This window comes from Ovis aries, chromosome 22, assembly GCF_016772045.2.
Source record: "Ovis aries strain OAR_USU_Benz2616 breed Rambouillet chromosome 22, ARS-UI_Ramb_v3.0, whole genome shotgun sequence".
NCBI lineage: Eukaryota > Metazoa > Chordata > Mammalia > Artiodactyla > Bovidae > Ovis > Ovis aries.
This window is the reverse complement of record NC_056075.1, coordinates 51086528-51214287: the sequence shown is the minus strand read 5'-3', so window position 1 is coordinate 51214287 and position 127760 is coordinate 51086528. Positions and strand designations below refer to the sequence as shown.

General features: G+C 61.8%; 10 protein-coding genes and 1 long non-coding RNA gene across 33 annotated transcripts; 7 read left to right on the top strand and 4 right to left on the bottom strand.

Moving 5' to 3' along the window:
• The first annotated feature begins 6840 nt into the window (after positions 1-6840).
• On the top strand, positions 6841-10264 carry FUOM (fucose mutarotase). 2 transcript variants are annotated; one of them, XM_060404879.1, is made up of 7 exons: positions 6841-6943; positions 7393-7461; positions 8543-8613; positions 8782-8880; positions 9285-9460; positions 9617-9690; positions 9937-10264. In XM_060404879.1, exons 1-7 carry the CDS (start codon positions 6859-6861, stop codon positions 10092-10094), a joined length of 732 nt encoding a protein of 243 aa, XP_060260862.1. In that variant the 5' UTR covers positions 6841-6858; the 3' UTR covers positions 10095-10264. The 2 variants fall into 2 exon arrangements, with proteins under 2 accessions (XP_060260862.1, XP_014958999.2); XM_015103513.3 differs by lacking the exon at positions 9285-9460.
• A 5959-nt stretch (positions 10265-16223) lies between these two features.
• PRAP1 (proline rich acidic protein 1) lies at positions 16224-19915 on the bottom strand. The gene is made up of 5 exons (XM_027960300.2): positions 19783-19915; positions 17796-17862; positions 17135-17184; positions 16607-16704; positions 16224-16498 (listed from the first exon to the last, which is right to left on the bottom strand). Exons 1-5 carry the CDS (start codon positions 19788-19790, stop codon positions 16287-16289), a joined length of 435 nt encoding a protein of 144 aa, XP_027816101.2. The 5' UTR covers positions 19791-19915; the 3' UTR covers positions 16224-16286.
• Positions 19916-29303: 9388 nt separating this feature from the next.
• Positions 29304-39797, top strand: CALY (calcyon neuron specific vesicular protein). 3 transcript variants are annotated; one of them, XM_042238965.2, is made up of 6 exons: positions 29304-29367; positions 36628-36770; positions 37126-37239; positions 37906-38019; positions 38844-39196; positions 39632-39797. In XM_042238965.2, exons 2-5 carry the CDS (start codon positions 36648-36650, stop codon positions 39168-39170), a joined length of 678 nt encoding a protein of 225 aa, XP_042094899.1. In that variant the 5' UTR covers positions 29304-29367; positions 36628-36647; the 3' UTR covers positions 39171-39196; positions 39632-39797. The 3 variants fall into 3 exon arrangements, with proteins under 3 accessions (XP_042094899.1, XP_004020321.1, XP_042094900.1); XM_004020272.6 differs by having other exon boundaries at positions 38844-39200; XM_042238966.2 differs by lacking the exon at positions 29304-29367 and adding an exon at positions 30419-36495.
• A 6713-nt stretch (positions 39798-46510) lies between these two features.
• LOC114110263 (uncharacterized) lies at positions 46511-59732 on the bottom strand. Of its 7 annotated transcripts, none has more exons than XM_042238959.1 (4): positions 59650-59732; positions 56101-56489; positions 49386-49600; positions 46511-48153 (listed from the first exon to the last, which is right to left on the bottom strand). In XM_042238959.1, exon 4 carries the CDS (start codon positions 48122-48124, stop codon positions 46898-46900), a length of 1227 nt encoding a protein of 408 aa, XP_042094893.1. In that variant the 5' UTR covers positions 48125-48153; positions 49386-49600; positions 56101-56489; positions 59650-59732; the 3' UTR covers positions 46511-46897. The 7 variants fall into 7 exon arrangements, with proteins under 7 accessions (XP_042094893.1, XP_042094891.1, XP_042094894.1 ...); XM_042238957.1 differs by having other exon boundaries at positions 56101-56316; XM_042238960.1 differs by having other exon boundaries at positions 59663-59732.
• A 98-nt stretch (positions 59733-59830) lies between these two features.
• On the top strand, positions 59831-72900 carry LOC132658435 (cuticle collagen 2-like). Its single transcript, XM_060404877.1, has 2 exons — positions 59831-59916; positions 68092-72900. Exon 2 carries the CDS (start codon positions 71010-71012, stop codon positions 71829-71831), a length of 822 nt encoding a protein of 273 aa, XP_060260860.1. The 5' UTR covers positions 59831-59916; positions 68092-71009; the 3' UTR covers positions 71832-72900.
• Positions 72276-72673, top strand: VENTX (VENT homeobox; the record flags this gene model as incomplete). The annotated part of the gene is given in 2 exon segments (XM_042238967.2): positions 72276-72330; positions 72333-72673. Coding segments are annotated over 2 exon segments (396 nt in total), but the record flags the coding sequence as incomplete, so codon positions are not given.
• A 9205-nt stretch (positions 72901-82105) lies between the features above and the next one.
• ZNF511 (zinc finger protein 511) lies at positions 82106-86668 on the bottom strand. 2 transcript variants are annotated; one of them, XM_027960285.3, is made up of 6 exons: positions 86471-86668; positions 86147-86220; positions 85654-85855; positions 85383-85507; positions 84129-84263; positions 82106-83461 (listed from the first exon to the last, which is right to left on the bottom strand). In XM_027960285.3, the coding sequence occupies exons 1-6, from the start codon at positions 86621-86623 to the stop codon at positions 83383-83385; spliced, it is 768 nt and encodes a 255-aa protein (XP_027816086.1). In that variant the 5' UTR covers positions 86624-86668; the 3' UTR covers positions 82106-83382. The 2 variants fall into 2 exon arrangements, with proteins under 2 accessions (XP_027816086.1, XP_027816087.1); XM_027960286.3 differs by having other exon boundaries at positions 85654-85744.
• Positions 86669-86707: 39 nt separating this feature from the next.
• TUBGCP2 (tubulin gamma complex component 2) lies at positions 86708-103292 on the top strand. Of its 7 annotated transcripts, none has more exons than XM_027960607.2 (18): positions 86708-86778; positions 89286-89468; positions 91062-91157; positions 91770-91946; positions 92760-92919; positions 95145-95352; positions 95535-95734; positions 95996-96185; positions 96295-96440; positions 97816-97996; positions 98653-98833; positions 99405-99577; positions 99721-99849; positions 100059-100179; positions 100667-100810; positions 100942-101070; positions 101712-101875; positions 103054-103292. In XM_027960607.2, the coding sequence occupies exons 2-18, from the start codon at positions 89319-89321 to the stop codon at positions 103187-103189; spliced, it is 2685 nt and encodes an 894-aa protein (XP_027816408.1). In that variant the 5' UTR covers positions 86708-86778; positions 89286-89318; the 3' UTR covers positions 103190-103292. The 7 variants fall into 7 exon arrangements, with proteins under 7 accessions (XP_027816408.1, XP_027816407.1, XP_042094525.1 ...); XM_027960606.2 differs by having other exon boundaries at positions 91029-91157; XM_042238591.1 differs by having other exon boundaries at positions 86708-87241; positions 91029-91157.
• LOC132658436 (uncharacterized) lies at positions 92926-95136 on the top strand. The gene is made up of 2 exons (XM_060404878.1): positions 92926-93657; positions 93938-95136. The coding sequence occupies exons 1-2, from the start codon at positions 93649-93651 to the stop codon at positions 94739-94741; spliced, it is 813 nt and encodes a 270-aa protein (XP_060260861.1). The 5' UTR covers positions 92926-93648; the 3' UTR covers positions 94742-95136.
• On the bottom strand, positions 103216-105216 carry LOC121817618 (uncharacterized). Its single transcript, XR_006057629.2, has 2 exons — positions 105089-105216; positions 103216-103424 (listed from the first exon to the last, which is right to left on the bottom strand). It is a non-coding gene; the product is annotated as an uncharacterized LOC121817618 (long non-coding RNA).
• A 108-nt stretch (positions 105217-105324) lies between these two features.
• ADAM8 (ADAM metallopeptidase domain 8) lies at positions 105325-116905 on the top strand. 7 transcript variants are annotated; one of them, XM_027960321.2, is made up of 24 exons: positions 105325-105504; positions 106532-106635; positions 107495-107571; positions 107667-107745; positions 107833-107909; positions 108040-108223; positions 108503-108562; positions 108644-108712; positions 108995-109164; positions 109306-109387; positions 109738-109886; positions 110128-110305; positions 110536-110625; positions 110709-110898; positions 110986-111067; positions 111369-111531; positions 111950-112027; positions 112569-112653; positions 113343-113457; positions 113924-114101; positions 114465-114548; positions 114701-114751; positions 116025-116102; positions 116473-116905. In XM_027960321.2, exons 1-24 carry the CDS (start codon positions 105459-105461, stop codon positions 116521-116523), a joined length of 2520 nt encoding a protein of 839 aa, XP_027816122.2. In that variant the 5' UTR covers positions 105325-105458; the 3' UTR covers positions 116524-116905. The 7 variants fall into 7 exon arrangements, with proteins under 7 accessions (XP_027816122.2, XP_027816121.2, XP_042094528.1 ...); XM_027960320.2 differs by having other exon boundaries at positions 114698-114751; XM_042238594.1 differs by having other exon boundaries at positions 113924-114149.
• Positions 116906-127760: the final 10855 nt, after the last annotated feature.

Here is a 127760-nt window from a genome sequence, read left to right as displayed (position 1 = left end):
CTCATCCCCCTCGGCAGAGGGTCGCAGAGCGGCTCGCATGGGGCCAGAACGCCAGGGTAAGTCGTTGAAGGTGCTGGATGATGGGGTCGCCCTCACACGGAGAGCAAGGAAGCAGGCGCAAAGGGACGGTGAGATCAGGCTCCGCTGGGGCCGCAAGGCCAGGCCCGGCCGGGCGGTCCTCACCGTGACAGACGTGGGGACCCACGTGCCAGAGCTGCGGGCCACGCGCCCTCTGGAATGCACCAGCAGAGGCGTCTGCAGGGGGAGCTTCACGTTGAGGAAGTAAATGCGTTAGTTTAGCTTTCCACACGCGTCACGCCTGGCCTCATGATTGCTTCCTGGAGGGACTACACTGGTGGCCCAGTTACCAAGACTGAGCTCCCAGTGCAGGGGTCTGAGTCCAGCCCCTGATCGGACAGCTAGATCCCACATGCTGCAACTGAAAAAAAAAAAAGCTGCACAGAAGATCCTGCAAGCCACCACTAGGACCCAGCACAGCCAAACAATAAATTTGACTGTGACTAATGGAGTCCCGAGTGCTGGGGGCCAGGTGGAAGGAGCCCTTCCGAGGCCCATAGGCACCCTTGTCCTAGTGGCTCAGCTGGAAGCTAAGGGCTGGACGTGAGGCCCACACGTGAGTGTCCGTGTGTGTCTCAAAGGTCTGCACCCACAGGGCCTTGTGGGTTTCAGAATGTGGCAGGGATGGATCCTACCCTCAGGCCCAGGGAACAGAACCTTCTCTTTGGGCTGTGTGCTGGCCCCGGGCTTGGCAGAGACAGGACTGTCCACGTGTGACCACGTGCTTTGCTGTATGTGAGAGGGCAGCAGGCAAACCCTAGGCAGATGGCAGGGACCACAGGCCCAGAGAGCCCTCCACTCCCTCTTGAGTTAATTGACCTCCCGCCCCATATTGGTTTTGGGTTGTGATTGGTTTTTGAAGCTGAGAACTTCCTTCTCACGTATCCATAAACTTGGTTTTTCCTTCCTATATCTCTACTAAAAAAATAAGCTTCAGGGAACGTTAACTACGAGTCTCCACTCGGGCCTCAGAGCAGGCGCTGCTCACGCTGGTGCAGTCGGCCACTGTGGCTGGCTGGTGTGTGGGCAGCTTTGGCCACCAAGGCTCCTCAGGGACGGGCAGTGGGTGTGGGGTGTCTGTTGTCTCCAGGTTACTTCCCTGGAACCTGCCAGGCCTCTGGGCACGTCACCACAGGCAGGGCTGAGGTCCACTGAGGGATGAGGTGGAAGGGGCAGGGCCCAAGGGGAGAGAGCCTGGCCTGTCCAGGCTCTGAGTTGGGCTTTCCTGCAGGGCCAACAGCAGTAAGTCCTCAGGTGAGCAAGGTAGCTAGCCCTGTAAGGAGGGGCCCAAGCACGGAAGGCTGAGAGCTGGCTGGCCTGAGCGAAAGCTGGTCTGCAGGCTGGCAGTGAGGTTGGGTGCTGGGCTCTAAAACGGGGCTATGGCCCAGCTGGTGCAGGCATGGGCGTCTGAACTGGGGTCTGCCCTCTATCCTGAGTGCGTGGATTGGGGGGGCAGGGGGGTAGGGATGGGCCAGACAGGGTGGAGGGCCGAGGCTGGCGTAGCAGGATTTTTGTTGACGTCTTGGCACAGGAGCCATCTGCATTAGTCAGCTACTGCTGCCTAACAAATTATTGCAAAGTTTATTAGATTTTAACACCAAAGCAAGTGTTCTGCAGGGAGACACCACACTGCCTTTTACAACATGCCCCCAGAAGCCAGGCAGCAGCTTGTAGAGCATATTCTATTGGCGGCAGTCACAGAAGCCCACCTGGCTCAAGAAAGGAGACAGGCCCGCTTCTCGGGAGGCACATCACGCACGGCACGGTGGCGGTGCTGCCACTTGGGGAGGACAGTTACGCGCGTCCACGAAAGAGAGTGCACAGCCCGAAGCTGAGGATCGTGCCTTGTGCAGTGGCCTTGCTGAAGACTGCAGCCCTGGACACAGCCTCTCAGAGTGCTGTGAGGGGCCTGCTCCACAGAGCTGAGGGAGTGTAAGTAGATGGGGCAGGGGGTCCCCAGAGAAAGAGGCAGGAATGGCTTTCTCGACTGATACCATGTTCAGTTCAGTCGCTCAGTCGTGTCCGACTCTTTGTGACCCCACGGCCTGCAGCACGCCATGCTTCCCTGTCCACCACCAAACCGAGTTTTCTCAAACTCTTGTCCATCAAGTCAGTGATGCCATCCAACCATCTCATCCTCTGTCGTCCCCTTCTCCTCCTGCCTCAGTCTTTCCCAGCATAGAGTCTTTTCCAGTCAGTCAGTTCTTCACACCAGGTGGCCAAAGGATTGGAGCTTCAGCAGCAGGCCTTCCAATGAATATTCAGGACTGATTTCCTTTAGGGTTGACTGATCTGATCTCCTTGCAGTCCAAGGAACTCAAGAGTCTTCTCCAACACCACAGTTCAAAAGCATCAATTCTTTGGCGCTCAGCTTTCTTTATGGTCCAGCTCTCACATCCATACATGACTACTGGAAAAACCATAGCTTTGACTATACAGACCTTTGTCAGTAAAGTAACGTCTCTGCTTTTGAATATGCTGTCTAGGTTTGTCATAGTTTTTCTTCCAAGGAGCAAGCATCTTTTAATTTCATGGCTACAGTCAAATCTACAGTGATTTTGGAGCCCAAGAATATAAAGTCTCTAACTATTTCCATTGTTTCCCCATCTATTTGCCATGAAGTGATGGGACCAGATGCCATGATCTTAGTTTTCTGAATGCTGAGTTTGAAGCCAGCTTTTTTACTCTCCTCTTTCACCTTTACCAAGAGGCTCTTTAGCTTCTCTTTCTGTTGTAAGAGTGGTGTCATCTGCATATCTGAAGTTATTGATATTTCTCCCGGCAGTCTTGATTCCAGCTTGTGCTTCCTCCACTCCAGCGTTTCTCATGATGTACTCTGCATAGAAGTTAAATAAGCCAAGTGACAATATACAGCCTGGACGTACTCCTTTCCCAATTTAGAACCAGTCTGTTGTTCCATGTCCAGTTCTAACTGTTGCTTCTTGACCTTCATACAGATTTCTCAGGAGGCAGGTAAGGTGGTATGGTATTTTCATCTCTTGAAGAATTTTCCACAGTGTGTTGTGATCCACACAGTCAAAGGCTTTGGCATAGTCAATAAAGCAGAAGTAGATGTTTTTCTGGAACTCTCTTGCTTTTTCTAAGATCCAACGGATGTTGACAATCAGGTCTCTGGTTCCTCTGCCTTTTCTAAATCCAGCTTGTACATCTGGAAGTTCTTGATTCACATAATATTGGAGCCTACCTTGGAGGATTTTGAGCATGACCTTGCTAGCATGTAAAATGAGTACAATTGTGTGGTAGTTTGAGCATTCTTTGGCATTGCCTTTGAGATGGGAATGAAAACTGACCTTTTCCAGTCCTATGGCCACTGCTGAGTTTTCCAAATTTGTTGGCATATTGAGTGCAGCACTTTCACAGCATAAGAGGCATTCTTGATGGAAGACAGCCCGTTTTGGTCTAAGCCGTCTTGTGATCTAGGCCTGGTCACGGTGCTGGCCCTTGAACAGGTCAGCCATCAGTGACCCTAAAGGCACAAGGGGACACAGGGACGGAGAAAATGCAGTGACTCCTCAAGGGATAAACGCGACAATGCACTGAGTTCTGCAGGAACTAAGGCTCCCGCCCAGGTAGAGGGTGGGCTTGTGATGCTGACCCTCCTGACTTAAGACAACAAAGACTTGGGCTCTGTTGACCTGACCTTTGCTCCAGTTTTATGTTGAATTCTCTGCTCAAGCCCCTCTGGTGGTGCCCTTAGCTTAAAACTTCCCCAGTTTTGCTAGTGGGAAAAATCCCTCGTGCTTTCCTTACTTGCTGTGAGTGATAAATTCTTTTCATCGTCTTTGCCAGCTTGGTGGGGCCTTTTCGACCTCACTGAGAGGCGAACCCAGTCTTCAGGTAACAAGAGGAGCCAGTGTATATAGGGAGTTTTTGCAAACAAAACAAAAAACCGGTTATAGTTGGAGCAGCAGCAGGTCATTGCTAATAAAGAAAAGCAGACGTCTCAGTGCGTTCAGTGCCTCTGCATGGGGAGATGCCAGCGTTTGGACTCCTCGGAATCATGCCTTTAAGATGCACCTCAGCCGTCTAGGGGCTTCCCTGGTGGCTGAGACAGTAAAGCGTCTGCCTGCGATGCAGGAGACCCGGGTTCGATCCTCAGTCTGGGAAGATGCCCTGGAGAAGGAAATGGCAACCCGCTCCAGTACTCTTGCCTGGAAAATTCCATGGACAGAGGGGCCTTGTAGGCTACAGTGTATGGGGTCGCAAAGAGTCGGACACGACTGAGCGGCTTCACTCACTTCACTTCAGCTATCTAGGGCCAGGATCATTTTTTCTTCTCCGTAGTAAACCCCCTCAGGGCGCAGCTCGGGTGCAGCTGCAGTGGCTGAAGGCTCGGTGGCCTCGGTATCCTTTCAATGACATGGTGTGCATGCATGCTAAGTCGTTTCAGTCTTGTCTGACTGTTTGCAACCCTATGGACTGGACCTCGCCGGCCTCCTCTGTCCATGGGATTCTCCAGATAAGAACACTGGAGTGGGTTGCCATGCAATCCTCCAGGGGGTCTTCCCGACCCAGGGATCGAACCCGTGTCTCTTGAGTCTCCTGCATTGGCAATAGGGCCACCTGGGAACATGGCAGGGACATTCTTTGTCCACACACAGCAGCCAAGATCAGTCCTCAGGACCATAGTCCTGACTCAGCCCTGGAGGCTGAGGCTGCGGCCTCCCCTTTGGGGTGATGGGTGTCTTCTCCCAGCCTCTGAGCACAGGAGGTGGAGACACCGTACACAGAAGCGGAGTGGTAGGTGCTCCCAGCTCTCAAGGACTGAACCTAAAGGGGTGACCCCAGAGCTGGCATCCAGGATTCCGGGCCAAAGAGTGGAGTCAGAGAGCTATTGTCCAGAGCAGGGGTGCTGCCCCAAGCCAGGCCCCTGAGGGGTCTCAGCAGGCTGACCTGGGGGTCGGGAGGGGTGCTCTCTGCACTTGGGAGGAGGTCGCCTCCACCTGTCCTCAGGGTCTTTCCAGTGTGAAGGGGTTGGCCGAAGAAGTCAGCCCTATGCTGCCACCCTCTCCTCCCCACCCCAGGGCATCACAGACCCTGTGGGCTGGAAGGGGTGGGGAGCAAGTCAGCAAGGCCTGGGGGCAGAACAGAGGCCTGGAGCAAGGAAGGCACTGGGGGGCTCCGAGCACAAATGTGGGGTTCCGGATCCTGGACCCAGTGGGGTCCCGAAGCCCCCAAAACCGGCGGCTGCTGGTGAAGCGTAAAAGTTAGAATCTTACATAGCCTCCTGCTCATTCTGCCTCTGTGACTCAGCTTGCTCCTCGCAAGGTCTGGATCATGCAGTCTCAGAAAGCGGGGACTCACAACGCTAGGAACTGGAGCTCGTCTCACTCACCCTTGTCCTGCTCTTTGCAATCGCCCAGCCCCTGCAAACCTGCTGAATCATGCCTGTCAGCGTAAAGGTCAGGCTTCTCCCTCCCTATCTTGACTGATGTTCCCTTAGTTTAAACCAGTGTATAACAGCTAGTGTTGCCCACTATCAAGTGAAAAAAAAAAAGAGTGCAAGTCGGTCAGTCATGTCTGACTCTTTGCAACTACACAATCCATGGAATTCTCCAGGCCAGAATACTGGAGTGGGTAGATCTTCCCAACCCAGGGATCGAACCCAGGTCTCCCACATTGCAGGGGGATTCTTCACCAGCTGAGCCACAAGGGAAGCAAGCCCAAGAATACTGGAGTGGGTAGCCTATCCCTTCTCCAGGGAATCTTTCCGACTCAGGAACCAAACGAGGTCTCCTGCATTGCAGGTGGGTTCTTTACCAACTGAGCCATGAGGGAAGCCCACTGTAGGAAAGTGAAGTCGCTCGGTCTTTGAGACCCCATGGACTGTAGCCTACCAGGCTCCTCTGTCCATGGGATTTTCCAGGCAGTAGTACTGGAGTGGATTGCCTGGAGAACCCCAGAGATGGTGGAGCGTGGTGGGCTGCCATCTATGGGATCGCACAGAGTCGGACACGACTGAAGCAACTTAGCAGCAGCAGCAGCAGCAGCACTCGAGTGGATTGCCATTTCCTTCTCCAGGGGATCTTCCCGGCCCAAGGATCGGACCCAGGTCTCCCGCATTGTAGACAGACGCTTTACCGTCTGAGCGACCAGAAAGCCCACTATAGTCTGTCTCCAAAAACTCTGTAACCCCTTTGCTCGGGGCTTAGAGCTTGGAGTGTTAACTCCTCCGGGCCTCCTGACATGATAAATCTGAGTTCTCCAGCTCTCCGAGTGTGGTTCTTAGTTTCTCTAGAACTGGTTCCGGCAACGCTGGGACGGGCTGGTGTCCACCGCTCCCCAAACGACCCCTGGTCCGCAGCGCTTGGCTGGGGAACCCTCGGTCCAGACCCTGCCCACCCCAGGTCCCGCCCCTCGCGCAGCCCCGCGCAGCCCCGCCCCGCGCAGCCCCGCCCCGCGCAGCCCCGCCCCGCGCAGCCCCGCCCCGCGCAGCCCCGCCCCGCGCAGCCCCGCCCCGCGCAGCCCCGCCCCGCGCAGCCCCGCCCCGCGCAGCCCCGCCCCGCGCAGCCCCGCCCCGCGCAGCCCCGCCCCGCGCAGCCCCGCCCCGCGCCCCGCCCCGCGCGCCGCCCCGCGCAGCCCCGCCCCGCGCAGCCCCGCCCCGCGCAGCCCCGCCCCGCGCAGCCCCGCCGCGCCCCGCCCCGCGCGGCCCCGCCCCGCGCGGCCCCGCCCCGCGCGGCCCCGCCCCGCGCGGCCCCGCCCCGCGCGGCCCCGCCCCGCGCGGCCCCGCCCCCGGCCGCCAGCCCGCGGCCCGCGACCATGGTGGTGCTCAAGGGCATCCCCGCGCTCCTGTCCCCGGAGCTGCTCTTCGCCCTGGCGCGGATGGGGCACGGAGATGAGATCGGTGAGCGCGGGGTCCGGGCCTCCGGGAGAGCTGGCCCCGCGAGCCGCAGGCAGGCAGGGCGCCGGGCCTGGGCGGGGGCGGGCAGGTCCGGTTCCCTCTCCAGCCCGGCGTCCGGGCCGAGCGTCCCCGCGCACGCCCCGCCGCAGCCCGCGCTCCAGCCCCGTCCGCTCACGGCCCTCGGGCCCGCACCGCCGGCGCCCGGGCTGGTCTGGGACGTGTGCGTCGGTCCCTCTTCCTGGGACCGCGGCCGCGCGCCTGGAGCCCGCCCAGCCTTCGGCTACCCCGCAAGTCCTCGGGCGCGCAGGCTCCGGTCCCTCGCGATCGCAGACCCGGGCGGGGCGGGGCGAGTCCTCAGGCGTCGGCCCTGCGGCTCCGGGTCTGTGCCCCCCACGCGGCGCGAGGAACGTGAGCCGACCCAGCGCTGATGTCTGGCCGTGCGGGCCCTCCAGTTCTTGCAGACGTGAACTTCCCCAGCAGCTCCATCTGTAGAGGCGGCCCGGAGGAGATCCGCGCCGACGGTGAGCCCCGCCTGCCGCAGGGTGGGTGGGAGGGTGCGCTGGGCTCTGGGCCGCCGGCTGCTGAGGCTCTGCCCCGCCCCCACCAAGCCCGCAGGAACTGCCCCAGGGACCCAGGAGGTCTCAGCAGATTCTCCCCGCAGCCCCCGCCCCCAGACGGGAGCCTGGGCCTCCTGCCCCGTCTCACGCAGCACTTGGTGGCCTCTTACAAATGGGGAAACAGGCCTGACCGAGCGGTGGTGCCCAGCCCAGTACAGGAGCTCAGCTTGTGCTCTGCTGTGGAATCCCAGCACTGCTGCTGCTAAGTCGCTTCAGTCGTGTCCGACTCTGTGCGACCCCATAGATGGCAGCCCACCAGGCTCCCCTGTCCCTGGGATTCTCCAGGCAAGAACACTGGAGTGGGCTGCCATTTCCTTCTCCACCCAGCACTGGCGCCCTGGCCCCAAATGTTCCAGGTGTCCGCACACTCACACGCCTCTAACGGCCTTCTCACCTTCTCGTGGGGGTGGGGGGTGGGGGAGCAGGGCAGGTCGCGCAAGGGGACAGTGGGAGGTGAGACTGGGGGTCGGGACCAGGTCCTGGAGGGGACACGAAAGAGAGGGTTAGCAGTCCTGACGGTAATGGAGGTGGGCTGGGCTTGGATGTGCCTGGTGCTTCCCACCCCCAGTGATGTTCTGAGGGTGGGACAGTCCTTTCTTTTCACGGGCTTCTGTATTTCCCAGTTTTGTACGTGAACACACGCTAGTTTAACAATCAGAAACCAACTTTCAGGAGAGCAGAGGGCCTTGGAGCCAAGCGGGACAGGTCTGACGGCAGCTAAGAGAGGTCTCTTTCCAGACCCCACTATCATCTCAGGGGGTCATTTCCAGGGCCTCCTTGGATCAAGAAAGTGGCCTGGCTGCCCCTCATGGTGGACACGTGTTTGAGGTCACCACCAACAGCCTGTGTGGAAGAGTGAAGGTGGGGTGGGCAGGGGCAGACAGAGACAGGGGCCGCGGCTCCGGCGGGGAGACTCAGTGTGACCTCGTCAGTGTCCCCAGGCGGGCCGCTCACACCTGTGTCTGAGGCCGTCCTCTGCCCGCAGGCCTGGGCATCCCCCAGCTCCTAGAGGCCGTGCTGCAGCTGCTACCCCTGGACACCTACGTGCAGAGCCCGGTAAGGCTGCTCCGGGCCTCGGCTTACCCTCTGCCAGAGCGCAGGGACCACTTGCCCTGATGGGGATGGGAAGGACGCATGTTCCCGAGGCGCTGAGCCAACCAGAGGAGCCCTGAGGGCGCCCGGGGGGAGGGGGGTGGCCACAGAGCCGAGCCTCTCCGTCTCTAGGCTGTGGTCATGGAGCCGGTGCCCAGCGACAGGAAGAACGGCCTGCTGGCCCCAGTGTGGACGAGCTACCAGTCCATCCTTTCCAGGGCTGGCTATGAGGTGAGCCTAAGATCCCCACTGGGAAAGGGCCCAGGGACCCTCTGTGCCTTGGAGGCCCAGGAAAAGTGAAAGACAGCCCCGGAACTATGGCCCACGGTTATGCGAGCTCCCACCCCAGCCAACCCCCTCCCTCCCGGGACCCTCATCTAACTCTGCCTGGGGGTCCTCACACACCCCATCCTGAGAATAGCAGGGTACTCCTGGCTCCCACTTGTGGCCAGAGGCCTGGCCCGATGCTGCCTGTCGCCCCTTGTCCTGCAAAGGGCCGGGCAGGTCTTGGGTGGGACTTTCCTGAAAGGACCCGGGGCTCCTGGTCTGGACAGTAGCCCCACCACCCACCATTCTGAGGGCTGGTGCTGCTGCTAAGTCACTTCAGTCGTGTCCGACTCTGTGCGACCCCATAGATGACAGCCCACCAGGCTCCGCCGTCCCAGGGATTCTCCAGGCAAGAACACTGGAGTGGGTTGCCATTTCCTTCTCCAATGCGTGAAAGTGAAGTTGCTCAGTCGTGTCTGACTCTTAGCGACCCCATAGACAGCAGCCTACCAGGCTCCTCTGCCCATGGGATTTTGCAGCTCAGGTGATTCTGGGGCCCCAAGCAGGTGGCCACCACGGCCCCCTGTGTCCCTGCCTGCCCAGTCCGCACAGGTCAGAAGGCCAGTGTCCTTGGGGCCCTTGCCTGCAGTTTCCCATTGCCCTCGGGCCTGAGCTTCAACCCTCCCGCTCTGCCTTCCAGTTCTCCCTGGGGATGGTGGAGAGGTTTGCGTTTTATGAACGGGCGAAAAAGGCTTTTGCTGTTGTGGCAACAGGGTGAGTTCTGGCTGGATCCACTGGGCCCACTGGGTTGCGCTACGTCTGCCAAGCAGGGTCCCTACCCGTCCCCACTCCAGAGCTCTCGCCACCCTCCATGCAGCCCCTGCCCCTGAACTAAACACCCCACAGGGAATGAGAGAGGCAAGGGGTTTCCTGGGCGTGCGCGGGTGGGCGCCAGAGCGGTGGTCCGGGTAGCTGGGGCCTCTCCATCCCCGCCTGCCGCTCAGCCTGCTCCTTGTGCAGGGAGACAGCCCTCTACGGGAATCTCATCCTCAAGAAGGGGGTGCTGGCTCCTGAAGACCTGTGCTAAGCCTGTTGAAGACCACCCACCCAGAGAGGAATCTACACCCCCCGAGCCTGCCGAGGCCACCAGCAGACACGTCCGTCCGGTGGCCAGATGAGCCAGCCTGGCCCTCCCCAGCAGCACCCAAAGCTCGCCCCGCCGGGACCCTGCGTGGGCCTCTGCTGACCAGGGCCGGGGTCATCCCGTTTATGGAAATGATGCAAAAGTGTGGTGGTGTGCCCAGCGCTGGGTCCAAAGCTTTAAACAGTAGCGGTTTCCTGACTCACAGAGGCCTGTTTGGTGCTGAGTGCAAGGGAGGCTGTTGGCTCCCCAGAGAGCAGACCCCCACTCACTCCTGGCGAATCCTCAGAGGGGAGGTAAGGCCTTCCTCCCAGCAGGTTTGGGTCACCTGCTTGGCAGGTCCAGGGGGATGTGGAACAAGAGTGCACACAGGTAGAGAGAGACCTGTGAGTGGGGAGAGCACACAGGGGGTCTGGGTGGGGGTCCTTGGTGAGGTAGCACAGGGCAGGGGGCCTGGAGGGGGTGTGCCAGCCTCCCGGGCAGCCCTGAGTGGGCGTGGGCTTGGGCTAGTCCTGCTCAGCTGCAAGCACTAAGGTGGTCCTTGAAGAAGGGGCTGGGGCCGTTCCTTCAGCCCAAAAGGTAGGAGGGAAGGTGTCAGGGGCTGGCCCGGAAGCTCTCGGGACCGACCAGACCGTCAGCTGGTGGGGGGGCAGTGCCGTGTTCCCACTCCAGTGGTTAAGCACCTACTGACTGGGCACACACAAACCTGAGTGCGTCTGGGGATGGCCGGGGTGGTGGCAGAGGGGAAGCGACGGCCTCCTGGCATCTTCTCAAATTGAGTCTCAAACTACGGTGGGCAGGGGTCCCACTGGCCACTGCACAGGGTACCTCCCTGAGGGTTCCCTCCTTCCTCCTCCAGACTACAGGACTAGACGCGGGAGCTGGGGTGACCGGGGATCCCCAGGGCTCGGGGGAGGCTCCCGTGGTCTGGACCGGGGCTGGTAGATCTGGAGGACAGATAGGCACACTGGGCAGATCTGGGACTCAGCCTGGGGAGGGGACTGTGTTCTGGCCCGCCACCGCTGGGGCTTAATCTCAGACCTCTGACCCCACAGCCAGCCACTTCCAGCCACAGAAGGGCCTCTCTTGAAACAGCTTTGTTGAGGTGGATTCTCATGCAGTGGCTGATCACGTTTAACGTGTTCAGGTGAACTCCTCTGGGTGCTGAATCAGCACCTCCACCCCCACCCCCCAGGATGGCACTTTGCAGAGTTTCGCTCAAGCGGAAGGCCGCTTGTGCCCAGCATGCTTGTGTGGGGTGCTTGCCGTGTGAGTCCACGATTCCTCTTTGCTGCTGAGCGGAGTTCCGCCGCTCCCCGGCACCTCCTGGGGGGCTCTGGGTTGCTTCCAGCTCTTAGCTGTTACAGATGAGCTTGCTGTGAACATGAGTGGGGTAAGCACCCCTGTTGAAGGCTTGACTGTAGGGCACGTGTGTGTGTGACTTTGTAAGAAGCCCCCAGGCTGTTTCAGGCCGCTGAGCAGGCCCCAGCCCCAGAGAATGCGCCTTCCGGCCCGGGGCCTGTTCCCCCCAGCGGGACTCGCCCGGCGTCACCTGCAGCCCTCATTCTCCTTCCCTGACGGCTGATGACGCTGAGCGTCCTCTCGGGGGGGTGTGGCCTTCTGTCTGCTGTCTCTGCTGACGCGAGTGGTCAGGCTCTTGCCGGTTCTGGACCACGGCCTTTAACGATCCTGGTCCCCACTTCTCCTGGGGCCCCAGCGGCTGACCTGCTGTCCAGCTGGGCCCCGGCACCGCCTGCCCAGGCTGCGTCGGGTCCCGCAGGCTCAGGCTCAGGACCGCCCCGACGACTCCCTTCTCCAGATGCCACTCCGAAGTGCCTCTAGCTGACTGGCTGTAGACTCAGGGCTCCTACCACCCCTCCTCGGGCTTGATTGCTTTCCTCAAGCAGCTCACAGAACTGAGGGAAAAAGCCACTCCCTGGATCACCGTTCACCCTAAAAGGACAGGGCGTGGGGACCACCAGGTGAGTGGGTCCTGGGGGCGGCGCGTCCCTGCCCTCTGGGCTGCCGCTCTCCCCACCCCCTCACGGGCTCAGCAGCCCTAGAGCTCTCTAGATCCAGCCTTCTGATTTTCTCTGGAGGCTTCATGACGTGCACTGGCCACTGGCGATTGATCCAACCCCCAGCCCCCTCCCCTCCCTCAGGACTGGGTGTGGGGCTGGAAGTTCCAACCCTCGATTCCTGGTGGGTAACTGGCCCCATCCTTAGGGACCTTCCCAGAGTCACCTCTTTCGCACAGTGAAGGGCCGCACTCATCACAGCAAGTCCCGAGGGTTTAGGACGTCCGTGCCAGGATCAGGGATGAAGACCGAAGATGTTTCTGACGACAGATTGCCGTATCACAGCATTTTTCAGTTAGTACAGGCTCTTGCTGGGGATCCCCTGTGCCCACCAGAAGGGTCTCGTTCAGTCGTGTCCCACTCTTTGCAACCCCATGGACGCCAGGCTTCCCTGTCCTACACGATCTGGAGCTTGCTCCAACTCACATCCATTGAGTTGGTGATGCCATCAACCATCTCATCCTCGACTCGGTGGTTCCCGAGTCGTCCCCTTCTCCTGCCGTCCATCTTTCCCAGCATCAGGGTTTTTTCTAATGAGTCAGTTCTTTGCATCAGGTGGCCAAAGTACGGGAGCTTCAGCTTCACCATCAGTCCTTTCAATGAATATTCAGGACTCATTTCCTTTAGGATTGGCTGGTTTCATCTACTTGCAGTTAAAGGGACTTACAAGAGTCTTCTCCAACACCACAGTTCAAAAGCATCAATTCTTCAAGGCTCAGCCTTCTTTATGATCCAACTCTCACATCCATACAGGACTATGGGAAAAACCAAAGCTTTGAGTAGACAGACTTCTGTTGGCAAAGTTATGTCTCTGCTTTTTAGTAGGCTGTCTAGGTTGGTCATATCTTTTCTGCCAAGGAGCAAGTGTCTTTTAATTTCATGGTTGCAGTTACCACTTGCAGTGATTTGGGACCCTGAGGAAATAAAGTCTCTCACTGTTTCCATTGTTCACCCGTGTATTTGCCATGAAGTGATGGGACCGGATGTCATGATCTTAGTTTTTTGAATGTTGAGCTTTAAGCCAACATTTTTCACTCTCCTCTTTCACCTTCACCAAGAGGCTCTTTAGCTCCTCTTCACTTTCTGCCATAAGGGTGGTGTCATCTGCATATCTGACGTTATTGATATTTCCCCCAGAATATGCTTCATCCAGCCTGGCATTTCGCATGATGTACTCTGCATATAAGTTAAATAAGCAAGGTAACAATATACAGCATTGATGTACTCCTTTCCCAATTTTGAGCCAGTCTGTTGTTCCATGTCCAGTTCTAACTGTTGCTTCCTGACCTGTATACAGGTTTCTCAGGAGGCAGGTCAGGTAGTCTAGTATTCACATCTCTTTCAGAATTTTCCACAGTTGTGATCCACAGTCAAAGGCTTTAGCATAGTCAATGAAGCAGAAGTAGATGTTTTCCTAGAATTCTCTTGCTTTTTCTATGCTCCAACAGATGTTGGCAATTTGATCTCTGGTTCCTCTGCCTTTTTCAAAATACAACTTGTACGTTGGAAGCTCATTTTGAGCATTACTTTGCTAGCATGTGAGATGAGTGCAATTGTGCAGTAGTTTGAGCATTCCTTGGCATTGCCTTTCTTTGGGATTGGAATGAACACTGACCTTTTCCAGTCCTGTGGCCACTGCTGAGTTTTCCAAAGTGCTGGCATATTGAGTGCAGCACTTTCACAGCATCATCTTTCAGGATTTGAAACAGCTCAACTGGAATTCCATCACCTCCACTATCTTTGTTCGTAGTGATGCTTTCTAAGGCCCACTTGACTTCACATTCCAGGATGTCTGGCTCTAGCTGAGTGATCACACCATTGTGATTATCTCGGTCATGAAGATCCTTTTTGTACAGTTCTTCTGTGTATTCTTGCCACCTCTTCTTAATATCTTCTGCTTCTGTTAGGTCCCTACCGTTTCTGTCCTTTATTGAGCCCATCTTTGCATGAAATGTTCCCTTGGTATCTCTGATTTTCTTGAAGAGATCTCTAGTCTTTCCCATTCTGTTGGTTTCCTCTATTTCTTTGCACTGATCGCTGAGGAAGGCTTTCTTATCTCTCCTCGCTGTACTTTGGAACTCTGCATTCAAACGGGTATATCTTTCCTTTTCTCCTTTTCCTTTCACTTCTCTTCTTTTCTCAGCTATTTGTAAGGCCTCCTCAGACAGCCATTTTGCCTTTTTGCATTTCTTTTTCTTGGGGATGGTTTTGGTCGCCATCTCCTGCACAGTGTCGCGAGCCTCCGTCCACAGCTCTTCGGGCGCTCTCTCTATCAGACCTAGTCCCTTGAATCTGTTTGTCGCTTCCACTCTTGGGTTCAACCAAATGCTCAGACTCGGGGAAGAGCACAGCCTCTGGGGGAGCAACGCCCCGTGACACCGCGGGTCACAGCCACCCCACTCGGGGCAGCTCAGGTGTGTGGAGGCGCGGGTCGGAGGGCACCACCTGGCTAAGAGCCTGCGTCCCTAGATGGGGGTGCTGTGCCCAGGGCCACTGCATCGAGGCAGAAGGCTGTGGCTCCCAGGAGGGCTGGCCTCAGTTGTCCCCTCCGTGTCCGGGTGCCTCCCCCACCAACAGTCACTGCAGAAGCGTTGCCTCGTGACTGGGGGCAGAGGGAGGTGACCATGCTCAGAGTCAAAGGACTTGGCACCCTCAGGCGGTTGAGCAGCACGAATGCCCCTGGGAGTTTAGGGGGTTGCAGGGGAAGCCAGCCAGGTGGGGCTCCTCTGACGCCCTCCACCCTGACTGCCATGAAGGAGAAGGGGCACGGCCGTTTCAGGTGACAGACCTCCCCAGGATCTCAGTCAGGGGGCTGAGTAGCCCGCGGCCTCCGCCAGTGTCCCCTGCTCACCCTGAGGCCCCCAGCGCCCGCTGCCTCTCCGCCTGGGCCTTCGGTGCAGGAAGGGCCCAAGGTGACCAGGCTCCAGCAGGGCTGGAGGCAGCTTTGGCCACAAACACCCCCTGGGCTGCCCAAGGCCGTGCTCAGTGTGGACCCGGGTCTGCCCTCCTCAGGACAGTGGTGCCCAATCGCCTGTATTCTCACTGGAGATGGCTGTCCCCTCGCTGACAGCGTGATCTGGAGGGGCCGTGTGAGGTTCAGGGCCGTGTGAGGTTCAGGGCCGCCTGAGGCCTGGGCGATTCTGGGGCAGGAGCAGGGCGCCGAGTCGGCACTGCCCCTGTACTCAGCTGGAGGGTGGTGAGGCACCTGGTGGGGACCAGCACCGCTCCGCCCCAGTTAGGACCAGACCTTGAGCAGGTCTTCCCTGATGGCTCAGCTGGTAAAGAATCCACCTGTAATGCGGGAGGCCTGGGTTTGATCCCTGGGTCGGGAAGATCCCCTGGAGAAGGGAAAGGCTACCCACTCCAGTATTCTGGCCTGGAGAATCCCATGGAGTGTACAGTCAGCCCATGGGTCGCAGGGCCGGCCGTGACTGAACGACTTTCCCTTTCTCACTTTGTGCAGATCACTGCCAGGCCGTGGTTTCATTGGTGCTGTGGGTGCGACAGCTCCCATATGGGGCTGGGAGGCTTGTACGCTGCTGAGCAGTGCATCTGGGGGTGAGGCTACCATTTGGGTCCTTGAGGAGCTCGGAACTGGGGGAGAGACATGCTGGCCCTAGGGCGCATGAGGCCCCCGCTGGGCACCTCGGTGTGTCTTAGCCCTGAGCAGGCTCCGTCCAGGTGTGGGGAGGGTCCAGGTACCAAGTGTGCCCCTCTACACCCCGAACGTGGCTGCCACAGCCAGAGCCCTCTACACCTGCGTGTGGATGCCAAGTGCGCTCCAGTGACCTGCGCCCACGGCCAACAGCGGGCCTGCTGAGCCGCCGACGCGGAGCCTAGGCCCGCCTGCCCCACTCGCCCGTGCCCGGTCCCCTGAGCCAGCAGTGCCGGGTCCCCTCCTCCCAGTCCTCCCGCTTTCCAATGCTGCTCCATCCCCGCCCATCCCAGCACCTGGGGAGGCCAGGGGAGCAGCTAGTGCCAGGCAAGAGGGCGCTGGGCGGGGCCCAGGCTCAGCTTGCACCAGGGGGACCCTGCATGTGTGGGGCCAGCCGGCAGCCCCCTTCTCCCAGACAGCAGGCGCGCCGCGATCACTGTTCTTGAGGACACGCAGCCCCCTCTGCAGGCTTTATTTCTCTCCGGCCGGGGCGGGGTCAGGGCTCCCTGGGGTGGTAGACGTGGTCTCGGTCCTCCTCAGGCCCGTGAAGCACCTGGAGAGAGGGCAGCGCCCGGGCCCAGGGCCTCGCCTCCTCCAGGGCCTCCTCGGGCCCAGCGTGGAACAGGCTGTCCCGGTCGGGCTCAGGACCCTCCCTCGGGCCCAGGACGCGGCCCAGGGTGTCCTCGGTCTCTGCCAGGGCTTTGGCACCTGGGGACAGACAGAGCGGCTGTGGCCTCCATCTCCCTCCCGAGGCGCCATCCATCCATCCAAGCCGACCCCATGGCCTCCGGCCCAGCGGGCAGTGCCTGCCCCCACCTTTCTGCTCCTCACTGGGGGCCATGAGCTTGGGTGCCATGAGTAGCCAGATGAGCTGGTCGTCCTTCGGAGACTCGACCGCGTGGGCGTCCCAGACCCTGTGAGCCAGAGCGCAGGTTCCCATCCCGTGCACAGCAGGAGGCCCGTCCCTGGCCCAGAGCCCCAGGCCAGGGTCCCCGCCGTGCCCCTCCTGTGGGTGGACCCTGGAGGAGGCTCGGGGGCTTGGCCAGGGCAGGTCAGCGGAGCCCGGGACTTGCAGACAGGGCTGTGGCCACCCGGCCCGCACGGCCATCATCTGCCGCCTTGGCCGCCCAGCGGGCGCCAGCCTAGAGGGTGCCAGGGAGCTGGGGGCTGAGGGGCCGGATCCCCTGGGTGGGGCGGTGAGGGGACCGCTCAGCCCCCCAGGCCTGCGCTCTGTGCCGCTGGTCAGCTCTCAGGGGCTCCCGTACCTCCTCTCCCCAAAGCTGGACACGACCCCCCTTCCACCAAGGTGCCCAGGGGACAGAAAGGACTGCCAGGGGCACTCACTCCTGTGTGTCCTGCTCAGCGCCGACTTTGCCTTTGGTCTGGACGTGGACCTGGGAGAGCGAGGCCGCAGGTGAGGCACAGTGCAGCGCTCCGAGGGTGCAGTCGTGGGGGGCGGCTGGGAGGGGCCGCACAGAGGCCCCCGAGGCACTGCCGGCTCCATCCTGCCCCGAGTCTCTGGCTGGAGGCCCTGCGGTTTCTGGGGACCCTTGGGGACAGCACAGGGGCTGCGGCCTGAGCACGGGGGCTAGTTCCTCTGCCTGTCCTTCTGGCAGGGCTGACAGGGACGGGGAGCCGGTGAAACGGCGACCCACTGCAGTGACTGGGCCCAGCAGCTGCGGGACAGCTGTGCCTGTCCTCCTGCGTCTCCCCCTTGACCTGGGCACTTGCAGGCTGTAGGGCGGGGCGGCCTGGACCCGGGGCTGCAGAAGGACATGGTCCCAGCAGTCGTGGCCCCCTGGACAACCCCACACGTGGAGGGATCCTGGGCTTCCCAGCACAGGGGCGCCTCACCAGGCCCCCTCTTCCACCTGGCTCACCTGGGGTCATCGAGACTTGTCCAGCAGACCCTGCTGAGGCCCCCAGTGCCCACAGGCCCTGCGGTCGCATCCGCTGGTGCCTTTCTCCAGCCCCGGGGGCGGCTGGGTGAGGAGCCCACACGTACCTGGAGGGTCCAGGCTGAGCCTGCCTCCAGCAGCAACACAGCCATCAGGCTGGCGAGCAGCAGGAGCCTGGGGGCAGAGGGGAGGGTGAGGGGCGGGCTGCTCCTGCCCTGTGGCCTCCAGGCAGGACTCCTGGCCTGGCCAGCAGTGGTCCAACCAGGGAAGCCAGGGCGGGTTCTGCTCAGGTTCACAGCTAGCGTCACAGACCAAGACACGCAGGCCAGGCTCACACCTGATCCCCACCCTGCAGGCCCTGGTTTCCCACGGGCCTTGCCTGCGGCTCTGGAACCACGTACTCAGGGCCTGGGGCCAAGGGACGGGTGGGGTGCGAGCTCAGGGCTCCTCTCTTGGGGCCCACGGCACCCCAAGGCTATACCCTGTGGCTCCTCAGAGGCAGACAGCACTTCCCTCCGCCCCGGAGACGTGGGCAGGAAAGATGGGGTGCTCTGCGTGGACACCTGCAGCCTGACCTTGAGGAGCTCAAAGACCAAGCCCGAGCAGGGCTTCTGGGGAGCGCGGCCGAGGCTGGGCGCGGGCGGTGCGGGGGACATGAGTTGGCCTGAGCGCTCGAGGGGGCTGGGCTGACGGCAGGGGCGTGAGGCGTGTTAGGGTGCACACGTGTGCAGGTGTGTGCTGTGTGCGTGCCCTGGTATCTCACGTTATTAAACCTCAGGACACTAGGCCCCTGTGGACGTTATTAAACCTCAGGACACTAGGCCCCTGTGGAGTTGCTGCTGCTGCGTGTGTCCACTTCAGTCGTGTCTGGCCCTGAACTGAGACCTCACTGCAGTCTGGGCCCTCCCGGGACAGAATCCAAACCAGACAGTCCAGGATCGCCTAGCACCGCGGGGGCAGCGGCCTGTAGCCCCTGCCTTCCAGGCCTGGTGGAGAGCAGCCCGCCACGCCAGCCACCCGCAGCTGCTGCGTGTTCCGGGCTCAGGTTGCTGCCCGGCACGGCCTCCACTTCTGTGCCGCTCGAGCTCCTTGTGTCTGCTGACTGGTTGCTGCCCAGTTTCCCAGACTGGAAACTCCAGTGGGGTTTCACTTCAATAAACAGACCATCTCACCTGCCGAGCACAGCTCAGCTGTCTGTGTGTAGGGAGCGTTCCGCTCCTGGAAAAGGCCTGGGGGCCGTGGTTGGGGAGGGGCCCAAGGCTTCCTGCCTGATGCTCAGCTTCGCTTCCAGCCCCACAGAGACCTTCGCCCCTCCGGTGACTCAGCACGTCGAGGTGGGGGTTTCCAGGCACATCACGGGGGCAAAGGGCAGGCACCTGCCCTGGTCTGCAGGGCGCTGGCCTGACCTGGGCGCCGAGCCCTAGGCAGAGGCTCTGAACACCAGGAGGTCCCCAAGTCACTGATGGGCCCACCTCGTGTCCAAGCTGGGATTCCTGGAAGAGCCCCCAGGACAGGACGGCCAGGGGAGCTCTGACTTGAGGAGGGGCCCACAGGAGGGGGCGCCCAGCAGGAGCCTCAGAACTTCCCGGGCTCAACCCCAGCTCCCAGGGTGATGAGCCCTTGGGTCCCAGCTGCCGCCCCCCCAGGACCCCCCAGGCCTCCAGCCCTACCTCAGCCTCTTAACCCCATTTCCATTTTGTCAGCCATAGACCTGCCTCCTCTGACCCTGGTGTCTCCCCCCTGCCTCCAGGGGCTCTCAGGTGCTTCTCAGGGCCAAGGGGCCCCAAGGGACAGGGGCTCTCGCTCCCGAACCACAGGGGTGGCCTTTGGAGATGGAGCCCTGGGGACAGCGACCATTCTGGTGACTCAGGAGGGAGAGCTCTGTCCCCAAGCCCGGAACACCCAGGAGGAGCCAGAGCCTGGGGTGCCAGCCAGACAGAGCCTGGACCCCCATCCAGAACCAAGCGGAGCTCTGGACACAGGTGCCCCGAGCCTGGTCCCTGTGCTGGGGCTCTGGACCCAAGGGACCGCCCAGCAAAGCTGTGGTTAGACGGGGTGTGGAGGGGACCCAGGTTTAAGGATGCTGGGCATTACCTTCTCATGTCAGGCTGCCTTCTTGGTGCACAGGGTGCTCTGGGGGCCTACGGTTTCAGACCCAGGCAGCCAGCAGCCCGGGTGTCCAGAGGCCTGCTCCCGCTCCTCCCGCTCTTGCCGCTCCAGGCTTTATGGCCCGCATGTGGGTGTGTCTGGACACAGGTCAGGGGCCAGGGATCCTGGCTGTGCTAACAAGGTGACTGGGTCCCCCTGCACCCGTCGGTCACACCCATGACCCTCCCTAGGAGCGGCTCTCAGCCTGCTCCTGAGACCTGGCTCAGCCCTGCCGCCCCATCTCTCCACACGCTGGGACCCGCACCGCCTGCACCCCACCCGCCTGTGTTCTGATGCTTCAGGCCTTGTCACTGGGGCAGGGGGCGGTGGGGGTTCTGACCCCAAGCTGGGCCAACTATGGCTGGAAGCCAGAGGGCATCCCAGCCCGCCCTGCCCACTGGGCCCTCAGCCACAGCTGCAGGACTCCTGAAATGTCAGCCATATCTGACTCTATCCCATATTGTCACACAGTTATCACACGAGAGCTCTTCCAGTGAAAGCGCGCCTCTGCGGGTCGCACTGCCGACTGTGCGTGTAGACGTCCCCACGCAGGGTCTACGGTTCCTGCAGCTGCAGCTCTCAAGCCTTCAAGACGCAGAGCAGACCCAGGCCTTTCACTCTCCGCACAGAGAGTAGTCGTAACAGCTCTGCCTGCTCATCGCTGCTCCTCTGCGGGCCACACCGCACCGTAGCTGTCCTCGCCCGGACGCTGTGATGGTGCAGACGGGCTTTGGCCCTTGGAGCTGCTCATTGCCTCGCCTCACATGAAAGGACTCTGTGCATGCTCCGTCGGGTCCGACTCTGCTACCCCGCAGACTGCAGCCCACCAGGCTCCTCTGTCCATGGGATTTCCCAGGCAAGAATACTGGAGTGGGTTGCCATTTCCTCCTCCAGGGGATCTTTCTGACCTGGGTCTCCTGCACGGGAGGCAGTTCTTTACTGTCTGAACCATCAGGGAAGACCTGAACTACTCACAGCTGAGCCAGGATTTTAGCCCAGGGCATAAACATTCCTCCACTAAAGGCAACATGGTGACTGCTGTTATTGTTCGCTCACCAAGTCGTGTCTGACTCTGCAACCCCATGGGCTGCAGCATGCCAGGCCTCCTGGTCCCTCACCATCTCCCAGAGTTTGCCCAAGCTTGTGTCCATTGAATCAGTGATGCCATCCAACCACTTCATCCTCTGCTGCCCGAGGAGGGAATGGCAAACCACTCTAGTATTCTTGCTGTGATAATCCCATGAACTGTATAAAAAGGCAAAAAGATAGTCGACTATTAGCAGCACTTACAAAGCTAGCCCTGCCCGCAACAATCAACTTAATTAGAGAGTTGTTCCTAGCAGTGACACTGAGTCCCCCTAAAGCTGAGTTCCCTGAGCTCATGATTAATCTCTCCACCCTGAACTTTATCCCTTTCTTGTTCCCTCTGACCTCAACCTGTGCTCCCTAAATGCCAATTAATCAGAATCAGGTGACTGACTGCTACAGTTGATAACAGCGTTAATGGACTTAAATTGCTGTCGGAGATTAGCCACCCATTCAGCTTTGGATGTGAGAGTTGGACTGTGAAGAAGGCTGAATGCCAAAGAATTGATGCTTTTGAACTGTGGTGCTGGAGAAGACTCTTGAGGGTCCCTTGGACTGCAAGGAGATCCAACCAGTCCATTCTGAAGGAGCTCGGCCCTGGGATTTCTTTGGAAGGAATGATCCTGAAGCTGAAACTCCAGTACTTTGGCCACCTCATGTGAAGAGTTGACTCATTGGAAAAGACCCTGATGCTGGGAGGGATTGGGGGCAGGAGGAGAAGGGGACGACCGAGGATTAGATGACTGGATGGCGTCATGGACTTGATGGACGTGAGTCTGAGTGAACTCCGGGAGCTGGTGATAAACAGGGAGGCCTGGCGTGCTGCGATTCATGGGGTCGCAAAGAGTTGGACACGACTGAGCGACTGAACTGAACTGAACTGAACAGCTTGTTTCTCCAGGCACGGTGAGCTCACAGATCCTGGAGCCAGGGGCCACCTGGCCTGAGAGTGAACCAGAGACATCAGGACTCCTGGAACCAGGCTCCAAAATGTCACAAAGGGTGACTGATCCCAGCCTCTTTCTTTGTGCTCTTTTTAAATAAATCTCCTAACTCAAAGACCAAGTATGTTGAAGGCTTACCTGAGTTGGTCTGAGTGGATCTGAGGACTGTGTCCCCACCCTTGCCTGTTGTTCGGTCACTCAGTGGGGTCTGACTCTTTGCGAGACCCCTGGACCTCAGCACGCCAGGCTTCCTGCCCTTCACTCTCTCTTGGAGTTTCCTCACACTCACGTCCATTGAGTTGATGATGCCATCCAGCCATCTCATCCTCTGTCATCCCCTTCTCCTCCTGCCTTCAATCTTCCCCAGCATCAGGGTCTCTTCCGAAGAGTTGGCTCTTCGAATCAGGTGGCCAAAGTATTGGAACTTCAGCTTCAGCATCAGTCCTTCCAATGAATATTCAGGACCGATCTCCTTTAGGATTGATGGGTTTCATCCCCTTGCAGTCCAAAGAACTCTCGAGTCTTTTCCAACACCACAGTTCAAAAACATCACTTCTTTGGCACTCAGCCTTCTTTATGGGCCAACTCTCATATCTGTGCATGACTACTGCAAAAACCATAGCTTTGACTAATGGACCTTCATCAGCAAAATGATGTCTCTGCTTTTTAATACTCTATCTAGTTTTGTCATAGCTTTTCTTCCAAGCACCAGGCATCTTTTAATTGCATGGCTGCACTCACCACCTGCAGTGATTTTGGAGCCCAAGGTAATGAACTTTGTCACGGTTTCCACGTTTTCCCCAACTATTTGCCATGAAGAGATGGGATAGGATGTCATGATCTTGGTTTTTTGAATGTTGAGTTTAAGCCAGCTTTTTCACTCTCCTCTTTCACCTTCATCAAGAGGCTCTTTAGTTCCTCCTCGTTTTCTGCCATAAGGCTGGTGCATCTGCACATCTGAGCTTATTTCTCTCAGCAGTCTTGATTCCAGCTTGTGCTTCATCCAGCCTGGCATTTCGCATGATGTACCCTGCATAGAAGTTAAATAAGCAGGTGACAGTACAGCCTTGACATACTCCTTTTCCAGTTTGGAACCAGTCTGTTGTTCCATGTCCAGTTCTAACTGTTGCTCCTTGACCTGCATACAGATTTCCTAGGAGACCGGTAAGGTGGTCTGTTATTCCCACTTCTTGAAGAATTTTCCACAGTTGGTTGTGATCCACACAGTCAAAGGCTTTGGCATAGTCAATAAAGCAGAAGTCGATGTCTTTCTAGAACTCTCTTGCTTTATCTATGATACAATGGATGTTGGCAATTTGATCTCTGGTTCCTCTGCCTTTTCTAAATCCATTGTAAATATGGAAATTTTCGGTTCATGTACTGTTGAAACCTAGCTTGGAGAATTTTGAGCATTACTTTGGCAGCATGTGAGATGAGTGCAATTGTGTGGTAGTTTGAGCATTTTTGGTATTGCCTTTCTTTGGGATTGGAATGAAAACTGACCTTTTCCAGTCCTGTGGCCATTGCTGAGTTTTTCTTTAAAAAATGACAGAAGGATCTTTGTTCATTTCCAAGGCAAACCATTCACTATCACAGTAATCCAAGTCCATGCTCCAACCACGAATGCCAAAGGAGCTGAAGTTGAACAGTTCTATGATGACCTACAAAATCTTCTAGAACTAACACCAAAAAACGATGTCCTTTTCATCACAGGAGATCGGAATGCAAAAGTAGGAAGTCAGGAGATACCTGGAGTAATAGGCAAGTTTGGTCTTGGGGTACAAAATGGAGCAGAGCAAAGGCTAACAGAGCTTCACCACGAGAACACACTGGTCACAGCAAACACTCTCTTCCAACAACAGAAGAGATGACTCTACCTGTGGCCACTGCTGAAGTTTCCAAATTTCCTGGCATATTGAGTGTAGCACTTGAACAGCATCATTTTTTAGGATTTGAAACAGCTCAGCTGGAAATCCATCACCTCCGCTAGCTTTGTCCCTAGTAATTCCTCCTAAAGCCCACTTGACTTCACGCCCAGGGTGTCTGGCTCTAGGTGAGTGATCACACCATCGTGGTTATCTGGGTCATTCAGACCTTTTTTGTATAGGTCTTCTGTGTATTCTTGCCACCTCTTCTTAATTTCTTCTGCTTCTGTTAGGCCCATGTCCCTTATTGTGCCAATCTTGGCATGAAACGTTCCCTTGGTGTCCCTAATTTTCTTGAAGAGATCTCTAGTGTTTCCCTGCTATTGTTTTCCTCTATTTCTTTGCATTGTTCACTTAAGAAGGCTTTATCGCTCCTTGCTATTCTTTGGAACTCTGCATTCAGATGGGAAATACTTGTTGTCAGAACTTGCTTTCTACCTTGAGGGACAGGAGCCCTTCCTGGGCTGCAGTGATGTCATCTTTCCAGTAGCTGACATCACTACCAGCCTAACAGGAGTCAGTACATTCCTCACCACCTCAGTGTCTGCGCTCCACTCAAACCAACCAGGCCACGTAGCACTAACTACCAAGAGTAACCAACCAGCTTGGCATGCCGCCAGCCTGTACAGTGCACGCTCCACAGCTCTTACTTATAGCCTGTGGTGAACAAGATATTTGAAAAATGTTGTTGTTGTTTAGTTACTAAGTCACGTCTGACTCTTTTCGACCCCATGGACTGTAGCCACCAGGCTCCTCTGTCCATGGGATTTCCCAGGCAAGAATACTGGAGTGGGTTGCCGTTTCCTCCTCTTGGGGATCTTCCTGACCCAAGAATGGAACCTGTGTCTCCTGCATCGCAGGCAGATTCTTTACCCCTGGACCAGCAGGGAAGCCTGAGACAACTGCATATTCATATGCAAAAAACAAAAATTAGACCTGTAACGTACACTGTACACAAGCACCTCAAAATGCATCATAGGCTTAAATGCAAAAGTTAAACTTACAAAACCACTGGAAGGAAAAAATGGGATAATATTCATAGGCTTGGATTAAGGAAACAGTTCTTAAGCACAACACCAAAAGCATGACAGATAACAGAGAAAACTGATTTCTGGGGCTTCAGCAAAATTACAAACTTCACTTCAAAAGAGACTCAAGAAAGTGAAAAGGTAAGTCACACACTGGGAGAGACTATTTGCAAATCTTCTGAGGCCAGAATATATGAAGAGTTTTACAACTCAGTAACAAGGAGACAAACAACTGGAAAAAGTCCAGAACATTTAAGCCAACATTTCACCAAACGTATACAGGTGGCAAAGAAACCCACGGAGAGATGTATAGCTACTGACAAAGCAGAAGCAGTGTTTGGAGGCAGGACGAGACAGGGCACGCGGAAGGCCCCCGGCCCTGGGCCTGCTCACGTACGCCTGCCGCGTGCGTCCACCAGACCCCTCGAGAGCGAGAGCATCTGCCTCACCACGGAGGCTAGATTGTTTCCCTTCTTCCCTCCCTTCCTAGTTCTGTAGGGGCCAAGCTGACGTGCAGCTCAACTCATACGTGGTTTTTTTAACACGTATTTATGTACTTTCCCTGTGCTGGGTCTGGTGCTGCCCGCGGGCTTCCTCTGGTTGCAGAGAGGGGGGTCCACTCTGCACTGCAGCACTCGGGCTTCCTGCTGCGGCGGCCCCTCTCGTTGTGGGGCGCAGGCCCCCGGCCTGGGGGCTTCAGCAGTCGCAGCACACCGGCTCAGTAGTTGTGGAGAACGAGCTTCGCTGCTCTGAAGCATGAGGCATCTTCCCACACCAGGGACTGAACCTGTGTCCCGTGCGTTGGCAGGCAGATTCTTACCCACTGGACCACCAGGGAAGTCTCTCGATTCATGCCTGTGCTGACAGACCTGGAATGCGTATCTTCGGTGAGCTTTGCATAAAATGTCAGTGTCGTTTTGATGAACAATCCCTTGTTTTGAAACTGTATTAATATAGCTGTCCCTTCAACTTTAACAAGCAGAACAGCCCTCAGAATCTTCTGAGTTATAAGCCTCAGGCCAGCTTGAATAAAATTCTCTATTTTTTCTTTAGAGCCACTGTTGATTAATTTTTGCTGCTGTTAGCGTCGTGAGCTATTAAGGGTGCAGACTGAACCCCAGTGAGACATCAGTCCCCCTCCTCGTGGGTATGAGGCCAGTGATATGAGCAGAACGGTGTCCTCTCACAGCTCACGTGCAGCAGCCCTAACCCCCAGGACCTCAGAATGGGACTGTGTGTGGAAACACAGTCTTTAAGAGATATTCAAGGTGAAGTGGAGTCATATGGGTGGGCCCCAACCCATCCTGAGTGTAGAACACACTCGCAGACGGAGGGAAGGCCACCTGTCAACAAGCGAGAAGCCGGCAAGGCGAGGAGAAAGGCCAGCACCTTGGTGTCTGACATGCAGCCTCCAGAGGCACCAGGAGACAAGTCCTGCTGTATAAGGCCCTCAGTCTACGGGGCTCAGTGATGACTACAGTCCACAGGATCACAAAGTCGGATACAACTGAGCAGCTAACAGTCAAACACTTCCAGCAACTGAACACGGGCGGCGGCGATAAAAAGGAGAGGCAGCGACAGGCCTGGAGGGAGCCGGGAGCCGAGACCCCACCCGCAGCCCGTGTCCCTGGCAGAGACGCGCAGTGTGCAGCCACTTTGGGAAGAAGGTTACCTTTTTCTCAAAAAGCTTCATGGGAACTGCCACCCAACCCAGCAGTTCCACCCCGTGATACCCGCCCGAGAGAAATGAAAGTCCACACCAACACCAAGAGCCTCCACAGCCACGCTGTCAACAGCGGACACACCTGGGAACTCCTGTGTGTCCCCGAGCCCAGAAAGACTGGCCAGATAAAGCGGGGCACACACCCTGGGGCGCGTGCCCACAGCAGAATGGCTGACACAGCAGAGACGGCCGCCGTTGCTCAGCGGCTGTGAGCCTGAGCGTGGGGCCCCAACCCTGGCGCGAGGGTGCCCTGGGCCCTGGCCGGGGGCCCCGGGACCACAGCCCTTGCTCGCCAGCTCACTCAGCCAGCCAGACAGTGCGTCCCCTCTACGGCTGGCCCTGTGCAGGCCCTGGGCCACAACGGCCACCAAGGGCCACAGGCTTGTCCTTGCAAAGCAGCCCAGGTGCCGGGGTCCAGCCCCGGTGGATCCAGGGTAATTCGAAGGGGAGACGGAGTAGGCGTCCTAGGAAAAAACTTACTTAATTACAGATACAGAGAGATATTAGAAACGGATAGTGTAGTAGGAAAATTAGTGGAGAAAAGGAGGCTGAATAACTTGGTTTACGTGGAATACCAATCACCACCTACGTAGGCCACAGGCGTCTTTCCATTTTCCCGAAGGAGAGGAGGCACTGAGGCCTCCCCGGTCCGATCTTAGAAGCCCAGGCAGAATTAGCAGGCTTGGTGAGTACCCCACATACCAGATGGGAATTCAGCCAGAAGGGAAGAAAACGACACGGGGGAATCAGCCTTTCCAGAAACTGATCCCATTTCTTTATTTTTTAGGTTTGTTTATATACCTTTTGTTATACATAAGGATGAATACAGAGTCACGCAGGGGTCAGCAGACCTGACCCTTGTCACAATCAGGTGCTTCATATAAAATTATACAAAGGTCTTATGGGTTTTACATCATCTTCTGGCCATGAGGCCTGCTGACATTTTATGATCCTTTCTTTCTGATAACCAAAAAACTTATTTTTTCCAAGGGTGTTTTTCTTAAACCAGGCACCACCCTCTGAAGGTACCAGATAAAGCTGCATTCCGGTAGGGTGAGGGTGTAGCGGGTTACAGTCAAGAAAGGAACTTACTTAGCCTAAGGTTTAACATGATTAATCTTAACAGTTAATACTTATTTTTCCTATATGCTAGTTGTATTCATTATAAGGGCAGGGAATATGGAGATTTAGCAGCAAACATCAGCCCAACAAATGAAAACCCTTCACCAACGCTCCCCTTAAGATCTATTTAGTCTTAAGATAGTGATAAAGTTACATTTTTACCTAGCAAGGACACAGTGATTTATAACAAAGTACAGTGATCTATAACAAAAGAGAAAATTCATTAACTCAAAAAGTCTAGTATTGCTAACCTCAAAAACTACTATATTTCCTTTTCTATATTCCAAATACATTGATTAATATATTCCCAGGTGCCTAAGGATATGGAGGCCTGGCGGCAATCATGGACTCAACAATGAGAAAGGTGAAGGTGAACTCACCACGACCCCGTGGACTGTAACCTACAAGGCTTCTCTGTCCATGGGATTCTCCAGGCAAGAGTACTGGAGTGGGTTGCCACTTCCTTCTCCAGGGGATCTTCCCGACCCAGGGATCGAGCCCTGGTCTCCCGCATCGAAGTCAGACGCTTTAACCTCAGATCCACTTTCAAAGTACTCCAAACTCTCTGTGCTGTTTATGGTTGAGAGGTTGTCACACAAGCTAGTCTGTCAGCAGAGAGGTTTGACCTGAGACATGCTTGTCACACCCAGGGCAGGGAATTAGCAGCAATTATTGGCACGACAAATGAAAAAACCCTTCACCAATATAATTCCTAATCAACCCACTATACTATACTAATAATTTTGTAACTTCTCAAAAGAGCATGTATTTAGAAAGTTTTAAAGCATCTCGTGCCTCTCACGGTTGGGAGGCTGTAAACAATCACATATGGCCGGACAAACCCGCTCAGGCAGGCCAGAGAACCTTCAGAAGAGTCTGTAAGTTGAAACACTCTTGTCACGCCCAGGAACTTTTATTAACTGGGGCTGCAAGTTAACTCCTTCTCCGAGAGAAATGGTTATGGGGAGAGCCCCCCGGAAGTCAGAGGTGTAGGTGAGAGCATGAAACAGACTCTGGATTTGGGGTAGATGCTCAGGAACAGGGGGTTTCCTTAGGCTCGATCACACCTGTGCGTATGCCAGGCCCCCTTCCTCGTGCCCTTTGCCCTGGGCGGAGTTCCTCACGCTGGCTCCCGGCACCCAGGGGCTTCAGACACTGAGACCTGAGGAGGAGACCCTCTGGGCAGCCGGGGCCCAAACTAGCTGTGTCTGAACCAAGCTGCCCAAAGGGAGCAAGAGGGCGAGTCTGCGCCCGCCACCAGGTGGTGCCCGCGTGCCTGACGTCCTGCGGTGTGGGAGGCTGGCCGGGGTCTCTGTATGCACCCCCTCACCCCACCTCCCGCCCTGCCTGGAGTGCGAGAATGTGAGGTATATGTGTGTGCAACGTGTGTGAACGGCGTGTGTGTGATGTGTGTGTGAGGCATATGCATTCATGTGAGGTGTGTGCATGGCTGGATGTGGGTGTGTGTCTGTGACAGGTTGGGGACGCGCTGCAGGCTCTGACGGGCACGCGCGGGCCGGTTCCGGCGGCTGCAGACCGCGGTGCCTCTCCCCCAGCCTGCGTCTCCTGGGCAACCGCAGCCTCGGTCTGGGGCCCGGCCCCGCCCCCGCCCCGCCCCAGCACAGAAGCGTCTGGAACCGCATCCTTCCTTCGCATCCTTGTCCTGCCGCCGCATCCTGCGCAGCTGCCCCTTGGAGACGCCTGTGAGCCTTTTCCGTTTCTTGTGGAGCAGGGTCTGGGTGTGGGGGTGTGGAGCCAAGTGTGTGCAGGGGTGTGCAAGTGCGTGGCGCAGGTATGCGTGGTGTGTGTGTGCGGGGAGTGTGATGTATGTGCAGGGGTCGTAGGTATACTGTATGTGTGCATGGATGTGCGAGGTGCGTGTGCGCAGATGTATGAAATGCAAGTGTTCGAGGTGTGTGTGCGGGGTGGGGGTGGGGGCACTGCGGCGGACCCGCTGGCAGCTGGCCAAGCAGGGGTCCTCCACTTAGGGGCCCGGCTGACCCCAGGGCAGGATGTTGTCAGGCCTCCGGGAGGATCCGGGAGCCCCCGGGGGGGAAGCAGCTCCCTGCCTGGACATTCGGAAGGGCCGTGGGTGTCCGGCACAGACGCGACGTGCTGCCGGACTCCTCAGTAGAGGGGGGCATCTTGGACCGCTGGGACATCAGCTCTCCCCACCGCTTGGTGACTGCAGCCCCCTCCCCACCAGCCAGCTCCACCTCTGCGGGTCTGTGAGAGCCAGTGGGAGCCGGCGTCCGAAAGTGAGGAGGGGGCGCCGGTTCCAGGGCCGGTTTAGCTTGGTCTGGGGTGGGGGGCGCAGGAGGGGCTTCGGACCCACGAGGGCACAGAGGAGAGCCGCCAGCAGCGGCACGGGGTTGCGGTGGTGAGGCAGGCTGCGGGAAGGCTGGCAGTGGCCAAGAAGCCGAGGGGCAGTTCTCTGAACCACCTGCCACAGGTTCGGGGTCCACAGGTGTCGGCTACTTGGGAAGGCTCCGCTCCCTGCCCCGCCTCGCCCGGGCCTCGGGCTGGACTGGCGCCCGCAGACCCCAGCCCTTGAATGGGCAGCGGAGCTCACCACTGGCCTGCAGGCCAGCGGGCGGGAGATCGCCTGGGCCGGGGCCGCGGCGGGCGGGTGGGGGGGCTCCGCGGGGTTCCAGCAGAGCGCGCAGCCCCCGCGCCCCGCCGGCACACGCGCGCCCGGTGAGCACAGGACGCTCGTGCCCGCGCGGTGCGCACCGGCGCGCGCCTCCGGGTGACGCAGCATCCCAGGGTGGCGCGTGTGAGCGAGTCTGTGACGCGGCCTGCAGCAGAGCTGCCTGGGGGCTGGCAGCTCAGGGTCTGTGCCCTCCCACCCGTCGGAGCGCGATCCCGGCCTCTCTGCTCATCCTGTGCCCGCTCCCCGCGTCTCACAGAGGAGACGCGCACTGCAGAGAGCGGGGAGCAGCTGATCCGCTGCAGAAAGCACAGTGACGCCGCAAGGTGGAGGGAGGGGCGGGTGGGAGAGGGAAGAGCCCTCCCGCTCCCCCGAGCTCTGTCTGTCGCGTGAACGCGCCCAGCCAGCCAGCCCAGAGGGTCCACGTGATTCCGCCTGGGAAAGGAATGATGGGGACCCGGCCTTCCCCGTGCCGCCCAGCATTCTGCCTGGGACCAGGCGCAGAGGGTACATGGGTCCCCAAAGCTTCCTTTCTTCGAGAAGACGTGCCGTGGCCTGCCTGTCTCTATTGCCGTGGAAACCCCAGATGATGTAACATGACGTCACGCCGATCAAAGGAGTTGGGGCTGAAAGGGAACCCAGGGGCGGGTCTCCCCGGGGGAGGGACCTCCGGTGGGGCGAGGGGGAGACCTCGGCCATCCCCTGCCCAGAGGGCGAGGCCACCAACCTGCAATCGGCAGTCTGCAGGCGTCGGGGTGCACCTCTGCCGTTCCGCGCAGCACAGCGCTCCTCAACCGCGGGCTGGGTGTGAGAGTGGCCGGGCGTCTGCTGCGTGCAGGCCCGCAGTCAGGCCCCCCTGGATGCTGCCCTTCCCGCCCCCGCCACGCTCCCCTCAAGCCCTGGGCTCCCTGACCTCACCTTGCACCTCCCTCCCCCCCCCACCCCAGTTGTCCCCCCGCCCCTCTCAGGGCTTCTCATCCCTTAGCACTGGGTGCTCCTTGGCCCTCTCTGCCTCCTGGAGAGTGGACGTCAGGTAAGCGCTGTCCTGGTGGAGAATGACGGACAGATGGCCCGCCCCAGGTGCCCCCATGTCATCCGCAGGCCAGCCCGGGCCAGACCTCGACACACATCAGGAAGAGCACTCACCCCCTGCCTGGGGTGGGTGGCAGTGGGGGCGCTTTGCTGGTCTGTACCGCCCAGGCGAGGCGCTCAGGGAAGGGCCCCGTTTCAAGACCCTAAGAAAACCCTCCTCTTTGGGCGCCTGGGGAGTCCACGGCAGGGCAACCCCTCTCCCAGCCCAGGCCAGGGGCTTCCTGCCCACCGCACAGTGGCCGCCTGAGCCTCCCTGTCCAGCACCTCCCACTCACCACCCTGCAGGTCTCTCTGTCTCTGCCACCAGCAGGGGCTCCACCTCTTCGTTCCCGCCGGTCCGCCAGCACGGGAGCCCACAGCAAGGCCTGGACGGTGGAGTGAGAGCCGACGCCTGTGCCCAGGACCACGGCGCTGGTGGGGCCGTTACCTGAGAAGGGTCTCGCAGGACACGAGTGTGGGCGTTTGGAGGCCAGGCAGTCTTTGTGGCGCAGAGCCCCACTTCGGCGCTCAGGGCCCTCTGAAATCCTCCACAGTGGGGACGGGGAGCCACATTCAGAGTTCAGGGTGGACAGCAGCCCTTGGTTGTACCCTTTACCCCCACAGGGTCCTCGTGAGGAGGGCACAGCCAGTCAGTCCATCCTTTACGGGAGGGTGGGGGCCCAGTCCTAGACGAGGGCACAGTGTGGGCACTTCTGTGGCTGGCCCGCTGTCCCCTGGTTTTGCTTCTAACTTTGTCTGTCCTGAAATATAACCAACTCAGAAGAGCACGTGAAACAAGGGTGCAGCCTAATGGTCACGAGTGAGCCCCGGCACCCAGCATCCCGGTGGGGACGAGAAGCGCCCGCGGCCCCCTGAGCGGCCCCTGGGGCTCTGCTGACCCAGGAGCCGGCCGCACCCCCGGGTCCTGAGCGCCACGGGGCCTGAGTGAGGCGCTGGCTTGCTTATTCTCCGACCTCCCTTGTGCTTGGCTTAGTGCTCTTTTGTGATTCAGGGCTGTTCCTGCAGGCTGCACGGCTCCTTCCCTTCACTCCACCGCAGGAACAGCGCTCTATTTACGGGCCGTCCGTGGTTGGGGTGTCCTGCTGGGTGTGCACGCAGGAGGGAGGCCGGCGCAGAGCCAACAGCCTAGGCGGAGCCCCACTTCCGCGCTCAGGGCCCTCTGAAATCCTCCTCTGTCCGATTTTCTCTTGGGTTACCTGTGTTTCTTGCCCACGTTGAGACGCTCTCTGCATTTTAGATGTCTGAGGCTTACTGGCTTCCTTGGGCTGCTGTGACAAATCACCACAGCTTGCCTCACTCACAGCTCTGGAGGCGGACGCCAAGGTGTTGGCAGGGCGGCGCTCCCTCCCAGGCTCCACGGGAGGCGCCCCCCACCCCTCCTCGTCTCATCCAGCCCCCAGGAGCCCCGGGGGTCTCTTGGCTTGTGGCCGCCTCCCTCCAATAGCTGCCTCCATCTTCACATGGCGTCCTGCCTGCGTGTCTGTGGCCAGATTTCCCCCTGCTTATAAAGACGCCAGTCACTGGATCAGGGTCCACCCTAATCCAGTATGAGCTCATCCGAACTTGATTACATCTGCAGAGACCCTGTTTCCAAAATAAGCTCACGTCCACATGTGCCCAGAGTAAGGACTTGGACAAACGAGCCTTTGCCCGTCTGAGGAGCTGGAGATATCTGCTCCTAGTCCCAGTTTCCGTCTCTGCCCCCTGAAGGCGGTGTTCTTTTGGGCAGAAGCTCAGTGTAGCTAATTGACAGTGGTGTCAGTTTCAGGCGCACAGCGCAGTGGTTCGTACACGTATCTGACTGTTCTTGTCTGGATTCTCTCCCATTATAGGTCGTTACAGGCCCTGAGTCGAGCTCCCTGGGCCACAGTGGGCCCTTGCTGTTTGCATGCGTGCATGCCCAGTCACTTCAGTTGCGTCCAACTCTTTGAGACCCTATGGACGTAGCCTACCAGGCTCCTCTGTCCGTGGGGTTCTCCAGGCCAGAATACTGGAGTGAGTTGCCACGCCCTCCTCTGGGGGAATCTTCCCCACCCAGGGATCAAACCCATGTCTCCTGCATCCTCGCAAACGGGTTCTTTACCGCTGAGTCACCAGGGAAGCCCCTTGCCATTCATCTGGTTCAGGTATCAGTTCAGTCCAGGCGCTCAGTCGTGCCCGACTCTGCGACCCCATGGACAGCGGCACACCAGGCCTCCCTGTCCATCACCAACTCCCGGAGTTCACTCAGACTCATGGCCATCAAGTGGGTGATGCCATCCAGCCATCTCGTCCTCTTTCGTCCCCTTCTCCTCCCACCTTCAATCTTTCCCAGCATCAGGGTCTTTTCCAATGAGTCAGTTCTTCGCATCAGGTAGCCAAAGTTTATGGATAGTGTATATGTTAATCCCAAATCCTAATTTATCTCCCCTACCCCCGCTATAAGCAAGTTTGGTAACTATAAGTTTGTTATAAGGAGCTCTTAATTTTCAGTTCAGTTCAGTCGCTCAGTCGTGTCCGACTCTTTGCGACCCCATGAATCGCAGCACGCCAGGCCTCCCTGCCCATCACCAACTCCCGGAGTTCACTCAGACTCATGGCCATCGAGTGGGTGATGCCATCCAGCCATCTCATCCTCTGCTCTTAATTTTAATGTAGCTCTATTCTCGATGTTTCCTTTTGTGGCTAGTGCTTATCCATGACACTGAAGGGCTTCCCCTCCCTAAGGCCAGGCAAGTGTTCTGAGCTGTCTCCACGATGCTTGTCCACCTCGGCTTTTCCACCTGGAGTAGATTTTTCTGTGGTTGCGAGGTGGGGCTTGGGTCCACCGTTTGCCATGTGGACGCTGTTTATTGAAAGGTGGCTGTGCCCTCGCTTTGCAGGGACGCTTCCTGACCCGTGTGTTGGGTGTGTCTGCGGGCCTTCTATGCAGCGACACCACACGGCTGTGTGATGAGCTGGCCGCCTGGCAGACCCGACCCCCTCGGACCTTCCCAAGCTGTCATGAGTGTCTTTGCCCCTCTACCTTCCGTATAAAATCACAAAGCCTGTTGAATTCACACACAAAACTACATTCATCTTGGACTTTTGATTCCGATTTCTTGACTCTATACACTTTGAGGGGAAATGTAAACATGGAGCCTTCCAAAAATCCATGGCCATGTCCTTCCCATTCAGGGAATTTAGGAGTGATTAGGTCCTAGTCAATAATGTTTTGATGAAGGTTTCCTGTTTTTCCACAGGGAGGTCCTTCTAATGTCTTCTTAGACCTACTCATGAACATCTCATTATTTCCAATACTGTTTTAATGGAATCTTTCAACAAGTTATATTCTAATTTTTTTGTCACTGATACATAAAAACAGAATTGATTTCTGAATATCTTAAACTCAACTCTGCTTAACTCACTTTTAATCCGTATAACTTTCTGCAGATTCTTTTGGATTTTCTACACACACAAGATGCTTTCTGTGACTAATGAGAGTATTACCTAATCTCCTCCGGGCCTTGTACCTCTTATTTCTTTTTCCTACCCTACTGTTTGAATAGGACCTCTACCAGCATGATTTATACAACTGATAATAAAGGGCCTTGTATCTCCCTCCCAATTTTTGTTTATTTTGTTTTGCTCTTTTGGCTGCTTAGTTTCCTGACCAGGAATCAAACTCCTGCATGGAAGCATGGCCTCTTAACCACTGGACCCAACCAGTGGTCCAGAGAAGTCCCCAACCCAATTTTAAAAGCAGAGCTTTCTCTGATCACATTCAGTAAGGGGTGCTGTAGGGTTTTTGTGGATAATCTTGATTAGATTAAGGAAGTTTTCTTAGTGTGCTAACAGACGTTTTTCCACACTGCTTGTGGGATCTTAGGGATCTTAGTTCCCCGACCAGGGATTGAACCCAGGTCCTCGGCAGTGAGAGCACAAAGCACTAACCACTGGACCACAGGGGATTCCAATAATGTTTAAAATAGTACACAAATGTTGAATCTTATCAAATACATTTTCAGCTACTATTGAAACTGACCAGATGAATTTTCTTTTTTATTCTGTTCATGTGGTAAAACTATTGATTGCTTTTCAGATGCTAAATTCCAAACTATACCCAGGCTTTGTCTGTCTTGCTCGATCCCCTGTGCTTGCCTTTTATCTGGGACCTTGTCACTGGCGTTGGTGGGTGGCACAGCTCTCAGCCTCCTCTCTCGCGCGTCCTTGCCAAACGCTGAGATCAAAGCTGTTGGCCTCACAAGCTGGGGTAGGTGCCCTTGTTTCCTCTGGATGAGTTTCATATGAAATTTGCATTGTTTCCTGCTTAAGTGATTGGAAGAATTCAGGGGTGATGCTCCTTGGGCCTGGAGTTGTCAGAAGATTTTAGCAGCAGATCTAATTTCTGATGGACATGGGGCCGTTTCTCTCTTCTCTGATGGACCCAGCATGCTTTGTGTTTCTCTTTCTCGGTCAGCAGTCATTTCTTGTGTTCCTTTCCTCAGCGGTCAGCCCAGAGGCGGAGCTGACTTGCCCTCCCCAGGGGAGCTCTGCCCTCCCATCCTCTCCGCCTGCCACTCCTGCTCCTTTTGGGGTCCCAGCCCCCCAGAAGGCCCACCCCCACGTGCCCTGTGATTCCCACGCTCCATGTGACCAGAGCTCGGGTTTATTCACCAGCAGCCTCTTTCTGGAGCTCTTCGTTACTTCCCATCTCCAGTAGGGTCGCCAGATAAAATAAAGGACGCCCAGTTACATCTGAATTTCAGATAGACAATGAATAACTTTTTAGTATAAGTGTGTCCTGTACTACCTATTACATGGATATGTTACGAAAGGCAAAAGCATCCGCTGCTCATCTGAAATTCGGATCTGACCTGGTGTCCTGTACTTCTATTTGCTACGTCTGGCCACCCGACTCACCGGGCTTCTGTCTGGGATTGCTTTCTGTTGCTTGCCACTCTTAGAATGTTCCTGGAGCCGTGGGCCAGTGGAAGACTGTGGTGTGCGTGTCTGGGCAGTCACCAGTCAGCGGCATTATCACCTGCATGGCTGTGGGGCTCAGAGGAGTCGGGCGGGCAGGAAGGGACTACGATCTTGTGGCTGGACTCACCCGGTTCGTCCTGAGGAGGTTGGCCTGGTCGCCCACGACCTGTCCCAGCTCTGGTGTGAGGAGCCTCAGGGCTAACCTGGTCCCGCTCAATGTCCAGCTGATGTGGGCCCCTGTTGGGTGGCCAGTGACTCTGTGTCTGCCTCTGGACAGGACAAGGAGTGCCGTCCACCATGGTGAAGCTGAACTGCAGCTTCTCTGGGAAGACAGGCTCTGGGGACGGGGGTACCATGGACAGCGTCCCTCTGATCAGCCCCCTGGACGTCAGCCAGCTCCAGCCGTCGTTCACTGACCAGGTGAGGGGTCCTTCCCAGCCTGCCCTTGAGGCAGAGGACGGAGGGCCAGGCAGCTTTAGGTATGGCCTCCTCCAAGACAGTGCACCCAGAAGAGGAAGGGCCAGGCTGAGCCCGCCATGTGACCCGGTCAGCTCCCCCAGCACCCAGAACCACCCTTTCCTCGGAGGGCCTCTTTCCATGGTCTGGCCAGGTCCTGGCCTGCCTCAGCCCCAGCAGACTTCCAGCATCTCTTTGGCCTCAGCTGGTAACCACCAGAGCCCTGCCACTGGCACCCACACTGCAGGCCCGCTGACCTCTGGCCCCCTCCCTCTCAGCCCTCCTAGTTCAGGGCCCCCTGCATCGTCCCTTCCCACAGGTGGTCATTAAGACGCAGACGGAATACCAGCTGTCCTCCGGGGACCCGTCGACAAAGTTCTCCGACCTGGAGGGCCAGAAGCTGAGCGGGGGCCCGGAGGACATGCGCAGCAGGGTAAGCACCCGGCCTGTCCCTGGGTGTCAGGGCTGGGGTGGGGGCCTGGACAGGCACTGCCAGCTGTGGGCACCCAGACTCAGGGCTGGGTGGGTGGGCGGGGCTCCTTGGTTAGCATCCTGCTCTCAGGAGCTGGACAGCGAGCCACCCCATCAGAGGTGCGGTCAGTTCTGGGCAGCACCAGGTTCCTGCCGGGGAGGCCGCTGCCGTAAAGCCGGGGGGAGCCACCACCGTCAGCGGAGGTCCTGCCCTGAGACGTGCCACCTGCTCCCGCCCCGGACCCTCCCTCCTGGGTCACCTGTGTCTCTTCCTCCGTGACTCCCGGGTTCCCGCGTATGGTGCAGAGTCACTTTTCCTGCTGTGTATCTGGCAAATGTGTTTTCCCTTCCGTTTCTAGCTCTTTATTACTGACAGCTTTTATAATCTGTTGTTCGGTTACCGAGTTGTGTCTGACTCTGCGCCCCCCGAGGACTGGAGCCCACCTGGCTCCTCTGTCCTCCGCCCTCTCCTGGAGTTCGCTCAGCCTGATGAGTGATCTCTGGAGCCTCTCATGTTGCAGTGACAGGTCTGCCCCTCCTCGCCCTCCTCTCTGAGAGGCCACTGCAAGCCCCCCAGCCCCCAGCCCAGCCTCACCCTCCCCTCGCCCTCCAACCTGTCCACCCCCAGATGCCTACGGGCCGGATGATCGCCTTCACCATGGCGCTCATGGGCTGCCTCCTGATCATGTACAAGGCCATCTGGTACGACCAGTTCAGCTGCCCAGATGGCTTCCTGCTTCGGGTAAGTCCGGCGTGCTGGGCAGTGGGCCTGGGAAGGGCCGTGGAGCCCCGTGCCAGGGAGGGTTCCGTGGGGAGTCCAGGGGAAGGACTGGCCTCCCCACCACTGCCAACAAGAGGGCAATGGGTGTTCCTAGCTCTGTGGGAACATCACCTCCCAGGAACAGTCACGTTTTACCTTTAGAAAAATTCAAAGAAAAGGTGTTTTAGCAGGAAGTTTTCTCTCCCTGTAATCTGAACAGTGAAGCCTAAGGAAGCAGGTGGCGGTGGAGAGTTTTCCCTGCGCTTGAAGGGGCTCCCCTTCCTCCTCTTCCTCTCTCAGCTTTCCTCATAAGGAAATGATTTTTTTCAGTGTATTTTTTCTGAGACTCTGAAGTTTTCAGTAATTAAATCCTTCTCCTTTCCCCGTGGTTTCCACGATGAAAACGCTCCGCACAGTGGCCACCAGTCCTCACTACATGTCCAGGGGTTCACCAGGCTGCTAACGCCCCGCACTCGCTGGGACACCCTGGGGACCCGCGGGACGCGGGCGGGTCAGCCACCCGCCTTCAGTGTGGGGCTGGCTCTTGGTGGCGCCTTCAGTTCTGAATCGGAGGCCGCCCCTTGGTGACTTGAAGTCACGGCAGAAATAAATGCATTTAGGGGCCCTGCCTCCAGTATTATCGAACTGCTTAAAAGCAGAAGGTGACCGCCCAACCGCGGGTGGCCCTGGAACATGCCGCCCGCACCCCGGCCGATCTGGCCTCCCGAGCCCAGGGGCGCGGCGCTTCCCACCGGCCCCGCCCGCCACGGCGCCCCGCTCGCGCCCCTGACCCGCCCTTCCCGCAGCACAAGATCTGCACCCCGCTGACCCTGGAGATGTACTACACCGAGCTGGACCCCGAGCACCACCGCAGCCTCCTGGCGGCCATCGGCGCCTACCCGGTGGGCCGCAAGCACGGCACGGAGACCCCCTGGCTGTCCGCGAGCTACCACGCCTTCAAGGAGGGGCCCAGGAAGGCGTCCAGGGCGCAAGCCCGCGCGGCGGCCGCGGCGGCGGTCACCGAGCCCTCCAGGAAGCCCCCCGGGAAGCCCCCCGGGGACGCCTCGCTGCAGGGAGAGAAGGAGGCGGCGCAGAAGGTGGCGGGGAGCACGCCGCCCCCAGCCCCCCAGTGAGGGCCTCTGAGTCGCAGCCGCTCCGCGTAGGTGTGCCCCGGGTTAGGGACCGGGGCCCCGGGGTACGCCGGGCCAGTCTGCTAGAGGCTTACCCGGGAGTGCTCTCCGCCCTGGAGACCCGCCTGCCGGGCTGGGGCGGGGGGCGGGGCGGGGGCGCGGGGGAGGGGCTGTGGGCGGGGGGCGGGGCGGGGCGGGGCTGTGGGCGGGGCGGGGCTGTGGGCGGGGCGGGGGCTGTGGGCGGGGCAGGGGGGCTGTGGGCGGGGCAGGGGGGCTGTGGGCGGGGCAGGGGGGCTGTGGGCGGGGCAGGGGGGCTGTGGGCGGGGCGGGGCGCAGCGTCAGGTGACCCGGAGGCGGGAGGGCGGAGCTCCGCCTGGCGGTCCCCGCCCGCAGGTGGGCGATGGGCTGCCCTTGCGCCCGCCCTGCCCCGCGCGCCCTCATCGCTCGTCGTTCTGTCTCCGCAGCGCCTGTGGCCGCCCTCGCCCGAAGCCGCCCCCGCTGTGGTCGCTGTGGTCGCTGTGGTCGCGCCCCTGCTCCCAGGCCCCTCCTTGTAGCCGCCCCTGCTGCCCCGCGTGAGCCGCTAGCTCTGTCGCTTTTCTCTGAGTAAAGATTCCACCTGGTTTCCCCTGAGCGTCCTCCGTCCTCGGCCTTTTTCCTGCCGCCCCCCGCCCCCCGCCCCCGATTCGGGCGCGCTCCCGCTTCGCGCCCCGCACCCCGTTTGGGCGCCCTCCTGCCTCGTGTCCGCTTTACCCCGGGTTTTCTTTAGAAAAAAAGCTTTAAAGCTCAACTTAAAAACGGCTATTAATCTAGTAACCTTCGCATATGCCCTCACTTATTCCTTAGTATGTCACTGCCACTGTTCAGTCGCTGAGTTGTGTCCGACTATGACCCCAAGAACTGCAGCCGGGCAGGCTTCCCTGTCCATCACCGTCTCCTAGAGCTGGCTCAAATTCATGTCCATTGAGTCGGTGATGCCATCCAACCGTCTCATCTTCTGTCCTCCCCTTCTCCTCCTGCCTTCGATCTTTCCCAGCATCAGGGTCTTTTCCAATGAGTCGGCTCTTCGTTCGAATCAGGAAGCCAAAGTTTTTGTTTCAGCTTCAACATCGGTCCTTCCAGTGAATATTCAGGACTGATTTCCTGTAGGATAGCCTGGTTGGATCTCCTTGCAGTCCAAGGGACTCAAGAGTCTTCTCCAATACCACAGTTCAAGAACATCAATTCTTTGGCGTTCAGCCTTCCTTATGGTCTTATCCGTTTAGTATATTTAATCCCTCTGAACTTTTTAAGACATCTCCCCAAAGAGACAAACTTCATTAATTAGATTTCCTAAGGATTTCAAACCCCAGGAATCTTTGGAACGTTTTAACAGCCTGCTTCTCAGGACACCGCCTAACACCACAAAGTCAGAGTCAGATCTTAAAGTGAAATTCCCTCACCTCCTAGAATTAAAACCCAAGGGTGTTGAGATGAAATTTAAACCATTTCAAATTAAAACAGTTCACCGGTGCTGTTCATCCTCATAAGGCCTTCCTGGGTTTTCAGCAGCAAACCTCATGAACTGATGCTTCCCTCACCCCCTCGGGTGCACCTAAGCTGAGAGAGACACACGATAGGGCCCCACCCTCCCTGCACATCTCGCGGGCTCCCTCAGCCCACCAGGCTCACCTGAGGGGGCAGGCAGCACCGTGCTGGCTCCAGGACACGCTTCCAGGATGGACTCAGACCAAGAGGGCTGTGGGTTCCGGCCAGCGTCAGGGCGTGGGCCAGGACCCGGCTCCGGGTGGCCTGGCAGGCCCCCTGCAGAAGGCCCAGCGGCAGACTCTGCAGTAGGACTCTCCCCTCCTCCCCGCCTCCCCCGGCCCCCTGCGCTGCGATGTGGTGGTGACCCTTCCAGGGTCCCGTCCGCACACGTGTGCACGCACTCACATGCACACGCACAGTCGTCCCTTGGTACTTCAGGGATTGGTTCCAGGACCCGCCCCCCCACAGATAGTCGAAATCTGGGGGCACCAAAACTCAGGGATGCTCAAGTCCTTTACCGAAAATGGTGTATTATTGGCATGTAAGCTACACACGTCCTCTCGCTCACTTTAAATCATCTCTAGATTCCTTATAATACCTAATACCATGTGAATACTTTGTAGATAGTTGCCAGCTTGACAAATTCAAGTTTTGCTCTTTGGAATGTTCTGGAATTTTTTTTTTTTTTAGTATTTCTGATGGGGAATTGGTTGACTCCTTGGATGCAGAGCCCAAGGGTACATAGTCGCATGTACACAGGCACACGTTCACATGCCAACAGTGTGCACACACGCACTCCCACCTCCCCTCCAGGCGCCAACAATGCAGCTCCCTCCACACACACACACACACACACACACACACACACATCCTCCTTCCCCAGCTGGGGCAGAGGGTAGGGGTTGGCAGAGGGTCAGCAGCCTCGGGTGTTGGACAGGGACTCCCTTCGGAACGGGCCTCCCAAACTGCCGGCCGGTGGCCACATCTGCAGGTGGGATATCCCCCCTCGGGTTTCCTGCCACTCGCCCCACAGCCAGGACCATGTGGCAGGGACCTGGGCCAGCAGGAGTTGACTGCAGCCTTGCCATGGTGGTGTGGAGCTGCGCAGTCTCTGGGGCCAGCACCCTGAAACTCAGTCTTCTTGTCAGTAAAACTAGGACCCGGGCAAGCCCCCCAAGTTGGGGTGCTGGAGTGTCCGCCCGGGCACGTGGGCCACTTGCTCTGGAGCCAGGCTTCCCAAGCCCCTAGGGTCACCCTGCCAGCTCCCAGCTCCAGGGTGCCTTTTGCACACTGCCTCAGCCAAGGGCATCCTGCAGGGGACCCCCCCGCCCCCGCTGCAGCTTGTCCTCACAGCAGCCCAGTCACCTGTGTGGACCCCCGCAGCGCCAGCCAGCCCAGCTGTCTTTTTTGCCAAGATGTCTCTCAGCTACGGCTGGACCCTAAGACCCGTAGGGATCGTCTAGAAAGAGCTGGGATCTGCCCTCTGCCCCAGCTTCGCCTGATGCCTCCAGGCCCCACCCAAGTCTCCCCCCTGGGATGGGCCTCTGGGGAGAGGACCCCAGTTCATGGCCTCAACACAGTGCCCGGGACACCCAGAGCAGGTGCAGGACAGCCCTCTGCTGACCTCAGGCCGAACCCCACCTCCCTGTCCCCTTGGGTGAAGATTATGGCAAGGACAGCTCTGGTTCATCCCAACCATCCCTGGTAAGGCTCACCTGACCCACAGGGCAGAGTTCAGCCAGGTGGAGGGTCAGTGGAGGGGCCTAGAAAACCTTAGGGAACATCAGGGGTCCTAAAAGGCCCTGGAGGGTCCTATGGGGCCTGGGGAGCTGATCACTGAGTCCCAGGTCACACCTGCTGAGTCCAGGCCTGAGCTGGGATAAGGGGGTCACAGGATGTGACTGCCTTCCTCTTTTGTCTCATGGGAAACCTCGGGGCCAAGGTGGGGGCCTCTGCAGAGTCCGCGGGGGGCACCCCAGCGGGTGGCATGCCGGACTGGTGACTAGCAGCCTTGTGAGGGGCTCCCAGCACTGGGCAAAGCCTCAGTGCCCCCCTGCCTGTCGCCTCACTGAGAGCTAGCCCCAGGCCCAGCGGAAGCGCTTCCCAGGACATCTGCCCACAAAGGTCCCTCACCTGCCCAGAGTGGGGGTCAGGGTGCTGTCCTGGGCACTGGGGGTCCTTTCCTCCTGCTTCCACCGTGAAGACCCCACTCCCGGGTGCCCCCCAGCCTCTAGCCACTGGTGCTGGTGGTGAGGCTGAGAGGCCAGAGCAGGCAGTGTGACCCTGGGCAGGCCTGGATCCAGGCTGCGGAAAGGTCCTGGTACCCGGGAGCAGCAGGCCTGCGTCAAGCGGCCCCTGGGGTCGGGGGCTGTGTCGGAGGCCGACCACCCCGGGGGCCCTCAGCACCTTGGAAGCCAGGGGCCTCTCGAGGGACCACTCCTCCAGGCCTAGCACCCCCACCCTTGATGCTGCCCTGCCCCGATGGCGGGGTCTGCACAGGACAGGGTGGGGGCCAAGCCCCATGAGCCCCGTAGAGCCCCCAGGGCTGGCTACGGCAGGGCCTACCTGCCCCCACACACGGTCCAAAAGTGGCTGTGATTTCCCACACGTCTGTGAGAGGCTGTTCCGTGGAATGGCTCGTTTAAATGTGTTCCCTTTCTTGTTGCACAAATGTGCTAATTCAGGATGAAAAATCTCAGCCTTTTGAAGTGACAGACTGCCCTGCTTTCTGCCTGTCTGCCATGGCTCGGCACTACAGGGCAGGAATGCCGCTGCCATCAGGAGCCACAGGGCCACGGGCGTGCACACGTGTGGGTGCATGCACATACGTGTGCGTGTTGCCCGCAGCGGGGCCTCGGGCCCCGCCCCCAGCCCTGGCCCCGGCTCCCAGTGCTGCCACCAGGAGTCTGGCATGAAAGGGCAACCGTTTGCCAGGCTCTACGCCCGGGGCTCATGCTCGCTGGCACCGACAGCCTGGGCACTGAGTGGACCCTCGGGCGGGTCGGGCGCAGCCAGGGTGGACTGTGGTGCCACCTTGTAATCTGGAAGTCAGCTCTGGCCTGGAGTTGGTGTGGTGGACACGTGCTGAGACTTTGCCAGGGACAGAGAACCCAGTAGAGTCGGGGGCGGGGGGGCGGACGTCCCTGGAAGGCAGCAGGAGCCTCCACTGCTCCTTGAGGTTCCTTCTCCACGTGAGGCCCAAAGGCGACCTTGCCTTGAGCATCTGAGAGGCCAGGTGTTGGGACCCTCAGGGGTGGGGGGGACCATGTCCCCCTGGAATGTTCTGGGACCAAGGCCATTCGAGAGCTCGGGGGTTACAGGACGTGCCCCCTCTGGGTAGCATCCATCGCCACGTCCTGGCCACGCTGCTCCCCCATCAGCCCAAGCAGGGGCTTCAGGTCCTACAGGCCAGGGAGAGGCTGAGGCGGAGCCTGTCCCGGGGCCCCGGAGGTCAGGGCCCCCCTGCCTGGTGCCCTTGCTCACACTGGCCCTGGCCTAGAGCCTTCTCTTTGGGGCCCTCGCACGCTGGCCAGTCTCCTCCGGGGGCCCTCCCTGTGCCACACTGGCTCCCACACCCTGCAGGCCCCTGGGTCAGCCCCAGGGCTCCAGCCACACCCAGCCTCCATCGCCTCTGCTCACCCTTTCCCTCTTTGCTTCCAGATCTCAGGGGAGCCTCTGAGTAAGGCCCCCCTGGAGTCTCAACCCTCCCCCGCAGCCCCCATCACAGGTGCTGTGTCCCAGCTCACTGGCCCTGCTCGGCAAGGTCAGGAGGTGGACACAGTGGGCACCCGTGTGTCCAGCCTGCCAAGCAGCAGACATATTTGGGATGGATGAGAGGGTGGGAGAACCAAGCTCAGGTCAGCTTCCCACACGACGGGCTCCTCTGCCCTGGGTCAACCGTGTCCACACCTGGACTATGCCCACCCCCAGGTGCAGCTCCAGGCCCAGGGAAGGCCTCAAGTGCGGCCTGCAGTCCCCACTCCCCTAGCCAAGGCCTGCCCACAACCCCAGGAAGGGTCTAGCTCGGACGGCAGCCTCAGGCGAGGGCAGGCGGAAGGGCCTCTGACCGGGGTTGGAAATGGTGCTGGTGGCCGGCTCTGTGCTCAGCTGTGCCTGGCCGGGCCCACTGCCCAGAGCCCAGAGGGAGGTCAGGCCCCCAACTCCGCACAGCAGGCTGGGGCGGTGGGGGAGACATGTGGCCACACACATGGAACCCTGCCTCCCCCTTGCTTGATCTTGAGAGCTCACGCCTCGGCAGCCAGCCAGCCACTCAGTTCCTCTCTGTTTTCAAGGCAACAACAGGATGCTGACCCAACTCCCTCACCCCTTCTGGAACTTCCTCCTGGGCAGCCAGTGGGGGGTCCTTGTGGCAGCAGCTTCCTGCCTTCCTGCCAGTCTGTGTGCTGAGGCACCTCAGGCAGATGAGGGGGCAGGAACCCACGAGGCAAGGAGGAGCCTGAGTGTGATTTTAGAAAAGACAGACGGAGGCCTTGCAGGGCGGGGGGCACAGGGCAGGGCTGCGCCCACAGCAGAGCCCGCGAGGGACTGTGGGGCCTCGGGGCCAGGGAGGGGTGTGGTCCTGCTTCCCAGGGGTGCTGCACACGGGTGGGGAGCCGAGAGCCTGAGAGCCACAGTCCCAGCTGAGGCCCGGGGGAGGCGAAGGTGCTGGTCAGCTCGGGGCGTGTCCATGGCTGCCCCGCGCCTTCACCTGGTCAGACTGAGGTTCACCCACAGAGGCCCCTGGCCAGGTGAGGTCTCTGCACTCATGGTCCCAGATTTCGCAGGAGCCCTTCCAGACCTGGTGTCTGGGCCTCATCACAAGGTGGAGGCCAGCAGGAGTCCAGAGGGCCCCAGTCTGACGGGTGTCCCCGGGGACCCTGGGCCCAGCAGCCCGGCTGAGAGCCGGGCCAGCGCGGTGGGTCCAGCCCCCCCAGTGCAGGTCTCTGGGCTCTGGGAGCCACAGGTGGGTGTGGGGGAGTCCGTGTATCTGTGTATGTGCGAGGGTGTGTGGTGTGGCTGGAGGGGAGGCCCCCCGAGGAGAAGGGGAGGAAGCTGCAAGGCCCAGGGGATGGGAGTTGGGGAGCCAGGCTTAGGCCTGAGCTGGGACAGGGCCCAAGGAGTTGTTCTCCGAGGCTCACACGGCAGGGAGGGCATGCACCCTAGGAGCTCTCAAGCTGGGACATCCCTCAGCTTTGCCTCAGACCCTTTCGGGCCTCGGTTGAAGGTCCTGCCGCTGCCCCTGACCCGTCGCATGCCTCCCCACCCCTCAAAGCACAGGGACCTCCAGTCCTGCAGGGCATCCTGGCACGCCGGGCTCCTCGCCACCAGCTCCAGGAGGGACGAGCTCCTCCAGGATTTCACATGTGCCCCAGAGAGGGTCCAGTGACTCAGTGCCGGGCTGAGGGGCACACACAATGGGACCCCAGCCCAGGCTTGGCCACCAGGGAAGTAAAGAACCCTCTAGTTCCGGTCGAGGCCCAGTCCTCTACTGGCCCACCTCACAGAGGCCCTGCGATGGCCGGGCTCCAGCTGCATGAGGCCGCAGGTATGGGTCAGGGTCGGGGACCAGGGTGGCTGCCCGGAGCCTGTGCCATTCCAGGGGAGGAGCTCCCTCCATGCCCGTGAGCTTCCCACACGATGAGCCCGTCACCCCGACCCACCTGGACTCTGCTCGGGCAGTCTGGGGGTGCCCGACCCTCGTTCCCTCCTGGCTCACGCCCTGGCTTGACAGGCGCCCTGCTCCAGGACCTGGTGGTTAGACCCCTGCTGGAGTGTGCGCTCAGCTGCTCGGTCTAAATAAACAGGCTTTCGGACCAGGGTTAACTTAGATGCTCAGTTGTTACATTCTATCCTCTTTTGTTTCCAAACACAACATCCTCAAACACACACAGTTCACATGGCCGGCCTGCTTTGATAGAGAGGAGGAACCCCACCGGCTGCTTTCAGTTCAGTCACTCAGTCGAATCCGACTCTTTGCATCCCCGTGGATGGCAGCTCCCGAGGCTTCTCTGTCCATCACCAACACCCAGAGTTTACTCCAACTCATCTCTGTTGAGACAGTGATGCCATCCAACCATCTCATCCTCTGTCTTCCCCTTCTCCTCCTGCGTTCAATCTGCCTTCAATGCTCAGGGCAGCCCAGTCCGTAGGGACCCCCAGGGGTGGCCGGGTGTCCAGCAAGGGGCCCTGCCTCTGCCCTCAGACCGTCACACGGGGTTCACCCCGACCGCCCCGAGTCTCCTCAGCTGCAGGGACACAAACTGGCAGAAGCAGAGGCCCACCTCCAGGTGGCCCGGGGCCCCCGCGGCCTCCTCCCAGTGGGGGAAGTGCGCATGGGCCAGGCAGCAGGCGTAGCTGGACGAGAACCGCAGGATGGCCTCCTGAAACGCGGCCTCGCCCTCGGGGGCGCCCAGGAAGGCCCGCTTGCAGTCGCCCAGCACCACGTACACGAAGTACAGCTTGTTCTTGGTCTCGCAGCCCACGAGCACCGAGTGCGGCGCCAGCAGCAGGTTGGCCTCCCCGACGCGGCACGCCAGCTCCCGCAGGGTCCTCCTGGAAGACCTTCGGAGCCAGCACAGGGTGTTGACGCTTAAGATCAGGAAAAAGGGGCAGAAAAATACATTTGCGCTGATGACGAGGAGTCGCTGAGCTGGATGGAGCTCACGCAGCCCCAAGACCAAGGGTAAGAACAGCGAAACCACAGCGAGCAGCATGAGGGCTATGGCGAGGATGACCCTGCAGCCCAGGTAACGCAGGAAGCAGCGCGGCGAGCGCACGCCGTTCAGGATGCCCACGGCTCGCTTGTACAGCTCGGGGTCCTCCAGCACCTCCTTCAGGGCGTCCGGCACGGCCAGCGTGCTGAAGCTGCCCACCTCCCATGAGGACAGGCTGTCCCTGTTGATGCAGTCCAGGGTCAGCAGGGCCTTCCCGCTGTAGAGGGCGGGGGCCGAGCGCAGGGCCGGGGGGCTTGCCAGGCGCTGGTTGGGGGTGCACAGGAGCTGCACCAGCTTCTGGAAGAAGCGGCCGTCCGTGGCCTCCAGGTAGGTCAGGTGGCTGAGATGCAGCGGGACCCGGCAGGGCCGCAGCAGGACGGGCAGGACCGGCTTCCTCTCCAGGCAGGAGCCCACGAGCGACAGGTCGGCCTCCAGGAGGCACCAGCGGCTTTGCACGAAGTCCTCGCTCAGCACCAGCAGCACCTTCTGGCTCTGCTGGATGCAGCCCGCCATGTTCTCCAGCACGTTCCTGCCGGGCGTGAAGTCCCGCTCGTGCAGGCACACCCTCAGCCCCGGGAGCTCGGCCTCCAGGCGGCCGGTGAGCCCGTGGGTCCACACGGCGTCCACGCTGCTGTAGCTCACAAACAGGTGGAACTGGTCACCGGGCCTCAGTGGGGGGATGCCCGGGGCCCCGCCTTCCTCCCCGGCGCAGGAACCCATGCGGGCTGCCCCGGGTCTGCCTCTGGTCCCTGAGAAGAGAAGCGCCCTTAGGCTGCAGGAGGTGGAGACGGACGGGCTGACTGTGCAGACGGACAACGGCCAACCCTCTGCAGAGGTGCAGCCGCAGACGCAGCCGGCAGCGGTCAGCCCGGGAAGACACCAACCACCCAAACCTGCCAGGTGTGGGCAGTGACGGCCCGCCTTCCCCCTCCCCACTTGGGACCCGCCAGAGGAAGCCACAGGCGCCCCTCACCCGTCCTGAGGACACAGCCTCCCAGAGGCCCCTCCCACTCTGGGGCCTGCCTTCGGGTCTCCACCGAACCCCAGTGACGGGGACCCTGCTCCAGCACACCCTGGGGGTCTGCCCTCTGCGGCGCCCACTCAGGGCCTCTGGGGACATGCACAGGACATCTGGCTCCAAAAGGGCTGGGGCTCACGGAGGCCACATTCAGTCCCCTGTGGTTCACGTGTCCAGCGGCACAGGGGCCTGGACGTCTGTGCCCTCCCAGACTTCGTGTGCTGAGATCCTAACCTCGTGGTGATGGCCTCAGGAGGTGGGGCTCTGGGGAAATGACAAGGACACCGGTTGAGCCCCCAGGCTGGGGTCAGTGTCATTCTGAAGGAGACCCCATGGAGTTCCTGCTGTCCCCACCCACCCTTTCACGAAGACCCAGTGTCCAGCAACCAGGAGTGGGCCTCAGGGAAACATCCTGGAAGCCGAGGCCTGCAGCCTCTGGAGTCAGGGCTGTGGGAGGGCTCTGGGGCTGTGCGGTCGCCTCCAGCGGTGCCCCGGGTGGGGTCACGTGTTCAGGGCCCTGGCCTGCCTCTGCTCTGCACGCCTCCCCCAATGAGGCCCCGCCGCGCCCGTTTAGGATCCAGAGCTGAGCCTGGGCCGCCCTCACGGGTCTGCCTGCTTGTCCCCAAAAGCACGTCCTGCAGGCGTCCTCACGCGCCCATGGCCCCGTGCAGGTCCCAGCAAGCAGCCCTCAACCCCGCAGGCCCAAGGCAGGCTGTGACCTCACGGCCTCTGGGTCCTCTGGCTCGGACCCCTCCCCCCTTGGGGGAGCAGGGTGGGGGTCACGAGGGCCAGGTCAGTTCGGGAAGACCCTGTCGTCTAGACCCCCCTGCCCCTGCCACAGGGCCCCTGCATCCTGAGTGGGCCGGGCAGCTGAGAACCAGGGGAGGAGGCACTGAGGCTCAGAGGGACACCCTGGGGAAGCCAGGCACTTGGGACCACCTCCTCCCCGCCACCTCCTCTCACCTCCAAGGGGGAGAGGGCGCTCCCCTGCAGCATCAAGGCGTCTGGGAGGCAGAGGCTGCCGCTGTGCTTCCTGGGCACCAAGGGCCTCCAATGTGGTGCCCACGCTGCCTGTTCCCACGCCCGTCCTCAGAGGAGGCCTGGGAGCAGCCGGGGCGTGTCTGCCATGGAGGGAAGGACTTCTGCAGCCGAGGCTCTCTGAGACGTCTGTGCTAAAACTGATGAACAGCAGGAAAGTGAAGGAGGAAGCAAACTGAGGAAGGAGGAGGTTTCAGGGGAAGCGGCCAGTGCAGCTGCTGCTGGGCAGGGGCACAGGCTGGTCCCGGAAGCAGGACGGCCAGGGCTCCCATGGAATCCAATTGATGGTGGAGCCAGGTGAGCGAGAGGCCCTGGCGGGGCCAGGAGCTCTCTGGAGGCTGGGCCGAGCCCTCCCGCTGGAAGTAGCGAAGGGAAGGGCCGGGGTGACCCTTCTCAGGAGGGCAGGCCAGGCTGGGGTTAGCGGGGGAGCAAACTTGGTAACTGGGGCTGGCTGCCAGCTCTGAGGGAAGTTCCCAGCTGCCAGTGACCCTCCCCAAACAGCTGCTCTCCTCCAGGAACCTCCCCCGGGAGAGGGGCCAGCCAGCTGCACTCTGCTGTGGCCTCTTGAAACCCTCGCTCCCTTCACCAGTGCTGCCTAATGACCCGGGAGGGCCACCTGTGTCCCTCGGGGCCTGGACGTCTCCCTCTCACCTGGGGAGCCGGCCCCCAAATGCTCCTCTCCGATCCGGGCCGTTGGACACGCGTGATCACTTGAAAAACACCGCTAGTCAGCCTCATAGCCAAGGAAGAAACGCAAGCTAAATCAAAGTGGCGCTAAGCCACTCGAGTCGTGTCTGCTCTTTGCGACCCCGAGGACGATAGCCCATCAGGTTCCTCTGCCCATGGCATTCTCCAGGCAAGAATACTGGAGTGGGTTGCCATGCCCTTCTCCAGGGGATCTTCCCGACCCACGGAAGGTCTCCCGCATCGCAGGCGGGCTCTTTCCCGTCTGAGCCACCTTTCCACTTAAAAACCTGAGATGTCACATGGGCAGGACAGAGTTAGAGAAAGCCCAGGGGTGACCAGAGCACTGCAAACGGGGACGGAGCTGTGACCTCCGGGCTCTCTTCAGAGCCCCAGCAGCACTTCTGCTAGACCGCGGCGCTGACCACAGATGCTGACTGTGCAGGACGGGATGCTCCTGGCCGGAGCCCCGCGGGGGGCGCCCTGGGGGGCTCTGCCCTCTCCTGGGAGCACAGCCCAGAGGACTCCCTGCCAGCCGGGCTGGGGTCCTGCTCTGCTCTCAGCATCCGAAACCTGGAGGAGCGGGGAGGGAGCCAACACCCCGCGGCCCCTGCCTCGGGCTCCCAGCGCTCTCCGGGACGGGCAGGGCTGCTCCCTCCTCCCTTCCCATCAAGGCTGGACTGGAAGACCTCAGCAGGCTGCTGTCTGAGCCTCTGATCGGTATCTGGACAGGCACGGGTGCTGCCAGAGGGAGTGGGCCCTGCTGCCCAGCGGGGTCCCCAAGTGGTCTCCACCTGAGCTCCCAGTGCCCCTCACCCTGCAGGCCCCTGGGTCAGCCCCAGGGCTCCAGCCACACCCAGCCTCCATCGCCTCTGCTCACCCTTTCCCTCTTTGCTTCCAGATCTCAGGGGAGCCTCTGAGTAAGGCCCCCCTGGAGTCTCAACCCTCCCCCGCAGCCCCCATCACAGGTGCTGTGTCCCAGCTCACTGGCCCTGTTCGGCAAGGTCAGGAGGTGGACACAGTGGGCACCCGTGTGTCCAGCCTGCCAAGCAGCAGACGTATTTGGGATGGATGAGAGGGTGGGAGAACCAAGCTCAGGTCAGCTTCCCACACGACGGGCTCCTCTGCCCTGGGTCAACCGTGTCCACACCTGGACTATGCCCACCCCCAGGTGCAGCTCCAGGCCCAGGGAAGGCCTCAAGTGCGGCCTGCAGTCCCCACTCCCCTAGCCAGGGCCTGCCCACAACCCCAGGAAGGGTCTAGCTCGGACGGCAGCCTCAGGCGAGGGCAGGCGGAAGGGCCTCTGACCGGGGTTGGAAATGGTGCTGGTGGCCGGCTCTGTGCTCAGCTGTGCCTGGCCGGGCCCACTGCCCAGAGCCCAGAGGGAGGGCAGGCCCCCAACTCCGCACAGCAGGCTGGGGCAGTGGTGGGGACAAGTGGCCACACACATGGAACCCTGCCTCCCCCTTGCTTGATCTTGAGAGCTCACGCCTCGGCAGCCAGCCAGCCACTCAGTTCCTCTCTGTTTTCAAGGCAACAACAGGATGCTGACCCAACTCCCTCACCCCTTCTGGAACTTCCTCCTGGGCAGCCAGTGGGGGGTCCTTGTGGCAGCAGCTTCCTACCTTCCTGCCAGTCTGTGTGCTGAGGCACCTCAGGCAGATGAGGGGGCAGGAACCCACGAGGCAAGGAGGAGCCTGAGTGTGATTTTAGAAAAGACAGACGGAGGCCTTGCAGGGCGGGGGGCACAGGGCAGGGCTGCGCCCACAGCAGAGCCCGCGAGGGACTGTGGGGCCTCGGGGCCAGGGAGGGGTGTGGTCCTGCTTCCCAGGGGTGCTGCACACGGGTGGGGAGCCGAGAGCCTGAGAGCCACAGTCCCAGCTGAGGCCCGGGGGAGGCGAAGGTGCTGGTCAGCTCGGGGCGTGTCCATGGCTGCCCCGCGCCTTCACCTGGTCAGACTGAGGTTCACCCACAGAGGCCCCTGGCCAGGTGAGGTCTCTGCACTCATGGTCCCAGATTTCGCAGGAGCCCTTCCAGACCTGGTGTCTGGGCCTCATCACAAGGTGGAGGCCAGCACGGGTCCAGAGGGCCCCAGTCTGACGGTGTCCCCGGGGACCCTGGGCCCAGCAGCCCGGCTGAGAGCGGGGCCAGCGAGGTGGGTCCAGCCCCCCCAGTGCAGGTCTCTGGGCTCTGGGAGCCACAGGTGGGTGTGGGGGAGTCCGTGTATCTGTGTATGTGCGAGGGTGTGTGGTGTCCGTGGAGGGGAGGCCCCCCGAGGAGGAGGGGAGGAAGCTGCAAGGCCCAGGGGATGGGAGTTGGGGAGCCAGGCTTAGGCCTGAGCTGGGACAGGGCCCAAGGAGTTGTTCTCCGAGGCTCACACGGCAGGGAGGGCATGCACCCTAGGAGCTCTCAAGCTGGGACATCCCTCAGCTTTGCCTCAGACCCTTTCGGGCCTCGGTTGAAGGTCCTGCCGCTGCCCCTGACCCGTCGCATGCCTCCCCACCCCTCAAAGCACAGGGACCTCCAGTCCTGCAGGGCATCCTGGCACGCCGGGCTCCTCGCCACCAGCTCCAGGAGGGACGAGCTCCTCCAGGATTTCACATGTGCCCCAGAGAGGGTCCAGTGACTCAGTGCCGGGCTGAGGGGCACACACAATGGGACCCCAGCCCAGGCTTGGCCACCAGGGAAGTAAAGAACCCTCTAGTTCCGGTCGAGGCCCAGTCCTCTGCTGGCCCACCTCACAGAGGCCCTGCGATGGCCGGGCTCCAGCTGCATGAGGCCGCAGGTATGGGTCAGGGTCGGGGACCAGGGTGGCTGCCCGGAGCCTGTGCCATTCCAGGGGAGGAGCTCCCTCCATGCCCGTGAGCTTCCCACACGATGAGCCCGTCACCCCGACCCACCTGGACTCTGCTCGGGCAGTCTGGGGGTGCCCGACCCTCGTCCCCTCCTGGCTCACGCCCTGGCTTGACAGGCGCCCTGCTCCAGGACCTGGTGGTTAGACCCCTGCTGGAGTGTGCGCTCAGCTGCTCGGTCTAAATACACAGGCTTTCGGACCAGGGTTAACTTAGATGCTCAGTTGTTACATTCTATCCTCTTTTGTTTCCAAACACAACATCCTCAAACACACACAGTTCACATGGCCGGCCTGCTTTGATAGAGAGGAGGAACCGCACCGGCTGCTTTCAGGCCCTCCTGAGTCAGTTCAGTCACTCAGTCGAATCCGACTCTTTGCATCCCCGTGGATGGCAGCTCCCGAGGCTTCTCTGTCCATCGCCAACACCCGGAGTTTACTCCAACTCATCTCCATTGAGACAGTGATGCCATCCAACCATCTCATCCTCTGTCTTCCCCTTCTCCTCCTGCGTTCAATCTGCCTTCAATGCTCAGGGCAGCCCAGTCCGTAGGGACCCCCAGGGGTGGCCGGGTGTCCAGCAAGGGGCCCTGCCTCTGCCCTCAGACCGTCACACGGGGTTCACCCCGACCGCCCCGAGTCTCCTCAGCTGCAGGGACACAAACTGGCAGAAGCAGAGGCCCACCTCCAGGTGGCCCGGGGCCCCCGCGGCCTCTTCCCAGTGGGGGAAGTGCGCATGGGCCAGGCAGCAGGCGTAGCTGGACGAGAACCGCAGGATGGCCTCCTGGAACGCGGCCTCGCCCTCGGGGGCGCCCAGGAAGGCCCGCTTGCAGTCGCCCAGCACCACGTACACGAAGTACAGCTTGTTCTTGGTCTCGCAGCCCACGAGCACCGAGTGCGGCGCCAGCAGCAGGTTGGCCTCCCCGACGCGGCACGCCAGCTCCCGCAGGGTCCTCCTGGAAGACCTTCGGAGCCAGCACAGGGTGTTGACGCTTAAGATCACGAAAAAGAGGCAGAGAAATACATTGGCGCTGATCACGAGGAACCACTGAGGTGGCTGGCGAGCCACGAACCCAATGGTGAAGGGTATGAACAGGAAAACCACAGCGAGCAGCATGAGGGCTATGGCGAGGATGACCCTGCAGCCCAGGTAACGCAGGAAGCAGCGCGGCGAGCGCACGCCGTTCAGGATGCCCACGGCTCGCTTGTACAGCTCGGGGTCCTCCAGCACCTCCTTCAGGGCGTCCGGCACGGCCAGCGTGCTGAAGCTGCCCACCTCCCACGAGGACAGGCTGTCTCTGTTGATGCAGTCCAGGGTCAGCAGGGCCTTCCCGCTGTAGAGGGCGGGGGCCGAGCGCAGGGCCGGGGGGCTCGCCAGGCGCTGGTTGGGGGTGCACAGGAGCTGCACCAGCTTCTGGAAGAAGCGGCCGTCCGTGGCCTCCAGGTAGGTCAGGTGGCTGAGATGCAGCGGGACCCGGCAGGGCCGCAGCAGGACGGGCAGGACCGGCTTCCTCTCCAGGCAGGAGCCCACGAGCGACAGGTCGGCCTCCAGGAGGCACCAGCGGCTTTGCACGAAGTCCTCGCTCAGCACCAGCAGCACCTTCTGGCTCTGCTGGATGCAGCCCGCCATGTTCTCCAGCACGTTCCTGCCGGGCGTGAAGTCCCGCTCGTGCAGGCACACCCTTAGCCCCGGGAGCTCGGCCTCCAGGCGGCCGGTGAGCCCGTGGGTCCACACGGCGTCCACGCTGCTGTAGCTCACAAACAGGTGGAACTGGTCACCGGGCCTCAGCGGGGGGATGCCCGGGGCCCCGCCTTCCTCCCCGGCGCAGGAACCCATGCGGGCTGCCCCGGGTCTGCCTCTGGTCCCTGAGAAGAGAAGCGCCCTTAGGCTGCAGGAGGTGGAGACGGACGGGCTGACTGTGCAGACGGACAACGGCCAACCCTCTGCAGAGGTGCAGCCGCAGACGCAGCCGGCAGCGGTCAGCCCGGGAAGACACCAACCACCCAAACCTGCCAGGTGTGGGCAGTGACGGCCCGCCTTCCCCCTCCCCACTTGGGACCCGCCAGAGGAAGCCACAGGCGCCCCTCACCCGTCCCGAGGACACAGCCTCCCGGGGGACCCTGAGCCCCTCCCACTCTGGGGCCTGCCTTCAGGTCTCCACCGAACCCCAGTGACGGGGACCCTGCTCCAGCACACCCTGGGGGTCTGCCCTCTGCGGCGCCCACTCAGGGCCTCTGGGGACATGCACAGGACATCTGGCTCCAAAAGGGCTGGGGCTCACGGAGGCCACATTCAGTCCCCTGTGGTTCACGTGTCCAGCGGCACAGGGGCCTGGACGTCTGTGCCCTCCCAGACTTCGTGTGCTGAGATCCTAACCTCGTGGTGATGGCCTCAGGAGGTGGGGCTCTGGGGAAATGACAAGGACACCGGTTGAGCCCCCAGGCTGGGGTCAGTGTCATTCTGAAGGAGACCCCATGGAGTTCCTGCTGTCCCCACCCACCCTTTCACGAAGACCCAGTGTCCAGCAACCAGGAGTGGGCCTCAGGGAAACATCCTGGAAGCCGAGGCCTGCAGCCTCTGGCGTCGGGGCTGTGGGAGGGCTCTGGGGCTGTGCGGTCGCCTCCAGTGGTGCTCCAGGAGGGGTGACACGCGCAGGGCCCTGGCCTGCCTCTGCTCTGCACGCCTCCCCCAATGAGGCCCCGCCGCGCCCGTTTAGGATCCAGAGCTGAGCCTGGGCCGCCCTCACGGGTCTGCCTGCTTGTCCCCAAAAGCACGTCCTGCAGGCGTCCTTGCGCACCCCAGCCCCGTGCGGGTCCCAGCAAGCAGCCCTCAACCCCCCAGGCCCAAGGCAGGCTGTGACCTCACGGCCTCTGGGTCCTCTGGCTCGGACCCCTCCCCCCTTGGGGGAGCAGGGTGGGGGTCACGAGGGCCAGGTCAGTTCGGGAATACCCTGTCGTCTAGACCCCCCTGCCCCTGCCACAGGGCCCCTGCATCCTGAGTGGGCCGGGCAGCTGAGAACCAGGGGAGGAGGCACTGAGGCTCAGAGGGACACCCTGGGGAAGCCAGGCACTTGGGACCACCTCCTCCCCGCCACCTCCTCTCACCTCCAAGGGGGAGAGGGCGCTCCCCTGCAGCTTCCAGGCGTCTGGGAGGCAGAGGCTGCCACTGTGCTTCCTGGGCACCAAGGGCCTCCAATGTGCCGCCCACGCTGCCCGCTCCCGACGCCCGTCCTCAGAGGAGGCCTGGGAGCAGCTGGGGCACGTCTGTCCCACACAGAAGGACTTCTGCAGCCGAGGCTCTCTGAGACGTCTGTGCTAAATCTGATGAACAGCAGGAAAGTGAAGGAGGAAGGAAACTGAGGAAGGAGGAGGTTTCAGGGGAAGCGGCAGGTGCAGCGGCTGCTGGGAAGGGGCACAGGCTGGTCCGGAGGCGACGGCGAGGGCTCCACCTGATGGTGGAGCCAGGTGAGCGAGAGGCCCTGGCGGGGCCTGGCCTGTTTTCAGGAGGGCAGGCGAGGCTGGGGTTAGGAGGGGCGCACAGACCATAACTGAGCCTGGCTGCCAGCTCTGAGGGAAGTTCCCAGCTGCCAGTGACCCTCCCCAAACAGCTGCTCTCCTCCAGGAACCTCCCCCGGGAGAGGGGCCGGCCAGCTGCACTCTGCTGTGGCCTCTTGAAACCCTCGCTCCCTTCACCAGTGCTGCCTAATGACCCGGGAGGGCCACCTGTGTCCCTCGGGGCCTGGACGTCTCCCTCTCACCTGGGGAGCCGGCCCCCAAATGCTCCTCTCTGATCCGGGCCGTTGGACACGCGTGATCACTTGAAAAACACCGCTAGTCAGCCTCATAGCCAAGGAAGAAACGCAAGCTAAATCAAAGTGGCGCTAAGCCACTCGAGTCGTGTCTGCTCTTTGCGACCCCGAGGACGATAGCCCATCAGGTTCCTCTGCCCATGGCATTCTCCAGGCAAGAATACTGGAGTGGGTTGCCATGCCCTTCTCCAGGGGATCTTCCCGACCCAGGGAAGGTCTCCCGCATCGCAGGCGGGCTCTTTCCCGTCTGAGCCACCTTTCCACTTAAAAACCTGAGATGTCACATGGGCAGGACAGAGTTAGAGAAAGCCCAGGGGTGACCAGAGCACTGCAAACAGGGGGACGGAGCTGTGACCTCGGGGCTCTCTTCGGACCACAGATGCTGACTGTGCAGGACGGGATGCTCCTGACCGGAGCCCCGCGGGGGCCGCCCTGGGGGGCTCGGCCCTCTCCTGGGAGCACAGCCCAGAGGACTCCTGCCCCAGCCAGGCTGGGGTCCTGCTCTGCTCTCAATACCCGCAACCTGGAGGAGCGGGGAGGGAGCCAACACCTTGCAGCCCCAGCCTCGAGTTCCCAGCGCTCTCGGGGACCGGCAGGGCTGCTCCCTCCTCCCTTCCCATCAAGGCTGGACTGGAAGACCTCAGCCAGCTGCTGTCTGAGCCTCTGATCGGTATCTGGACAGGCACTGGGTGCTGCCAGAGGGAGTGGGCCCTGCTGCCCAGCGGGGTCCCCAAGTGGTCTCCACCTGAGTTCCCAGCGCCCCTCACCCTGCAGGCCCCTGGGTCAGCCCCAGGGCTCCAACCACACCCAGCCTCCATCGCCTCTGCTCACTCTTTCCCTCTTTGCTTCCAGATCTCAGGGGAGCCTCTGAGTAAGGCCCCCCTGGAGTCTCAACCCTCCCCCGCAGCCCCCATCACAGGTGCTGTGTCCCAGCTCACTGGCCCTGTTCGGCAAGGTCAGGAGGTGGACACAGTGGGCACCCGTGTGTCCAGCCTGCCAAGCAGCAGACGTATTTGGGATGGATGAGAGGGTGGGAGAACCAAGCTCAGGTCAGCTTCCCACACGACGGGCTCCTCTGCCCTGGGTCAACCGTGTCCACACCTGGACTTTGCCCACCCCCAGGTGCAGCTCCAGGCCCAGGGAAGGCCTCAAGTGCGGCCTGCAGTCCCCACTCCCCTAGCCAGGGCCTGCCCACAACCCCAGGAAGGGTCTAGCTCGGACGGCAGCCTCAGGCGAGGGCAGGCGGAAGGGCCTCTGACCGGGGTTGGAAATGGTGCTGGTGGCCGGCTCTGTGCTCAGCTGTGCCTGGCTGGGCCCACTGCCCAGAGCCCAGAGGGAGGGCAGGCCCCCAACTCCGCACAGCAGGCTGGGGCGGTGGGGGAGACATGTGGCCACACACATGGAACCCTGCCTCCCCCTTGCTTGATCTTGAGAGCTCACGCCTCGGCAGCCAGCCAGCCACTCAGTTCCTCTCTGTTTTCAAGGCAACAACAGGATGCTGACCCAACTCCCTCACCCCTTCTGGAACTTCCTCCTGGGCAGCCAGTGGGGGGTCCTTGTGGCAGCAGCTTCCTGCCTTCCTGCCAGTCTGTGTGCTGAGGCACCTCAGGCAGATGAGGGGGCAGGAACCCACGAGGCAAGGAGGAGCCTGAGTGTGATTTTAGAAAAGACAGACGGAGGCCTTGCAGGGCGGGGGGCACAGGGCAGGGCTGCGCCCACAGCAGAGCCCGCGAGGGACTGTGGGGCCTCGGGGCCAGGGAGGGGTGTGGTCCTGCTTCCCAGGGGTGCTGCACACGGGTGGGGAGCCGAGAGCCTGAGAGCCACAGTCCCAGCTGAGGCCCGGGGGAGGCGAAGGTGCTGGTCAGCTCGGGGCGTGTCCATGGCTGCCCCGCGCCTTCACCTGGTCAGACTGAGGTTCACCCACAGAGGCCCCTGGCCAGGTGAGGTCTCTGCACTCATGGTCCCAGATTTCGCAGGAGCCCTTCCAGACCTGGTGTCTGGGCCTCATCACAAGGTGGAGGCCAGCACGGGTCCAGAGGGCCCCAGTCTGACGGGTGTCCCCCGGGACCCTGGGCCCGGCAGCCCGGCTGAGAGCCGGGCCAGCGCGGTGGGTCCGGCCCCCCCAGTGCAGGTCTCTGGGCTCTGGGAGCCACAGGTGGGTGTGGGGGAGTCCGTGTATCTGTGTATGTGCGAGGGTGTGTGGTGTCCGTGGAGGGGAGGCCCCCCGAGGAGAAGGGGAGGAAGCTGCAAGGCCCAGGGGATGGGAGTTGGGGAGCCAGGCTTAGGCCTGAGCTGGGACAGGGCCCAAGGAGTTGTTCTCCAAAGTTCTTCCCTGGCTACCTAGGGCTACATTCCAGGGCCCGGGTACAGCTGGAAAAGTGGCCACATCTATTTCTGTAATGCATGAGTGAATGAGCAAATGAAGCCAGTTTACACCCGAGCTCTGCGCCCTTGCATGAAGAGCTGATTGTTCCAGATAGAGAACAGACTCCCCAGGAAGATGCGTGCAAACGGAAGGTGCCCTCCTCAGACTACCAGCCCCACGTCTGCTGGCCAGGCCCTCACCGCTGTGGGCAGAGCTGGGGGCGGAGGGAACCGGAGCTGACCCCGAAGGGCACTACTCCACCACCACCCCCGCCCCCCCCCCTCAGCTCGAGCTCCCAGGGACAAGTCCTATGGGGTCCTTCACACCAGCCCCTCCAGGAGGGCCCAGCACAGCCTCTGAGGCCCTTGGTCCAGCTCGACTGGGGTGGGGCTTTTGTGGCCTGTCCCCTAAACCTGTCCGAATTTTCTCTCCTTCTCCGTCTCATTCTTCCTACAAACACTAAAAACAACCAAACAGTACCTGGGAGACACACCTGGTGGTTTTGTGGGCTCAGGACAGCGGGCCATGCGCGGCCTCGCTGAAACAGCCGGGGCGGTGTCTCCGCGGCCCGCCCAAGGGGCCCGGGACCGGGCGGGGTGGGGCGGGGCTTCACCGCAGCGTAGGCTCCGCCCCCTCGGCCATGACCCCGCCCCCTGCCGCCGGTTTCTGCGCTGGTCTTAGTCAAGCTGAAAAGGAAAGGATGAAGAGGAGCTGAAACCAAGGGGCCTGAGGGCAGCTCCGCGCGCGGTAGGAAGCCGGCGGGGGCTTCAAAGGGGCAGCTACCCCGGGTGAAGACGGAGGCGGGAGGCCGAGGGGGCGGGAGGAGGCGGAGGCGGGAGACCCAGCAGGAGGCGGGAGGAGCAGAGGCCAGCGGAGAGGACGGCGGAGGCGGAGGCAGGAGGCCGGCGAGAGGAGGAGGGGAGAGGCGGGTGTGAGAGGCGGAGGAGGAGAGGTGTGTGCGTGAGGAGAGGAGAGGAGAGGAGGAGGGGTGGGTGTGCGGGTGGAGGAGGGAGAGGCGGTGTGTGAGGAGGAGGAGAGGCGGGTGTGAGGCAGGTGTGAGGAGGGGAGAGGTGGGTGTGAGGAGGGGAGTGGTGGGTGTGAGGAGGGGAGGGGCGGGTGTGAGGAGGGGAGAGGCGGGTGTGTGAGGAGAGGCGGGTGTGTGAGGAGAGGCGGGTGTGTGAGGAGGAGAGGCGGGTGTGTGAGGAGGGGAGAGGCGGGTGTGAGGAGGGGAGGGGCGGGTGTGAGGAGGGGAGAGGCGGGTGTGTGAGGAGAGGCGGGTGTGTGAGGAGGGGAGAGGCGGGTGTGAGGAGGGGAGGGGCGGGTGTGCGGAGGCAGGAGGCGGGTGAGAGAGGAGGGCAGTGGTGGATGTGTGAGGAGAGGTGGGTGTGAGGAGGGGAGGGGCGGGTGTGAGGAGAGGAGAGGCGGGGTGTGTGAGGAGAGACAGTGGTGCCCTGGGAGAGCCAGGAGAAGAGGCCTGAAAGGCTGCGCGGGGATCGAGGCCGCGGGAGGCCGGGCCGGGGAGGGCGCAGGGCGCGGGAAAGAGCGGCCGTTGGACCCGCTCCGGCGCCCACCCCGGGACCTGCCTGGCCTCCCCACGGGGCCCCGCCCGGCCGTGGCGTCGGGCCGGCAGGCGTGCGCCCCGCCCGCGGACTGGAGGAGCGCGCGCCTCCCCGGTGACCAGGACGCCCCCGTGTGCACGACAAGGCGCCGCGTCCCAGCCCGACCTCGGGGGCTCCTGCGGGGGCCGGGGGCGAGGCTCTGGCCCTCCCCTGGGGAGCCTGCCGCCAGCCGGCCGGCCCTGCGCTCCCAGACGGGCCGGATCGGAGAGTCCAGCAGGGGGCCCTTGTGGCCAGAGCACCTCTGAGCCGGGGGAGCCTGGCTTCTTCAGCCGCTGCGGGAACCGAGGACCACAGGGCGGAGCCCTCGCCATCGAGGTCCGGGTGCGCAGGGCCCCCGGCTTCCCGCCCCGCCGCCTCACGCTCCCGGCCCGGCCGGAGAGGCGGGACTTGCGTGGACCTCCGCCTGCGGCAGCTCAGCCCAGCCTCCCTCCAGCCCCACACCTGGTGGACGAGGGGGGATGAAAGGGTGGGCAGCGAGCCCCGCAGGGAGAGGCAGGGCTGTGAAGATGCTCCTCAGCAGAGTGCCCTCACTGGGGACACCGGGGAGCCCCTGGGAGGAGCAGTGGCCCGCTGCCCAGGTCTGGGGCGGAGCCTCAGCGGCCTGCCTGAGCCCCGCTCTGCCCCGTGTGGGCGGGTGGGGACCCTCAGGGTCCCCGGAGCCCCTCCTGGGGTTGTAGCGCGCGTGGCTGCCTCGGGAAGAGGACTGGGACTCGCCGTGCTGGGACCCGGCCCGCCTCCCCGCGACCGCCTGGGAAGCACTGTCCTTCTCTGGGACGTGTGCGGCCACCGGCTGCCCAGCCCGGACCTGGCAGGGGCGACAGGCTCATCTTGAGTGACCGAGGCTCACACGGCAGGGAGGGCATGCACCCTAGGAGCTCTCAAGCTGGGACATCCCTCAGCTTTGCCTCAGACCCTTTCGGGCCTCGGTTGAAGGTCCTGCCGCTGCCCCTGACCCGTCGCATGCCTCCCCACCCCTCAAAGCACAGGGACCTCCAGTCCTGCAGGGAACCCTGGCATGCCGGGCTCCTCGCCACCAGCTCCGGGAGGGACGAGCTCCTCCAGGATTTCACATGTGCCCCAGAGAGGGTCCAGTGACTCAGTGCCGGGCTGAGGGGCACACACAATGGGACCCCAGCCCAGGCTTGGCCACCAGGGAAGTAAAGAACCCTCTAGTTCCGGTCGAGGCCCAGTCCTCTGCTGGCCCACCTCACAGAGGCCCTGCGATGGCCGGGCTCCAGCCGCATGAGGCCGCAGGTATGGGTCAGGGTCGGGGACCAGGGTGGCTGCCCGGAGCCTGTGCCATTCCAGGGGAGGAGCTCCCTCCATGCCCGTGAGCTTCCCACACGATGAGCCCGTCACCCCGACCCACCTGGACTCTGCTCGGGCAGTCTGGGGGTGCCCGACCCTCGTTCCCTCCTGGCTCACGCCCTGGCTTGACAGGCGCCCTGCTCCAGGACCTGGTGGTTAGACCCCTGCTGGAGTGTGCGCTCAGCTGCTCGGTCTAAATACACAGGCTTTCGGACCAGGGTTAACTTAGATGCTCAGTTGTTAGTTATCCTCTATCCTATATTGTTTCCAAACACAGCATCCTCAAACACAGTTCACATTGCTGGCCTGCTTTGACTCGCTCCGGTCAGGCCCTCATTGGCCCAGTGGTCTCTGCAGAGCTCCTGGTTGCTGCCTACCCACCGTGCTGGAGGAGCCTGTGAGGCAGGGGGAGAGAGCTGTCATACCTCCTCTGGTCTGAGCCTCTGATACTTCCTGCCCATCTCTGCCCTGACGTGTTTAGAACAAAATACAGCCTCAGTCCAGGATGTGATGACCAAGGTCCTCTTGCCCCCTCCCGCCTCTGTCCCCACAGCGCTCCTGGCCTTGGAGTCTCTGCTCAGATTTCACGCTGGGTTTCCTTGACCAGGCCGCCTAAGCGTCCCTCTCCCGTGTCAGGCGCCATCACGGCTGTCGGAGGATGCGTTGGGAATGCCCCGTGTGACCCCTGGGCCCCTTGCTGCTCCTCATTCACTTCGTGTCCCTGGAGAGCCCCAGGCACTGCCCAGCAGCCGCTGTGGAGGGTGCACAGGGTGGCCAAGACCCTCCTTCCTCTCGACGGGGCCCGGGCGGGGAGGACACAGTGCACGGGGACGGGGCCCGGGCGGGGAGGACGCAGTGCACGGGGACGGGGCCCGGGCCGGGGAGGACGCAGTGCCCGGGGACGGTCCTTTTGGCCTTCACTGCACCTTGGCCTCCAGCTTGGTCACATTCAGGAGCAAGGCCATCAGCTCAGAGAGGACGTCCCAAGACATGTAATGCTTCCTGAGGCAGGGTCTGTTCAATGTGAAGAGAAGTCCCAGAGCGCCCTTGAAAGTCCCCTGCAGCTCCCGAGGTTCTGGGGGGGCCCCAGCTCTGGCTCACTTTGGTTCTGGGCTCAGGCCGGGCTGGCTGACGTGGCCTGTGTGTGATCTTGCACAAGTTCAGGAGAGGCCCCAGAGAGGCAGGTGAGGCGGGCGTCTTCATCTTTCCGCTTCATACCTGAGCACAGGTCCTGGGCCTGGACCTCCAGGGCCCTGAGCAGGGGGCTCGGGGCCGCAGAGGGCCACCCCTGGCCTGTCCCCGGGACCAGGATCTGCTGGCTGGCTTGAGTCCGCTGCGTGTGGCTTTCCTCCTGCCCATGGGGATCTGAAGCAGGATTAGGCAGGATTACAAACTCCAGAAGCCTCCCGCAGAGACTCAGACGCCTGCCTGCCCTGTTGGGAGTGGTCCTGCTGCATGGGGGTTGGGGAAGGCTGACGGCACTTTGGCAGAACCCCACTTCACTGGAAAGAGGGTCCCTGTCTACAGAGCTGACCCTGAGACCAGTCAGAGGTGCCTTCCCCTCTCAAGGCCCCGGACAACTGTGCGGGCACCGTCAGCCCTGAGGGCCTGGGACAAGACGGACCCCCTTCCCTCCGGTGAGCAGCTGGACCCAGTAGCCTCTGTTTCCCCCTAAGGCCACCCACTGCCCTGCGTGGCTGGTGACCTGCTCTTCCCCAGGGCCTCTGTGCCTGGCCGACTGGAGGGGGTGCAAGGGCAGTGGGCAGAGGCTCTGATGACCATGAACAAGGGAATTCTTTCTGTGTTTGCTCTGGCTTATCTGGGGGAGACCAAGCAGGGATCTGGGGCCCAGAGATGTTAGGGTGCCAGGTCAGGGGGCACAGCCCTTCAGCAGAGCCAAGACTGGAGCCAGGCACGCAAGTCCTCGTCCCCCTCACCCTCCCTCACCCCTCCTTCCCCTCAAGACCTGCCTGTAACTGGCACTGGGCACACGCCCCTGGTCCTCTGCCGCGGGTGAGCTCTGAGCCCAGGAGGGCAGCGTCACACAGGTGGTACAGCACTGCGTCATGCAGGGGGCGGAGCTCGGGTCTGAGACGTGGGCACTGTCTCCAAGTCATGCCTGCAGGCCTTAGCATCTAGAACCTTCCACCTGCCCCAAGTGCAAAGGGCTCCGTGGGCAGGTGGGTAGTGGGCGCTTGGAGCAGGGGCTCCCAGGCATCACCCCCAGGCTTCTTGCTGTCTGTGAGGACAGTCTGATATTGCTCATTACCAGGGGAAAAGGAGAACTCCCCTTGCGTGTTCTAGAACACGGTTCATCCCCATGACTGTGCTGGGGGGACCCGTCTCTCTGCTGCAGGGTGGCTGGACACTGGGCCACCCCAAAGGAAATCAGTTCTGGGTTGATCCCGCAGTCCCTGAAGCGGTTTTCACAGCCAGGGGGCGCGACCGTATTTTGCAGGTGACTAACCAGTGGTTGCCTGGCACGGAGTGTGTCCCCTGCGCAGAGCAGAGCTAGAGGGTTCCACAGCTCCCTCTCACCTGGAGACTAGAGCCAGGCCGCCTATTGTCCCCAAAGTGCCCCACCTGGTAGTCAGGCCCGTTGAACACTCCTCCGGCCCTGGGAAGGACCCTGCCTGGCTGGAGGGGCCAGGCCAGGATTGAAGGGCCTGGCTGGGCATTCAGAGGGGGCCGTGTGCTGGGCAGTTGGGCTGGGCGGGGAGAAGGCCTTTGGGAGGAAAGTACATGGCCCAGCTGAATAGGACTCTCTCCAACTTCCCTGGGGAGGAGCCAGACCCAGGAGGACCCCTCCATCTCTCCCAGGATGGGGTCTGGGGCGGCGGCCTTCCCCACCCATGCTACAAGCCCGTACCCCTCACCAGCACTTCGGTCCGCAGTGCCCACGGCTGGCGAGAGGCCCTCTCCACGGTGCGGCAGCCTGTGGGACGGGGCAAAAGACCGCGTACCCACGGCGCGGCAGCCTGTGGCGCGTATCCACGGTGCAGCAGCCCGTGGGACGGGGCAAAAGGCCGCGTAAGGTGGGCCAGGGTGGCTCCCCCGTGCCACCAGGGCCCTGTCCCCTCTCTGGACCAGGTCCACCTGCCTCCCAGGCCAGGGCGGTGTGGGGCGGGGGCCCGACCAGTCCTTCCTGGAGCGCTGAGAAGAGTGGTGAGGCCCTGTGCCGGGGGCTCCCTCCTGCCTCCCCCCTCTCCCCGGAGCCAGGGGCTGCATTGGGGCTCCTGGCTGGACCCCCAGGTTCCAGGTATCGCCATCCCTCAGCCCAGGTGCCACGGGGACGCTCCTGTGGATTCCCAGAGTCCTCACAGAAGGCTGGCAAGCAGCACGGAGATGAGCCAGGCTGCAGGCACTTCCAGGCGGTGAGCGTGTGACCCCGCCATGCCCGGCCCCGGAACCGCCCACTGCTCCCAGCTGCCGCTCTCCCCCGCACTCAGGCCACACGGGGTCTCCTCTGTTCTGGGGGCATGACTTCCCCCAGTCCCTCCTCAGCCACAGGGTCCTGACAGAAGGCTCTCCCCCGAGGCTCTGGGTGGGCCGCTAACTCCCAGGAGAGGTGGAGTCACTCGCTCAGAGTCCTGGGGTCCCTGTCCTTGAGTCCCGTGGCCCCTCAGGCCTCACGGGTCCGAGGGCCCCTTCTCTGAGCTCTGTGGCTCTGGCCTCTGCTCCCAACATCTCTCTCCATCCCAGCTTCCCCTTCCCTCTTCCCCAGTCAAGGCCAAGGACAAATGTCAAAGTGTGGTCTACCAAATGGGTGTAGAATGAAAACAGACCCAGAAACATCCCTGAAAAAAGCTCAAATACTTGGAAACTCAGTAACACACTTCTGAGTGACCTTGGGTCCAAGAGGAAATCAAAAGAGAATTAGCATTTTGAACTAAGAATGAAAGCAGTGCTTACAGGGAAATTCGCAGCGCTGACGGCTATACCAGCAAAGAAGACAGGCTTGAGAATCCATGACAGTTTCCACGCTAAGAAACTTGACAAAGTAGAGCAAACTAAACATAAACTAAGTGAAGGAGACAAAAAGATCAATGAAATAGAAAGCCTTCACGACCCCACGGACTGCAGCCCACCAGGCTCCTCCGTCCATGGGGTTCTCCGGGCAACAGTACTGGAGTGGGTTGCCATTGCCTTTTCCAGAGGATCTTCCTGACCCAGGGATCGAACCCGGGTCTCCCGCATGGTAAGCGAGATGCTTCACCGTCTCAGCCACCAGGGAAGTCCAGAAATAGAAAGCAGGAGACAATAAAGAATATGAATCTGACAGCTGGTTGCTAGAGATGGGGGCACTGACAAGCCTCTGCTGCCCAAAGGGCTGGTGTCAGGGGCCTCTTGCGGCCTTCTTAGTTCACCCCTGGGTCACGGTCCTGCCCTGTCCAGATGCCCCTGGAGCACCGGCCAGAGGCCCTGGGTCTAGTCACTGTCCCCCCAGGGCCTTGGGGCCGAGGGGCATCAAGCCTGGAGTGGCGGCTTGGCTCCTATTTCCAGAACCATCCTACAATCAACCCCGTCTTCTCCTGAATGGTGGTGTTTTCCTGCCATGCCCCACCTTTTCTCAAGCATCTCCAAAGCTGTTCACTCTCAAAAATAATATATATATATATATATTTGCTGCTGCTGCTGCTGCTGCTAAGTCGCATCAGCCATGTCCGACTCTGTGCGACCCCATAGACGGCAGCCCAACAGGCTCCCCTGTCCCTAGGATTCTCCAGGCAAGAACACTGGAGTGGGCTGCCATTTCCTTCTCCAATGCATGAAAGTGAAAAGTGAAACAGAAGTCGCTCAGTCGTGTCCGACTCTGTGCAACTCCATGGACCGCAGCCCATCAGGCTGCTCTGTCCCTGGGAGTCTCCAGGCAACGGCAGCCCACCAGGCTCCCCGTCCCTGGGAGTCTCCAGGCACGAACACTGGAGTGGGCTGCCATTGCCTTGCATCCTCTCTGCGGAGCTTGGTGGACTCTCCCACCCATTCTGTGCGCGGGCTCACACCTGGGCTGCCCCGCGAGCCCGACCCTAGGGCCCCCATTGCTGCAGGCAAGGACTGCCCTGGCCCACTGCTCTCCTGTGTCCGCCGAGACCTCCAGCTCACCCGGTCTCTGCAGTTAGACGCCCACAGCCAGCTGGCCCAGGAGACAGAGCCCCACCTCCACCAGGCACAGACAGCCTGATTTCCGGCCCTGCCAGCAGAGGGCGCGTGAGTGCTTCCCACCTGGGGGCTTGGCGATGGGGCCCAACAGGCAGATAAAGGGAGGCGGCTGGGGATGCCTGCGCCTGGACTCTGCGAGAGCTGGTGCCTCAGCAAGGCCCCAGGTGCCACGGAGCCCGGCTCTCGGGTGCCTCTGACCCATGGAGACAGTGCCAGGCCCCCACCCCAAGCAGCGTGCAGAGGGAGGGGCACGGACTTGAGAGTGACTCGGGGCTGGGCCCTTCTCTCTGGACCCTGCCAAATCGCCTCCCTCAGAGCCTGTTTCCTCTCCCACGAAAGCGAGGATGATAAGAAGTGCCACGTAGGGGACGCCAGCGCCCTACTGCACTATCTCCCGACTGCAGACAGTGCAGATACACCCCTGCACAGACCTGGGGCCAGAAGTCCAAGTGGGTCTCCCTGGGCTAAATCAGGTGTGAGCAGCCTGGGTGGGTCCTGCTGGAGGCTCTGGGTCCTCTAGAGGCCACAGCCAAAGTCAGCTGTGACAGGCTCAGTCCGTCCCACGCTGCCCCCTCTGGCCTCTTAAGGACCCTCACAATTAGATTGGGTCTACCTGGATGATCCAGGGTGCTCTAGCCATCCCAAAGCAGCTGATGAACAGTCTCAATCCCAGCTTTGCCACATACCGTGACATACTGCTGGGTCCCGGGGATTAGGCACCAGACATCGGGGCGGGGAGAGGTCGTTCTGTACCAGACAAAATCAGCTGCACCTGTTGCTCTGGACAGAGGGTCACTCGATAAAAATGGGCTCCTCCTCTGGTTTCTCTCATCAGGAGGTGTGCCCGAGTTTCAAAGCTCTGCATGTAAAGAGTAAGCACGAAGGTGAATTGGCAGAGAAGTTAGATGGGAACAGGGGAAAAGGAAAGACGTGAGGAGACACCTTGAAGTGACGGGGGGCTCAGGATGAGTCCCGAGGCCTTCTCTCCTCAGCCCACACCCTCGCCTGAGCCTTCCCCATCTCGTGGGCCTCATCTGACCTGGAGCAGGTCCTCTCCTGAGAGACGCCCAAGCATCCACCTGGGGAGATGGGCCTCCTGTCCAGCGGCCTCTCCCTCATCACACCCACCAGCTGCTGGAGCTCGTGCCGTCTTCTGGCCAGAGTCATTTAAACCACCACTTATATTTGGAGAAATTTTCTAATAAGTCAAGAAGGAAAAAGTCAAAGGCTCCAACACAGATACCTTTGAGAAGGAGAATGGTCCTAGCCTTTCGGCAGGAAAGGGAGGCTGTCCGGGGCCTCGGCTGAGAGAGATGACGGAGGGTAAGGCATGAGGTGGTGGGGCTGCACGGTGCTCCCTGCAGACTGCACTGTCTGGAAGGCGCGGCCTTTAGAAGGGCCCCAAGGAGGCGCGGGGCTGCCCTGGAGCAAGACCAGGAGTCAGCTGTCTCCAGGCCATAGGCCAGCAAAGGTGCCCCACCTGTAAACCACCATGGAGACCACGCTGGCTGCCTCTATCCACGTCCAAAAGGGGACCGTCAGTGTCCTCAGTCACATGGTGCCAGCTTCCCTCCCTCAGCACCGCCACCGTGAGCGTGACTTGGCTTTCTCTCACTTCAGCAGACCCTCCCCTCCACCAGGTTTCAAGACGGGAGGAGCTTTTCTATTCCTGTTTGAGTCCCGCACAGTTCCAAACCCTACTGGATGAGTCCTACAAAACAAAGTCCGTTCTCAGAACTCACCTCCCCACGCTGACTGCGCCGACAGGAGGCCTCTCGGCATCCGATCCCCGTGCCGGGACTCATCCCTCGTTTCTGGAAGATCAGGATGTGCTCATCCCCTTGAAGTTAGCACCAAAAGGAGGCACCAGGACACAGGAAGAACAGGTGTCCAGCCTTTGCTGACCTCCTGGCCCCTCCGGGCTCAGCGCGAACTGCGGGAACAATGCCACTCAAACTGGGGTCAGTGTCTGCTCCAGCGCAGGCTGAGCAGGCTGGTCTTTGAGGTTTGCTACCATTTCAGGGGCTCACCTGAGATGGGGTGGGGAGTTGGCACTGGCTTCAGCACCTACCAGCCTCAAGAGGGGCCACTGCTGGGGCTGCGCCTGGACCCCTGTCCACACAACAGGCCTAGCTGGCCTGCTCCTGAGCCACTGGGAAGCCAGGTGCCTGCAGGCATCTTCACCTCTTCTGGTGGCCAGAGACGGTGCCCAGGCTCCTGCAGCTGTGTCCAGGCTTCCGTGCCCAAAGCCCGCACGTTGACAGAAATGGGATCCCGTCCTTCTCACGCCCACCACCCCGGCCATCTCCCGTCCCAGGGCCCTGTGGGGCTGGAGAGGCCGCCGTGCCGGAGCCTGTTCGTGCTTGGTGCTGCGGTCTGGGCTTTGACATCCACACCCAGGGGCTCTCCTCCATCCTCCACCCACCTCTGGAGCTGGGCTGGGCAGGAGCCTGGTCAGCACTGGCTCACCCTGCTGGGAGGGAGACACACCAGTCCAGATGCCCCCAGGGAGACCTCCCAAAGGTTGGCACCGGTACCTGGCCCCACAGCCCCATCCCACCCCAGACCAGCCAGGCACAGCCCAGGCCCCGTGTCATCTACCCAGACGCCACCTCTGGGCCATCCTGAGTGGACATGGGGCAGGCCGAGGCAGCTGGCTGTTATCCCCATTAAAATTCTTTTTCAAAGGCTCCAGTGAGTGGCCTGCTAAAGATAAACTATCAGGAGAGAGAACTTCAAAGAAAGTGCTTTAATGATGCAATTATCTTCAATCAACTCAGAACATCTTTATTACATTAGTAAAGGGGAATTTATCTCAGAATGCAGAAAGAGCTGGTCTAGCCTCAGACACAGGCCTGGCCGGAGGGCTCTGAGGGCCGCTTTCAGTCTTGCTTCTAAATTTGCATGGTGAGAAACTTCCTGAGTGAATTTCTCTAGCTTAAATGGACAAAGCATCATCCAAAACTAGTTTTCATTAAACAACTTTGCTTTTTCAGAAATAAGCATGTAGTCGATTTAGTTTGCTGCTTCTGCAGTCAGGGATATTACTCTGACACGAAATCGTTCCTGGCAAACCAATCTCGTGATCTATTCTACAATGCGTGAGGGGTTTCTTCCCTTGGCGGAGAGACTGCAGAGGGGTGCCTCGTCTGCAGCACTCAGGGAGGTCTCCAAACCAAAGATCCGTTCAGTTTCGGAGAAAGAGTCCCAATACGTGCTAGTCTCTGTCGGACCTTCGCTCCTTCTTCGAACCAGGTCCGGGATCCCTCCCCACCTGGTCGCGGAGTCTCGGAAGCACCTCCGCGGTCCGGCCGGGGTCTGTCGGAACTGGAGTCGCAGGGCTTTTCCCAGGTCCCAGGGCCCGGGTTTCCCGAGGGTTCGGCCCAGCAAGTGCGGAGCAGGAGAGGCTGACACCCAGTGACCGACCTCGCGACCGGCGGCCCAAGGAGCCCTGCTTGTGTCCCAGGCCCCGTGTCGGAGGCGCGTGAGACGTGGGCGCCTCGACTTCCCCCGTGGCCCCGGGCCCTGCCTTGGGACCTTCGCCGCGCCCCGCCGGCCGCTCCAGGGGCCAAGCTGTTGGACGCCAGGGAGAGCGCCCGCCAGCTACGGGCGCCTGGAGAGCCACCCAGGCTCAGGGCGCCGTGGCCCGACTTCCAGGCGACGGAAGCAGAGTTTCCAGTCCGGGTGCAAGGTCGGTCAAGGTGACCCCCCAGGGTTTGGAGACAGCGCCTGGACCACGGCAGGCATGCGCCGATGGCTCCGGCTCCGGGCTGTGGCGCAGCGGGACGAGCCGCCGGCGGGCGAGGACCCTGCGGGAGGCGCCCGGACCGAGGCTCAACCCCGTCGCGCCCACTGCGGGCTCCTCCACGCGAGGAGGCTGGGGCCAGCGCCTCATGCTCTCCGGTGCCCCAGCCATATCCCAGCCCGGCCACAACGGGCTCTAGGAAACCGACGGGGTGCGCCAGGCAGGCCGGGGCTGGGGTGCACGGGTCCCAGTCCGGGGTCGGCCGGCGGCCCCGCCCCTCGTTGCCCGCCCCCTCCTCCCGGATCAGCGAAACCAATGGGCGTCTGTACCCACGCGGCAGTCACTGTGGCGATTGGACAGCTGGGTACGAAAGGGGCGCCGCTTTTTATAAAAAGGGCACCGAGGGAGGGGGGGCCGCCGAGTCGCCGGCACTCTCGCGGCGCGCTTCCTCCACGCTGCGCCCGCCGGGCTCCGCTAGCCCAGCGCCCGCCCGTCAGCGCCTGGCCCCGGCTTTGCTCGGCATGAACCCCGCTGGGCTCAGGACGTGGGACGGGGACCGTGAGAGACTCGGCCCGCTGCCTTTCGGCGTCGAGTCGTTGCTGGAAGCCGAGCGCTGGCTGGGCTCGGAGCCCGTGCAACCCCAGGAGGAGAGGCCGCGGGGCGCCGCGGAATCCCGGGCCTGGTTTCCGCCGGCCGCCCCCTCGAGCGTCCCACGTAAGTGCCCTGTCGCGCGGTCCCGGGCTGCGAGAGGAGCCCGCTTGGCCCAGGCTCGGAGGACCAGGGCGCGAAAGGCGCTGTCGTTCGTAACTTCGGAAATAGCCATCTACTAACGCGCCGGCCTGAGTGCGAAGAAAGAAACCAGCCCACGACAGCCTGCCCAAGCCCTCCGGCGCGCGAGCCCTGCCCCACCTGCCCCCTCCAAACAGGCCTACCCTGCTCTACCCGGGGGCGGGGCCCTCTCGTCTCGGAGCCGCTCTGGCCGCGCACGCTACAGTCCCCGCCAAGGCGCGCCTCTGCTTCCCCTCCTCGCTCACCGCTCAGGTCTTGCTGCGGCTTCGTGCCCAAGTTTCTCGCTTTTCCAAGCGGGCAGAGTTCCCCTCCTCCCTGGGAAGCAGAGCCCCAGTCCGCTTTGTCCCTCTCCGCGCGCCGCCCCCTCCCCCTCCCGTACCTTGCTTCTATTACCCCGCAAGCTTCGGGGGTCCCGTCTCACCTGAGGCCCGCGGTCATAGAGCCGGGACTCACATCCCGGATCGGCCGTGGCGGCGATCCCGGCGTGCGTCCGCGCGCCCGCTTTGTGCTCCTTCGCCCCAGGCGCCCCCAGGCCTCCACCCCGCGCGCTCGGAAACAGAAGAGCGACCGCAAGCCGCGGACGCCCTTCGCCGCCGAGCAGCTGCTGGCGCTGGAGCGCAGGTTCGGTCAGCAGCAGCACCTGTCCGTCGCCGAGCGCGCCGCGTTCTCCAGCAGCCTGAGTCTCTCCGAGACGCAGGTCAAGATCTGGTTTCAGAACCGCCGGGCCAAAGCCAAACGACTGCTGGAGGCCGAGCTGGAGAAGCTGAAGTTGACGGCCAGGCCGCTGCTGCCCCGGTCCTCCCCGCCCTTCCCGCTGGGCGCGCCCCTTCACGGACTCCTCGCCGCGCCCGCGGCCGCCTGCGGCCTGTATTACCTGCCCTAGAGCCGCGAGACCCTGGGGCGGCGGGTCCGCCGGGCAGGAAGGGCGGGGCGGCGCGCGGCTGGCGGACCCCGGTCCCCGGGAAGGAGCGGGGACCCCGCTGGTGCGCAGCGGGCGTCTGGGGTCTTCGTCTTTTTAAGGGTTTTGTGGTTTGTTGTTAATAGTGTTGGAATAGATGTACAGACCTATCTCTCGGTATCTTACGGATATTTTAAAGCTTTTTAAAAAGTCATGTTTGTACAAATTTTCCTGAAAAGCAGTGAACATAGTGTTATAGCGTCGAAATGGACCGAAACGGGGCTTCTCCTCGTGTGCAAGGCAGCCAGCGAAGCACTTTGCGGCCCCGCCTCCCGCAGCCGCGGGCCTGGGAACCTAGCAGGTTCTTTCTGGCTTCGGCCGCCGGAAGCCGATTCCGCGCAAAGACGAGACAACGGTAGTTTGGCGCCGGGGTTGCTGAAGAGAAACTGACTTGTTGCTTTCAGTAACGAACTTTCTCAGCGTCGTGGCCGCTTGGAAACGTCCACGCGTATTTTAGGGCATTTTCCCCACGCTCATTTATTTCCTCTGCTCCACCAGAGGCCAGGTGCTGTCTGCGGGAACGTGTGCGATGCGCAGGCGCCCACGCTTCGGCCGCCGGCCTCGGAGCCTCGGCCTCGGCGGAGCGGGCCTGGCGGGGCCGCTTGGCCCCCGCGAGGACGGAGCCGGAGGGGGCCGGCGTGGGCGGGGCCAGGCGCACCCTCAGCAGGACCGGCGGGGCCTGCGGGCAAGAACCTCGCAACGACCGCACGGACGGCTGGCGGCCGGAGACCTGATCCTTAGCCTCCCACTGCCTCTGGACAACGTGCTGGGTTAGTTTAGGAATCGGGAGCTCAGGCGCCGGGTGAGAAGACGAGCTGACCCTCGGAGCTGGAGAGGGGACGCGGGCTGCGCACCGCCTGGGCTGCGGGGGCATGGGGCCGCTGGGGGCCCACAGGGGAAGGAATTCCCGGCCCTTACCCCCTGGGGACCGCAGAGTTGGGGTCCTGCCGCCTGGAGAAGAGGGAGGAGGTGGAGCTCTATTAGCCAGGCAGTGGGAGCAAGGGTGGCGAGGCATTAACTCCTGTGCTTGGCAGTCATTCTCCCTCGGTCTCCTGGGAAATGCAAAGTCAGGACTTGAGAGAGAAGCCCTGCTGCTGGAGGTGACGGCCTGGTGGTGGGAGGAGGAGGTGAGCTGGCTCCCGTTTCTCCTCTGATGTGGACCAGCGAGTCCTGAACCCGGGCTGTTTAAACTCAACCCACTCCAGTCGCGACTTTCAGGGGTGGTCTGGAAATGTGGTGGGGAAGGCAGGCAGGGTCCCTGCACCAAGTGAGCTTGGCGGAGGGGCCAGGGGGCCTGAGGGCGGTCACGGAGCGCATTCTGTCTGCTCAGGCCCCCCCCCCCCACCACCACCACAGGAGCGCACCTGCTGCTCTCTAAAGCTGGTCACACTTCATCCTTTTCTCCGCACCACAGAGCACCCCACAGAGCACCCGGCCGGCCGCGCTGGTTTGCTCCGTCTCCATATCCGGGTCTCACCAAGACCCCCCTAGGGAGCCTCACAGCTCAGGTCCCCACAGAGGTGGTCGGCGTCTTTTGTCTGACTCAGGGCTTGGCACCCAGACTAACGGAGGGTGACAGGCTGTGTGGGGCCCAGAGCCCACCAGCTGGGTGCTCTTGCTGGGCAAGGCTGAAGCAGATTTACCAAGACTGTTCCTTGGTTCTAGAATAGGGTCCTGCCTAGGACGGGAGAGGGCAGTTTGCCCATGGACTTCTCCTTGGGCCCCTGAATGCTCTGGGCCAGGTCTCGGGGCCCAGGGACTGTGACCATCTCCTCGGCCACTGTGTCTCCAAGCCCTCGAGCGGCCAGGAGCCCATTGGAGCCAGTGTGGGAGGATTCACTCGTCATGACCTTGCGTGGAAGGCCCCGAGCTCCAGCGCCCTGCCCCCTCACTGCCTACCGGCGCCCTCCCGTGGGGTGCCCCCGGACAGAGGGGCAGGACAGCAGTTCAGGGCAGACTGCGCCTCTGGAGGTACAGAGGCCCCCTGACCCAGAGACAGAGGGTGGCAGAGTTGTGCGAAGGCGTGGACTCTGGGTGACCCTGGAAGTGTGGAGCGCGGAAGGTGGGACCGTGGAGGACCCCAGATCGTGACCCGCTCGCCAAGCCCGAGTCACAGGCTCCCACGTCAGTGTCCCCTCTGCTGCCTGGGTGGGGTCAGGCTGGGCCTCAGGCCCCTCCTGGCACCCAGTCAGCTCCAGGGCCCCTGCTGGCCCCTGCACGAGCCTGGCCTACTCTGTGTCTGGGGGGACGCCCCCAGCCCACTCCAGGCATGGACCCAGGTCGCAGGCACTGTGCCTGTGGACCCCTCAGAGGGTGGGGCTGGCTCAGTCTTGCTTCAGGACTTCTGGGGGAGGGACTGCACCATCTGACCGTGTGTCTCGAATGATCACAGACAGCAATTGCCGGGAGGGCAGAGGCCTCCTCGAGGGACTCCTCTGATACTGGGCACTTCCTGAGCGGGGCTGGGGGGCTGTGGGCTCTACTGTCCTTGCCAGGACATGCAGGCGATTTTACATTTGCTTCTGTGAGTGTGAAACATTTCATTACAGGAAAGTAGTACCTAGGTGATACTTCATCCCGATAGGCTGGAAGGCCAAAATAATCACCTTGTAAAGAAAGACGCCATTTCTGCATCACCCGAGGCCACACGCTTCCGGATGCAGCCAGCAGTGGGCAAAGGCAGGTTCTCTGCTGGCCTCCTGGCCAGTGCTGCGCATGCCCTCAGAAGTGGTTCTGAGTGACCGCACCGCACGTGTGTCCCTGGCGTGACAGGGTGTAATGCTCCCCAGATGGCCCAGAGCTCTGGAACTTTCATCTGACTTTTAAACAAGTGTTTTCTCATTAACTAAATACACGCAGTTTTGCTGTTTCTGATATTCTATATGTTGTGGTGAGTTTTCATCAGTTGGACCATTAGGAAAAATAACCCCACAGCAAATTAACCAGCATGGCCTGCGATAAGATGCAAAATTTCAGAGGCAGTAAAATGTGGACAGGAAATGTCTCAGCGTGTATGAAGCATGTGTTTTTAAAAACCACACCAAACAGTTGCATTATTCCTTTAAACGTTCAAGGAATGATGTCACTGCTTTTCCAGGTTGACTTTGAAAATTTGTAGAATGAGGAACTGTGTACTCACGCCCGCCCTCAGTGAGCCCCTGTGCCCATGACGCGGGGTGGTGAATGTTGCACCCAGAGGCCCAGGGGCAGCGCCCAGGACCTGAAGGAGGCAGGATTAAATTCCGTTAAACAGAGCTGAAACGAAACGCAGCGGTACACATTGCTCACTTTTCTCCTGCCTTACGGGCTAGCTAGAGCCTGCAGTGTGAGTGTGGACAGAAGTTTCCAGAAGGGGCATTGTTGTCTTACTCTTGCTTTTCAGAGCAAATGCTTTTAACATTTCGCTGTAAGCATGACGTGTGGCTTTTCGTGCCCTATGTTTCCAACTAGTTAACAGGACGCGTTAATATCAGTGCAGGTTGTGCTCTGTTAAGTGCTTTTTCGGCATATATTTGAGTGATCAGTTGCTTCCCCCTTGAATTTGTTAACATGGTAAATTACAGCGGAAAGTCCAGTTTCTCCCTGTCATGTCCCACACTTGTTTCTACCTGAGATATTGATTGCAGCCAGCCGAGTGAATGTGAAGCCTCAGGCTTTAATCTGTGTCTACAGTGACGCCATCTTCTCGTGTGCTCATTTGCCCTTTGCGTATCTTCTTTAGAAAAACATCAGCTTAAGCCCTTTGCCTAGTTTCCAGCTGGGTTTTCTTTTGTGTTGAGCATTTGTAAGCATTCGCTATGTGCTCAGGATATTAAATCCTCAGCAGATACAGACTTTGCAAAGATTTTCTTCCATTATGTGGGTTGTCTTTCCACTTTCTTGACAGTGTCCTTTGAAGTACAAAATATTTTAATTTGATTAAATCCATTGTAGCTATTTTTAATTTTGTTGCTTGCACTTAAAAAAAAATTGATTTGGCTGGGCTGGGTTTTAGTTGCAGGGTTTCCAGTCGCAGCCTGTGGGATTTCTAGCCGTGGCTGCAAACTCTGAGCTGCAGGACTGGCCCAGGGCGCCCTGTACCGGGGGCAAGGAGTCTTTAGCCACTGGGTTGCCAGGGAAGGCCTCGCTTCTGCTTGTGGTGTCACACTTAAGAATCTTTTGCCAAATCCACAATCATGAAGATTCACTCTGGTTTTTACCTAGGTGTTTTATAGCTATATTTCTTGCATTTACACATTTGATCCATTCTTTAATGTTCTGTAAGGTAAGTATCCACCTTGATGCTTTTGCATGTGGTTATCCAACTGTCCCAGCACCGTTTGTTGAAAAGACTACCCTTGTCTCCATCGTCTTTGCATGCCCTCAAATATCGCTTGACGGTAGGTGTGTGGGTTTATTTCTGGGCCTTCAGTTCTATTCCATCGACCTGTATATTTACCCTCTGCCAGTGCCAGTGTCTGGATTACTGTTGCTTTGCAGTAAGTTGTTGTTGTTGTAGTAAGTTTTGAAACCTTCCTATTATGCTCTTCTTTCAAGAACAAGAATGACCTATTCTGGGGTCCCTGCAGTCCCATATGAATTGTGGAATCAGATTGTCAATTTCTGCAAAGACGTCCACTCGGTTTCTGATAGAGTGCATTGAATCTATAAATTAGGGAATATTTCAGGGAGTATTGCCATTTTAACAATGTTAAGTTAACCATGCATGAGATGTGTTTCTAATTTTTTAGCACTTATTTATCTGAACAGTGTTCTATAGCTTTCATGGTATTTGTTCCTCAGTCACTAAGTTGCGTCCAAATCTTTGCGACCCCATGAGCTGCAGCGCACAAGCTTCCCTGTCCTTCACCGTCTCCCGGAGATTCCTCAAACTCATGTCCATTAAGTTGCTGATGCCATCCAACCATCTCATCCTCTGTGTTTCCTTTTCCTCTTATCCTTAATCTTTCCCAGCATCAGGGTCTTTTCTAATGAGTTGGCTCTTCCCATCAGGTGGCCAAAGAGTTGGGAGTTTCAGCTTCAGTATCAGTCCTTCCAGTGAATATTCAGGGTTGATTTCCTTTCGGATTGACTAGTTTGAACTCCTTGCTGTCCAAGGGCCTCTCAGGAGTCTTCTCCAGCACTGCAGTTTGAGCGGATCAGTTCTTTGGCGCTCAGCCTCATTTATCGTCCAACTCTCACATGCATCCATGACTCCTGGGAAACTATAGCTTTGACTATACAGATCTTCGTCAGTAAAGTGATGTCTCTGCTTTTTAATATGCTGTCTAGGTTTGTCATAGCTTTTCCTCCAAAGATAAGGCATCTTTTAATTTCATGGCTGCAGTGCCTGTCAACAGTGATTTTGGAGCCCAGGAAAATAAAATCTGTCACTGTTTCCACTGTTTCCCCGTGTATTTGCCATGAAGTGATGGGACCAGATGCCATGATCTTAGTTTCCTGAATGTTGAGCTTTAAGCCAACTTTTTCACTCTCCCCTTTCACTTTCGTCAAGAGGCTTTTTAGTTCCTCTTCACTTTCTGCCATAAGGGTGGTGTCATATGCGTATCTGAGGTTATTCACCTGGGCCTTATTGTTTTTCTGGTGACTGGTTGGATTATTTCAGTGACGACTGTCTGCTGCACACACACCCTGCCGCCCCCAGCCCCCCCAGTGGTGAGTGCTGCGCTGAGGGAGGCACGGCCCTGGGGCCACACCCCACTGTTAAACTCCACTAATTGCTGACATAGATGTTTTTCTGGAACCCTCTTGCTTTTTCCATGATCCAATGGTTGCTGGCGATTTGATCTCTGGTTCCTCTGCCTTTTCTAAAACCAACTTGAACATCTGGAAGTTCATGGCTCACATACTGCTGAAGCCTGGCTTGGAGAACTTTAAGCATTACTTTACTAGCCTGTGAGATGAGTGCAATTGTGCGGTAGTTTGAACATTCTTTGGCATTGCCTTTCTTTGGGATTGGAATGAACACGGACTTTCTCCAGTCCTGTGGCCACTGCTGAGTTTTCCAAATTTGTTGGCATACTGAGTGCAGCACTTTCACAGCATCGTCTTTTAGGGTTTGAAACAGCTCAGCTGTGAATTCCATCACCTCCACTAGCTTTGTTCGTAGTGAGGCTTCCTAAGGTTCACTTGACCTCACACTCCAGGATGTCTGGCTCTAGGTGAGTAATCACACCATCATGATTATCTGGGTCATGAAGATATTTTTTGTATAGTTCTGTGTATTCTTGCCACCTCTTCTTAATATCATCTGCTTCAGTTAGGTTCAGACCATTTCTGTCCTTTATTGTGCCCATGTTTGCATGAAATGTTCCCTTGGTATCTCTAATTATCTTGAAGAGATCTCTAGTCTTTCCCATTCTGTTGTTGAGAAAACATCTACTTCTGCTTTATTGACTATGCCAAAGCTTTTGACTGTGTGGATCACAACAAACTGTGGAAAATTCTTCAAGAGATGGGAATACCAGACCACCTGACCTGCATCCTGAGAAATCTGTATGCAGGTCAAGAAGCAACAGTTAGAACCAGACATGAACAACAGACTGGTTCCAAACTGGGAGAAGAGTACATCAAGGATGTATATTGTCACTCTGCTTATTTAACTTCTATGCAGAGTACATTATGCGAAATGCCGGGCTGGATGAAGCACAAGCTGGAATCAAGGTCACCGGGAGAAATATCAATAACCTCAGATAAGCAGATGACACCACCCTTATGGCAGAAAGTGAAGAGGAGCTAAAAAGCCTCTTGATGAAGGTGAAAGAGAGTGAAAAAGTTGGCTTAAAGCTCAACATTCAGAAAACGAAGATCATGGCATCTGGTCCCATCACTTCATGGCAAATAGATGGGGAAACAGTGGAAACAGTGAGAGACTTTATTTTCTGGGCTCCAGAATCACTGCAGATGGTGATTGCAGCCATGAAATTAAAAGATACTTGCTCCTTGGAAGAAAAGGTATGAAAACCTAGACAGCATATTAAAAAGCAGAGACATCACTTTGCCGACAAAGGTCCGTCTAGTCAAAGCTATGGTTTTTCAGTCGTCATGTATGGATGTGAGTTGGACCATAAGGAAGGCTGAGTGCCGAAGAATTGATGCTTTTGAACTGTGGTGTTGGAGAAGACTTGAGTCCCTTGGCCTGCAAGGAGATCAAACCAGTCAATGGTAAACGAAATCAGTCCTGAACATTCATTGGAAGGACTGATGCTGAAGCTGAAACTCCAGTACTTTGGCCACCCGATGTGAAGAGCTAAGTCATAGAAAAAGACCCTGATGCTGGGAAAGATAGAAGGCAGGATGAAAGGGGACAACAGCACGAGGTCATTGGATTGTATCACCAACACCATGCACGTGAGTTTGAGCAAGCTCCGGGAGCTGGTGATGAACAGGGAAGAATGGCGAGCTGCAGTCCACGGGGTCGCGAAGAGTTGGACACAACTGAGCGACTGAACTGAACTGAATTGCCAGCTGATTGCTCTACTGATTTCGACAACCCCCTGGGCATAAATTCCTCTACAGCTTAACCAATCCAGTTCCGGCCTGTCTGACACAGTCTTTCTTTTTAAACTGGAGTATAATCGCTTCATAATGCTGTTAGTTTCTGCTGCACGACAACAGAGAGTCAGGTGAAAGCACACGCACAGCCCCTCCCTCCTGCGCCTCCGTGCCCCACGCCTCTTGGTCATCGCAGAGCAGACAGCTCTCTGTGCTGTGCAGCAGCTTCCCGCTAGCTGTTACACATCGCAGTGCGTGCAAGTCAACGCTGCTTTCTCCACTCGTCATGCCCTCTCCTTCCCCCCATTCCCGTAAGCCTGTTCTCTATGTCTCTATTTCTGCCCTGGAGATAGGTTCATCTGTACCACTTTCCTGGACTCCATATGTACGCATTAATATGCGGCATCCGACACAATCTTGTCTGCATTGGCATTTCATGTTCCCACCCCACGAGGGCGCCCCTGGTCTTCTTATTTCCTGGTTCCCTCCTGTGACCCAGCCTCCAGCTTAGCCTTATCTGACTCTCCTCCTGAGTGTCCACCACCGCCTCATGAAACTTGAGAACTTGCGCTTGAACTTCCCCACAGTCTGTTGCAAACAGTCAGTCCTCTGGGAAGAGATTAGGAGCGATCTATTGCGCTGACTTGCTCACCCCTCTGCGCCCCAGTCTCCGAGGTGTGACTCTGGAGCTGGCGGGGAGACAATGGCAGACGTTTCTGTGACACCCCTGCTCCAGGAGCTGGGCAGCGGGGAGCCGGCCTGGGGTCCTCTCCGCTATCTCTCCTGGCAAGAACCACTGCCCCACAGCTGGGGAAGTGACCAGCGGCCAAGCACCCTAGTGGTGCCAGGGTGGAGCCTGCCTGCCAAGAGGGGGCTGGGCAGAAGGGCGCCCTGTCCTCAGGCGGCCTCACCCCCACTTAGGCAGGCACTGGGCCGGGTCCTTGGAGAAGGAGCCAGGGGAGGAAGCCTTGAGTCCTCAGCTGCAGCCCCTGGAGCAGGGTCTCTGCAGTGGAAGCATGTTTTGTCTTTAAAAAGACGTCATGAACTCACGGATGTAAGTATATTCCATGTATTTCTTCCGGCTGTAGTTCTTGTTCTGCCCACACCAGCTGTCTTGCCCTCGACCAGCAGCACCTTTCTGGGTTGCCTCCTGAGCCCAAGCTTGGTATTCCTCAATAGCGTCCGTGATCTCAAAAGACTAATCTGGGCTTTCAGTAAAGTTGTAGGTTTAGTAAATATGGCATATACATTATGACAGTACTTCTAATTCAAGTTCATGACTGTGGGTTTGTTTTTTTTTTCTTTTAGGACTATGGGTTTTTAACTTCAATGCTCGTTAAATCTTTTTCCCAAGCCAAAAAATTTCAGTTCTCAAAACTACTCAGGTCATTTGGTAATTGGGACATTTGAGTTGTTCTCAGTATTTAGTTGTTAAGAATTTCACTGAATAAACTGCCTTTTGCGTAAATCTTTCGAAGTATTGCAATGTGGGTTCAGAGTGTAGTCCTAAAAGTGGGATCGCTAGGTCAAAGGCATGTGCAGAAGCGACTTGTTGGGTGTTGGTAAATCCCCCTTCCAAGGGGATTGCAGCATGCAGCACCCCCACTGGCCCCATGAGAGATGACGGTGCCCCCACTTCACACACAGAAGGGCGTGCCATCTGACCTTTGGGTTTTGTCAACTGGATGCAGAAGAATGGGTCTCTGTGTATTTCTCTTTCTCTTTCTATGAGTGAAATGAGAGGTCAGTTTCTATCCCTCAGCTGTTCTGCTTTGGCTAGGGTTGTGTAAAGGCAACACAGAAAGGGCAGGGGTGGAAGAGTGAATTGGGGTGGAAATTCATACCTAACAATTTTTAACAATCTGTTTTTCTAATACTTTATTGTGAAGTGGTCCTAGATCACAGACCTGCAGTCATATGGCAGAAACAATTATTCATTTCTTCAGCTAGAGCTTAGGCGTGTCAGAGAAACGCCAGTGGTAAACTCCAAGAAATAAAAACTCACAGCCAAACATCACAAAATTCCCCAGGAAAGAAGGCAGCATGCGTGAGGCAACAGGAAAGATGATAGCGGGATCAGACCCACAGACTCCAAGCATTGGTGTTACCAGTTAGAGAGAGTACAACAGGGTTAATACGTTAGGAAAGAAAAAGTGAGACTGATAAACGCTATGAACGCCCAGCAAATTAGACAGCAACGCAGCACTTAGAAGAACTGAAAATCATAGCTTTGGAAATTGAAGCCTGTGAGTGAGTTCAAAAGCACACCTGATACGGCTGATAGGAAGACCGGGGAACTGAAAGATGGGTCTCCAGCAGGCACCCGGAATGCAGCAAAGACAGGCGAGGGACAGGAAACCGGGGAGGGCTGCTGGAGGGCAGAGTGCGGGCGTCTGACTGTCTCTGCCCAGAAGGAGCAGGAGCCGAGAACGGGCCAGAGGGGCCACCTGAAGAGAGAGCAGCCCAGGTGCAGAACAGCCCCGCGGGGCGGGCAGGGCGGTGAGCGACCTCAGCGCTGCTGAGAGCAGCGCGGAGGAGACGGTCGCAGCTCTGGCGGGGCTCAGAGGGGCCCGAGACCAGCGCCCGCTGACCCGGCCAGACCCCAGACCCAGGCGCCCAGCGGGCCCCGCAGGGGGCCGGCCCCGCTCCCAAGCCCAGCGTGGCGGGCCTGCATCGCCAAACCGGGCCGGGCCGCCCGCCTGGGCCCTGCCGCCTCCCAGCCACGCCCCTCTGGCTCCGCAGGCCTCGCAGCCCCGTCCGAGGCGGAGTCTGCCCCGAGCACGGGCACCAGGGCCGCGGGCATCTCCCCAAAACTAGGGAGAGCCCCCAGGGACCTGTCACCCCATCGCCCCCTCTGAGAAGTGGCCCCCGAGGACGAAATCCTGTCACCCAGCACAGAAGGATGGCCATCACTCCCTGTAGCTGAAGGCCCTTTACTCCGCGCGCCTCGGCATCTACAGCACTCAAGGAAAACTCTTTACGCCACGTGTCGCCAAAGGGCGTCGTGCGGGGTGGCAGCTGCTCCCCAAACCCCGGTCACCCACAAGGGGTCCCTACCCCGGACCCGCGCATCCCCGCGGCCCCAGTCAGCTGGCTATTCACGGCCAGGGACGAGCAGGGCGGTCGGCCGGGCTCCGCCATCACGGGCGCTTGCTTCTCTTCTTGGTGCTTTTAAATCCTCGAGAGGCACCCTGCCCAAAACAGATGGTCGACGGTACCCTGAAATGGAAAATCGTCCACACAAAACCGCTGTGGTTTTGCCCACAGACGGCTCAACGCAGCAGCAGTCTCCTGGGGCCTGACTTGCATTCCGATGCTCCCTCCTCCAGAGCGGACCGCAGGGCGGCCACGGGCTCTTCAGGTGGGCACTCCCTGCGTCCAGTGAGGCCACCGTGGCCGCGCTCTGCCCCGTGCCCGCCGCCCTTGGAGCCTGAGCCCACCGCCCTGCTCTCCCGCCCGCCCGGCTCACTCTCAGGCCAGAGTGACCACACCTGTGAGCAGGCCGCAGAGGGCCTCCAGGTCCTCCCTCAGACGGGGTGAACCTGTGGGTCGTTTTTTCCATTTCTCCAACACTGACCCCCAAATCAGACTTGAAATCAAATTAATCCAACAAAAACACCATTAGCAGTAGGACAGGTGGCAGGTTGCAACCTGGGCAGTCGCCTCCTGCGTCTTTCCGTCCCCACCCAGACCACGGCCAGAGAAGGCTGTGCTCCCAGCACCCCAGGTCACCCGAGGGCAGCGGGCCGTCAGTCTTTTCATCTCCCCCAGAAGCCAACACTCCAGCCCAGCACGGCTCCTCTCAGTGGGGACGCTCAGCGTCAAACCCAGAATTCCCCAGAAGCACAAGTTCAGAACCTGGTTCAGAAAGGGGCCAGGTACTGACCTGTGGCCGTAGACCCGCCTCTCTCTTGGAGGTTCTGGGGGGGCCTCTGCGTGTTCGGAGCAGACTTCCATGGCGTCTCCTTCAGAGGGTGCTCGGTCCTCCCCGGCGGCTTCTGTCGACACCTGCGAGGCTGGGCTGGGGAGACAGAGGCTGAGCACTCTCCTGGGGTCAGCTCCTGCAGCCCCACCTTCCCCCAGGGCTGAACTCGCAAAGCTGTTTTGGCTGTTTATGGCTGTTTTGTCAGAGTAATTCCAGGCTACTGGAATTCCAGGACAAACAGAGGTAACTGTTAATATGACGTACACCACGTTTTATGAACTTAGGTGTAACAGTCACACTGTCTTTTAAACCACTACCTTCATGGTGTCATGTGGTAAATGACTATCAATGTTACCAAGCGTCTTTCCACGACAATTAGGTAAGAAATTCACTAAAGCCAGTCACATGATACTGAGCTTCTCCTTAACACCACAGCCTCAATCCCGCGCTGCGAGCTTCTCCTCCCTAACACCACTGCCTCAATCCCGCGCTGCATGACTTCTTTCTCCTTAAAATGATTCCGTGGAAAAAAAGGAGTTATGTCACATTCAAGGTCTTAGAAAAACCTCCCGTATTGAAGTGGGTTCTCCTGACCATTCTACTTTGAACAGCAAAGTCCTCACTGGGGACAACAATTTAGTCTAAAATGATTTCAATCAATGCAATCTTTAGATGGTTACAAAGCTTCCCCTGAGGAGATCAGTTAATGAAAAGGCAAAGAAAACACGAACTCCAGGGCAGTTCCCGGGGCACTTCCCACAGTGCATGCTGAGCAATACCACACAGCTCTGTGGTCAAGCTTGTAAAATACTGACGGGACGGATAAAAAGCCAGAGGGCTCCACGTGCGGGAAATGGCTCATGGCCTGGGACAAACCCCCCAAGGTCCACGTGAGGATGGAGGAGAGGTGCTGGGGGGGAGGGGGCAGAGGCAAAGCGTGAGCACAGAAGGACCCCCAGCAGACCCCGTGCCGGCACCCCGGTCACCGGCTCACAGACCCAGGAAGGCAGCTCCCCGCCTTCCTGTCCTTCTTGCAGACAGACTGGCCACGTACAACACCGCCTCCACCTGCTCAACCCTCTCGGTTAGTAACCCCTGCCTCACAGGGTTAACGCACAACCGCATGGGACGCTGGGTGATGGGTGCTGCGCGAGGGCGCCCGCACGCTCCCAGGCCTGCTGGGCTCAGCGGGCGGCTTCCTCGAGCAACACGCACCGGCTGCCCTTCCTCGGTTTATCAAAGCGGAAGTCCGCAGGGTAGAGGTGATGAGCCACCAGGTGCTGCTTCCGGTCTCTGCTGGTCCTGAACTTCTCCGTGCAGCCCTCCACCAGGCACTGGTACTACAGCAGAAACCGTGTCACCACCCTGACCCTAGGACCACTGCCTCACCCAGTCTGGACCCCAGGCTCCAGCACCATGAGGCACACGGCTCGGGGACAAGCCCCGTGATGACTGCCCTTGGCCTCAGGGGGCGAGCGTCACTCACCATGTCCTGCCGCTCGGCCAGGATCTGGAACAGTGAGTCGTGCCACTCCTGGATGTGGGTGTCCAGCAGGTGACCGGAGGGGAAGGCCCGCCTGCAGTAGGAGCAGACGTTTCCGTGCAGAGTGTGGTAGTGGTGCTCGTAGTCCTCCAGGGCGTCAAACGCCTGGCAGCAGCCGGCCACCTGACAAGTGAACTCAGGCACCCTGGCAGAAAAACGCCTGGTGGGGATGCAATTCCTCGGAGGCCAGGACGCCAGGCTCCCTGTCACCACTCCCCTTAAGTGGCTTCGGATAAAGCTGATAAAGCTTCGGATTTTCTCTTGCGATCCCAAACCCTGCCTTCATTACAAATACATCTTCACGGACAAGCAGGCTGGTGGAGAGGCCAGCCATGCTGGCTTCGTCGGTGGTCCCGAGCAGACACCAGGGCGGGGCGAGCAGAGGGAGGGGTGAGGAGTGGGCAAGAAGGGCCCTGAGCTGGGCCACAGCGCTCACCTGGGCCTCTCCGGCTCCGCAGCCACCTGCGTAATCACATCCTGGAGGTAGAGGTGCCTCTGCACGTCCCCGTCCTGCGGAAGACAGCTCTGAGGGCTCGCACCCCCGCCCGCCCGCGCCCCCAGGACCCGGGCCCGAGCCCTGCCCCCCAAGACCCAGGCCCCGCCCCCAGGACCCGGGCCCCGCCCCCAGGACCCGGGCCCCGCCCCCAGGACCCGGGCCCCGCCCCCAGGACCCGGGCCCCGCCCCGAGCATTGGCCCCGCCCACCTGGGATCCGCTCCGCCCCCACCCGCAACCGCCTTCGCTTTCCTCGGCTCACGCACCTCGAAAAACTCGTGCTCTCGCGGGAAGCGGACCTGGCGCGCCGCGAAGCGGAAGGGCGCGTTCCCGGCCAGGGCGTCCCGCTGCACGGGCAGCGGCGCGGCCGCCCCAGGGGCCCCCGCCAGGCGGGCGTGCAGCGCGGGCGGCAACTGCATCGCCCTGCGCGCCGGCGGCCGCACGGCCTGCGGGCCACCGTCCGCGAGCCGGCCGGGGCGGGGCCGGACGTGACGTCACGCGGCACTTCCGCCGCCGCCGCGGGCGGGGCCGCGGGCTTGGCGCGCTCGGGTTCGGGCTTCGGCGCGCGGCCGTGGTGAGTCGGCCTCGGGGCGGCCCTCCCGCGGGTGGCTCGCGCCCCTCTCCCCGCCCCGAGCCCCGCAGGCTCCTTCCGGCCCTCGTCGCCGTCGCGCTCGCTCCCCGCCGCGCCTCCCGCCTGAAGGGCTGCGCGGCCTCCGCGCCGGCCTTGTCTCCGGGACGGAGCCCGAGCGGTCTCCGGGAGACCCGCGGTTCGCTGTGTCGCTCTGCTGCGCCCGGCAGCCCAGTCTCTGTCGCCGGGGTCTGTGGGTCCGTGGGCGGCGGCCAGCAGGGAGAAGCACTCGGGAGCGTCAGCAAGATGCGCTAGACGCTCCTCGGAGCGGTGTCGAGCGGGCGCTGCCGCGCTGTGGAGGGGGCTCGGTCGGAGTGTGGCCCCCCGGCCTCTTGCCCAGGGAGGGTCAGGGGCGCCCTTCCAGCGAGGCCGCAGCCGGGAAGCCCTCTCAGGGCGGTGCTGCCCGCCGGTGAGAGCCGCAGAGCTCGCGGGAACTGTTCCCAAACCCAGGCTCCTGGGAGCGTCAGTGCTTGTGATGTGGGACGTCCGCTCTTTTCTCCTGCAGGTGTGGGGGTTCACGAAGGTAGTTTTTACACAAACGTTTGCTTCCGTGAGCTTTTTTCACAGCAGCCCTGTCCACCCGCTTGTGTCTCTTCCGCGGGCAAACGCAGTGTCCTTGGCATCCACGTGTCCAAAGCGGTCCTCGGGCCAGCTATTGCGGGACACCCCCAGGCCTTGGGAGCCTCTTAGAATGTGGGTGAAGCCCTTGGAGTCGCAGAGGCCCCGTGAGAGCTCTGTGTGTCTTCTGGTTCGCTTGTCATCTCCAGCGCCGCCTCGCTGCGCTCTGTGACTGGTCGCGAGGTTGCCGTGGTTCAGGCTGCTGGCCCTGCTTCCCGGCCGGTGTTCTTTTCCTCAGGTAACAGCCGTTTCCGGTGATCGGCCGTGTGCAGCAGCAGCGGTGTTCACTCCTGCTCCTTCGGTAGCGACAGTGCAGACTCTTAGGTGCCGCCTTGTGTCTCCACGACAGCTTCCTGAGTAGGGTCTGGTACTCATTCTCCTTGGGAAGAAGCCTACAGAGGGCAAGCTTTTTGTGCAGGGTCCTACAGCCTGGAAGCCCCAAGTCAGGGTTCAGCCTCAGCCCCATGACCGTAGTCCTGTGAGCGCCTCCTGATGTGAAAAGTACACGTGCTGGTGACTTACGTGCCAGCTCACCCTTGCTGTTGGCTTTCTGGAGATACTCTGCCTCTGGCCAGCGCTGGATGTCTCTGTTTGACGACCGATGTACCTGTACAGGGAGCTTGTTTTCCGTCACTTGGGGTTAGAGTCTCTCTCTGTGTGGTTACAAGTCGACACGCGCGCTGTGGGCATGTGTGCTGAGGCTCCCCCAGCTGATGTCTCACTCATAGCTTGTCTTCAGTGGAGCTGTTGGCACCGTGGTTCTAATCTTCTTAGGATCACGGAGGGTTTGAGGATCTGTTGAAAGACCTCCTCATAAAAATCAGAAATAATCTTGCCTGTAATTTCCCAGGGTCTCCTGTGGTACATGATCCCAAGTTATGAATCCTGCGTAGGTATGTCCAGACGTTTATGCGAAGCACGTAAAGCCTGCTCATGTTTGTTTTTTGAATCTAGTTGTCCGCCGTTGTCTTAGTGTTAATAATAATGGCTAACTGGACCGATCATCAGTGGGAGAACAGAAGTCCCCATGCAGGCCACTACTGTCTGCTTGGTGGGATCTCATTTACCGTTTTGGCCTGGAAGGTTATATATCCAGTGAGGAGACGTTTGGACATCTGGTTGACAGGGCAGGTGGGGCTGAAGGGGAAGCCCACCCAGCTACAGTGCGTGGTGGATGTGAACACCTGGCCTGGGCGAGCAGAGGCAGCATCTTGGTTACCAGAGTGGCAGCTGGGGCCTCGTGGCGGGAGCCAGGACGGGAAGTGGCTTAGGCCTGTGCAGAGCTCCCTGTGTGATCAGGACCCCTGAAGGGCAGGGGCTGCTGTGTCTGTACAGCTGGGGCCAGAAAGTGCTGGCTGCCAGCTGAGGGAGCAGCTCCGCGCTGGCCCAGGGCCCTGTGAGGCTGGAGTCACCCAGAGGAAGGAGGCCCAGGCCTTTAGCCCGCATCCGCTCTCTGTGTGTATGCCAGCCCCCAGCAGGGGAGCAGCCCGGACACTGGCCGCAATTGCCGAGGCTCTGAGTCAGGGCTCCGATTCCCCCAGAGCTGCCCACTGAGACAGCCCCCACCAGCAGGGGCGTGGAAGGGCCTCCCCAGGAAGGGGCCCCACAGGCTGGTCAGTGCCGGCTGTAGTGGGGTCTGCCCGGGGACACTGTGGGCCCACCAGGCTGGTCAGTGCAGGCTGTAGTGGGGTCTGCCCGGGGAAGCTGTGGGCCTGCAGGCTGGCTCATGTGACAGTTTGCCTTCTCAAGACCGGACATTGGCCAACTTTGATTGCTTTAAACTTTGTTTATAGGTAGGGATTTGTTTTTATAAATGGCTTGTCTCTTACCTTTAGGGGAACACGTTGTAATGTCTCAGAGCCAAAATCATGAGTGAATTTCGGATTCACCATGATGTCAATGAGCTGCTCAGCCTACTGCGGGTGCACGGAGGGGATGGTGCCGAGGTCTACATTGACCTGCTGCAGAAGAACAGGACCCCGTACGTCACGACCACGGTGTCTGCACATAGCGCCAAGGTGAGTGCCGCGCCAGGGCTGCGCTGGGCGAGGCGGTCCCGACCCCCAGGGCTGCGCTGGGCGAGGCGGTCCGGACCCCCAGGGCTGCGCTGGGCGAGGCGGTCCGGACCCCCAGGGCTGCGCTGGGTGAGGCGGTCCCGACCCCCAGGGCTGCGCTGGGCGAGGCGGTCCCGACCCCTAGGGCTGTGTGGGGTGAGGTGGTCCCGACCCCCAGGGCTGTGTGGGGTGAGGTGCTGTGTGGGGTGAGGTGGTCCCGTCCCCCAGGGCTGGGCTGGGTGAAGTGGTCCCATCCTCCAGGGCTGTGTGGGCTGAGGTGGTCCCATCCTCCAGGGCTGGGCTGGGTGAGGTGGTCCTGTCCCCTGGTGCTGGGCTGGGTGAGATGGTCCCGACCCCCAGTGCTGTGTGGGGTGAGGTGCTGTGTGGGGTGAAGTGGTCCCATCCTCCAGGGCTGTGTGGGCTGAGGTGGTCCCATCTTCCCGGGCTGGGCTGGGTGAGGTGGTCCCGTCCCTCGGTGCTGGGCTGGCTGAGGTGACCCTGTCCTCCAGGGCTAGGCTGGGTGAGGTGGTCCCGCCCCCACTGCTCTGTGGGGCACAGATTCACTCTCCTCACTGGGTGGCCGCAGTGGTGCCCGTCTGATGTCGGATGCTCTCTGTGGACCGCGTTTCTGCCCAGCTCTGCTCCGGCGGCTCCTCGTGGCCCCTCTCCCCGCCGGGTGCGCTGATGAGTGAGTGGAGGCCTGGAGAGCCCTGAGCTGGCAGCCTGACCTCCGTCTGGAGGCCCAGATGGTCCTGGGATCTGTTCACGTCATGGCACAGATTCTCTTCTGGGTGGAAAAGCAAGCTCCCAGCTCTAGCCACAGTGAGATCATCTTAAAGTGGATTTTTAAAAATTGAAAAACTGTGCAATTTAAAATCATAGGTTATCTGTAAAAGACGTTTGTGAAGTCTGTTTTAAACCAGCATGGGAGCTCTCCTGGTGGCCCAGTGGCTGTGACTCTGCACTCCCGGTGCACGGAGGTCAGTCCCTGGTCAGGGAACTAGGTCCCACACGCCGCAGCCAGAGACTCCGCCTGCCTCAGCCAAGCCTGAGCAGCCGAGTAAGGAAGTATGAACGTTTAAAGCAGAACGTTGTGAGAGCTCGTTCACTCTGCCAGCCTAAGACGACACAAGGGTAACTCAGAAAGCTTAACTGAGCAGAACAGAGTTTGAGAACACACGGTTGCATCTGCTTTATTTTAAAGGGGGGCGTGTTGATCAGTGAGAACACGTACCTCCTGAACCTGTGTGTAGCGGTGAGCTCCAGAGGGAAGTGTGAAGACTGAACGCGTAACCTGCTAACAGGAGCGCGAGGCCGTGAGCCGCTTAGGAGGAGGAAGCGAGGGAGCCACAGGGCAGATGAGGGCACGTCTGACAGGTTGTTCCTTGGTTTTGTTTCAGAGATGGATGACTATCTCATCTCCCTGACTTCATGCTGGTTTTTTTATGGGGGGAAGTTAGTTAGTGCACAGCCTTGTAAAGTTCCTGGTTACAGTCTCTAAATCACTCTGAATGTGCTTTTGAGGTTAAAATAGCAGAATTTTCTCGTACTCCTGAGGACTTTCTGAAGAAATACGATGAACTGAAATCTAAGAACACGAGGAACCTGGACCCCCTGGTGTACCTGCTGTCGAAGCTCACGGAGGACAGGGAGGTGTGTGCCGGGCTTGGGGCCGGGTGGGCGGTGTCCTGCCTGGCCCATGTTCTCTCCTGTTCCCTGGTGCTGGCCCCTTGTTGACCCTCAGCCTCAGGCCCGCGGCACTGAGATAACTCACATGCACCCGAGCGGACATGGGCCCTGATGGTGACAAGCACGAGGAGTGCTGCCGGTGGCCTCTGGGGCTGAGGGACTGTGTCCTCCGTTGTCTAGTCTGTTTTCATCTCTTAAATTGAGCGTGTGTTACTTGTGACACTGAGATGTGCACGTGAAGAGTGTGAGCTGTGGCCCCAGGGTGTGCGGGGCCGGTCAGTGCTTCCTCTCGAGTCACGAGGCCCAGGGTCTGTTCAGGGACACCTGGTAGCCCCATGCCGGGACCCTTGAAGGGATGTGGTCTCGCACAGCAAGGGAGGCCAGCCACCTGCGGAGGACAGGCCGAGCCATGGGAAATGGGTGTGGGGTCCTGTCCGGTGACCTGGGGACGTGGCAGCTCGTGGCGTTCAGCCCGAGGCGACCAGGCTGCAGCTGGAGGACCTGCAGGCCGAGCTGCGGGAGGGCGGCAGGGCGGCTGTGTGTGGCCAGCGTGACGCCAGGGCCCCGTGCTTCCAGACCCTGCAGTACCTGCAGCAGAACGCCAAGGAGAGAGCAGAGCTTGCGGCCAGCGCGGCAGCCAGCAGCACCGCCAGCTTCGGCACCCCTGCCACAGCCTCCAAGATCTCCATGCAGGAGCTGGAGGAGCTGAGGAAGCAGCTGGGGAGCGTGGCCACGGGCCCCACGTGGCAGCAGGTGAGCAGGTGGCCACGGTGTTGGCCTGTGGAGACTGGCCCGGGGGCACCGGCCCTGGGATGGGGTCCTGGGCCCCGGGCGAGAGGGTCTGGCCTGCCCTGGGGGCGGGGGCGTCTGCTGCCCCTGCACTGCTGGCTCGGCCAGCACGGGCCCGGCTCTGCCTCCCTCGGGGGTGTGGGCAGCTGGTGGGCGGTGGTGCTCTGTCTCCCTTTCTTACTGCTCCTCCAACCCTGCCCTGGCCCCAGGCGGCTCTCCGGGTGTCTCCCCCCATCTTGTTTCTGGGCCGTCGAGCCCCTCAGAACCACACCCTGAGGTCTGAGCTGCAGGCCCGTGCCGGTTGGGCACGTTCTGTGTCTGGCGCCTTGTGGCTCCTCACAGCTCTGCCCGCCCCAGTACCCTCCCCCCCAGTGCTCTGGGTGCGCGGCGCCCTTGGGGACCACTGCCCCCTGCCTGTGCCGGCGGGGCCGTGTCTCCCTGCTTCAGCCCAGGGGGCTCGGGTGCGGGCACCCCTTCTCTGGCCCAGCTCTCAGTGGGCACTGTGCCCAGCTGGCAGCTCAGGCCTGCATCGAGGGCCAGGGCGAGCCGTGAGGGTGCGCTGAGGGCTCTGGGCGCCTGCGTGCCGGGGGCTCCTGCTCCACCTGGGCCCCGCCCCGTCACCATGATGGGCGTTGACGTGCGGTTCGCTTCCACGTGTGTGTGTTCCTCACACATGCTTAGGGATGTGTCTTTTCATACAGTAAGTGTGTTAACTTTAAGTGTTTGTGCTAAAGGTGTGTGTTTTCTTTCTGTCTTTAAAAACCTCCCCCCCCCCAGTCTCTGGAACTCACGAGAAAGTTGCTTCGAGACAAGCAGAACAAAAAAAACTCAGGGCAGCGCCTCCCAGTCTTCCCGGCGTGGGTGTACGAGAGGCCTACGCTGCTCGGGGACTTCCTGACCGGCTCAGGCGCGAGCGCAGACGTGGCTGTGCCCATCGGTAGGTGACGCACAGCTTTGGACAGTGGGGCCTCACGGGGACAGGGAAGCTGATCTCCTTGGAGGTGGTGGGTGGATGGCGGCGTGCCGCCCCCAAGCCCTCTGCTGCCCTCGGCCATGTGGCAACACGCGGTACCCGCTGGCCTCCGCACCCTGCCCCCCACCGGTGGGTGGTGATGTGCCCCGGCTCTCAGGAGCGTGCGTGTCTTGGGGCTTGGGCAGACTTGGGGGCAGCGGGATCCCCAGGGTCGTCGTCCTCGACAGTGAGTCACGTCCCTGCAGGTTCTGCCATCAGGATGATGGCCTCGGCCACGAGCACCAAGGGGCGCTGGGGCGTGCGGGTGTCTGTGCCCCTCCCCCACGTCTCATGACCCCCTGGGGGCAGAGAGCTGTGTCTTGCCCTCCTGCTCACAGTGTACAGGGGAGACGGGGGCGGAGGCACGGCCATGTTTACAGGCACTAGAGGAGCCTGCCCTGCAGCGGTCTCGTGTGGTGGGGCTCATGGAGCCTGGTCCCCGGGGCCACACCCAAGGGCGGGAAGCAGGGGCGGGGGGGGGGGGGGGGCTCTGATGATGAGCCTGGGGCCCTGCCTCCTGGAGCCCTGCCTCCTGGGGCCCTGCCTCCTGGAGCCCTGCGTCCTGGAGCCCTGCCTCCTGGGGCAGCTGCACGTTCAACATGATCCAGAGAGGTTCCGTGGGAAAACCCCTGAGGGAAGCTGTTCCCCGAGGTCATGCACTATGTGAGTGTTGATTTGCATGTTTGGATCAGTTAGAAGACGCAGTAGTTTCCAGGCCCACGTGAGGCACTGCTTGGAGCCTTCTTGGGAGGCTTTGCCGGGTTGAGGGGAGGTGCAGCCCCGCGAAGCGGAGGCAGCCGGGCGCTGGTTCTTAGGGCGGCCGGGCTCACGGGGTTCGATGTGGCAGGTTTCCTTTGTAGCGGGATTGCTGTGCTGCCCGCTGGTAAGGGTGCGCTGTGCCTGAGGGTGGCCCCTGAGGCCACCTCGTGTGATGCTATTTCAGGGAGGACTTGGCCAGGACAGGTGGCCTGCCCGTTTCCCTCCAACAGCCACACTGCGTGGGCTCTGGTGGCGAGATCGGCGTCTGTCCCACCGGCCCGGTGTCACCTTTCTGGCCTCCGTCATGCCCTGGCCTGGCACCACAGGCCCCAGTGCCATCCATGCCAAGATGCCTGTGAGCATCACAGTCATCCTCGGTCCTCCCTGCTGTCCCCCGGACGTAGCCTCTCCTGGGGGGCCCTGCCTCCTTGCGTGGCGTGCAGCAGCCCTGCTGGGCATCCCTCGCCAGCTACGTGGTGCCCCCCACAGTCATTTTGCCGCCCAAGTCCCTTCCTACAGCAGAGGCGTGCCCCCCGCCTGTGACCAGGCCGTCCCTCCTCACGCCAGCCTCCAGCTCCGTCTGCTTGTCTGGGCCATCCAGCCCACGGCTGGGCAGCGTAGACTCGCGTCTCCACAATTCCTGGCCTGTTCCCGAGGCCGCGGGCACAGGCGTCTTGTGGCTTCTAACCGTGTGTGTGGTTCCCGCTGGGTCCCCGAGCCTCGGGCTCAGGTCCTACAGACACGGCCAGTTTCCTGGAGTCTGAGCAGCACGTGGCTCTGTCCCTCGCCCCTCCACAGCCCCCACCCCAGCCTTGAGGCCTCAGGCAGAGCTCCCAGCTCTCAAGTTTCCCCTTTCTGGGGGACCCCATCTGTGAGGAGGGATCTGCTGTGCCCCATGAGGCCCAGTGTGCTGTCTGACGCCCCTCCCGATCGCCACGTCCGTGACGGGCTCCAGCTTCCCTGGTGTCTCCTCCTGGCCACGTGGTGACCGTGGCGCCCGCCTTTGACCCTCCCACAGCAAAGCCTGGTCCCGGCCTTCTTCTGAGCGACCCAGCCTCACCAGGTTGTGAGTGTTGTGAGGCCAAGACGCTCACGTCCCTTTGAAGATGAAGCGGTTATTTGTGTGTGGAGGGTTTCCCTTGCTTTAAGGCTCTGATCGTCAGCTCCAGACTCGCCGTGTGGTCCCTGCCTGTCGGGTGGTCAGTGCCTCTGCTGGTGGAGGTTGTGGAGTCTCAGCCGTTGGTTCCCTGATGGGATCAGTTAAGCCAGGCAGTCACCTTGGTTTTCACATCTGCGGTGCTGGAGGAAGTTACATGGAGGGAGGGGGTGGGGGAGAGAGGCCAGTGGAGTGGGGCTCTGGAGGCGAGGCCCGCTGGTGTCTGCACCCACAGGCACGCTGCCTCTGGCCTCCCAGGAGGCGGCCGTCGTGGAGGACCTGCTGTACGTGCTGGTGGGTGTGGACGGCAGGTACATCACGGCCCAGCCCCTCACCGGGAGGCAGAGCCGAACCTTCCTCGTGGACCCCAATCTGGACCTGTCCATCCGAGAGCTGGTGAGCAGGATCCTGCCCGTGGCTGCCAGCTACTCCACAGTGACCAGGTAGGCACCCGGCTTGCCACAGTGACTGGAGCGCGTGCACGGAGCCCTCCTGCAGAGAGGCCGGCCTCCATGCAGGGCCCGCAGACCCGGAGGAGCGCGGGAGGTGGCACCCACAGGCCCTCGGGCCATCCCTCCCGAGACGCAGCCCCTGCTGCTCGTGCTCAGGGCCGCCTTCCTCTCAGGTTCATCGAGGAAAAGTCCTCCTTCGAGTATGGACAGGTGAACCACGCTCTGGCCGCCGCCATGAGAACGCTGCTGAAGGAGTACCTGATCCTGGTCACACAGCTGGAGCAGCTGCAGAGGCAGGGCCTGCTGTCTCTGCAGAAGCTCTGGTTCTACATTCAGCCAGCCATGCGCACTGTGGACATCCTGGCCTCCCTAGGTGTGAGGGCCTGGTGGGAGGGACCCTCTGGGTCAAGGTGCTTGTCTTCGATTTTTTCAAACGGTCCGAGGCTGTGTAGCTTTACGTTTTATGAATTTGCGAGAGACTGACTCTGGGAGTTCCCAGAAACCCTAGCTTCATAGTTTGAATTTATCCCAGAAAGAGGACCTCTCCCCTGAGAAGGTGGGAGATGAGCTGAGGGCTCTCGCTCAGCGTGGCCAGGGGCCCTCTCGGCACTGAACGCCGCCCTCTCCCCGGCAGCCACCTCGGTGGATAAAGGCGAGTGTGTCGGGGGAGCGACCCTGAGCCTCCTGCACGACCGGAGCTTCAGCTACACGGGGGACAGCCAGGCGCAGGAGCTGTGTCTGTACCTCACCACGGCCGCCAGCGTGCCCTACTTCGAGATCCTGGAGAAGTGGATTTACAGGGGCATCATCGACGACCCGTATAGGTGGGGCGGGGGGCCGCGGGGGGGGGGGGCCGCGGGGGCGGGGGGGTGGAGAGCGGCCCTGCGGCCCCCCGCCCCCTGCACGCCTGGGACCGCGCGCCCTGCCTTGCAGCGAGTTCATGGTGGAGGAACACGAGCTGCGCAAGGAGAAGATCCAGGAGGATTACAACGACAAGTACTGGGAGCAGCGCTACACCGTGGTGCAGAGACACATCCCGTCCTTCCTGCAGAAGATGGCGGGCAAGGTGCTGAGCACGGGTGAGTGCCGGCCCCGCACGCCCCCGCGCGCCTGCGTCTCCACACAGCAGCCAGCGCCCCTGCCACTGCGCTCCCCGGGCGCCACTGCGCTCCCCGGTCCCCGGGCGCCTGGGTCTCCACACAGCAGCCAGCGCCCCCGCCACTGCTCCCCCGGGCGCCTGCGTCTCCACACAGCAGCCAGCGCCCAGCGCCCCTGTGGATACCAGCTAGGGGACCACCCCACTGAACTTGGATCTGACACTTAACCGCCGGGGCAGTGTGGGCCCAGGGATCAGGCCTCCCTCGAGGCCTGCCCCGGCAGACGCCCGTCATGAGCATCGGGTCCCCAGGCCGCTGCGTGTCTGTCAGTGTGGCCCCCAGTCAGGGTCCTGGGGCCTCCCCAGGCTTGATATTTGCTGTGACGACCCCCAGACTTGGGGAAACTTTACTTAGCAGATACGCTGGCCTGCTATAAAGGATGTTGTAATGGATACAGACAAACAGCCCGAGGAGGTCTGCAGGGCAGGTCTGGAGGGTCCCACACTCGGGAGTGTGTCTGTCCCCGAGGAGCTGGGGGCCACCAGGCCCCTCCCTCCTAGCAGGTGGACGTGCTCATCAGCCCAGAAGCTCTCCAAGCCTGTCCCGTAGCGGGATCACGTTGGTTCCAGGACAGGGCACGACTGGTCCTCTCGTGGGCCGTTGGTCCCTAACTTGACCACCAGCCCCTCTCCTCCCCAGGTATCGGGAAGGGCCGAGGGTCTCGCTGTCCTGCCATGTGGTTGGTCCCTCTGGCCGCTGGCCTGCCTCCTGAAGGTCTGCAGGGACGGCCAGGAGTCCCCTTGAGGGTGTGAACTCAGGTGGGGTGAGAGGGTTCCAGGTGCTCAGTGATGGACCAGGAGCAAGGCCAGACGCACGTGCCGCGTTTCTCCCAGCATCACAGGCCAGCAGCGGAAAAGCAGGGAAGGGCACAGGCCCTGCTGGACCGGTGGTGCTTCTAGGCATCACCTTGTGGGTCAGGAACCTGTGTAGAGACACGTGTGTTACACGTCACCTGGGGAGGCTCCAGCCAGGGCCCTGACGTTGGTTCTGAGAGCTGGGCTGGGGGCAGGGCTGGGAAGTGGTGCAGGGTCTGGCTCTCTGAGGTGATTCTCATGGCCTCGATGAGGAAAGTCCGCGGTGAGGAGTCGCAGGAAGTCGCACGCTCCGTGGATGACGCCTGTATTGTGCTGCTCTGCTCTGGGCGGGGCAGGGGGCGTGGTTTCTGGGACCGTTCTCTCCCAGGTGGTTCTGTTCCTGGCCTCGGGCTAGCGATAGGACTCGGCCTCTCAGGTCCAGGCCTGCGGTTGGTCACTTGTGCAGCAAAAGTTGCGATGCGCTTTTCTCCATCCCTTTCCAGGAAAATACCTGAACGTGGTCAGGGAATGTGGCCATGACGTCACTTGTCCGGCGGCCAAAGAGGTCATCTACACGCTGAAGGAGCGGGCGTACGTGGAGCAGATCGAAAAGGCCTTTGGCTACGCCAGCAAGGTGCTGCTGGGCTTCCTCATGGAGGAGAAGGAGCTCGTAGCCCACCTGAGGTGCGCGGCCGCCTCCTGGGGGGAAGGGGCTCGCGGCCCGCCTGAGGGGGGAAGGGGCTCGCGGCCCACCCGAGGTGCGCGGCCTCCTCCTGGGGAGAAGGAGCTCGCAGCCCACCTGAGGGAGGAAGGGGCTTGCGGCCCATCTGAGGTGCGCGGCTTCCTCCTGGAGGGGGAGGAGCTCATAGCTTACCTGAGGTGCGCAGCTTCCTCCTGGGGAGAAGGGGCTTGCGGCCCATCTGAGGTGCGCGGCTTCCTCCTGGGGGAGGAGGAGCTCGTAGCTCACCTGAGGTGTGCAGCTTCCTCCTGGGGAGAAGGGGCTTGAGGCCCGTCTGAGGTGCGCGGCTTCCTCCTGGGGTAGAAGGGGCTCATGGCCCACCTGAGGTGCGTGAGCTCGGCAGCTCCCTGCCCTCCAGGGGCCCGTCTGCAGCCCCCTCCGTGCCCGTCTGGCGGCATCTCCTGCACAGCCTGGTGCGGCAGGCCTGTGCCCCCATCCCTTTGAGCTCATTTTGAGCCTCTGACGCCCGTGTAAGTGTGCTTGTCGGTGGGAGCACTCACGGGCACCGCACTTCCACGTCTTCCCTGCCCCACCCAGCCCCTCGTGGCCTGGCACCCACTGTGGGGAGTGCCGGGCGAGTCTGGGCTCTGCCTGCCCGCAGGTCCATCAAGCGCTACTTCCTCATGGGCCAGGGCGACTTCTTCGTGCACTTCATGGACCTCACAGAGGAAGAGCTGAAGAAGCCGGTGGACGACATCACGCCCACTCGCCTGGAGGCGCTGCTGGAGCTGGCCCTGCGTATGAGCACCGCCAACACCGACCCCTTCAAAGATGACCTTAAGGTGGGCCCTTGTTGAGCGCTGCTCCCCGCGGAGGGGCGCTCCCGGGAGTGCCCAGGCTCTGTCGGGACGCATCTCAGGCTGTGGGCGCCCAGCCTCCGCGTGGGCCTCTGCGGCCGCGCTGGGCAGGGACACGGGCCTCGGTCCTTAGTAATTTGTATGTGTTTTTTTAGTTAAGTATAGCTAAAACCTTGTCAGTTTTGCAAATCTTTCAGACAGCTAACTTGGTTCCATCTGCTTTCTCTGTTGTGTTTTTTCTCTGTTGTGTTTTTACTGATTCCTGCTCTAATCTTTATTCTCTCTTTCTGCTGATCGTGGGCTTAGTTGGCTATTGTTAGGTTTCTTGAGTTGTAGAGAGAGGCTGCCCACTTGAGGCGCTCCTTCTGACGCAGGCGTGTGCGGCTCTGCCTTTCCCGCAGCTCGGGTTCAGCTTGTCAGTGGGTGTCCGGTGCGTTCGGCCATCTGCCAGACTTAGCGTGTGTCTGGGCCTCTTCCTTGGCTCTGGGCTCACTTTCCAGCCATGATGCTGGGGTGGGTGTGGCCGCGTGTGATGCTGTTCGTCCATTTCCCCAAGATCGACCTGATGCCTCACGACCTCATCACCCAGCTGCTGCGGGTCCTGGCCATCGAGACCAAGCAGGAGAAAGCCATGGTCCACGCCGACCCCACCGAGCTCACGCTCAGCGGCCTGGAGGCCTTCTCCTTTGACTATGTGGTCAAGTGGCCCCTGTCTCTGATCATTAACAGGTGCGCGTCCGGCTCTCATGCCTGCTCGTGCCCTGGGGGTTACTGGCTGCTGGGCCGCGCTCTGCCCCACGAGCCTCGGGTGGGGCGTCCGGGGCAGCAGCAGCTCCCGGCGCCGGTTGGAGCCGCCTGTCCTGTGCTGACAGGAAGGCCCTGACACGCTACCAGATGCTCTTCAGACACGTGTTCTACTGCAAGCACGTGGAGCGGCAGCTCTGCAGCGTCTGGATCAGCAGCAAGGCCGCCAAGCAGCGCTCCCTGCACTCTGCCAAGTGGTGCGGGCGGTGCCCGGGGCGGGCGGTGCCCGGGGCGGGCGGGCGGGCCCTGTGCACACCCAGCACAGCCCTGCGGCACACGCCCGCGGCCTCTGCCGCCCCGCCTTTGTGCTGCGTACAGGCGGGACGGAGCCCAGGCCCCTCCGGGTGTGGAGCAGCAGGAGGCCCGGGCCCTCGGGGCGCCCATGTGACGGCTCCGCCGCGCGCAGGTTTGCGGGCGCCTTCACCCTGCGGCAGCGGATGCTCAACTTCGTGCAGAACATTCAGTACTACATGATGTTCGAGGTGATGGAGCCGACCTGGCACGTCCTGGAGAAGAACCTGCGGGCCGTGAGTCCAGCCCGCCAGCCCCGCACCGGGGAGGGGGGGCCGTGAGTCCAGCCCGCCAGCCCCGCACCGGGCGGGGGGGTCTGCAGAGCGGGCTCAGGGGCCAGGGAGGCAGGACCGGGCCCCACGGCTCCCAGGAGGGGAGGCAGGGCGCGCGGGACTCCTGGGCTCAGGCTGCTGGAGGTGCGCGTCCTTCCCTCAGAGCCTCGGCGCTGGGCCGGCACCTTGTCCAGGGCCCTGGGGCCCTTCAGCCAGGGGCACGTCACCAAACTCCAGGACCAAAAGTACAGCGAACAGTGTATTTTGTCTTTAAAAACCAAAATCTTAGACCTTGTGGGGCACATTAAATGTGGTCTTTTAGCAACATTTTGAAGGCTTTCCCTAAGAGGCCCCAGGGTTGTTTAAAAGAGGAGTGGAGCAGCATGGGTAGCAGCCCCGTGGGGACGTGGTGCCGTCCCCTCGGGCGCCCCCGACGGTGCCTCCCACGCAGGCCTCCAACATCGACGACGTGCTGGGGCATCACACCAGCTTCCTGGACAGCTGCCTGAAGGACTGCATGCTGACCAACCCCGAGCTCCTGCGCGTCTTCTCCAAGCTCATGTCCGTGTGCGTCATGTTCACCAACTGCATGCAGGTGCCGCCGGGACTGGGTGGGCGCGGGGCGGGAGCCACGACCCGAGTCTGCAGCCCGTCCTGGCCGCGCAGGGGCTACGTTTCCTCTCGGGGGTTGGTTGTGGCTGACGAGCATTCCTCCCGACCCCCAAGAGATTCACGCAGAGCATGAAACTGGACAGCGAGCTGGGCCGCCTGACACTGGAGCACGGCACGATGCAGGGGCCTCCCACGGAGGCCGAGCGGGCCGAGGAACGCGCCCGCAAGGAGCTCGCCCGCAAGGTGGGTGGTGCCGCGCAGACGTCCCCGGCGGCCTCCTTCCTCACCTCGGATTTGACACAGTGTTCGGGTCACGGTGCTTAGAAGCCTGCTTGCTACGTCCTTCCGTTCCTGCCTGCCTTTGGTTCATAAAAAAGACTATTTCTAAATTACGTTCCAAACACAAGCCGTGGAGGATCTCCCTTCCCAGCTTCCCAGGGCAGGGCTGTGTCGTCCAAGGGTGTGTGGTTAGGCCAGGCCATGGGGACACCCCCGGGGGCCCAGTGAGCACGGAGATTGGGCCCTGTGGCCCCTGAACAGAGTCTGTCTAGTTGGCGGAGTTGCCACCTGATCAGGTGCAGGTGTGTGTCCTGTAGGGCGGGCGGTGTAAGGTGGCCCATGCGGGCACTTCCAGGTTGCCCACTCGCCTAGGGGCAGCTTGAAAATCTGAGCTCCCTGAGGAAGCCCCGCGGTCCACGTCCTGGCTCCTGGCTCCGTGGGCTAGGGACGCAGGGCCACCTGCCTGGATGGGCCTGGGTCCTCCCGTCTCAGGAATTTATATGACGCCCTAACTTTTTACCTTTTATTGATGACTTTCTAAGACGCGTTCTTCTGTTTAAAAAGAGGAGCGGGTTTTGAGCTGTTGGGGGCGCCGTGTCTTGCAGTGCCTGGCTGAGCATGTGGACGCGCCACAGCTGGCCTCCAGCTTCGAGGCCACCATCAATAAATTCGATAAGAATTTCTCAGCTCACCTGCTCGACCTCCTGGCCCGGCTGAGCGTCTACAGCACCAGCGACTGCGAGCACGGCATGGCCAGCGTCATCTCCAGGTGGGCCCCGCCCCGCCCCGCCCCCGCCCCGCCCCGCCCCGCCGAGCCTCTGCACCGCCCCTTGCCCCGCTGAGCCCCTCACCAACCCGCACCCCCGCCCCACCGAGTCCTGAACTGCCCGGCGCCCACCTGCCCCGCCGAGCCCCTGGCCCGCCCCCGCCCCGCCGAGCCCCACACCGCAGCGACTGAGGCCGCATCCTTGGCCTCTGCGTGCTGGTGCTGGTCCACGCCACCTGCTGAAAGAAGGCCGTCTGGGTGTTCACACGTGTGCATGCGTCTGTGAGTGTGCGCACATCCCTCAGGGTATGTGTACGTGAGTGCTTGCACGCGTGCTCGCGCGAGGCTGCCACATCAGCACCTCCCCCGGCCCAATGGGTCTGTGTTCCGAGGGCCAGGCCGGGGTCAGCTGCACCGGCCGCTGCACCCTGAGCCAGGACCGGAGAAGGGAGGACCCTGTCTCCAGACAGGCAGTGAGGGGGTGCTGCCCTCCCCACGCCCCACCTGCCGTGGCAGGCACGCGAGGTGGCCACGCCTCCAGGGCCGTGACTGTGCTCCCATAGGGTGCGCTGCCTGTGACCCCAGGAGCGACGAGCAGCAGGCGTAATGGGGGCAGGAGTGTGGGATCTGAGGGGGCCCAAGGGCCAAGCAGTGGAGGGGGGGGGACTGTGGAGGGCAGAGCACAGGGCCCGAGGCCCAGGCAGCGGGGGCCCGTGGGGAGGACGGAGCATGGGGCCTGTGGGCCAAGCAGTGGAGGAGGGAGACTGGAGGGTGGAGCACGGGGCCTGTGGGCCAAGCAGTGGGGTCTGCGGCTCTGGGCTGGCAGTTAATGTTCAGTGAGTGAGGTTGTGGAGGAGGGGCGGCCCTTGCTCCCGGAAGCTCCTGTTGGGCGGCCTCCGGCTCAGCTGGATACTGGGACTGCTCTGTTCTGCCCGAGGGCCCTGACGTCCAGGGCCCAGGGCTCCGAGAGCTGCAGTCCCAGGGCTGGAGGCGCTTGTCTGCCCTTTGATCTGGGGGTTTCCTTGTCTTTAAGCTCTGCTCTCACTGGCGCTGGAGCAGGTGGCGCCTTGGCTGTGTGTGCGCGTGTGCTGGTGACCCGAGTGCCCTGGGCCTCGCCGTGGGGGTGAGGTGTCGCCAGGGTGACTGAGGTGGCTTGAGGACCCCACCCGCTTCCCCCACAGGCTGGACTTCAACGGCTTCTACACAGAGCAGCTGGAGCGCCTGTCTGCAGAAAGGAGCCAGAAGGTGGCCCCCACCGTGCCCGGCCCGAGGGGGCCCCCTGCTCCCGTGCCCAGGGTGGCCGTGCCTGCACAGTGACGCTGCCCAGCTGCCCCGGCCGAGCCTCGGCGTGGCGCCCTGCGGCGTCTCCAGGGCGTGTGTGCCCTGTGTCCTATCCAGACGTAAAGTTGACGCACCTGCACTCGTCTCCTCTCGTTCTTGGGCTCACACTTGGACCAGAGCGCGTCTGCTGGTCTGGGCAGGCACGGGGCAGGGCAGTCGTCTCTGCCATCCTCTCCCAGATGGAGCAGAGTCACTTGGATGAATTTTTTGGCTTCAGATAAAGCAAAGTGAAAACACGTGGCCTTAGAACAACTTTAGGATGGTCAGCAAGGTGCTGGGCACGGGCAAGATCCAGTGTGGTGTCCACTCTGGTCCTTCAGGCTGAGGTCGGCTCCGGGCAGCAGGGGGCAGCACAGCCTCTGGTCCTCAGCTGGAGCCGCCTGGGTGCGGGTGCGTCATCAGCCCACAGCCGAGAGGGTGCAAGAGCTGCCTGGGGCTGCCGCCTGAGGGGAGGCCCCACCCAGCCCACTGTCCCGGGTGTGTCGTCCGGTGGTTAGCATCTTCCTGCTGCCCTGCCCCCCCAGCCTCCTGCCAAAGCTGCCCTTCCTGCAGAATTCCGTGTGTCTCATTTTCAAAATCCAGTTCTGACCACCTAGCCCCTGGCAGGGGATGGATGCCCGGGTTCCCCCAGGGACTGGGGTGGGGGCAGCGCTCAGCCTGGCTGTGCCCAGCAGAGGGCACCATCCAAACGGGGTGGACTCGAGCTTCCTCTTGTGAGCTGTGTGCAGGCCTGCCCTGGAGCAGCGAGGCTTATCTGCCAGTCCCGTGGGGCTTCTGCCCACAGCGTCTGCCTGAGGGCACCTGCTGGCCTCCCACCTGGCCCCGAGGCCCTCATCCCTGTCCTGGGCTCAGCACTGGGCTCTCCTGAGACACCGCTGGGGCCGGTGGTGGGCTTGGTGGCCGGGTCCTCTGTGGTGAGAGGGGCTCTGGCCCATGTCGAGGGGTGGTGGGGGGGCTTTCTGGCTGGAGGCGGCTGCCCTGTCGCTGAGCTTCCTGCTGTGCTCTGGGCAGCTCGCTGTGGGGCCATGTAGTCCCAGCAGCTGGTGTTTTTGCCCAAATAGGGTCAGGCTGCCTTTGAACTTCTGCTATCAGGTAACACGCAATAAATACCAAGGAAGAGAAGTAAAATTGCCAGATGACTTGGGCGTCTCACGCGCGTCATCGTGACGTGAGCTCAGGGACAGAAGCCACCTCTGCCCCCCGCTGTCAGCTGCGCCCGGAACACCCCAAAGTGTGTGCGAGCCCGTCCCGCCTTGGGTTTCTTTTCCTGCCATTCACTTTGGGGGGAATGATGGCCTGGTGAACTTTGACCTCTGGTCTGGAACCACTTGTGAGCACCACACCATCTCACCTGAGGCCTTGACATGCCCCAACGTCTGACCATGTCAGGGAGCCTGTCCAGAAGGAGACGTGGGTGCCAGTGGGCAGCTCGGCTGCAGGAAGCCTGGGTCCCTGGGTACCAGGCCAAAGGGGGCGGCCCCACCCTACAGGACGGGAGGGCAGGACTGGCAGAAACCAGGGGAGCCGCCCGCGGGCAGGCTGTCCAGCCGCCGTGCAGGGCACTGGCGCACTGGCCCGCTCCTGGGCCACCCACCGGGCAGGCAGCCTCGCCTGGCCCTCTCCACAGTGCAGGGTGTCTGCCCCGAGTGAAGAGGCTGCCCCCCGGCGTGCCCTGCGCCAGGCTCCCCAGCAAGGGCTCAGGGCCTGGGGGCAGGGCTGCCCAGGGGCCGCTGAGGCTTTCTGTTCCCAGGAAGCTGGAGGGATGCCCCCCTCAAGAGACCCCCCACACACACACACACACACACAGCCCTTCCCAGTCGGTTAACTCCGCCATCCCAGCAGGCCCCCGGCAGCTCCGGCCTGTCCCTCACCCACCTGGAGGACGCAGTGTTGCAGGGTGGCCCGTGTCAGCCCGACTCCCTGCCAATTCTGCTCACATTTAGGAGACTTCCCTGTGCTGAGCACCGGCTACGGTCGCTGACCCGGAGCCTCAGGGGACTAACGGGAGACCTGGGAGGCGGTGGGGGCCCCGCCCCTCCCGGCACCCGAGGCGCCGATTGGCCGCGGCCCGGGGGCTGGTCGCCGCGGGTGGGGCGCGCGGGAAGGAGCCTGACTCGAGCGCAAGGCGAACCTCTGCGGGCGCAGCCGCGGCGGTACCTGCTCTCGCCGCCCTTCCCGGACCCCGGATCCCAGCGCTCGGGCCCCCGAAGGCCGACGCGCACCCCACGCCCACCGGACCCCCGCCATGCGCGGCCTCGGGCTCCTGCTGTTCGCCGCGCTGGGGCTGCAGGGTGAGGAGCGGGTCCCGCGCTGCCTGCACCGCCGCCTGGCCCGCGGCTCCCCGCGCGGGACTCTGGGCTCGTCTCGGGGAGTCGGCCAGTCAGCGGGGAAGCCAAGGCGGTGGACGCAGGGAACCTGCAAAAGGGAACTGTGTGGGTAAACGGTCAGCTGGGCGTTTCCTGCGCTGGAGGAGGGCCTTGCGGGGAAGTTCAGAGTGAAGGGCTGGCTGCCCCCCCGCCCCCCCCCCCCCCCCCCGGCTCCAATCCAGGGCCTGGGGGCTATTGCCCACCTTTGCTGGGAGCCCCAGCCTGCCGAGAAAGGAAGGACTAGGAGCCTCAGCCTGGAGCTGGGGGGTCGGGGACACCCCACGGAGTTGCCTGGCCACATGGGGACCTGCCTCTCTCTGGGGGTGCTGGCTGTGCTGCTGGCCTTTACCCCCACCCTGGCTCCCAAGAGCCTCCGTGGGTTCTGGGGCGAGGGCACTTCCCAGGCAGGCGCCCTCCCCTCGGCCTCTGTCCTGGAGCTTTGCCAAATGGTCTGACGGGGGACGACCACTAATGCTGGCAAGAAGGACCTCAGGGGTGAGGCCGGTGGCCAGCTCTGGGTCTGGGCTGTCCGGCTGGGTACAGGGCAGCTTCTAGCTTCAGGCTGGCTGAGCCCGGCGGAAGAGGGCTCTCGCTCTGCCTTCAGATGCAGCCCTGTGATCATGGAGATGAATGGGGCGGGCAGACCCGCTCCCCCCCACCCCCCAGGGCCTGTGTGCGTCCTGGCCCCTGAGGGGGGCGGTATCCAGGCCAACCTGGGCTCTGGGTGGCAGCTGGTGAGCTCCTAGACGGGCTGGCGCTGGGCAGCGTCTCTGGGCACCGCCCGGGTGGGGGTCCTGTGGTCTCTTTAAGGCAGGGTCCCCACTCCGGCTGGGGAGCCAGACCTCAGGGTCTGTGGTGATTCCCCCAGAGAAAGGGCCGTGCATGGCAGGCTGGGAAGGAACTCCCGGGGCAGGAGGGTGTGCTGTGCACTGCTGACCCCCCTCTCCTGCAGGGGTCGCCCCCGGGGCCGCCCTGCCCCACGTGGAGCAGTACGAGGTGGTGACGCCCCGGCGCCTGGGTGTACCCCGTGCTCGGCGGGCTCTGCCCTCCCGCCTGGTAAGTCTCGGCAGGATGCTGGCCCGGGGGTCCCCCCCACCCGCCTCAGAGCCCGTTTCCCACTGAGCAGGGTGATAGCTCCCTGTGTGCCCATGATTGTAGCAAGGGGGCTGAGGGCCGGGGGCTTCCAGGCTTTGGGCAGACTCCTGGGAGCTCACCTCCGCCCCAGCAGCCTGCCCCCTGCCCCCAGGCCTCAGCTTCTTCCGTCCTGCTCACCCTGGAGGCAGGGCTGCCTCAGGTGGCCCCGGCTGGCACAGCCCCGTCTTCCTTTCTGGAGCTCGCCAGCCGGGGCCCCGCCCCCGTTTCACTCTGAGACGTGGGGTGGTTCCGTGGGCTGCGTCGCTGACACCTCACCCGCCTCTCCCGGGTGTTGGAGCAGGGCTGGGATTCCCCAGGGCTGCCTGGGGGCATTCCTGTCGGGGTCTGCGCCTGCACATTTGCATGTGAGGGTGGAGACAGCCCTGACTTGACCTCTCTGTCCCAGGAGGAGCCGCCCACCGCCCACCGCCCACCGCCCTGGGCCCCTAGCCCCCTCTGCTGACTCTGAGCACATGGTCCTGGGGGGTCAGCTGCAGCCTGGGGGGGGGGGGGCTGGAGGGCGCAGGGCCTTGCAGGAGCCGGTCCCCTGAACAGAGAGGGCGGCCTGGCCCCCTTGTCCTGTCGGGGCTGGGGTCCTCCTCCCCCACGTGGCCTGGGAGGGGCGTTGTCCTCTCCCCGAGGCCTGAGGCCCAGGTCTGGGTGGAGCTGCCCGCCTGCCCCACGCCCTGGGTACAGCCCAAGCCCCCGCTGCCCCTCCAGGTTTGAGGTGGGCGTGGCTGGGCAGGGCCTCACCCTGGACCCCTCCCTGCCCCCTGCCCAGGGCCTGTACCCAGAGAGTGTCAGCTACGTCCTGGGGGCCCGAGGGCACACCTTCACCCTGCACCTTCGGAAGAACAGGTGAGCGCCCGTCTTTCCCCTGCCCCACACCTCTCTTTCTCCAGCCTCTCCTCTGCACCAGGGGCGGCCAGGGCACCACAGTGGCTCTTTTCCAGGGACCTGGTGGGCTCCGGCTACGCAGAGACCTACACGGCCACCAACGGCTCCCAGGTGACAGAGAAGCTGCAGAGGCAGGTAGGGCCCCCGTGCCCCTGCCCCAGGCCAGCAGCGGGGGCGGGGAGCCAGGCACGGGGGTGGGGTCCTCACACCCCCCTTCCGCAGGACCACTGCTTCTACCAGGGCCGCGTCGAGGGGCACCCGCGCTCGGCCGCCAGCCTCAGCACCTGCGCCGGCCTCAGGTGGGTGCTGCGGGCCAGGCGCCCCTCGCCCTCCAGAGGAGGGACTGGGGCCCAGGAGGAAGGCGTCTGCCGGGGTGGCAGTGGGGTCCCTGGGGCCACAGACTCAGAGCCTCGCTCGTCTCTGCCCCAGGGGCTTCTTCCAGGCGGGCCCCGCCGTCCACCTGATCGAGCCCCTGGCGGGGGCAGGGGAGGAAGGCCCGCACGCCCTGTACCTGGCGCAGCACCTGCAGCAGGAGGCTGGCACCTGCGGCGTCGATGACCGCAGCCTGGACAGAGTCCTGGGGCCGCGGGTGTCTGCAGCCCTCAGACCGCGGGTGAGTGGAGGCCCGACGCTTCCTGCCGGCTCTGCTTGGGCCCGCGCGCCCCCAGACTGCTGGCTGCTCAGCGACGGGGAGGGGGTGGGTGGGCCTGCGTCTGGCTCCGCCCCGAAGCGGCAGAGCCCCCGACCCCGCCCCCCACCACGGCTCCCCCAGTGCTGGCGAGGGCCGGGCGCCAGCTCCAGGCCCGGGAGGGGGTCAGCATGTGGCGATGGGCTGAGGACAGGAGGGCTGTGGCTAGTGGCTGACTGGATTCCTGTTACCGCTTCTCAAAAGTGGTCAGAACCCAGAGAGACCCGCTACGTGGAGCTGTTCGTGGTCACGGACAGCACGGAGGTACCTGGGGCGGGGGCGGGGCGCAGGGGGGATGGGCGGGGCGAGACCCTAGGCTGCCGCTGAGGGTCTGCCGTCCTCCAGTTCCAGCGGTTTGGGAGCAGAGAGGCCATGCGTCAGCGGGTGCTGGAGGTGGTCAACCACGTGGACAAGGTGGGCGCTACTTCCGCCCTGGGGGCTTCCAGCAGTGGCCGCTGGGACCCCTGGGCAGCTCGCGGCCAGCCCGACAGAAACCCTGCTGGACAGGAGGGTTGGAGGGGCGCTGGTGGCGGCCGGGCTGCAGGTAGAGCCGCCCGCCGGGGGAGGGGTTGCCGGGACCCTGCCCCAGCCCCAGCCTTCGAGACCCCTCGCATCACAGTGGACACCGCGGGGTCTCAGGCCCTCCGCCAGCCTCACCGCCAAGCCTGACCCTCGCGGTTCCCTGTCCCCTGGCAGCTCTATCAGGAGCTCAATTTCCGCGTGGTGCTCGTGGGCCTGGAGATGTGGAATGGTGGGGACAAGATTCAGGTCAGCTCCCAGCCCGACGCCACCCTGGACGACTTCCTGGCCTGGCGGACTCGCGAGCTGGTGGGCCGGCAGGCGCACGACAACGTGCAGCTCATCACGTGAGCGAGCTGGGGGGCGGGGCCACAGCGCCCCTGGGGGCGGGGCCTGGGGGCGGGGCCTGGGGGGCGGGGGCCTGGGGGCGGGGCCTGGGGCGCGGGCTTCGGGGCGCTGCTCTCCGGCGGACACTGCTCTGCTTCCAGCGGAGTCGACTTCACCGGGACCACCGTGGGACTGGCCAAGGTGTCCGCCATGTGCTCCCAGAACTCAGGGGCTGTAAACCAGGTGCGGGGGTCTGCGCGGGTTCGCCGGACAGAGGCTGTAGCCGGCCGCGCGGGGCGGGGGATGGGGGGGGGCGGTCGCGAGGCTGGGGCTTGACGCAGAGCACGTGGGGGGGGCGGGGCACTCAGGTCCGCGGCTCCGCCCTGTGCTGCGCCCTGGCAGGCTGAACGGCACTGATGCTGTTACTGTTACTTGTAATAATATTATCGTATATCTACTATTTGAAGAAGCGATGTTGGCGGGAGTACCGCCAAGCCTCTCAGCCTCCCTGGGGCGGACAGTGGGGGAGGAGCAGGCAGTGAGGTGGGGCATCAGACCTGGGAGCAGCCCCAGCCAGCACGGCCCCCCTGCAGGACCACAGCCTGAATCCCATCGGCGTGGCGAGCACCATGGCCCATGAGATGGGCCACAACCTGGGCATGGACCATGACGAGAACGTCGCCAGCTGCTACTGCCCGGTGCCACGGGAGGGTGGCGGCTGTGTGATGGCGGCCAGCATCGGGTGAGGCTCCGACAGGGCCCCAGGCTGGGGGTGCTGTCAGCACGCAGAGCTGGCTCCACCCACCCTCCTGATAACAGGGACGCCCCCCAGCTCCCAGTACCCCAGGGAGCCCTCCTGATAACTGGAAGCCCTCCTCCGCCAGTTCCCAGTACCCCAGGGAGCCCTCCTGATAACAAGGACGCCCCCCAGCTCCCAGTACCCCAGGGAGCCCTCCTGATAACTGGAAGGCCCCCCCCCCCAGCTCCCAGTACCCCAGGAAGTTCAGTCACTGTAGCCGGGCCGACTTGGAGACGTTCCTGGAGAAGCGACGCACAGCCTGCCTGGTGGACACCCCAGACCTTGACCGGCTGGTGGGCGGCCCTGTGTGCGGAAACGGGTTCCTGGAGCGTGGGGAGCAGTGTGACTGTGGCCGCCCTGAGGTACAGAGCTGAGCACCGCCTCCCTCCGCTGTCTGGGCTCCTGGGCCAAGTTCCCATCTGCAGGCTGGGAGTCTGCTCCCGACCCCTGGGTGCCCTGCACACCTGGCCACACCCTGAAACGACCGGCAGGGCTGCTGGGTGGGAACGGCCAGTCTTCCCACTGCCGGGGCAGGGGTCCCGGTGTGCAGCCCACTTGGACCTTCGCTGTCGCCCGCCCCCCCCCCCCCCAGGACTGTCAGAACCGCTGCTGCAACGCCAGCACCTGCCTGCTGGCCGAGGGGGCCGAGTGTGCCCACGGCGCCTGCTGCCACGAGTGCAGGGTGAGCCTGGGGCCCGGGCTCAGGGCAGGTGTGCGTGCTGGGGGCCTCCTGTTCCCATGGTGATCTTGGCCACCTGGAACCAGGTGAAGCCGGCTGGAGAGCTGTGCCGCCCCGCGAAGGACCAGTGTGACCTTGATGAGCACTGTGATGGCCGGCGGCCCGCGTGCCCTGAGGATGCCTTCCGGGAGAACGGCACACCCTGCCCAGGGGGCTACTGCTACAACGGGGCCTGCCCGACACCGGCCCAGCGCTGCCAGGACTTGTGGGGGCCAGGTGAGGGGGGCACAGCTGCGGGACCGTCAGGGAGGTGAGGGTGGCAGCGGGTCCCGAGCCGGAGGACTGACCCACTCTTGCCTGCAGGCTCGCGGGTGGCAGTGGAGACTTGCTTCCGCTACAGCATCTCCGAAGGCTGCGGGGCTGGGGTCCCCTTGCAGTCCGGCAGGTGAGCATCCCTTGTGGCCCAACTCCCCTGGGGCCGGGGCCCGGGATGTCCCCCTCCCTGGGGCCACAGGAAGGTCCTCTGCACAAAGGAGTCTGGGGCTGAGTCGGGGCCTCTCGGATGGCGGGGGTGGGGGGGCCACCCTGCCCTGTGGGACCCTCGGCCCGAGCCGTTGTAGGAGGGCTGGGCCCTGGGGCTGAGGTGTGGAGGCCTGTGGCCGCCTGGGGCCTCGGAGCTCCTGGCGCGCTGAACCTGGAGCAGGAAGCCCCACAGAGCAGCCCCAGGCTCGTCCCTCTGTCCCCAGGGTCAACAAGTGCGGCACTCTCTTCTGCGAGGGGGGACAGGACCCCCCGGAAGGCCGACACTGCATCCTCACCACCCCCTCAGGCACTTGCCGAGCTGTCGTCCAGGATGGCAGCACTGCGTATGAGCCGGTGCCCAAGGGCACCAAGTGTGGCGAGGAGCAGGTGGGCCAGACACGCCTCCTGGTCAGGCCGCTGGGCTCGGGGCAAGCTTGCAGGGCCCAGAGCAGGGCTGTGGCAGCTGCTGGAGCGCTCTGCCCCGGGTAGAAAGTCAGAAGGCGCACGGGGCTGCGGGAGAAGCCCCCGGAGTGAATGGGTTTGAAGACGGTCTGCGAGGCCTGGGGGTGGGCAGGGGGTCCTCTGGCCCTGGTGGCCGCAGACAGCTGGCTGGGCGCAGTCCTTTCCCACGGCTGAGGTTGGCCAGCAGATGACCTGCAGGCGGGGCCGTCGAGAGGGTGGGGGCTGTGGCCTGGACCCCCAGAGCCCAGATGCAAGGGGGGGGCAGCTCTGGCTGGCGGTGGAGACGGGTGCTGCAAGCAGGGGCCCCGGCCGGCCGCCTCAGGAGGCCCCCGCTGTCCTCCAGGTTTGCTGGGACGGCTTCTGCCGGGGCCTCCACGTGTACAGATCCAGGAACTGCTCCGCCCGGTGCAACAGCCACGGGGTACGTGGGCCCAGGGCACAGCCCGCCAGCAGCCCGCCAGCAGCCCTCTGGGCTTGAGAGATGTGCTGGCCGCGCTTGCCGCCCCCCCCCCCCCCCCCCCCCCCCCCCCCCCCCGCCCCCGGCCCTGAGACAGACAGAGGGCCAAGGCTGGCGCCCTGGGGGCGTCAGGAGCTGCCGGGCCCTCCCGAGGCGGGGACTGTAGGGGATCTCCTGGGTGTCAGAGCCGGTGGACACATGGGCAGAACAGTCAGGTGTGAAGCATCCGGTTCTGAGGTCTGACCCTGGGAAGGCCCGGGCCCCAGGGCTGTGCCCTCCTGCATCCCCTCCTGGGGAGGAAAGCCCACCGCCATGCCACCCTGCCCCCCGCGGCGATGCCTGCTTTGCTCAGAAAGCCCCGCAGTGTCTGGGAGGGCCGCAGCTGTCGGCACCTGGGAGGAAACCTGGTGGTGGCGGTCCTAGACACCCCGCCTGTCCTCTGCCGGGGGCCCCGGGCAGCGCAGCGCGTGGGGTCCCGAGGCCCTGACACCCGGCTGCCCCCCAGGAGTGCGACCACAAGGACCGGTGCCACTGCTTCCCGGGCTGGGCCCCGCCCCGCTGTGCAGAGCCGCTGTCCGACCTGCATGCAGGTAGGCTGGGCGGGCCCTGTCTGTCCACACGCTCTCAAGCCTGACGGGGTCTGGTCCTGCCTTTCCTCAGACCACCTGGGCAGGGCTGAGAGGAGGCCGCGTGCCCCTGAATTGTGACGGGCCTGTGCAGGGTGTGGCCTTGCAGCCTGACCGCACGGGTCCAGGGCGGCCCTCCCCGAGAAGGGAGGCCTGTCCCAGGAGGAGGGCTGCAGGCGGCACGGGCCGCTCCTTGCTGGGTCCTTAACCCACTCTGGGCCCAGGACACTGGCCTCCCAGCCCCACACTATCCCCCACTGAACGCAAGGACGTGCACAGCACTGCGGCCCCCGGGGCCTGGCCTGGCCACGCCTGCATCACTAGGGCCGAGGGCCACCTGCCACCAAGCCCCCGCCCGAGGCCACCCGCCAAGACCCCCAACCAGGCCGCCTGGCACCAAGCCCCCGACTGGTCCCCCGGGACCCTGGAGCGCCAGTGTCAGGCACCAGGTCTCAGAGCTTCAGGGCCTGGGCTTTGGAGGGGTGTGGCCAGGATTCTGACTGTTGGCTTCCCCAAGGAGGTGGTCCCCTTCTCGCCCCTCCTCAGCTCCAGGCTGGCCTGGCCAGTGCTGAGTTGCCGTCGGGCCCTCCTGGTCCCTGCTGCCTCAAGCCAGTTCCGGCCCTGGTAATGCCTGGCCTTCTGTGCCCCCACAGCTCCTGGGAGCCTCCGAACACGTGTGCTGGTGGGTGTGGGCGCCCTGGTGCTGCTGGTGCTGATCCTGGCGGGCGTGCTCATCTACCGCAGGGCCCGGAGCCCGGTCCGAAGGAGGTGGGGGAGCTGTGCTCTGGGCTCATAGGACGTCAGCGTGTGCAGGGCCAGTCGCCTGCCCGTGCTGTTGCGGGGAGAGGGGACCCCGTGGTGGGGGCCCCGCCCTGGGCCCCTGCCTTCTGCCGGGGATCAGGTTGGGCTGTGGGGACAGGTTGGTGACGGGGAAGCTCAGAGAAGGCCGCACCGGCCCCCTGCCTGGGGGTGACACTTCACTCTGAGCCCGCTGTGTGGGGACCTCAGCCCGTGCCGGCTGCAGCAGGACACGCCTGCTAGTGGCCTCCAAGCCCCCTGCCCTGGGCCTGGCCCGACCCCAGAGCTCTCCCTGTGGGGCTGTGGCCCGCACACCCCGCGGGGCGGCTGCAGCTGAGCGGTCTGGGGCCAGGCCGGGGTCCTCATGCACAGGATCCTCAATTCCCTGGGCTGAATCCTGAGGCCAGGACACACTGACCCATCTTATTTCTCCTAGGAATGTGGCACCCAAGACGGCCATGGGGCTCTCCAACCCGCTGTTCCATGAAGGGCTCAGCAAGCCTGCGAAAGGCAGGGCTCAGGCTCCCCCCGGGGCCTCCCCAGAGCCGGCCCCGCCCGCCCAGCCCCCCAAGCCCACAGCTTCCTCGGTGACCCCTAAGCGACCGCCCCCTGCTGTAAGCGCCAGCCATCCCAACAGACTCCAGGCCACCCCCAAATCTCAGGTTCACGAGGCTCAGAGTGGCCCCCATGACTCCCGTTTGGAGGCAAAACCAGGCTCTAGGACAAGGGGTCTGAAGAGCCGCCTGAGCCGGGGGCGCGGAACCGAGCCTGAGGCTCAGAGCCTCCGCACCGGCGGTCCCAGGGTGGTCGGGAGGCGCCCCAGGAGGAGGCGCAGAGGCTGCCAGCACCTCCCTGTGACCCCAGGGCTGGGGGAGGGGCCAGAACCTTGGGTCCTCAGCGGGTGGGGGGCAGCTCTGAGCCAGGCCTCTCTGGTGCGGTTGCCCTGGGAGACCCAGGCTCACGCCCGTTCCCTTCAGCCTCCAGGCTCCCTTCAGCCTCCAGCCGCCACGGCCAGACCACCGTCCCCGCTTCCTGTGTACCCCCAGCAGGCCCCGGGCCAGGTGAGCCGGGAGGGGCACACTGCGGGCCCCAGGGGGAGGAGGGTCTGTGGCTGCACTTGGTGGGCCAGGCGCCCAGTCTGGCAGCCCAGCGAGGACATGAAGAGCACCCAGGGGGCCTGGGGGTTCTGACTAGTCCTCCCCACTCCCAGCAGCTCAGACCTGCTCCTCCCGCCAAGCCCCTTCCGGTGCTGAAGCCAAAGCAGGTGAGAGGGCCATGGGGAGGAGCCCAGGGGCACCGTGGGCTCCACCTCCCTTCTTTCAAGGCTTCCGCGGTTTGGGAAAAGTCTCTCCCAAACGTGAGTCTCTGGCGCCCCAGCAGGCCCCCTGCCTTGGGGCGCGTGTGGGAGGCCCTTCTACCCACCGTGAGGTCCGGCTCTGGTGGGTTGCCTCCATTGCTGGGAGCACTGGTGAGGTTCCTACACACCCCTGGACACACTCTCACCTCCCCGCAGGCGGGGGCTCCCCGGCTCTGACAGCCGGTGAGGCCTGGAAGACCAGGCTCGCTCTCCCCGCCCCGGGCCGGGGCTTTTCCCACCAGGCGTCCTGTGGGCCCGTGTCAGCCTGTCCGTCCCCGGTGGTGTGGAGACATCACCGGTTGCAGTGGTGTCTGTGGGGACTGGAATCACTGTTAGAGCCCTCTTCCCTTTGTGGTTAAAGCTTGGAGGTGTTTGGAGAGACGCCAGCCCAGTTCCTCCTCAAGCTAACCCACGGGGCCTCTGATGGCGGGTCTCGCCCGGGACAACCGTTACTGCGGTGTTTAGCCAATGAAGATTCCCTATTTCTCTTTTCAACTTTTTATGTTGAGTTAATTTTAGAGTTACAGTAAAGTTACAAGAAAAAGTCTTTGAAGTTTTAGGAGGGGTTTTGACAGGCCAAACAGGGGCGGGGGTTGGGCAAACAGATTTCCGGCCCAGGAAGCAGAGGCAGCCAGGGAACTGCGCTAGAGAAGAAAGTGCAGGCCGCCCCCATCCCTCAGCCCCCAGCCCCACTCAGCAGGGCCCTCTGGGTGCTGGGCCGCACCCCACCCTGGCCTGGGCCGAGCAGGGCTCCTGCTAGAGACCTTCCTTCCCCACCCCAGCCTAGGTTGCCCCTGGAAAGGTGAAATGCAAACGAACGCACATTTTAGTGGCGAATCCTTGCTTTTAGACCTTCCAAAGACCTACATTCTGGCAATTTAAGAGCTTTTCCTGGGTAGTGTTGGGGTGGGGTGAGGCAGGGAGTTGAGGGAGGGGGCAGGATGGTGAGGTGACCTGACAGGCCCAGGCATGGGGGCCCTGCCACGCTTGGGTTTCATTCAAGGGCAGTACCAGGCAGGGTGGGGACCGTGTTGAGGGCAATTTTCTGTAGAGAGAGCTCAGCCCAGAGAAGCCTGCAGGCCAGTCTGGGGCCGAGCACAGCACCCAGGGAACTTCCTAGAAGTGTTGGGCAGACAGCACCCGGCACTGCCAGCCATCAGCTGTGTCTCCATCCTCCCAGGTCATCAAGCCGACCTGTGCTCCCCCATTGCCACCCGTCAAGCCTGGAGCTAGAGGGGCCCAGCCTGGACCCACTCAGGTGAGGCCCTCACTGCCAGATCAGGGCCCACCGGGTGGGGCAGAGCTTGCTCACTTCCCCCACTAGAGGCCATAACCTCTGCTCTGTACTCTGTCAAAGGGCTTTTCAATGCTTACTGCTTCTTCTGGCTGCTAACGTCTTTTTCTGCACGTTAGCGTAGCACGTGTAAGCACGGAAGTCTCCTGCTTCTGGATGGAGAACAGACTTCTTGATAAAGCATCAGCTGTTAATATCCAGGGCTGTTGCCACTCTGAGCAGTCACGGTTTTGGATGAAATGAGGATCCAAATTTTGAGAAAAGTGAAAGGAAGTTAATTCAGTTGTGCTCTTGGTAGCAGATGGCCTTTACTATGTTTTTTTCCCTCCCCAAGGAAGCTGTTGACCCGAAGGTTGCTCTGAAACCCCCTGTCCAGAGGAGGTGATGGGGCAAAGCACCCTGAGGGGCATCCGTGCACCTGTCTGGATGTTGCCTGCGGTCTGTGACCTCACCAGCAGCAGCAGCAGATGCAGCCGCCTGGCCCCAGGCCCTCCACTCCGTCAGGGCCTGAGGACTGTCTGAGCTGTCCTAAAGGAAGCGCTAGCTCTTCTGTGTCTCAAGGTCACAGCCTAGGGCCTCTGGACCGGGACTCCCTGGCTGGGCCGTCAGCTGCTGTCCTGACCTGGGGAAGGAGGCGGGGGGAGGCCAGCCCCTCCTCAACCACGTGTGTCTTCAGACGGCCACTGGTGTCTTATCTGGGTTCCTGAAAACGGCGCACGTTCAGCAGGGATCAAAAATTTAATAAAATGTTTACATTTTACGATTAAGTTATTGATCAAGTTTTAAATGACGGCAAGTTTTTACTAGATCAGTGTAAAGGGCTGCATGCGAAACAGCGTGGAATTTAATTTATAAGACGTGACTTCGAGGCTTCTTGAGACAGAAGTGTGAATGTTGCTCAGTCGTGTCCGACGCTGCGCCCCCTGCACGGCAGCGCGCCGGGCCGCCCGGCCCTGCACCGTCGCGGGGACCCCCCCCAAGCCTCACCGCGCCGGGCCTGGCTTTCCCTGCCCAGCCCGAGCCTCACCTGCGCGCACCGCCCTTCCGGCCCCGCCCGGAATTCCGGTCCCACAGGCGCTTCCGGCGCCGTCGCCCGGCAACGGCCAGCAGCTGCCCGCGCCGCGCCGGGGGCCCGCATGCTGGGCGCCGCCAGGCCGCGCCCCCCCGGCCCCGCCGCCGCCGCCGCCGCCCGGCGCCCTCCGCGGCCTCTACGCCCGGCTGGACGCGCTGCCGGTCGGCCGCCGCAAGCGCCACCTGGCCCGGGACTTTAGCGACGGCGGTGAGGGCCCGGGGGCCGGGGGGCCCTGCCCGGGGGTCCAGGCCGAGAGCCCAGCGCTCGTCCGCCTCGGCCAGCGGGAGCCGCGGGGCCTGGTTGGCGGGACGGCCAGGCGAAGGCCCCCGCGCGCTGGGCTCCCTGCGAAGCCGGGGCGTCCAGGCCCCCGGGGAGGGGCGGGAGGGCCGCTGCCTCGATGGCCTTGGGGGGAGGAGTGGGGCGGCAAGGGTGGGGGCAGGAGTTCCTCACGCCCCACCCCCGCCTGCCCCGGGGGTCCCCTAGCAGCTCCTCGGAGCCCGCTGGCCCTCACGGTCCTCCCGCCGGGGCGCCCACACCCTGCGGGGGCTCCCCGGGACCCCCCTCTATCCTCCTCCGTGTGGAGGCCCTGGGGGACGAATGCTGCAAACATCCGGGGGCCCTGGGCCCACCCCACACCCCTGCCCGCCGCGCCCCAGTGATGCTGGCGGAGGTCGTGAAGCTCTTTCGCCCGCGGCTGGTGGTCCCCACCTGCAGCAGAGGCCAGAAGCGCAGCAACTGGAACGTTCTCAACAGGCAGGGCTCCGAGCGGGGCTTTCCGCCCCGCCTTGCCTGCGGGGCCCACTCCTCGCTCCGCGAGGCTGGCCTGCGTGGGCGGCCCCCACGCTGGGGACAGGTTCTCAGGCTGCATCCCTGCCGCGGGCTTCCCTGACACACTGTCCAGTTCCACTTGATGCTCCTGGGGGCTCCCCACCAAGAGGCCAGCAACAGTCAGCTTGAGACACGCTCTGCAGGGCGTTATCCTGCCTGCTGACCTCGCCTCTCAGGCACTCACCCGCCAAAAATTCTGGGTGCCCGACTGCTCAGGCCCAGCAGACACAGCAGTAAATGGGCCCAGCTAGTCGAGAGGGAAGACAGATAAGTGAGGAGACGGGGCCGGTGTCAGTTGTGACAAGTCACGTGAGGACACAGGCAGGACCACAGGAAGTGACAGCAAGCGGTGAGGGGGCGATCTGGGGCTTACGAGAGGCTGCAGTGGGGAGGCCGTGCGGAGCCGCCAAGGGCCCTTGGAGGACCCTGCCCGAGGGGACAGTGCCTTAGCCGGCTTGAGGCCTGGCAGGTTCTGGTGGGACTTACTCGGAGGGGAGAGAGACTAGGGGAGACAGAGGTGGGGTGGCAGCTGCCCCCACCCCCAAAGCCTGCAGAGGGCAGCAGCTGCGGCAGCCTGTGGGAAGTCAGGCTCTGAGCACCCTGGAGGTGAGTGCGCGGGACACCTGCTCAGAGCCGAGGAGCCTCAGGAGGATGAGTGCTGCCTAGACAGGCAGCGGGGAGCCTGGGACTCGGCCGGCCTGAAGGCGCAGCGCGCTGTGCCCCGGGAGCCCGGGGTGGCAACTGGGGACGAGATGGCCCCAGGCCTCTGTGGGTGCGGGGGCCGGAAGGCACCCCAGTCCAGCCGCTCCGCACGAGGTGGGCGTGCCCGCTGGGCCTCCGGTCTCAGGCTGCACCCACTGCCTCTGCAGGAATGCCTTCCACAAGCTGGGTCTCAGCGTCTCGGAGGAGGAGATCCGAAAGGTGGTCGTCAACACCCCTGGGGCCATCAGGCCCATCCTGAGTGCAGTGAGGGACGAGGTGGAGGCCAGCGAGGACTCGCCCGGCATGGCTGCACACGTGGCTACCGCCGCGTGGCCGTGGCCTCTGCTCTGTTGGGACACGGGCTCGTTGCCTGACGATGAGAGTAAAACCAGCAAGTAAGTGGGGGCGAGGCCCCGTGTCCCCGTGCCCGGCCGGCCTGCGTCCCTTTTCAGAAGCGCTCGGGTCCAGGCCGTGCCCTCTCCTCCGGGGAGCCCGTCCCCCTGCCCATCTGTGACGGGGACACCGGCAGGCCTGCGGACGAGGATGGAGTCAGCCCCTCCCGGGGGTCTCACAGCACAACGGTGGAGCCCCTTGCAGGAAGCAGGATGCTCCTGTGGTGACGCTGGTGGGTGGGGCTCGCCTCCCCTGCACAGGCTGGGGGTGTCCAGACCACCGCCTCACGCCTGCCTCGTGTGGGGCCCTGCGCCTGGCAGACCACCCTGCCCCGCACTGGGGCGGCACCCAGCGGGAGGGAAGCACCTCGCTCAGAGGGAGCCCTGCTTCCGTCACCCCCCGCAAGGCCATGTGAGGTGGCCGTCGTCCGGGTTCATGGGTCGCTTCTCTGAATGAGGAGGCCGTTCAGAGGTGTGGCGGGCTGCACCTGTGGACCAGCTCAGGCCCTACATGGCCACAAAGCACGGCCCCTACCTGAGCTGGAGGCTGGAGCTGACAGGTCCGGTGGTCTCGCAGGCCTGCTGAGCCCCTCGGCGTGCTCTGGGGCGGAGACCCATTGGAGTCAGAGGGCTCCAGAGAAGATGGGCCATTGTGCACACAGAGGGTGGGCTCCGGATCGAACCCTCTGCACCGCCCCCACTGGCCGCCCGCCCGCCCGCCCGTTAAAGGCCCGCCTGCTGCTAAAGTCCCGTGCCCGCCTTTCAGGTGCCCAGCCCGGGAGCCCTGGCGCCGCCTGGACCCTGGGCTGCTGCAGTGGCTGCTGGAGGAGAAGGAGCGGGCGCTGGTAGTCCTCCAGGAGACCGTCAAGGTACAGGCCTAGGCACCCCTCCAAGTAGCTTGGACCAGCATGCGGTGAGGCGGGGAGCAGCCAGGCAGGGCCCCGGCCGGCGGGGGGCCCGAGAGCATATCCCAGAGATAGCCAGAAGCAGAGGGGAGACTGACCACCCAGCCTCGCCTGTCATCACGCCAGGGACCACGAGTCAGGGGCTGCAGACTCACAGGCCTTGCCACCCGGACATACTGGACGGCAGGCTCGAGGGCCCTGGGGCCCAGGCAGGGAGCAGAAGGCAGCTCCCTAAGACGCAAGCCTGGTTCTGGGGGTGTATGCCTGTTCCCCCTCTCGCTGAGGGTCTCCAGCACTCCCGGGTTCAGGAGATGCTCGGGTCCCGTCACTGCCATTCAGCAACCCCCACGTGTTCTGTTGGGCGTCCAGGCTGCATGTTTGGACCCGAGACAGCGGGGGTGGGGCGTGCAGGCCGCGCAGCCTCGGGTTTGGAGGAGCTGGAGAAATGGTGATGACAAAGCGGTTCCTGCTGGCTCCGCAATCGACGCAGCTTTTTTGAGGAAGCAGGAAGGTGGCGTCATCCTGTGGTTTGCATCTGCTGGACGGCAGGGAGGAAGCCCTGTCTCAGCAAGGCCCCTTGCTGTCCTCACGCCTGCCTGGCTCTGGGCCCTGTGCTGACACGGAGGCACCGCCCCCGTGGGCCACAGAACAGCGCAGTTTGAACCGCATGGTGTTCACTAGATGGGCACCACGACGCTGTGGTCTGCGCTGCAGTTGCGACAGTCAGACTGTCTGCCGGTTTTGACTTGGGGGAGGGGTTGGTGCCCCCCACACACACACCACCAGATTGATCAAGGGCCAACTGCATTTGATTTTTGAAACCCAGAGGGCAAGACAGCTCACCTGCTGTTTGGTGGTGACACAGTTGAGTTCCGGTCCCGTGACTGTCGCTGACATCAGATAAAACAGATGCGGGCGGGGGCAGGGGGTGCCGAGGGGCAGCATCCTGGGGCTGACAGGGTTGGGGGGGTGCCGGGGTCCCAGCCTCCAGCGTCAGCTGAAACAAGGCAGCGCCCAGCTTCGGGACGCCCCTGCCCTTGACGCTCACCGCCGAGGGGCAGTGCGGCCAGCCATGGTGTGCTGGCACGCAGGGCCCTCGGAGGGTCGGTCTGCTGAGACGCCGGCCCCCTGCCTCAGCCAGTGGGAGCCCTCTGTCCTCTGGACACGTGTTCAGGGGCAGACGAACTTCCAGATCTGTTCACTCTTACTGCTGGGGCATGGCAGGCGCTCTCCTTCCAGGAGGGGAGTTTATGCCCTGGCCTTGATTGGGAGAGGCTGGGGGGCAGCAGCTGTGCGTGAGGACAGCTGAGCAGGAGCCCCGGGCGGGCGGTCCTCGACCATCTGTCTGCACGGGGACATGTTCTCAGCTGTTTCCCTTCAGAAGTGACCCCTGCATATGAGGCTGTCCCCTCGGCAGGCTTGCTCCGAGGACCTGCCCAGCCCGGCTGAGCCGCTGGGCAGGGCTGCAAAGGGAACCGGCCAGGAGGCTCCTTGGGTCTTGGGCAGCCCCTCCCTCTCCTGGCCTGCCCTCTTTCACCTGGGGTCTCAGGCTCATTTCAGGGGCCCACGTTTCTGCCCAGAGTGGCCTGCTTGAGGGCCTTTGGTCTGATCGCTGATGGTGTGGCCTTGCAGGGAGGCTGGCTGGACACTCAGCCTGGGGCTGAAGCTGCCCACCACAGGAGTGTGGACAGGCGTCCCTCGGGTGTGTGTGCCTGCAGGTTCTGCAGATGAAGGTGGCCAGGCTGGAGCACCTGGTGAACCTGAAGGACCAGTGGATCGGAGCGCTCACGCAACAGGGGGACCAGCCCCCTGGCAGGGGTACCCCGGGGCCAGAAGGGCCCCTTCCCCTGTCCACCAGACTCCGACCTCGAGCCCACTTGGAACTCCCCTAGACTGGGTGTTTCTGGGTGTGGCCACACACTGTCCATAGAGTGGAGAACCACGGATGGTCTGAGCCAGCTTGTCCACAAGCAGAGGCCTGGCCCATCCCAGCTGCCCAGCCGATGTGGCCCGAGGTTCCCCTGCTGCCCCCTACCCCCCTGCCTCCTCCCCCCAAGAAGACCAGTTTGGACATGAAGATGGGTCTGGTTCCCTGGAGCCCCTGAGCTGTCCCGGCATCACTGTGAGCGTGGAGCGTCTGTGGGCAGTTGTGTGCTGGGGGCAGTGGGGTGGGGGCAGCGTCGCAAGTCAGCCAGCCTGCCGTCCCGGGAGCCCTGGGGAAACAGCTTGCAGGAGGTTGTGCTCCCTGAAGGGCGCCTGTGGGGACCTCACGGTGGTCACCCGACACGGCCAGTCACCCCTTCTTGCTCTGGAAGTTTTGGGGGTCAAGGCGGAGCCAGGACCTGCAAGATGGGCTCCCCCATGTATGTGGGGCCCTGGCCCTGGGTGGGGGCGTCAGGGTGGGGGCCAGGGAGTCCTGAGATGGCGAGGTTGGGGGGCAGGGGGCTGTGTCCTGTCTGTCCTGTGTCCTGGCACTTGTGCCTTCCTGCTCCAGCATCCTGGGTACTCACCCACCCCACCCCCTGCCCCCAACAACTGACTCACTGACCCTCCTCCCCGAATACACTCACACGCCCCGGGCCCCTGCAGGGTTTCAGGAAGTAGCGTCAGAGCAGAAACCTCCGTTGGTTTCGGAGCTGCTCTGAGTCAGCCCCACGTCCTCCCTGAGTCAGACGTGCAGCCCTGACCCCACTGCATGGGTCTGCCCCCCAGGCTTGGAAGGACCCGGGGTTTGAGGCGGAGAGTCTGCTTCCTCCTCCACGGATGGCCTGTGGAGGCTGGTTGCAGGGGGTCGCCCAGGAGGGGCCATCTCAGATTTCTCCTGGGCACACCCTCGCCCCTGGAGAGGAGCCCCAGGATGTGTCTAGGGGCAGGTCCGGGCTGCAAGCAGCTCCTGCCGCTCCAGCATCAGGAGCCGCAGAGGGAGATGGGCTCCGCAGCCCAGCGTGCAGTGTCTCGGGGCTGGGGGCAGGAGTGGGCTCACCAGGGCACAAGGCGGGGGGGCCTCTGGAGGACCGTGCCCCCCACCCTGCCAGCTGAAGGCTCTGTGCCACTTGCAGGGGCAGGAACACAGAGGAGCAGCCAGGCTGGGGGTCGGGCACAGGGCACACTGATTCAGCCTGGCCGGTGGCCGGGTGGCTGTGTGCTGGGCGGTGGGTTATGGGCAGAGCTGGCCAGGCCTGGGCCCTGGGGAGAAGCAGAGGCAGGCTGTCCCTGGAAGAACATGAGGTGAGGCTGCTCTGTGGCCACCCGCTGACCCGAGCTGCCCGTGCCGTCCGCTCACTGCTGCTGGCCAGGGGCAGCTGTCTGCTGGTAGAGGCCTGGGTCACTGTGAGTTCACCCCAGCTTTCCCCTCGAACCGTGGGTGTGGAGACAGCCCCTGGGGGTTAGTGATGTTAAAGTCAGGCTGCCCATGCCCTGCAACCAGGACGCAGACACCAACGCCTGTTAGGTGTCCGCCTCCACAGGCGCGGGTGGACACCGGGGGGCCTGGCGTGTCATCTGGCAGATCTTTTTGCACGTGTGATTTCACGATTTTAAAAACATTTTTAAGGGGAGACCCTTGGAGGTGCAGAGACGTGCACGACATCCTTCAGGCCCACAGCGACCCCGCCTGCCCAGGATGGGCAGAGGCAGCTTGCCCCCGGGCCTCCCCAGCGTCCTCCGCTGGGGAGGACACGCCCTCACGACCCCGGAGCCCTCCAGGCAGGTCCAAGGACGGCCCCGTGTGGCCAGGGCAGGAATCACGCCCTCCTGACTCCTCAAAAACGACGAGAGGCTGTGATGAGGGGCTGGAGGCCTGGTGGCCTTCCTGCCCGTGGAGGAGTGCAGGGCTCTGTGCTGATTCCCGTGTCAGCCAGAAGCCCTCCAGGCCTTCACCCACCTGAATGCAGGTGAGCGGTGTGCACTGCGCCACGGCGCCCCTGGTGTAGACAGAAGTGCCAGTGGCCTCCAGGCCTGTGGGAGCTCCTGGCCTCCCCCGGCTGCCCACATGACACCCTCCCCAGCTTGGCACATCTGTTTCCGTGATTTCTGAAGCAACTCATCTGGCCTTTCCTTCCCAGATGGGTTTCGAGTGAGCGCCACCGACGTGGGGGAGATGCTGGCCACGACGAGCTGGACGTGCTGCTGTGGACGCGGCTCGGGGTCGGGGGGCGCCCACGGGGCTGCTACGCAGGGAGGTCCTCCGGACGGGGTGGTTGGTGCTGGGGCCACGACCTGCCCGGAAACCCCGCCCTCCCCACGTGGCACGCCGCAGTCCAGCGGGAAGTGGGGCCTGGGGCGAGGGCCGGGCCGCGCCCCTGAAACAGAGCTGGGAGCGGGGATGAGAACAGGCGGACGTGTGGGAGGAGGGGCCTTGGGTGCCCAGCAGGGCTGACTTGTGAGCAAAGGTGTGAAGAAAGCGAGGGGCTGCAGCTCAGATGCGGGGCAGAGGCCCAGCACGGGTGGCGCACGGGGCGTCGGGGGTGGAGGCTGTGTGAGGCTGAGGCTGCGAAGACCCGGGCTGCGGTGCCTCTGGGGCGGCCCGACCTCATGGGCGTTGCTGATGCCGCACGGCGAGGGCTCCAGAAGGCAGGGGCACGGGTGCTTGACCACAGGACCACAGCGCCATCCTGGAGGGTGGGGTGGGGTGAACCCCGGGCTTCCCGTTCCTGGGCTTCAAGGCTGAGAGCGGGCCAGGCCGCGTGTCTGCTCCAGAAGGTGCAGCAGCTGGCCTGGTGCCGCGGATGTGTTGAGTGCTCTCTGACATGTGAGAGACACCTTTCCAGGGGAAGAACACCCCAGCTGCACAAAACGCGTGAGAAGCGAGCTAGTGACAGCTTCCATGGAACCATGGCAATATTGTAATTATTCTCCAAATAAAAAGTATATTAAAAAACTGGCCTAGAGGTTCACCCAGAACATAAAGTTTGTTTAGCTCAAAAAGTGAAAGTGTTAGTCGCTGAGACCTACTCTTCGCAACCTCATGGACTGTAGCCCGCCAGGCTTCTCTGTCCATGGAATTCTCCACGTGAGGACACTGGAGTGGGTTGCCCTTCCTTTCTTCAGGGATCTTCCAGATCCAGGGATCAAACCTGAGTCTCCTGCATTGCAGGCAGATTCTTTACTGTCTGATCCACCAGGGAAGTCCTGTTTAGCTCAAAGCTTTGATTAAATTCAGGTAGTAAATTAGCACAAATTCAATGGCACCCCACTCCAGTACTCTTGCCTGGAAAATCCCACGGACAGAGGAGCCTGGTGGGCTGCAGTCCATGGGGTCGCTTAGAGTCAGACACGACTGGGCAACATAACTTTCACTTTTCTCTTTCATGCATTGGAGAAAGAAACGGCACCCCACTCTAGTATTCTTGCCTGGAGAATCCTAGGGACAGGGGAGCCTGGTGGGCTGCCGTCTATGGGGTTGCACAGAGTTGGACATGACTGAAGCGACTTAGCAGCAGCAGCAGTTGACAGAGATTAGAAATGGAAACCCAGAGAAAAGGCAGGAAAGAACAGCAACTGGCTGCTGTCCCAAGGCGGGTCGGGCCCTCGGTGCCCCAGGGGGCAGCTCCAGCGCTCCGGGGGCCCACCACTGCCGCCGGGCGGGGCTGCCCTGGAAGGGACATGCTGACTTGCCGAAAGTGGTGGAAAGCTGCCTGGAGAACAGGCTGGCAGAAGCCCATCGGTTCACAGCGATGGCTCTTGGGCAGAACGGTTACTTCCGTGTTGCTGACAGTTCCCATCAGAGCAGTGTGTGCTACAGTCAGGAAAAAGTGAGAATAATGCTTCCGGCAAGCTCACCTGGGAGTCCTGCTTCTGGGCCACACACACACTGGACATCTGTCCCGTCCCTCCTTGTTCAAAGAGAGGCCCTCCTTCAGAGAGCCAGCCAACGCGGCAGCTGGGGGCACGATCCACCTCTTGCCTTTCAGCGAGAGCAGAGCCACGGCGTGTCCAGCGGGGTGCTGTGGGGACTCGGAGGGCCCGAGCATCCCTGGCCTCACCCCAGGGGAGGTGAGAGGGCCCCAGGCGCAGCCCCCTCTGCCCCACCGCATGTTCTGCGGGGTCTCAGTTCCCACAGTGTAACAGGCCACACGGGGTGAAATGCCCCCGACTCCACCCTCAAGTCAGCTGAGTGGCTGTCCAGGCAGAGGGCAGAAACAGAGGCCGAGGAGGTGGGCAGGGGCAACGCAGGGCTGGAGGAGGGAGGTGGCATGTCTGGACGCCCCCGCAGCGGCAGTCACCTGGACTGACGGCCCCCAGCCCCCCAGCCCGGGGGCATTGTGCTGCCCACCGCTCCCCACACGCAGCCACACCGGGCAGCTGGCTGGTGGGTGCTGAGCCTTCTCTGGGTGCCCAGAGGAAAGCCCACCCACCAGGCCGGGCCCCAGGAGAGACCAAGCATTCGTCGCTGGCCCCTCGGACCCCCTTCACCACTGCAAGGTCACAGGTCCTCACACAGGTGCAGACACGCTCACATTCAGGCCCCAGGCCTCCCCTTTGTTCCCACCACCTGTGGGCCCTGGCTCTGACCCACCGGGCTGGGAGTTTAGGGCTCTAGCAGCCTTCTTCCCTGTGACCCGAGGCTGCTTGCAGCAGGGTCTCAGGACTCCTGCCTCGTTCCCAGCACAGCCCCTTTCCCAGATCCAAGGTCCTCCCAGATCCAAGGTCCTCCCAGCCCCCGCCTGGGTCCGGGGCAAGGAGTCAAGGGGCGCTCCACTGAGAGCTCCCGGGGGATAGCGCCCCCACCCCATGCCCCCACCCGACCAGCCAGGCGGGGGCGTCTCTGTCCACCAGGGGATGGGGAGGGTTCCCCGGGAAATGCCTGGGGCCAGGAGGAGGTTGGCTGGGGCTTCACGGGCCCGTGTCCTTGGCAAGCTCAGCTCGCCGGCCGCTCCTGGCCTGCTTCCTCCGCACGGCGGTGGCGACTGAGGAGGCAGGCGGGACCAGTCTCGGGCTCCGTGCCCACCCCCAGCGTCCCCAACACCTGACTGACCCCCAAGCCTCTACAAAGGGGCTTTTGGTGTTTGTGGGGACCCCAAGGGGCCTCGGATCAGGGACACTGAACTTCAGGAGGGGCATCTGCCTGTGGATCAGTCTGGCGAAGACCCGGGGGAGGCCCAGGGGCTGTAGAGGCCGAGGACCCAGGGAGGCCCAGGGGCTGTAGAGGCCAAGGACCCGGGGAGGCTCATGGCCGTAGAGGCCGAGGACCCAGGGAGGCCCAGGGGCCGTAGAGGCCGGGGGCCCAGGGGAGGCCCAGGGGCTGTAGAGGTCGAGGACCCTGGGGAGGCTCATGGCCGTAGAGGTCAGGGGCGAGGGGGCGGGGCGGGGGAGGCTCAAAGGACCATAGTGGCCGAGGACCCAGGAGATGCCCAGGGGCTGTAGAGGCCAAGGACCCGGGGAGGCTCATGGCCGTAGAGGCCGAGGACCCGGGGGAGGCCCAGGGGCCGTGGAGGAACGGGGCGTGGAGGCTGTAGCTGCTGAGGGGGGAGGCCTGAAGGAGACAGATCCTTCCCCAAACCTGGGGGCCCAGCCCCTCGGTGAGAAAAGAGACCCCGGCTTCTGGGTTACGGACAGTAGTGATTGCCGGGCCAGCCCTGTGTGCACGGGCGTGTGGTGTGCCCACCTGTGTGCAGGCCCCGTGGTCCAGGTGCTCAGAGGGGCTCCCCGTGCCCGGGGTGGGGGCAGCCGGGTCAGCCCTGCGGACAAAGGGGCCATATTCTCCCTCCGGCTGGGGATCGGG

What these genes read in the sequence shown, in the direction of transcription:
- PRAP1 (XM_027960300.2), bottom strand. An exon ending in GCTGAGCAGGACACACAGGA is followed by an intron (nt 16,705 to 17,134) that starts GTGAGTGCCCCT and finishes TCTGGCTCACAG; the next exon opens with GGTCTGGGACGCCCACGCGG. An exon ending in CCCCAGTGAGGAGCAGAAAG is followed by an intron (nt 16,499 to 16,606) that starts GTGGGGGCAGGC and finishes GTCTGTCCCCAG; the next exon opens with GTGCCAAAGCCCTGGCAGAG.
- ADAM8 (XM_042238593.1), top strand. Translation starts at nt 105,459, where the DNA reads ATGCGCGGCCTCGGGCTCCTGCTGTTCGCCGCGCTGGGGCTGCAGG. An exon ending in CTGCACCTTCGGAAGAACAG is followed by an intron (nt 107,572 to 107,666) that starts GTGAGCGCCCGT and finishes GCTCTTTTCCAG; the next exon opens with GGACCTGGTGGGCTCCGGCT. An exon ending in GTGATGGCGGCCAGCATCGG is followed by an intron (nt 109,887 to 110,127) that starts GTGAGGCTCCGA and finishes CCCCCCCCCCAG; the next exon opens with CTCCCAGTACCCCAGGAAGT.
- LOC114110263 (XM_042238957.1), bottom strand. Translation starts at nt 59,696, where the DNA reads ATGGCCCGCTGTCCTGAGCCCACAAAACCACCAGGTGTGTCTCCCAG. An exon ending in CCACCAGGTGTGTCTCCCAG is followed by an intron (nt 56,317 to 59,649) that starts GTACTGTTTGGT and finishes GCTGTTCATCAG; the next exon opens with ATTTAGCACAGACGTCTCAG. An exon ending in GCGCCCTCTCCCCCTTGGAG is followed by an intron (nt 49,601 to 56,100) that starts GTGAGAGGAGGT and finishes GCTGTTCATCAG; the next exon opens with TTTTAGCACAGACGTCTCAG.
- CALY (XM_042238965.2), top strand. Translation starts at nt 36,648, where the DNA reads ATGGTGAAGCTGAACTGCAGCTTCTCTGGGAAGACAGGCTCTGGGGAC. An exon ending in AGCCGTCGTTCACTGACCAG is followed by an intron (nt 36,771 to 37,125) that starts GTGAGGGGTCCT and finishes CCCTTCCCACAG; the next exon opens with GTGGTCATTAAGACGCAGAC. An exon ending in CAGATGGCTTCCTGCTTCGG is followed by an intron (nt 38,020 to 38,843) that starts GTAAGTCCGGCG and finishes CCCTTCCCGCAG; the next exon opens with CACAAGATCTGCACCCCGCT.
- FUOM (XM_060404879.1), top strand. Translation starts at nt 6,859, where the DNA reads ATGGTGGTGCTCAAGGGCATCCCCGCGCTCCTGTCCCCGGAGCTGCTC. An exon ending in CATGGGATTTTGCAGCTCAG is followed by an intron (nt 9,461 to 9,616) that starts GTGATTCTGGGG and finishes TCTGCCTTCCAG; the next exon opens with TTCTCCCTGGGGATGGTGGA. An exon ending in TTTGCTGTTGTGGCAACAGG is followed by an intron (nt 9,691 to 9,936) that starts GTGAGTTCTGGC and finishes CTCCTTGTGCAG; the next exon opens with GGAGACAGCCCTCTACGGGA.
- TUBGCP2 (XM_027960606.2), top strand. Translation starts at nt 89,319, where the DNA reads ATGAGTGAATTTCGGATTCACCATGATGTCAATGAGCTGCTCAGCCTA. An exon ending in GGACATCCTGGCCTCCCTAG is followed by an intron (nt 95,735 to 95,995) that starts GTGTGAGGGCCT and finishes TCTCCCCGGCAG; the next exon opens with CCACCTCGGTGGATAAAGGC. An exon ending in GCAAGGAGCTCGCCCGCAAG is followed by an intron (nt 101,071 to 101,711) that starts GTGGGTGGTGCC and finishes CGTGTCTTGCAG; the next exon opens with TGCCTGGCTGAGCATGTGGA.
- LOC132658435 (XM_060404877.1), top strand. Translation starts at nt 71,010, where the DNA reads ATGGCTCCGGCTCCGGGCTGTGGCGCAGCGGGACGAGCCGCCGGCGGG.
- ZNF511 (XM_027960285.3), bottom strand. Translation starts at nt 86,623, where the DNA reads ATGCAGTTGCCGCCCGCGCTGCACGCCCGCCTGGCGGGGGCCCCTGGG. An exon ending in GAGAGCACGAGTTTTTCGAG is followed by an intron (nt 86,221 to 86,470) that starts GTGCGTGAGCCG and finishes TGTCTTCCGCAG; the next exon opens with GACGGGGACGTGCAGAGGCA. An exon ending in TGGCCGAGCGGCAGGACATG is followed by an intron (nt 85,508 to 85,653) that starts GTGAGTGACGCT and finishes TTTCTGCTGTAG; the next exon opens with TACCAGTGCCTGGTGGAGGG.